Raw genomic sequence first — 116,583 nt, 5'->3', positions numbered from 1 at the left:
GTTTTCCATTAACATTCTTGTAAAGGTGTCTAATAGCACTCACATGAAAAAAAAAACCACCAAAATTCCTTCCCCTTCCCCTTCTACTCTGTGGCTGCTACAGCCTGAACAGAAAATTCCATAAAAAGCCAGGGAGGGGGAGGGAACTGAAAAGTAAAACACTAGGATAGGGAAAGACCTAATTGCTCTATTTCTCATGAATGGAAATTCATATTCTAGATGCATCATGCTGCTGACTGTGCAAGTTCTAGTGAGCTGGAGCAGACTGCTTTGGAGATGGGCACAGGGGAGCAAAAAGCTAAGAATGCAACAGAATACAACACCAAACTTCATGACATTGTGTTGAAATCAGAGAGCACAAGAAACACGGGATGCAAGCTTTTCTGTAGCCTGGATGCTAATACATAAGGACCCTGGAGATTGCACAAAAAGGCTGACAGCACCTTGTTATCTAACATGGCCTGCTCAGCATGACATAGTAACGCTAAACCTGAGGAAACACCATGATCCAAACCACACGAGAATTTGGTTTTATATAATTATGGGAGTACATTTCTTATTCCTACACAGAAATAGTAGTTATTCTATCCCAAGGACTTTCTAAAACACTGTTAGTAACTGTGTATTTCCTGTTCTACTTTGCAAGGGACATAGTAAACAGGTGCTATGTAAAAAGCATGTTCTAGACACTGCCTAAATTACTGTGCTATTTTCAATTACTTCTTTGTATTACAGTCACTGGTCTCTTGACACCTGTTTTGCTTCTCAGAGCAGGACCTAACAGGAGGCCAGCAGATTAAACTAATGAAGAGGGAGGGTTGTTTGTTGGTTTCTTTTGTAAAAGCCAAGTACTCAATATCCAAAATAGTAGTATTGTGTAAATAAACCGTTTAAGCAGATGCATTTTATGTCTTGGTGTCTGCTGTTCCTGAGAAGGACGCAAGTGACTGTCATGGTGTTTGTGTGTCACTCTCAGCTGTGTTTTCATTCATGCCACTACTGCAATTCTTTTACTTTGCACTTTTTTCATTTTCAGCCTGACTTGGCTGCAGCCCAGGGATGCCTGCCAATGATTGTATCACACGTCATACATCTGCACCACTTCCTTCTTAAGCTGTTAGCTTTTATTTGCTCAGCATCAGACCACCATAAGCATTTAACAGTCAGAAGTACTCATTCTGTCCCTGATGTGCTCGACACTCAGTTGAAAGCCACCTACATAAATCACATATACCAGATAAAAAACCTAAGACTAATACACAAAGTACATCCACAGTGATTTTTAGAGGGCTGATATGGACACAATTTCTGTCCCACACTTAAAACAAGTCAAAAAGTTAAAAGATAAAACAAGCACAAAACTCAGTCGGCTCCCTCACTACTGGTAACCACCAGTCCAGCAGAAGCCACAGGTTAAGCTTTCCAGGTTATTTCTGCTGCCCACCCTTCCCTCAGCCCCAGCGTGCCAGAGCAGCAAGCATCCTCTACATTACTCCAGCACGTCCACCCAAGGTCACATGCACATGCCTGGAAACATCAGGACCTCGGCAGCATTTCTAGCTGCTATTTCATGACACGTTCCTTGCAGAAATGAAGAGCATGACGGAGCTGCCGGGACTGTATACGGAGCAGGCTTACCTTCCAGGCGGCTGGGAGCCGAGGGCGGGAAGCTGATCCTTAGGAGAGGAGGGTCCACATTCCTGCCGCAGCACCCGGCAGCTGCTGCTGTCGCTCCCTGGTCCAGCTCGCTGGCTCTGCGGGAATCGAGGTAGCAGGCGTGGAAAAAGAGGGAAACACCAACAGGCACAGCGAGTCTCTGCTTTGCATGTGAGGAAGCAGAGCCTTACATGTCACGTACGGGGAGCAGGAGGCTCCTTGACAAATTTTCTCCAAAGGGGCAAGTCTGAATATGTTTGAGGATAAAAACAAGGAAGGTTATTTCAACATTACAAGAAATTGATTCTGAGAGCTCCGAGCCTTCTCTGGTATGGCACTCCATGGAAGCTGTAAGTGCTTTCTTCTCTTCACAGGTCTTTTAACTCAATTGTGTTAAAGTGGGCTACCCTTGTGCTGGCAAGGTCCTGCACCTGGTGTCCTGCAGGAGTACAGACAGCAGTGGGACAACTAACCTCTTTTCTGTTGGACATCCGTTGCTTCAGCTATATACACATGATGTCCCTGAATATTACTGCTGTATCCCAGCAAACCAAATTATCACAGGCTGTAAAATGCATTTCAATAGACGCATCACAAAAGAAAAGTTCCCTCCCCTATTCAGTGGTACCATTTGCCTTGCCTTCTTCCACAATGATGGATGTGGCAATGATGAGACCTGAATAACAAAATACACTGGGAAAACATTAAATACCTTCTTAGTTATCTTTTAACTGATGTGGCAGCTGGGAATGAGGAGAAGCCAGTTGGGCATGGAAAACAAGTGACTGCTCCATGGGCAGATAGTGGGCTTTTTCTAGGCACCACCCACGTCAGCAGGAAGCGAGAGTATGGGATACGAGCTGTCATTAACAGACCAACTCCCTTTGTGCCTTTCCCATTTCTGTCTCTGCCCACTCTTATCGAACACCAAACCTCAAAAAGAGACATTACTCAGTGCCGATAAGGACACCAGCATCTGCCCTCCACCTCTGCCCTCTTTTGCAGAAAAGTGCAATGCAATCACCTGCCCCAACATTTTTCTGTTTAAGCAAAGCCTGAATAAATGTCTAGCAGAGGCTTTGACTGGTATCTTTTCCAGAGTTGCATGTCCATTTACAAAATTATTTGGGTTCATTCATCAACTTGTGTTCCATTTTTTCCACAAAGAGTGTTACCATCATACATTTATACCCACAGCAAAAATCTCTACACTGCAATAGGAAATTGGCCTTGAAAACAAATGCAGTTGACAAGGACAGATAAAAGATCCAAGTGCTTAAAAGCTATCTGGATGCTGAGAGCATTTGGTTAAGAACACATAATTTTGATAGCAAACATTTTGACTTCCAAGACCTATTAAAGAATCTCAAACACACACTTGTGCATGAGGAGGAAAAAGAATGAAAATACAGAGTTCATATCAGAACTCCTACTTTATTTCACTAACTCTCAACTACAACTTATTCTGCAGCCCAGGGCTGGTTTACAACAGCAGAATGAGTTTACTTTTTCTGTAGTCTAGTAATACATAATAAAGCATTACTAAACCATATGTTAATAGCTGGATTGCCAAAGTGTTTATGGTTTCTGAGGTGGTTGATATTTTTTACAATATGCACTGATCAAACATTAAGTCATGGAGGAAGAACCCTGTTTATTTTGGAGGATGAAAAGGGATGAGAAGCAAATATTTTTTTAAGTAATTTCATTTATCAATATCATTTAAGCTAATTCAAATTGAAATGTTTATACACATAATGCAGTACGTATTATTAAAGCCATAGCAGATTCTAAAGTAATGTTCATTTTGTAAATGAATGAAAACTAGTTTAATATTCCTATTGCTGATACATTATTTCAATTAAAATTATAATGTACAAGATAATAAAAAAGCCACAGTGGATGCAGTTGAGAGGCAAGAGAAATCCTGGCATCATAATCTTATTGCAAACCTATCTTTTCAAAATAAAACATTCCTTTTACCAGTAGGAGATATTGTTCTAACTGTAACAGGCATACTCTCCTGGGAACTTCTGATTTCCTGAAAAGCCAGTTACCGGCATTCATTCAAGCAAAATATTAATGATCACCTGAGAAAAATTTAAGAATGTGAGTAAAAGATGAGAATTTACCAGGTCACTGAGTTGTGCCATATTATATTTACAGGAAAAGAAACCATATATACATCATAAAAAACATCTATGCACACTTGATGCACATGAAAAAAAGTCATGACATCCCAGTCTAGCAAGGCCAGACCTTACCTGAGTTAAGGCAGCACCATGGAACCACAAATAAAGAACAATCCCCAAAGGTTCTCGTTAAGCACCTCAAAATGCATTAGAAACCTGAATAGCAGCGAAGAGAATAAAGAACGCTATTGCACAAGAATATTTGCTCTTAAATGCGTACCTTATACACATACACATGTGCACACACACACATATATAAATCTATACACAAAATACTGGCATGTCAGAGTAAGCCAAATTTAAGGTATTCTGGTTATATGCAAGTCAGGAGAAGAAATAAAAGTGTCTCAGTTCCTCAAGCATAAGAAATTGCTTCGTAATTCAATCTCAGGTGCATAGTTGCATAAGATGCCTTCTGCATTTAGATCTAATAAAATGTAATTTACAGGTCCTGTTCAAATCTGATATACCTTTGTATTACTGATATACCTGGAGAAACTACTCTTAATTACGCTAGAGTGAGATACAGAATTCCAATGGAAATAACATTTCCCTGCAAGGAAAAAAAACCCAGCACTATTTAAAAGACAGAAAAGGATTTTTTTATTCTCATAGAAAACCACATCAAAAGGGACAATTCAAAGGAATCTGGGGGTAGACAAAAAGGTGAGCTATATAGACAAAGCATGGGCACAAGATTTAAAAGAAACAACCCAAACTATACTATTGTTTTCAGTGTGTTTCCAAATGGGTGAAGTACCTTCTGAATAAAAAAATGACCTGCTTTTTTCAGCATTGTGTTTAGGTGCTGTAGGATGCCTTTACAAGTCACTGTTGAAACACGTGGTGTCATTCACATAACCTCACCCAGTTCGTTTTGTTTCACGTGCACAGGTTCTGGCCAAAGGGAAGTTCAAGGCAAAGAAATACAGCCATGGGTTTTACTCCCTCAGCTCAAATCCATCCTCCATGTAACGGTTTTCCATAGAAATAAGGCATAGCGGTTCAAGTACTACATTAAATATAATCGAAAAATGGGAAAGAAAACCACCCATGAATTCTTTCCAGAAAAGTACTTTATTAGGGAGGATAAAAAGCACTGTTCAGACAGTCCGAATAGGCATGGCCTTCTGCGCTGTCGGGCTCCTCGGGCTCAAAGTCATCCGGGTCTGGGGGCAACTGGTCGGTATCTTCATCGGAAGTGGAAGGGCGCGTGAGGATTATCCGAGGGATCTTCAGCAAGATGTGAAAGATTTCAGAGAAAAGAGTCAGATCAAGAGCAGGGAAGTGTTTAAAAGGGGCATGTTAAAGGTACAGGGGAAAAGCGGGTGATGAGAAAAACATGTGAGAGGTGTAACACCACAGGGCTTCATAGCACCATAGAACTGTTTATGTTGGAAAAGATGTTTAAGATCATCGAGTCCAACCGTTAACCTAGCACTGCCAAGTCCACCACTAAACCACATCCTTAAGTGCCATATCCACACATCTTTTAAACACATCCAGGGATGGTGACTCTAACATTTCCATGTGCAGCCCCAATGGTTGACAACCCTTTTGGGGAAGAAATTTTTCCTTATACCAAACCTAAACCTCCCCTGGTGCAGCTTAAGGACATTCCCTCTTGTCCTGTTGCTTGTTACTTGGGAGAAGAGACTGACACCCACCTCATTAAACATCCTTCCAGGTAGCTGTAGAGAGCAATAAGATCCCCCCAAGCCCCCTCCTCTCCAGGCTAAACAACCCCAGTTCCCTCAGCCGCTCCTCATACGAATTGTTTTCCAGACCCTTCACCAGTTTTGTTGCCCTTCTCTGGACACGCTCCAGCACCTCAATGTCTTGTACTGAGAGGCCCAAAACTGAGCACAGGATTCGAGGTGTGGCCTCACCAGTGCCGAGTACAGGAGGATAATCACTTCCTTTGTCCTGCTGGCCACACTGTTTCTGACACAAGCCAGGGTGCTATTGGCCTTCTTGGCCACCTGGGCACACTCTTCCATGAGGCAGCTTTCCAGCCACTCTTCCCCAAGCTCATAGTGTTGCATGGGGTTGCTGTGACCCAGGTGCAGGACCTGGCACTTCTCTTTGCTGAATCTCATACAACTGGCCTCAGCCCATCAACCCAGCCTGTCCAGATCCCCCTGCAGACCCTTCCTAACCTCAAGCAGATATCAACACTCCCCCACAACTTGGTGCCATCTGCAAACTTACTGAGGGCGCACTTGATCCCTTCCTCCACATCACTGATAAAGATATTAAACAGAACTGGCCCCAGTACCAAGCCCTGGAGAACACCACTTGTGACCAGCCACCAAATAGACTGAACCCCATTCACAGGCTCGGCCATCCAGCCAGTTTTTCACACAGTAAACAGTACGTCCATCCAAACCATGAGCAGCCAGTTTCTCCAGGAGAATGATGTGGGAAACTGTGTCAAAGGCTTTACTAAAGTCTAGGTAGGCAACATCCACAGTCTTTCCCTCATCCACTAAAGTGGGTCACCTTGAAATACAAGGAGGTCAGGTTAGTCAAGCAGGATCTGCCTTTCCTAAACCCATGCCGACTGGGCCTGATCCCCTGGTTGTCCTGTACGTGCCGTGTGATGGCACTCAGGATGATCTGCTCCGTAACCTTCCCCAGCACTGAGTTCAGGCCGACAGGCCTGTAGTTCCCTGGATCCCCCTTCTGGCCCCTCTTGTCAATGGGCATCACGCTGGCTAACTGCCACTCAGCTGGGACCTCCCCGGTCAGCCAGGACGGCTGATGAATGATCGCAAGTGGCTCGGTGAACACGTCCGCCAGCTCCCTCGGTACCCTTGGGTGGATCCCATCCAGCCCCACGGACTTGTGTGTGTCTAAGTGGTGTAGCAGGTTTCGGACCATCTCCCCTTGGATTATGGGGGCTTCATTCTGTTCCCTGTCCCTGTCTTCCAGCTCAGGGGGCTGGGTACCTGGAGGAAAGCTGGACTTTAGCTATTAGAGACTGAGGCAAAGAAGGCATTAAGTACGTCAGCCTTTTCCTCATCCTTTGTCTCTGTGTTTCCCCCACATCCAATAACGATGGAAATTCTCCCTAGCCCTCCTTTTGTTTCATTTTGTTTCCAGCTTCCTGACAGGGAAATTGTTCTATGCCAAAAATGCATTCATCATTAAAGCCAAATTGAGATAAATTGCCTTTTCCTCTCATTAGCTAATCTAAACAAACAAACAAAAAGAACCCTTCCATAGAAAAAACAAAAACAAAAAAAAGAAGATAAAAAGATCTTTAAAAATATTTAAGTATGTATATGAAAAATATGCATCTACTTTTATTTAACTTCATTATTCATTAAATACTGCACCTGAAAGCAATAAAGGATTAATTAAGGATCAGAGAGCATATCAATTATTGATCTTTGAAAAAATTACATATTTTGGCTTTTTTACTGACAAAATACATTTAAGGGAAACATTAAGACATAATATCAATGTGTAAATTCATTAGTTGATAAATATGCATACATGGATTTGATTCAAATCAGGTTTTTTGGCCAAGAACTTTGTGTTCTTTGAGAACTACATTGTAATGATTTAAAATTAATTTAAATGCTGTAACTGAGAAAAGAGGAGAATGCCAGCTTCTTTATGTATAGCCAAATAACGTATCAGTAACGGTTTGTATCAATGAATGGATTATTACAAGTTTAACTCTGATGCACAAAGTCATCCTAAGTTACTAATTTTCAAAAAAAATTAAACATGTAATGAAAATAGATATAATAGTAAGTCGATATATCTAAGGAGCAGGTAATACAGTAATGTGTAATATATAAAATGTCCATCTTACCATTAGTCTGAAAATTTTCAGGGAAGGTAGTATTTCTTATTTATCAGTTACTTTGTTTCATTTCTTCACACTTTATAAGAATGTTTAATGCTGACGCTACACAGTTCAATCGTTTACATATTATTTCTTTGCTATGCATTATTTGATTTCAGAAATTACACAAGCACATAGATGCTTCATGGCTGTTCAGCTAGCCAGCCGGTAGGTTTCCGCATTGAAATAATATTAATCATTCCACAGGCTTCCCCGACTGCAGTAGCTCTGACACCACTAATTGCTGGGGGGCCTGGCACCCCCTTGGCTCCCAGGCAGGCACGCTGCATGCAGGTACCCCAGTGCAGGTGTCAGTCCAGAGCTAAATCTCACACATGATAGCATTAAACTCACTTTAAAATCAGGTATAAATCCAGTTATATTCCTTGGTGTATTGAATGTCCAATTATCTTTCTCTCCCACCCACCCCACCCTACCCCCCCTTTGCTTAGACTAAATAGTACACATTTCTGGAAGATTTAAATAACCTATATAGATTTTAAGTACTGGCCAAGTTAACAACTCCTAAGAAGATTTGCTTCTGTCATGCACACCTGACAGCATTTGTAAACTTTCTATGCACTGGATATTTCTCTTGGCTCTGTTAATTGTTGAAAGGTGTTTCTTTCTTAATGATAAGCAGCAGCCAAGCTGCTTTGTGCTACAACAAATGCACATCCTATACATACAGGTGACATATCATATATTGAAATTCTGCCACCTCGAGAACTAGTGTGGAGGTCTATGCCCTATCTGAAGTTACCTGCAGAAATATCCAGGATGAGGCTTTGCGTTTCATTGAGCTGTCTGTTCAAAGCTCAGGGAAGACCCTTCTTTGTGTCCTGTGCCACTCAAAAATAGACATGTGTGCATTTCCCCAAGACCAGGCATGTGTTTCATTAGCAAGTATGAAGGAAGAGTCACCAGTACTTCTTTTTTCCTCTTGAAGGATAGCCCTTAGTCATTTTGAATGTCAGTTATTGAAATACTCTTTTTCAGCCTGGTTTCTACTCCCCAGTGATCCCACTTGTAAGGAATTGAATCAATTCTCTAAAAAAAGCTTTTCCTCAAAACATTTCACAACTTTTGGAGCCTGATTCTTGCATACTATCTTTCAAATATTACAATGGGACTAAGTCTTACAATCACAAAGTGAATTTAATTGATGAAATGCAAAATGGAAAAAAAAGTTCTAGCTGTCAGAGAGGCATAACCCTAAAAACTTAAAATAAGAACACAAAGCTCTAGTGGGTATTTCAGTCCACCACTACACTCAAACATACACACTCAAGAGTTTTGATCTGGCACAAAGGTTTTTTGGAGACATTTTTTTTAGGCAGTCTGAAATGCTCTTTAATTCAGAAACCATTATTCATTTTAATTATCACCAAAAAATTAGTCCTCCATTTTTTTTTTAGTTAATTATCTGCATCTGAAAGAAACATAAATCTGAGATTGTAACAATACTGCTGGAGGAACAAATCCCACAGGATGCTCAGTTCTGGCACGAATACTCTTTCACATGTCTCCCCTATGTTCAATACACTGCAAGCTGTAGTTAGGCTTTCACAGCTTCCCCCAAAACCCACCTTGTTTCCTTGATGACACACTCTCCTACGCCCATGGTCTGAAAGCCTGCACACCTCTAGCACCTGAGCTGTGGCAGAGCCTCTGGAGGACACCCCCTCCATGCCTGCAGCATGACCCTGCTCCCAACAGCCCCGGTTGGGCTCCCCATTAGATGACTGCCTGCCCATCAGTTCATGCTCATCCAACATTTCTGTGGAAATTGTTTCAACTGCTTCCATGAAATAAGTGGTGCTGGGGGAAACCTCTTATCTAATCTTTAATGCTGCTGCAGATAAAGAGGAAATGGCACCAGATGACAGACCAACTTCCTACAGCAGAGGCTGAATAGCATCTCAGCCCAGAAGTGCTGCAAAGGCCGGACACACCTGCACTCCCGAGAGGAGAACGGGCTCAGCTCTGACCTAGAGTAGTCCCTTTGTATCCTCTCAAGGCAGGTGAAATCTCGCACATACACCCACTGATGCTGATGTGGAGAACATACTGCTGAGTTTCTCTAACAAATCAATTATTCTGGCTCAAGTGCAGGCATATGCTGTGTCCCTCTGCTTTCTGCACATCTCCCTGCCCACTCTCCCTCTGAAACTCCATGTGAGCCCATACTGCTGCTGTCCCCAAACCCACCGCTGCTCCTTCCTCTGCAGCCAATTGTCCCACTCTGCACCCACACACACACCCTGATGGGATGCGGAGGAGCCCTGTTTTCCTCTCAGCTGAATCATAGGTACCAATGGCAAAACAACTCTTGGTTGTCAATTGTGCCACCTATGCAATTGCAACTTGACAGCAAACCCAATTAAGTAACAGAGTATGCGTTTGTACAAGGTCTAAATTCAGCAAAAAGAGGCTGAGGCCTCTACTAGCATCTTTCTCTCTCCTAGTATGAAAAATTATCCATGAATCTCCTTTAAAATGAAAAAACAAAACACAACACAAAATGGATGTAAGAAATACACATCACAGTTCTAACCACAGTGGCCTTTCCATCTTCACCTACCTATCTCCCCTAGGAACCCAGCACTCTCCATCACTGTCTTCACATTCACCCTAGCTCCAGGAAAGTAACAAGCTAAGATTTATCAGCTTCCTTTCCTCTTCCAGTTCTGTTTTTTTTAAAAAACCCAAAACAAAGTAACAAAACTCAAGAACTCTGAACTTGCATTATCTTTTGTTCCATTCTTTTCTCAAACTCAGTGCTTCTCTTCCTGGAATCCCAGGGGAATTTTACCCTTGCTTTCAGATTTCCATGCTTATCTTCATTGACCACAGCTTTACCCTATTAAATAGACAAGTTTTGCTCTTGGAGCTTTTCTTTAATATTCATGTTTGAATGTACATTTCCTGCTGCATCACAACTGAGGGAAAAGAGAAGGACAGATTTCATGTGCAAAAAATACAATCACAGCAAAGAGGAAGCAAACTATTTCCACTGCCCATTATAGCCAGGGCAAGACAGAGACATTTAGGATGGAAACAAGGAAAACCTTTCCAACACAGGCAGCTGAGCTGAGTTGCTTGCCTAAGGCATGTGGGAAGGTGTGGAATTTCCATCTTCTACCAGTAACTCTTCAGAAGTTGATCCTGGTGTAGGAGAATAGATTATCCAGGAGCCTGTGCTGTTCCACTGTTTTACTCCACTATTTTTTTACTGAATGGTGGCTGCACTTGTTTAAAATATTTTTGTTGAAATCACAAAGTCCTCCTACTCACTTTCCACCATCATGCACTCATTATTAAAATAATACTTAAAGTACCAGTCAATCCCAAACCATCAAAATATGTAGAATATACACATAGAAATATGTATGATTAATCCTTTGAAACAGGTTATTATTTTCCTTTTTTTTCCCCAAAATTACATTTTCAGTGCCTAAAAAGTAAATTTTGCAAAAGACGTGTCCTGTACCAAAACCAGTGTGTTCACTGTGGGAACTTCTTTCACTACCTTCTTTGCATCTTTTTCATACTTTGTCAACATAAACACTAAGACTACAGACACTAAAAAAATTCATTATAAAATTTTATTTTTGCTTAAATCAGGCATAGCTAAAAATCAAATTATTTCAGACACTCTCATTTAATGGAATTACCACCCTCTGCTGAAAGATGTCATTCCTCAACTGAAGCACAGGCACAAGCTGCCTGTGCACTCCTAGTCCACTGCAAGAAGCACTAAAACAAACCCATCTAAATAACCTGGGGCAATTCAGCTGCAGTACTGGCTGCAAAAATTCTTTCACATTGAAGCAGGATAGGAGCAAACCCACAACTAGAACTAGCTATGATGCTTCAGATGAAAGCATCTTCTTCAAGCACGATAAATGAGATGTCCTGCCAACAGGTTAACATCCAGTAATTTTTAATTTCCAGTCGTGTACATGTGCTTTCCTTTTACACTTCCAATAAAAATGGTTGTCCAAAAAGGTGCAGAACAGTCCATAAAGGACAATTAATTATGTCCTTTTATAACTTTTTCAAAACCAAAACCAAACAGAACAATATAAGCCTTCCCCTTCCCTTGGCCTCCCCCCTCACAGATCCACGCTCCAGCCTTAGCAGAAGGAAGTTCTCAGGGCAAGAGTCACAGCTAAAGCCCAAGCTTCACATGAAAGGCACAACCAGCTGCGACAGGGCAAAGCACAGCTGAGAGCAAGGCCAGCCACTGGGGAGAGCGCCTACAAATCTGAAGGTGATACAACACATGAAAAGCCCAAGTTTGAATGAATAGGGGCAGGGGAAAAGGATTTGGATTAGCCTTTTGGAAGAAACCCAGGCATACCTTTAACCCTAGTTCAAAGAGATCACTTTCTAAAGAAAATATTCCCCAGCTAAAAAAAGCATCTAACAGGGAAGCCTGTCTAGTTCAACTCCATATATCTAAATAGTACATATTTTTGAAATTTGACTCAACAGCTGATTTTCACTGACACCAGTGCTCAGGCTAGTCCCTTCAGCTGGTGGAAACAGGGGAAAATAAAATAATCTCTCCGGCTGACAGCATTTACAGGGGTTTACACAAACCTCATAAACAATGTTATGATTTCATACTTAATTTTACCTTTTTTGTCATCACTGGTGATGGCAGTAGTATTTTAGACTTGAACAACAGGAAATTCAGACTTCTCGCTAAAGAATGAAAGCATACCTTTGCTAGATGCAAAAGGCTGCATTTGATAGTGACTGTTCATAGAAGAAACCACCTAAATCAAATTTAAAGTGAAGGAGAAAATTTAGTCCTGCCTAATAATGTTACACAGCGGGATTTTTAAATAACAGTTTTAAAAAGAAGATGCTAAAATGCATCCAACAAGAAGAGCAGAGAATAGGCTGGCCAACTGCTGCACAGTTCAGACCAAACTGGCATCTGGTAACTTTTTTAATTAAAGCAATGCGATGTTTCACTCCCAGAGACAGAGACAATGGATAAAAGCAACCTTCTCCCCAAAAGAAAACATACAGGATATACAAGTTAAAGAGGGAGAAACAGATCTAATTAATTCCTTGTGAATTTATTACCCACAAGCAATCTCACCACCAGGTGGGAAGCGGGTGAGGCAGCCAGGCTACGGCAGGAAAGGTGGCTGGGGCAGGGGGCAAGGCGGGCACGACAAAAACCATTTAATGTGCAGCTGCATGTACGCAACAACATGAATTTGCAAACCCTACTGAGGGATTCAACACACCTTCCTTTTTATAGCACGTTATCAGGAACATTTTAACTGGCATGTGTTTTATGGTGCACCTCAGTGCTCCCGGACTCAGAAATCCCTGTCTGCATCCCTTTCCCTGGTGCGTTACAGTGCTGTTTCACTGCTTTAGAGGCCTGTGGCCAAATTCCAGGAATTGTGAAGTCAGAAGGAGAGAGGTATAAACCTCTCCCACGCCCTGGGGAAGATAAACCCATGGTCAGGCATGGATGAAGCGCCTCATCGCACTGGGCAGCGGCAGACCTCTGCACAAGGAGAGCGCAGGGTGGCCTGTGCTGCTGCGCTCAGGCAGCGGCTGGCTCGTGACAGCACCTATCGCTGCTCGGCCGTAGGACAGGGCACTGCATCATCCAGTCCATCCTTATGCTCAGAATAGCTGTGCTGCTCTCAAGCACTGCCAAAGATTCGCACCTGAGCTCTGCCACTGTGTTTTTTCATGTGCTGCCTTTGTTTTGCATGCAGCAGCCTGGTGAGGGCTCTGACCAAGGGCTACCCGAGCAGCTTGTCCCAATTTCACAGGCTCGTTGCTCTTCCCACATTAAGCCTGGTGATTTGCTCCAAAATGTAATTCAGCTGAGCACAATTTCCTGGAGTTTCGATGTACCAGGCAAGCACCACTGCAGGTGCTTTCCCCTAAAGTTTCCTCTGTGGGAATTTTCTAGAGATTGATATCTTTGAGGCCAGGTTTAAAACTGACTTCTTATTGAGATAGCAAGAGAACACCTTGAATGTATTATCTGTCTCCCAGCGTGTAATGTACGTAACATTTGGGCACGTCACATTTAGAGTGAAGCTCCTTTCTGCTCCTCCTCTTCAGCATTCAGTGCCTCCCAAGGGCAATGCACAAGGCAAGGAAGGTGGAGTTCAGTTAAATTCACCATTGCATCTCACGGCAGACAAAAATGAAAGATCAACGTTCAGCATGTCATATCTGCAATGCCATCATACACAAAAGGCTTTTATATGATGCAAACTGCTTATGAGAATTGTCCTTGCTCCGTTTCTTTCATCTTCTAATGTACCACTGGATAGTGACTTCCCTGACACTGGAGCCTGATACAAAGATTTTCATTCAAGTGCTTTCTGTGTAATCATTTATGGCCTGATGCTGTGAAAACACTGAAGAAAATGCATTGCTTTGATCACATTGAGAGACTTAAAAGATACTGCCCCCATAAGCAGGGCTACTTACGACTGTTACCAACCCTCTGATTCCAAAGAACACTCATCGCTCCTGTGAAAAGCAGCGGTTGTACCTGAACACGGCCAGGAATTAAGAACAGCCTCCTCCCCTGCCAAATTCCAGCAGTCCACGAGGATGCCTTTCACATGGAGAGATGTTACTGATCATTTCTGTCATTCTTCAAATATTTACCCTCTTTTTTTTCCTCAAACAGAATGCTATGTCCTACAGCATGGCTCCAGGTGCCTTGCTTGAGTCTACTTGTCTCTTGTATGTATTTTTCCTTATATTGTCTGCAGTGCTTATATTGTCTACCATATGTTGGGTTTACTTTGTAGATTTTTTTTCTTTAACTTTGAGGTATTGGAATACGGTATCTTGAAAAGAACAATCAATGTCTTTTCTTTAAAGTTTTTTCTTATGTAGCATTGTTAATTACAAGCTCTGCAAAATCCAAGAATTTGAAGTTTGAAGTGAGTCAGTTCTGACCAAGTCCTGTGAGAAAACTATTTACAAAGAAGAGAGGGGAAAAAAGATGCACCGTGCAAACAGAAACATTTGTTGAAGCAGGAATTTAATCCCAAATTCACAAAATTATTTCCCTAACCACTACACTATGGAGGTAAATACAGTGCCTATACCACTTTTATCTTTCATCCTGACTCAGGAATACTCAGTTACTTAGACAGAAGTCGAATCACACGAGCAGATGAAATGGAGAAGGAGATCACATGGCAGAGGGGTGCTTACACTCCGCTGAAGCTCACTTGATCAGAACAGGGTTAGCTAAGCCAACAGGGCTGCGCACAGGCTTCTTTGCAAATAAGTACAAATGTGCACAAGATGCAAGGCAGTGAGGAGTCAGACTCCCAATTTCTAAAAATAACTTACCTTGTCAGAATAAAAAAAATACAATAAAAATATCAACACCCTTACCTGACAAGATTAAGAGTCATGAAAATGTTTTGGAGAAGAGACAAAGCAGTTCTTCACAAAAAACTTGGAAGAATGAAATATTAGGTCATATGGTGTTATGGGAACAGGTCAATCAAACACTGTACTTGAGCAAGGTCTCTGTCTTTTGAAACAAGTTTCAGAAGAAATCTGTCTTTGTTGATGACAGGAACATTCCGAATCCCACTTCAGCTGTCGTCTTTTATAGTGCTTCTCTGCCTGAGTATTCTACTGGTTTTGCTTTTAAAATTGAAAAATTTAAGACAATGACTGAAGAAACAAGAAAGAAGTCTTATTGTGTTAAATTGTAGGATTACAGTTTTCTGACACGACTAAAACTAACCTGAGGAGATGAATAAAGAAAGGATTCAATACTTAGATTTCTGCAGATTTGTAACTGGTATAAGTGCATGAAGTCTTTTTCCTGAAGTCTTTATCAGCTGGAAGTGAAGAAGACAGATTTGCTGGGATTCTCATACATGTAAGGTTTCTCATGACTTGCACTGAAACAACATGGGAGAAAGGCAGAAAAACAGCAACCTACGTATCGTGGGAGCACGGTACATGCTTATTCACTTTCTGTGGGCACAGGAGCATTTCTCTTTGATATACATTACAGTTTCTAGTATACCAAAGTTGTCTGTTTTCTCAGTGTATTTAGGAACATGTCATATATGCTGAGGGAACTGGCAGACGTTATTTCCAAGCCACTCTCCATCATCTTCACAAGTTCACAGAGGACAGGAGAGGTGCCTGAGGACTACAGGAAAGCCAATGTCACTCCAGCCTTCAAAAACAGCAAGAAGGAGGACCCAGGAAACTACAGGCCAGTCAGCCTCACCTCCATCCCTGGAAAGGTGATGGAACAGCTCATCCTGGAGGTCATCTTGAAGCATGTGTACGAAAAAAAGTTTATCAGGAGTAGCCAGCATGGATTCACCAAGGAGAAATCATGCCTGACCAACCTGATAATAAGCTCAGGAAGTGTGGGTGAGATGAGTGGACAGCAAGGTGCATTGAGAACTGGCAGAATGGCAGAGCTCAGAGGGCTGTGATCTGCAGCACAGAGTCTAACTGGAGGCCTGTAGCTCACGGTGTTCCCCAGGGGTCAGTACTGGGTCCAGTCCTGTCAACTTGTTCATCAGCGACCTGGATGAAGGGACAGTGTCCCCTCAGCACGTTTGCTGGTGATACAGAACTGGGAGCAGTGGCTGAGACCCCAGCAGGCTGCGCTGCCATTCAGCGAGACCTGGGCAGGCCGGGGAGCTGGGCAGAGAGGGACCTCATGGAGTTCAGCAAAGGCAACTGTAGGGTCCTGCATCTGGGGAGGAACAACCCCACGCACCAGTACAGGCTGGGGGTTGACCTGCTGGAAGGCAGCTCTGCGGAGCAGAACCTGGGAGTTCTGGTGGACAGCAAAGTGGCCATGAGCCGGCAGTGTGCCCTGGTGGCCAAGAAGGCCAATGGGACGCTGGGGTGGCCAGCAGGTGGAGGGAGGTGATCCTGCCCCACTGCTCTGCCCTGGTGAGGCCGCATCTGGGGTACTGTGTCCAGTGCTGGGCTGCCCAGTTCAAGAGAGACAGGGAATTGCTGGAGAGGGCCCAGCAGAGGGCTATGAAGATGCTTAGGGGACTGGAGCATCTCCCTTATGAGGAAAAGCTGAGAGAGCTGGGCCTGTTCATCCTGGAGAAGCAAAGAATGAGAAGGGATCTTATTGATCAAGTGTACTGAACAAGTGTCTTAAGGGTGAGTGTTAAGAGGATGGGGCCAGGCTCTCTTCAGTGGTGCCCAGCGACTGGACAAGGGGCAACGGGCACAAACTGCAACACAAGAAGTTCCATCTGGATATGAGGAAAAAAACTTCTTTCCTTTGAGGGTGACAGAGCACTGGAAGAGGCTGCCCAGAGGGGCTGTGGAATCTTCTTCTGTGGAGACATTCAAAACCCATCTGGACACCATCCTGTGCAACCTGCTCTGCGCAACCTGCTTTAGCAGAGGGTTGGACTATAAGATCTCCAGAGGTCTCTTCCAACCCTCACCATTCTGTGATTCTGTATCTCTGCACTTGTAACAGAGCAATCAAAACATTTGACTTTTTTAGCTTGAAGTAGTTCATATTTTTCCAATACTATTCTTTTACATAATCACTTTTAATAACAAATCCTACTTCAAATGTCTTTGAAAATCCTCGATATAAGTGAGACTCATACACCTGATGAACTATATAAAAAAAACCTAATTGAGGAAATTGCCAGGGCGAAGGCATACAATTAAAGAAAGTAATACAGTAAGAAATAAAGTTAAATACTAGATTAAAATATTTAAGAGATTTATTATTATTTACAAGGATTCTAATATCCTTATGATGTCGATAGCCCCAAAAATGGGTCAAAGGAGACGACATGATGATGCATATCATGAAGTGACAGGAGATGCTGAAACCTGTCAACATTCTCCATTCAGTCAGAAAAAATCTTTTAGGAATTTTATTCAGAGCTTTAACAAAGATATTTTTGATGGGGAAGGATTGTGCAGAGCTGGTTCTATGTTTGAGAAGATGAGTAAGAAATAAGGAGCAGAGGGCAGAAGACAGAAAAATAGAGAACTGGAAATAAAGATGCCAGAATCCAAGTTAAAATTCCTTCTGTTAAAGTCAGCACGTGGCACTATTGGTAATGTTTGTATCCCTGATTATTTTTTTCCCCCTGTAGTTAAACATGCAATATTTTACACACAGTCTGCATGTAGATAGCTGTATCAGTTGTGGCTCTAACCTGTTATACTTTGATGCACTCTTTAGATAGATAATCTTATTCTAAGATTACCATTTCAAAATCCAAAGACTCTGTTTATGTTCAATTAGAATATTTTTATTTTGTTATATATGTATTAAACAAAGTAAAATAAACAGATTCCATATTTTTAGGTTTGATTAGCATAACTGAGACAAATCTATAAAATATGGAATGTAAAAAAAAGTACCTAATTGTAATTAAAGTTCTGTGGCCTCTACATTTCGATAAAATACTCTATCATAATTAAAAACAAGGGCAATTCTCATTTTTCCTTTGCAAAACAATGACTCAGAGTGAAAACACTTTTCATTGTTTGTCCAATTAATTATTGGTCATGAAATCTTAAAGCTGGCACAAAGGATTTGAAATTGAGTTTGGCTGGATGAGTTAACAATTCAAATGAGCCTTTCAGAAGAAGTAAGAGCAACCAGGCCCATAGAGAACAGAGAGGGCACCTGAACCTGGTAGCAGCATCGCCCTCTGTAATGTCAGAGCACCACGTTTGGAGACGCAATGGGCAATGGCAAGAGATGGCCAAAGCGCTACAGCTAGCAAGTAAGAGACACATATTAATTACAGATTGCATATGCAAAGAGGAGGTTTATTCAAAATTCAATAAAAATAAATAGGTGAAGAAAGTCTTTGCTGAAATGCAGGAAGCAGTGATGACATGGAAGAGAGGGAGAAGGAAGACGGGACCATCCAGCACACAATTCAGTTTTTGCAAGAAGAATAAAAGGAGCGAGCCTTTGGCTTCTTTGCCACCATGCTTCTCTCCTTCCCTCCCTTGATGTAGATGTACTCACCTCCTCTTGAAACCTAGTCAGAAATACAATGGAAACAGACCTTCCTAGATTCCTAGCAAAGATGATGATTCTGCATTAAGGTCCTACTGCCATCTGCTTATCTCAACGTGCACAGCATGTCCTCCATAAGAAGTTAGGCTGTAAGCATTTTTCATATAAGACAGTTACTGAGGAATAAGAGGAACTTCACCAGAGTAAATCCAGAGCAAGAGCAGATGAGATACTGACCAGTTCCCAAGTCAGCAGGATACTCCTCAAAAGCCTGTAATCCCTAAGACTGATGAATGCTGGCCTGCATTAAAGACAATAACATACACAATTTGCTACAGCACAAAGATTCTGGTTTTAAAAAGAAACAAATCCATAAATACAAATGTTTATCCACAAAAGAATTTGCACGCTGGTTACTTTTGACACGTGAAACATGCTCAGCCAGTTTGACTCTCCCTGTGCACAGTGCTCTAAGGTAAGTAGCTTTATCTAATCTGCCTCTTGCTCCCCTTGCAGATGAAAAACTTTAAAGGGAGGCATAGAACATAAAAAGTGGTCATTTCCTCTTTTTGGCTGAAAACACTAGAAGTCAGATACTACTGCAACAGATCCAGGTCAGTAGCAACGTGTGAATCAAGCCTTTCAACAGTAGTTCCTCTAACAGGAAGCCTCATGCTTCCTGCAATGTGAGTTAAGACCATAAGAAACTGCTACCAAGTACAGATGGACAAAAAAAAAAAAAAGATGGAAGTGTTTTCAGTTGGAAAATAGAACAGTTTAAATGTTTCACAGGATGATGCTGGAGACCAGAGGCCTCAAAATAAGTTAAGCAACTGAATAGAAGAGGAGGCTTTTGTTAGTCCACCTCATAGACAAAAGCTGCAGCTCAACCTTTCTTAAATAGTAAACCGCATAGAAAACCAGAGGAAACCAGATTTGCATGGTCTGATTGCTTATTTTTCAGTCAACTAACAAATCACCTTATTTTTTAAAATGTGAATGGTTAATAAAAATTGAATGCAGTCTTTGATTATAGTCTTTTGTATAATAGATGAACGTTCACTTTTTGCCGTTAGCTGAGTTGTGAATGGTATAGCTGGAAAAGGATAAAAAAGGGCTGGAAGGAGGGAAATCAAACACTTCTTGGCATTTGCTGTAGGAGAAACTGTTGCTGCTTCCTGGTACTTCAGGCTTAACACAAATAGGATGTTTTTTGACCTTAATCATTCAGATACCCTGATCTTATTGTATCTTCCTAGTGAAGACATAATTTCAGGTGTACAGGTAGATGACCATGATTGGGGTAGGTCTGCAGAGTTGAAATTTTTAGAGGAGTTCACAAAAGTGGATCAGATTTCTAAAAGCCACCCTGTAAGCTCAGCCATCTCCTTCTGTGACGTGTGGTAGGCTTAATCTCCTCCAACATCAGTCACCTGAAATACGGACGTGCAGTCTTAGCCTGTCACGCAAGTTCCCCCTCTAGCCAAAAGATAAAAATGGTCACTGCCAGGCAGCAGCTCAACCTCCCCATCCTAAAAGAGGCACCCTGGAGATACTGCTCCTTCCATTAGCTAGAGAGGCAGTCCAGACATCAGCATAAACACTCAAACTGGAGAGAATGGACACCACCCTTAAAGCTCCCAGACCAGAGTGTTTCAAAAACTCTGGCCTGCTATGCTTGCTACACTGGTGCTTATCCAGGAGCTGAGCTTCTCCAGAAGCCACATCCCAGCTGCCGCTTCCCAACTGCAGTGACAGCCAAGTAAACGCACGGTGGGGTCACTGATCTTTGGGATATGTACTCCTCTTACACAGCCACTCACAAGTTTTGTGCCAGCCTTTACCATCCTTACTAGCATCAATGACAGACAACACAGAGTGCTTCGCTGAGAATGATGTGTTGTTACTCACTGGGGCCACCTTACTTACTGTTATGACGTGGTTCACTGTCGGGAAGGGGCTGCCCTTGGGTGAAGCTTCAGTAGGACCAGCATCAAGGGCGTTGGGTTCCAAAACAAGGGATGCCTTTAAAAACAAACCAGCAGAAAGGCATATTTTTATTCTGAATGCTGTTTAAGAAGAACAGGTCCCTTCCCCTAAGGTTAGTATACAAATACCTGCCCTGTCACTATATATGGCTGCACAACAAAAGCAAGTAAAATTGCATTGCAGTCCTTGCTGTTCCCCATTTTTGATGAACACGCTGTACACTTGACCTGTTGAAATGGTCAGTTCAAGAATAAGAAGTTGTAACACAGCATCAAGAGGAAAATGCTGGTTATTTGTACACATATTAGTCCTGTGGTCAAAAAATCAGGACTTCTATAGCACACGTGAACACATTCATTCCTTCTCATCTCCCACACATACAAAAAGCAGAAAATATTATTCTACATTGTTTAAATAGATGAATGATTCTGCCATCTTGTGGGAGACTGAGAAATCATAAGTATTTGTAGCATAACAACAGCAGGACAGAACAGTATGGAGCAGAAATTTCTTCTCTTTCTTACTTGTTTCACTATTTCTAAAATGAACAGACATTAGTAGCTAATATATTTCTAATAGCCCCAATTATGAATTACAAATAATGAATGATTGCCCAGGTTCCTCCATGAAGCTAAGTGGGTGGTTTTTAAGGTATTGACTTTAATAGAAACTCTGCTCAGAAGTTAAAGGTGCAGCAACTAAAAATCCTGATTAATTTCCCTAATGATCTGATAATCTGAAATACATAAAGAATTATTTAAATTCTCTCACATGTGTTAAAATACAAAAACTAGATAAGGATAGTCCTTTCATAAAAGAAAAAAGGTAAAATGATACAGAATTTTATCCATCATTAAACCTTTTAAAAATGTTGAACTAACTTCCATACATGCATTGTGGAACACAATCCTCTATTACTAAGGTTTATAGCATAAATCTACTAATTTTGTAAAACTATCACCGATTTGTCTTTGGTTGATATAGGTTGTATCCTTATTCCTGGAAATCTAACAGACACAAATTATTGCTTGCTCTATCCCACCTTGACTCAACACAGAGTATACTGGAGTAAAAAACATTAACTTAAGCAAGTACAAATGACAGTTTAAGAGAACAAGAGCTGGAAAAAATTATGGACCAGTTTCAACTGGAAGTAATTTTGTAGAGGCTCTTCTCCATCTTTACCTTTCTCGGCAAGTAGAAACCAAACAATCGGTCAAAAATATGTATCACAAAATCGTACATGATCACCACTGCTCTTGGGAACCTCTGAGGCTCAAGAGAGTGAAAGATGAAGCTTGAGGTGGAGCAGCCTAAGAGAGATTTATCCCTTGGCATTTGCACTGTAAGCCTCCATCAGGGGTGTTACTTGGAGCTATTCTCTCCCAACCAAAAATTACCTCAGAGAAACAAGTTCATCTAGTTCATATTTCTTTGTAACAACTGCAATAAACATCTAGTAGATCTAATGCAGTGTTATAAGAAAGCTTCTTGGACAAAGTACAACTGCATTTGTGCTCACAACACTGCTTACTAAGACCATTATTTTCTTTTCGGAATTAGCTAGTAATATTTTGTTAAGCACCTTGAACATAAAGATCTGAAAACCAGAATATAAGAAGGAGGAATACAACAATATAATGTCATTATAATTTCTTTATAATGCAGTTTGGGAAGTCTAGATCTAGGTCTCAAATTCCCCAACTCCGAGCGATTTCATTTAAAGACAACAACAAGGGAACACACCCACATCACTGACAAACAACCCCTCTACCTCTGCCACTCTGTCTCCTGCTTGCACTCCAGCCAGGTCTGCAGAACCATCTTTCAGCACCCGTGGGATCACCATCCCCTGTGATAACACAAAAGAGGTGTTTCAGATCTGACAGGGTTTCTTCCACGGTTTTAAATGTAAAAAGCAAACAGGAAGTAATTAATTTTCAAAGCTTGTTGTTCTGCTGCCTCCATTGAAATAAAAGCTAAATGTCTTCGCACATTAGCAACAATAAAAAATTAAAAAAAAAAGCCTCCATGGCTGACACAAACAACAATGAACAGAAGTCATTAATTGTTTACACTGCGCCATGGGGGACAGACTGGGAAACAAAGATTTATTTAAATGATAATGAAGTGAGAAGATGTGAGAAATAGTTCTCTCAAATCAAGTTAGCTCCTGGGAATGAGCAAATGGGATGGGAGAAGCATGTGGATTGCCAAGGGAGTGACCCCAAATTGAAGTAGAAAAAGGAAACCAGCCAACGGTGCTTCAGCCATCAGGTTGTCATTGGAGAACCACTTGCTTACATCGGGTCTTGTCTTCAAAATCATCCCTCCAGGAAGTTCCCCATCAAAATCTACTGCCAGCTTCTACTTTGGGAAATGTTACCCATGTTTACCCTTGTTAGCCTTATTACAAAAACAGTGATGTTACATTGAGGACAACCTCAGAAAGAAATCAACAAAACACAACAGCTTCGAAGAACTGCTCATCGGTTTCTTTCTAACAATTAATAGATACATTTTGAGTAACGAAATGCACCTCATTATTGTCTTTACATGGAGATGAGCCCTTTCCACCAGCAATGCTAATACCAAGACTCCCCATTTGACTGCACACAGTAATGGTTACCTGGAAAAGAATTATAATGGGTAAGTGGCCTTATTAATCAAAAACATTGCCTATTAATTACATGAGCAATGAAAATCTATCTGAACTCTGGCAGTTTTGGCCCTGTAGAGTTCAGCCAAAGAAAAACGGTGCTATGCTTCAACACCGGCACATGCAAGACTAGCCTCTACTCTTCAATAACACCAAGAATGAATCATTTCTCCAGGGTTTACAGTCATGCCAAAACCATATAAGGCTCTTTGTAAGGCTGCTGACCAAACCAGTTGCTTCATAAAGCCCACCGATTTACCAAGTATTCACAATGGCAACACCACCAGCATACAGAAATGACAAATAAGTGGGTTTTAATAAGTTTATGAAAAACCTTTGCTTTGGAACCTCATCTACAGCCTGATTTGCTTACTCTCACCTCTTTTGAGAGCAGATAACTGGATTTGAGCACTATTACAGGTTGGGTTTTTTTCTTTTAACTGACTTTTGGTATGTATCTGTTAACTCCGTCAAAAGATTTGACAGTACTCTAACCACTGACTTAAATGTAAAAATATCAGGAAGCTTTTAAAAAAGCAGCATAATTTGTAATTTATCTAGTCTGTTCTCCTCCTGCTGGTGTCGGCAAAAATTTAGTACAAAATGTTAGATCATTTTTTGAATTTACAGGATTCACAACAAAGGCCAAATAAAATTAGTTTCAAGTTCCAAAGACAGCTTACATTTAAGAGTTTCCCCCCTCAGTTATTGGGGTTATTTCCTTATTTAGTATATAGCGTGCTTATTAGTAAATAATTATTTGCTAATTGCTAAACCAAGAATCACTTTAAATTTAAAGAACACCTTGACATAGCGTAGTGGAATCTGAAAGAAAATCGCATTTCACCTTCCTGCATTAGTAAAATGCTCTTATCTTCATTGATTTGCTTCATATCGCTAAGACAGTTCAGGCTTGAATATCTTGTTAAATTTTATAATTCAGAACATTTCAACACAGCTGCCCTTTAAAATTTAACAAATGCATGCAGTTACTCTTGCCCATATAACATACTCACATGAAATTTCTAATTCCTAAAAAGGTATGAAAATACCGTATGAATCAAATGAAAATCACCCTAACAAATGTTGCTTAGACTTAGCATTACCTGCACGCTTGAGACGTCACAAGCCCGTGATCACCAGCAGTGCTTTGGTGACGGGTCCCAGCACGGGTGCCATACTGGGCGAGCTGCCTTTCCCAGTGCTGCATCCCACGACCCTGGGGATGCAGCACAATTCTGACCCGCAGGCAGTCAGCAGAGGTTTGATCTGTACCGAGACACTCCTGGGAGCCGACCCATAAAGTATGTTTCCTCCTCATGTATGCCAAAGCATGCCAAGATAGGACAGATCCATTGAGTTCAGAGGATAGTTTTCTCCATAAACTTCAGCCCAAACTTGTAGTTCTCACTGATAAATTTTCATTTGAACATTCGCACCTCTTTTCACGGGACAGAGGCTTTCTCATGCCCTCAGGGTAAGGTCATGCCACTGCTCCTAAACCATGGACTAAATGAAGGCTTAGCCGAGTGCCCACCTGCACACACCTGTGGCTTGACCTTAAAATACCGAAGCTGGATATATAAAATGAGACAGTATTGAATGGGCACAATGAAAGCTGTTGGTTTTTTTTAACGGAAAACTTTTTTTCCATATAAGCCAGTGGGAGCAAGGACCTCAGCTTACACTCTCAGTGAATGGTAAGTCTCATGACATCTGACATGCAACATCCCCCCTTCTTTGCATGTTTTATAAACTGCCTCACACAAGCAGCAGACTTTCCCATGGACACACGGACTTACACACACACGTGGTCCCCCCCGCATCAGCAAGCCCAGCCCATGCAGCAGTACAATACCTTCAGTGGGGGCTGTGGTGCATCCAGCACCCTTGATTCCTCTGGGATCTGTCCGCTCTCCCCAGGGAAGGTGCCTGCTGCCGAGATGGGTGGCTGCACCTTAGTGTTAGTCCCTGGAAGAGTCTTCCCTTTCATCGCCAACTTGTGCTTTTCTTGAGGAGCCATTCTGGTATTCCTTTGATCTCTCATGCTATCATCGGTATCAAAAAGGCTGCCAGAAAACTTGGAAATAGGTTCCTGGGGGTTAAAGATAAAAAAGGTAAACATGGCAGCAGCAAGGAGAATACGCACCTGATACCCAGACACTACCCATGGTAAATTCGGTTTGATCCTCTGTATCACATTGCCGTACATTCAGATTTGTTTCACTGAAGACAAAATCACAACTTTAAAGCAAATGTACAAGTATCTTTGTTTTACCATTATTTCTCTGGGAATGATTTTCCCTCAACATGGGAGTGGAAATCGCAGGAACAGGGAGAGCGCTGGGATCCATGCAGCCTTTCACTAGATCCCCTGGCACATATAAGCACATATGCAACACACGTATACCCAAATAAATCCTGCAATGCCCTATTGAGAGGATGAAGCATGAGAAGGAGACTATTTTGGGCAGCCTCTGGCAGCTCAATAGCACTGAATCCACTGTCCCAGGGCAAGGAACCACACATGAGGCAAAGGAAAGAGCTTCCCATACAGAAAAAAACACATTTCTCAGTTACTCAATGCTGATATTCTGGTTTTGGGAGCACAGGTGTCAGAGGAAAGCCAAGGCCCTAGATTGCATCTACGTCTCTAAGAAGATCTTGTTTAAATAATTGGACGGAATTTATTTAGCTGCAAAGAGCAGCAAGTGGAGACCTGCACACTTAGTGATTTAGGGTCCACTGGAATCAGAGTCTTAAAGGTGAGTCATCCCGAAGCTTGCTTTGAAGTCTGGCTCTAAACTGTACCTACTCTGAGATGCGGGAAGGAAATGACAATGTCACCCTATGCTTAAGCCTTGAAAATAGAAAAAAAAAAAACAATTAAAACACATCCACCAAACAATTAAGGCTTCAGTTGATTTCGACTGCAAAACACCATGTTTTCCACTTATCAGTTATGCGTGGCAAAGCAGTTAAATGAGATTCAGCCATGACGTCCAAATTCTGTTCACATTTTATGGATGCTTTATTTATATTTAGCTGATTTTTACTCCTTAATTTGATACATAAGGTTGAATCAGGTCTTCATATGACCATAATCCTTGTATCTTCTGTTGGCAGTAAAACAGCGCAACAAATGAAGGTCAACACCTTTGAAAATAAACCCTATAAATGTCTTCATAAGCTTGGAAGTTTAATACCAGAAATAAAGAACAGTGGCATTACCATGAACAGCTGTGCAGAAACCCCACTGGACACTCTATTTTTCAATCTGTATAGGAGCTTTTCCACAATCTCTTTTCTGGCTGGGATGGAAAGAAGCATCACCAACCCCAAGGAGAGCAAGCAAGGCATGATTACTTCCTATTTTCACTTAAAAGGGAATTTATTTAGCTTTAACTCACATAAAACACGAATTACCTTTCTTCTCTTGAGAGAGATTCCTCTTTCATGGCACCAGGCTGACTAACCCAGACCCATCAGCAGTGCTGGGATGCCATGGGGGCTGGGGAGCAGGGCTGGAGCAAGAGCTAAGAGTGGGGCTGAAGGAGGGAGCACTCAGCAGCAGTCAGGGGGTAGGAAGGCAGCAGAGGTCCTGGAAGAGGAGCAGGAGCCCCAATTCCTCCTCAACCCTCAGCAAGCATCTGGAGGAAAGATGTGAGCAATGCCGGGAAAGGGAAAGGCTGTAAGAGTGCAATCACCACCTCCTTTTCCAAGGCTATGACTGAGAGGACAGCCAAGCTGCCTTCCAGGTGACAGACACCTGGTGGGCACAGGCTAGAGAAACCATGGCATCCAGGGTTTCCAGTTGTCAGCATCCTGGAACAGCTACCCAAAACCAAACATGCAGTGGACTAGCACCGCAACCTCAGTTTTCTACCATCCAGTCCTTGGGAGACACCGAGCTTCAAGCACTGCTAGCAAACAACCTGCTTACCTGAAAGAGATGGAGGGATGCTGGTAACTGGGGATACAAGCAGGAGTAAAATAAAAAAAGTACGTATCTCATCATTGCTCAGGTTACTCATCTTAACCTGCAAGTTGCACTGTACTTTTGGGGGTTGGATGGATTGTTTAATTGCAAGCAAAGTAAAGAAATCAAATCAATATTGAACATGATTCTGTACCCTCTGCACAAGCAAGGGTGTGAAAGTACAGGCAGTGCAGCCTGCTGCTGACCCAAAGCACTCAGGAGCATAGCACTGCAAGCAGATCGTAGTTTCTTGATGGACACACAACATTGTCTCTCCTGACCTCAAGGAGACCACCTACATCATCAGGATCCTCCAGTTCCTCTGCTTCTTGTTCGGGACTGATCCTTCCTTCCCTCCATTTTCCGTTAGCAGAGCTGAATTTGTACAGGTTACCACCATAAAGACTTTCTTTTCCTTTCAACGAGGCCCAGCCAGAGCCCTGGGACCTCCAGTTATGGCCACTGTACAGTTTAGGAGACTTAGGAAGCCACCTAATAGAGTCCTGAGAGGGAGATGACAAAAAAAGAAGAAAAGAAAAAATAAAAGGCAATGAATAGATTTTAAGAAAGTTATTGAAATATGTATATGCAGAAATTGTCTGGCAAGTTCTGCGAGGTATTTTAGTATCTTGTAAATACTGGTTTTCCCCTTTTTACCTTGAGAGGTACCTTCAGTCCCAGAGACACTTTGCCAGTTAATGGGCAAGACTGGTGATACAAAGAGCAAATGAAGGCTGCTGAAATTAGTGGAAGCCTTCAGGGACTTAAGTGAGCACGGAACCAAGCCCACCTTCAGCATCGTAAAGAAGAATTAATGATCAACAGTCTTCAATAATGTTATACTCTGCACTATTAAGAAAACAAATAAGAGCACTTAGACCTTTAGTGACCTGAGTTGAAAAACCGATCAAGTCATCCCCCTCTTTTTATTCTTCATTAAATTAAATGTCCCATTTGCTGAACGGTCACAACAGAAAATGCAATACTATACTGATCTTTTAAGGTTTGCTGATTCTCAAAAGTGATTGTAGTCTCCTTTACCCAAAACATCCATTACTGATTTACATGCAAAAACCTCTGTTCTCCATACACAGAAGTTCATACATGACAAGTTGAGTCTTAAATAGATATACGAAATTAAATTTCCCTGAACTTCAAATGTAATTTTTCGAAGTAATCTTCATATTTCTTTTAAGCTTTATCTTAATTTTGCCTTTAAATTTTCTTACGGCGATACAAACCCAACAGCAGAAAGCAACCTGATGCCATATAGACACATTATAGCACATGCTCCAACAAGGCAAAGAGATGGAGAACAGAAACTAACAAAAAAATTATCAACAAGCTTACAGTGGGGCAATCAGCAGCACACAGTGACTTTCATATTGTTTAAACAGGTATTTGATTCAGATTTAACAATTCTTTAAGCTTTTTGTCCTTTTAATGAAGAATGGTTATGATCACACACACACACACACACACACATAGATTTCTTGCTTTTACCAGCACCACAGATGTCACCATCTCTATTAGATATAAGGTTGAGAAAGAAAAGGAGATAGGACAAGGCTGTCCATGCTGGACATACTGATTCATCTTCAGCTGCAGAAGGAGCTCATTTGCTTTGGTTTTAGTAGGGCTGAAAAGACTAGGAAATGGGCAAGGACGGTATCTCAGCCCCTCGTTGAAAAAGACTATAGGACTTTAAGTGTTGATATGAGCATAAGCCCCACAAAGGATTATTTGCATTGTACGTAGAAGGTATGATTGGCCTCTATAGGAAACTGCTGTTAAACCACATTTCGAACTGCACTGACACTCAGCAATACCACTGTTTGCTGATAAATAGCCCGCGCTTCTGGATATTCTAAACCACATCACCCAGGACTCTTGAGCTGATTGCCAGCTTAATTCACCAGTGAATTGAATGCGAAAGCAGCACAAACAACCATGACACAGTAGTGGCTCCTGTTCCTCCTGACCATTCAAAATGCAAGGCAGGGTATCTCCTCGTGTTTCTTTATGCTTGCCTTGAATAAGGAAACACAGGGCACCCTTAAATAGAAGCTTTGTTTCCTGTGGATATCAGCTAGCTGGATAGCAATTCTAATCAGATAGGTAAATAGCACGCTAGCTGAAATTGTTTGCTATTGCTTTGGTCTGGGTTTATTTCAGAATATCTAAGGTGACACCTGCCAGTGTTTAGGGTATTTCCAGAGACAGTTTAAATCCTTGTCAACTTTTAAGCTCATTAGGAAGTCGTAAAGCAATTTCACTCTGAAAATAAACACAGGTACAGTGAAGCATTTAATTTCTTTCAAGGGAACAGCTCATCCTTGTTTGACCCTTGTCCCTAATCCTAAACAACAGCTTCTCAAACCCAGCCTGCCAAATTCTGTAAGCAAGTCAGTAAAATGCTATTCTCTCAAGGTAACAGATACAAGATTTTGAATTAAGCTTATGCTGACAATTGCTTCACCATCTTAGGAATACATTCAGCTGCTGTGGTAGCCTCCCATACGCAGTACACAAGGAGCAAGCTGATGTCCATCAGTAGATTTTACATCCCTATAGTCCCTCACAGCCAAACTGGGAAGGCAGAGCTGCAGGGCATTCCTGCTCCCTGCCCGTCTTCTCCTACGGCTTTTCCTCACACTGACATACAGCTATAAGGGAAATTCAGTGTCTGCTTCACACCTACTGTAACCTAAGAGATTTTAGTCTCAATATTCTTCATCTGCAGCACTTTAAATAGAAACAAAATGACAATTCTGGGTAAAAGCTGTTCACATTTTCACTAGGTCTATACAACACCAGGGATGGCATTACCTTACTGAAAGCAGTTTCACAGTTTGGTTATACCAATGGCAAATGACTGAATGGAACAACCAGAAGTACCTTTTAGCCTACATTTGCACGCACCTGTTGTAAGCAAAACACCCTGTGGATTTTGCTTTCATAAAATACAATGGAGAACGAAAGCTAATGAATGCTGCTGCTGTGAGCACAGGCTAATGTTACTGTGAAAACAAATCTTAATCCTCAATTATTTTTTACAGCTCCATCCTTTTTGGTGGAAGAAAAAGCGTGAGGGGGGAGGGGGGGGTAGGGCAGGGAGCAGAAATAAGATGATAGTGGAGTTCTAATCCAGAGTTCAGTAGCAATATGTGAGGAACAGAGAACACCAGTTATGCTATTGCAAGGCCCACAGACCACCAGGCTGTTACCATGCCCGGCTCTTCACATCCTTTTGGACAAAGCCAAGAGTAGCCAAGGTGCTACACAACGCTGCAAGTTCTTAGTGAGGCCAGCCACATGCAGAGTTTGCTACAAGGAAGCGATGGAAGGTGCAGCTCTGTTTGCTGTGCTTTAATGCAAAGCCACTACTTGATCTGATTTTTTTACTGGACCTTGTTTTCTCTCCCAAAAAATAAAACCAAATCAATACTCTGATGTATAAACGAAAATTGTTTTAGATGTGTAATAAGCTTCCATCACCCCTCAAGGCAGAAATTACTACAGTTCAGCTAATAGATAGTAGATTTGTACTCAAAAAATAAAGTTATCTTAGAAAACCTCCAGCAATTTATTAGTTCATTCTCATGATATTATATACTACAGAACCATGCTTCAAGACATAAGAGGCTAATGGCAAATAGCCTAATGTTAAGAGAGAAAAATCAGTTTGTCTTACAGAATTTTACAGATGACAATTGATCTTCTTACTACCCAGGTAAGTAGTTTCTTCTGCTTCCAGGTAGGAAGTTTCTTCTTGTGTTATATACGTGGGGAAGCTGAGTCCCAGAAAAATTAAAAAGGTCACTGGTTTAAGTCATTAGTAGCAAACACCGAGTGAGGCACATAGCTTTACATTCTCTTAAAAATATTTGGAATAAAACAAAGAAAGAAGGCAAATTCAGTATTCAGGACTTGAAACTTCACAGGACTGTGTAACACTGATTTTTTTAAATGCAGGAGTGCTGTCTGGAGGGAAAAACTATTTATCAGCCTCATCAGTTATGTTCCATGGAAATACATTTTTCATCTCCCTTCATTAGCAATGATCCTAACTGATTAGTAAGATTTCCCTTCAATATTTCACCAGCAAATCAGGTGGGCTCCCATTTCACCTCCTTTCAACATGTTTTTCACGTTTTCAAAGGCTGTCTCTTCAGAACATAAATATTCCTCTGTGCCATAACCCTGTACGTTACGGGCACAAACTGTTCTCATAAAGTACAAGGTGTCTATTCTGATAAGATCTCACTAATAAATCCTCTAGACAATGAATTTCCTCCAGGCAACAAACGTGTGCAAATGCTACATATCACCCTAAATCATTCTGGCAAATGAAAAAGAATCCAGACCACCTTAACAATAAAAGCCAGGACAAGAAAACCACTTACATTTCGGAAGTACCATACTGAAACCACACAGTGACAATGAAACACCCTGCTTACAGCAATAACCTGGTCACCAGCAAGTAGAAGCCAGTGCTTTCTTTCAGTTATTTTGATATTTTGATAGTTATACACCTGCTACTATATTTCAACTCAAAACTACAAACACACATTCTTGCCTATTTTTATATTTAAAAAAAAAGACTTGCTTAAATAGCTTAGCAAATACAGGAAAGAAAATATCTTTAAAGATGTATTTCCTGGAACATAATCACTTTTTTTTTATACTATACATAATTGTGTATATATATATATATATACACACACATAACTATACATATTCCACTAACTGAACACTATTTCAGACTCACTCCCTTTTTAAAGTACAAAAGGCTGTCTCTAAAAGAGCTTTGTGCAATTCACATGAAATAAGAAAGCTAAATGAAATGCTGCAGAAACAAAGGCACCCTTGAATATGCTTTAACTGTAGAAGAGGCAACATAAAAGCTGCCTGAACAGATTACTGAAGCAAGCCTTTCACAGGGAAACCTTGCTAGCAGTAGATACATGAGTTAATTCTAAACTTCAGTGTTCAAGTATTAACCAGCCAGATGAGACTTTTTTTAATTTCCTGAAGCCATTAAAAAAAAGAAATAATTGCTGTAGGTTATTCTAAAAACATCCACTATGCAAATGCTCTTCAAAGTTGCAGTTTTCTCCCCTTTTGAATGGAAAAAAAATAATTATCAGCAATATTCAAACAATCATTCCTTGTGCTAGTTAGTTTAGATTTTGGTTTGGTTTGAAGTTGCTTAGCAGAAGTCCACGATGTCATCAACAAACAACAGACATTCACTCATGTTTATAATTAAGCCATGCCTTGTTTAATCTTCCAGAAATACAGGATAATCATATCTTCTAAGAACTACTTCAAAATGGTTTCATGCAGCCCATTGATCTTGGGTTTGGGTAAAACTGGAAAATTATTGGGAGAGATCAGAGAATCAAACTATTTCTATCAGTAGCACCGTCCAATAATTTGGTCAAGTTTGCTTCAGGACCAAAAGTAGTTTTAGTCCAACACAAAACTAACTTTGAAGAGTTAAGTTCATCTCTGTATTATTCTGGGGATGCTTACAAACCGAAATTCAAGCTGCTGATGCTTTGGTGGCATTTGCAAGCTCTGTGTGTGTGTGTGTGTGCGCATCCACGGATTCTGAGGCAAGTTAACACAGTCAGTAACATGTCTACTGCAGTGCGTGTTGCTAACAGGTTAGGTATGGCTGTCACCATGCCTCCAGCTGCACATCCAGAGATTTCAGTGAAGACAACATTCTCCAGCAACAGATGACCATGAAGAGAAAAAGTGTCAAAGGTTACTGGACATCAGGTGTCTGCTTCCCGGTAATAACGCCAGGGGAGATTTGCTAAATCCCTTCTCCAAAACATCACTGAGGAACACAGAGTTCTTCCCACAGACAACACTGATGCTGTACTTTTCAGAAGAGGACTTCCCCTGTATAAAGATAATCTACTTCTTAAGATCTCAGTGTTAACAGACTAACAACATCAGTGTTAAGAGGCACACCCTGAACAAGTTATAGATTTAAAATCAGGCTGCCACGAACCCTTGCTCCTGAAGTTAGCCCGAGGCACAGCCCAGCCATACAAACCGAGCTCCTCAAAGCCCTCTGCGCTGCAGAACCCAGGACTGGCCACCGTGCTCCCACAATAACTGTACAAGAGGCGATAAAACGCACAGTGTCTCCAACAACCACCAGGAGAGAAGACGGCTTCTGCAAAGGAGCTCACAAAGCTGTCCTCAAACCAGGTATCTGCTTTTCCTCTTGAAAAAAGTGAGATTTTTAAATTAAGCTGGTTGAATACTGATTATATTCCTGACTTCAGAATAGCACTGTCCCTCTGAAAATGTCACAACTGGTTCAGGAGGAAGGGAACACCCAAAACATTATTGATAGCCAAGACCAGTCAGCTTTTGTCATCTTCTCTGACAGCAACTGAAGCATGGAAACAGATTTGTGTGTTTGATGAAAACTAAAGAGGGGAAACAGTCTTTACAAGGCAACTGAAAAACTAAAGTAATTTTATTTCCTGGAGCTGAGGCAAAGAATGGCAGTGCATTCCCCATTAACAAAATGTCTAGACGCTTCTGATAAATAGTATGCCTCGGCCCCAGTGGGAGGTAGACCTTTACAGTGAACCAGGAGAGGGTCAACTTGTATACTAAAGAATATACTTGGAAAAAAAAAATAATTCTGGTGTCACTCCTCTCCTCAAAAGCTAAATTCATGAGCAGCAAGTAGTGAAATCTGTTAATCAGCTAAAAACAGTCCACCCAGCACTAGTAAAGCACCAATATCAGACAAGCAGGCTGATCAGCCTGTCCCTGGACACAAACAAGGCACTTGCTGGAAAGGACAGCGGTATGCACGTTTCCAGTACACACTTTCCCACAGTATGCTGATTATCAAAAATATGGAGCGTAAGCCAGAAAAATAGTCTTGACACTAAATTATATGAACGCTGTGGAAAAAGCCTGGAGCAACACACACAGGATGGAAAAAAATCTGTTGCTACACTGACTACACTAACAATGGTACCGGGAGGAGAGCGCTACCCCACCCACCCCCCACCCCCATTCTTGTAAAACTATGGAACTGTGCCTTTCAGTAAGGAGAACTCGCATGCAGTAATGGACAGGTTAATATTAAATCCACTCCACCACCACCGTCAATTGGTTTTCCCCAGTTACCTCTTTATAGCTAATAAGCAGCGTGCAGATTTTGTAGTGTTTCTTTCCTTGCATTAAACCAGTCTCTCAAAAAGACTCACAAAGCAGTTGAAAAAGCAGTTTACAGAGAAAATATACGTTATGCTTACAAAATATATTCACTACTCAGGCCCCTCAAAGCAACAGCAAAAGAAAAGAGCCAGAGTCTGTGAAAGAAGGACTTAGGCTTTCAAGGACACACACTGCTTCAGCATAACAAACATCATCAGCTTTTTCTGGCTATAAAATACTGTTAAAACTGCCTGGAACTTTATTGACACTGTTGACAACTTTATTGACAAGTGTACCTAAACCACTTTATAAAATGGCACACATATGGATCCTCCGAGAGATCAGAGGGAGTGCTAGGGTCTAGGCTGCTGAGGTTCGATTAGGTGGAATGACATGTAAGTCACTTTCATGATAAAGCTCCAGTGAACCAGACATTTAGGATTTGCGGAAGAGGGTCGCCACTTGTCACTGTTTGCACAGGGAGTATCCAGGCATCTTTCCAAGCCCTGAAAACAAATGACACTTCAACTGCTAGTACTCCACTCCACCAGCAGCTGTTGTCATACCTCAAGATTTTACTAGCCTGGAAAAACGCACTTATTGCCAGACTCAAACTCCCCATGCTGAACGTATATACTGCTGACCTACCTGCAGCAGAGCAGGATCTCAAATCGCCTCACCCAGAGAGCATAAACAAAAGACATTAACATAGGGCTATACAGTGTTAGTGCAGAAGACTGAAAAATGCAACTCCTCTTTCAGATCTCTGCAGACACCCAGTGAAAAAGGCAACAAAAATCCAGACTTCCATTACACAGCTCCACAATGTGAAGACAGGCGGCAGTCAAAATCATGAAACGCCAATACTCCCTCGGGGATAGTAGCAGGATGGGCTGATGGTGGACTTCAGCTCCTCCAACCTCTCATCCAGCAACCCTTGGCATCCAGTCTGAGCTCAATTTGTTGTCTTTTAGAAATGGAGGCAAACAACTTCACTAAGCAGTTCATACCACCTGTCTCCATCTGACATGACCACAAGGAGACCAGCCACGCTAGGGTGTAGGAATGTGAAACTGTCCCCAGTGAAGGCAACAAGCCTGGATCACCCAGCCAGAGAAACCAAAACAAATATTCCTTCCACTATTAAATAAAAATAAAGCTAAAGCTAAAAATAAATTGTCTGCTGACCAATTACTTCATGTCAAAGCCGACACAGCAAGTAGCGCCTGCCTTCTGGCGAGCTCTTGGGCTGCGCTGCAGCCTCCACAAGCCTGCTGGAGCGTACAGAAAGCGACTGCCTAGTGACAAAGCTCCTGTCACAAAGCTGTAACAAGATTCACGTCTTGTCTGGACTTCAGCAGGAGGGAGTACGTGCACAGAGGTGGTTAATTATTTTAATCTGGTGGCATGTTAGGCAAGGCCCAAATCCAGCCTTTACACATTCATTTCATCTTGCTGATGGAGCTCTCCTGTTTGTATCCGGAGCAGATGCTAAAACTGAAACAAACCGCAGCCTCCAAATGAAAAACTGGCACCAGAGCAGAGTCTTGCTGCCTTTGGCTCTGGTCTGTCTTTTTTAGGAAATCGTCTTCATCTCGCATGAGCTTGCTGAGGTTTACTTGAACTCTGGGTACAGAGTTTTCTATACTTTTAAACTTCTGTTGTGTCAACCCCTGTAAGTACTTTAAAAAGAAAATTCTGCCCACAGTTGGAGGCAGCTGTGCCAAAACCTCATTTTCTTTCTGGTTTTATTCTAACAGCAGCTTACCAAGAATAACCAGGAGAACTCTGCCCTGGGAAGAATGAAACGCACTACCCCTGAGCTAACCTAACACCTATCGACCTGCAGCACCAACTGCAAAGAGACCATGTCTTGAAGCTTAAATGAGGAATCTTTGGAATGATAAGAAATCATAAAAGTTTCATGTATTTTGCCAGGCTGGATTTGAATATCTGCAGAGGACTCGCAATACCTACTTGTTCAATATCAAAAAGAAAGGAGTGCCTTTTGTAACAGCTTCAAATAAAAAATTAGAAAGTTAAATTACAAAAATTATCAAATACCTCAGTTATTAATTTTAACGCCAAAGGTTTTATGACTTCCCTGATCTCCTCCTTTCCAGTCTTCCCCAGAAACCCTCATACAACCAATACTTACTAGAAGAAGTATTCAGCAGGAGAAGGGACATGGTTGGCCATACATGAAGTGTCATGTTTTTAATTTTGTTCAAATTTAGGTTCATTGCATTAGCTCACACAAAGTATGTCAAATCCTCACTCTGAACTCGGACTGCTCAAGTCCTTGCACCAAACAGGTTAGTGATCTTTGTTAGCTCATGGCACATGCAGAACCCAGAGACACCAAAAGCAATCTTTATCAGCCTTTGCAAAATTGCTATTTAGCAAATTCAGCTCAGTTAATACTTACCTTTATAAACAAACCAGAACTCACAGATTTAATAAGACCTTGAAATCAGCATTGGACCACTGGAAGTGCAACACAGTAACAATGATAGTAAATTCCAGTATTAATTCATACATACTTTAATTGCTATGGTTAGTGATACAATAAATCTACTGAAGCTTTTAAAGATTTTTTTTATTACGGTTTTATGTATTTATATAAAACCACCAAAGCACTTCAAAGACTCATGCTTTCTTGTGTAATACATAAAACTAGTTTCATACCGTGTTTTTGAAAGTTATCGTGCTGTTTTTCAAGTTATTTTACAGATGGCACATTTAAAAAAAACATCAATGGAAGCATGAATTCCTAGTGACAGCAACGCAATGCTGCATCCAAAACAAGATGTTTCATTACAACTAAGTTAAAGTGTGAGTGCATTATGTAATAAACAATAGCAGTTTGGTCATTTTAATCTTAATTTTGTTTACAACAAAACTAACATTTGTGCTTCACGACCTAAAATCCCATGATATAAACAAAAATCCTCTGCTGTAAAAATCCCAACAAATTACTGTCTGAAAAGAAATACATATCTAAAACAGGAGACCAAGGTTTAATCTACTTACTTTCCTTGAGAATTGCTATATTTAGGACTAATACGACATACAGACACAGTAAGGCACAATGGGTGGTACATACAAATGAATACAGTTGTCCATGAAACTTGTTCTCTTCCACAAATACTAAAATATGTACCGCTCAAGATAAATTTTCTCTTAAAAATGAAATACATCATCTTGTTATGAAAGTCCTATACAAAAATTTAAAATTTACACCATCTGAGCTGCCAAAAAAATAAAAAAAGTGTATCAATTTTCCACAAAACTATTATTTCTCACCAGCACATCCAGCCACTGGGAAAAAGATATCCCAGCACTCTGGAAAAGAAAAGCATTATTTCCCCTGTGTTTAAGACAAAAATATTGTATTCTGCATACAGTAGTGTATTATACTTAAAAAAGCCTAGCACTATTAAAATTACAATATTGATTTGGAAATTACTGATTCACTGCCTGGATGAAATAAGGCACTTTCTTCCACTGGGCAGCACTTTTCACATATATGGAGACGATGAATCATGTTCTGGTTGAAACAAAAAGGGGCTCAGTGAGGTCCCAGAAGATGACAGGAACATTTCAACAGCAGGGGAAGACACAGGAGGTAAAACCTGGAGATGAAACTCTACACAGAAGTGGTCACTCTGTCAATGGCATTATTGACCTCGTTTTTGTTTGAATCCAGTCCTTTAGCAGCATTCATATCATTCCGTAAATTCTCCACTGTCTTTTTCATGTTCTTTAATTCTCCAGGATGTGGAGTGGCTCGCCTTAGAAGTGTTCTCTAAAAATAAACAGCGCAAAAAGTGGTTTTGCCTTCATCTCTTTGAAAAACAACATACGCTTTCAAGGCTTTAGCATTCACATACCAAATATTAGGTATCAATCTTTTTATTTCTTTTCCCTCTTTTCCTTTTCAAACTATGATGCTCTATGCTGAACATTATTTTCATAGCTGCTGGTTTATGAAGACAGTGAAAGAGATTTTAAGAACTGTCTAGGAGCAAATTTTTTCATCTCTTGACCTACTAATCTGAAAGCCACTCAAGTAAATTAAAATTACAAGTTATGAAGATCCTTTTATAAATATAGTTGGGAATTATTTTTTTGTCCCCAAAAACCATCCAAGTGATTTAAGATCACATTTTGAACAAAAGCATTCAGCTGGTTTTGAAGGAATCCCGCAAGATCTCTTTACAGGTTCAGTTACATGTTTGTGTGGAGCCCTGTATGCCTTCCAGCCACACCACGCACTTTGGTTCTCTTGTCAATTGAGAACAAGTATCTTGAAAAGAATAAAAGGGAGCATTTCTCTCCCATCTTAGACACGAGAATGTCTAACATCACCGTGCTGAAACCTTTACAATGAAAACAAAATTCACAAAGACACCAGTGAGCATCCAGATCAGAGACCAACAGAACAAGAATAATTGCACAGATATATATCAGTATAATACATATATACATGCAATTACTTTTCAGCGCTATGCATGTAAACTGTGCCAATCACAGTGGAACTGATGACCCACAAATTGGTGCATTGGTCAAGACTGCTTTGGAAACCTGCCCTTCTTGCCTCCCCAGTAGGATTGTAAACTTCTTTTTCCCCTAAAAAGGCTCTTGCCTCAAGTCAGGCTGTAATATGACTGAAAGCAGTTATCATTAACACGAGCCCTTGTTATTGTATAGACGTTCTCAGGTTGGCAAGTGGTTAAGAAGCATCATTCTGAACTCTGTTATCAGTTAAGTCTATGAACCATGCTTGCCAGAGACATTTAGTTTCTGCTGCTTTGGATTAAGCAACAACCTTACTTGAAAACATAAATGTTTATTTCCCTACTAAGAATTCTTCTACTTGCGTTATAAAGTAAGACCATGTTACTAGTGTGCTACAAGCCAGGCAGTGCCCTCAAGTATCTCAAGCTGAGCTCTAACGAGGACCGCCAGCAAGTTTTTAGAGCATCAGAGAAGCAAGCTGAAAATCTGCCTGAAGCAGTCTTATTGATCTTTACAAAGTTTTAATTGTTAATGGAAGTTAGTAAAGCTAAAGATCACTTTGTGTTTTGATCTTCAGGACATGCAGAGCCCAACTTAATGGAGAGGTCTTATAAGTACAGTGACAGATGTTCCCACATCCTTTGTTTAAGTGGGAAACTAATGAGCAACATTCTTGCTGTTTGTGGACATGATGGTTGTTTTGATGCAAATGGTGAAGGGAGGGGGGAGAAAAAAAAAAAAGGGGAGGGGGGGATAGGTTGGCAATAGAAATTAGAGAGACAAATAATGGCAAACTTAATGGAGACACGTGCTAGAAACCTAAAGTAGACCCCATATACTTTCAGGCAGTAAAGCTTCACAGATGCAGAGAAAGATTCTGGAAGGAAAACCACCTGAGCAGACACAGCAAAACAAAGCAAAACAAAGACTGTCCTCAATCAGAACACAAAAGTTATACTCAAGGCAGAAAAAAATAATATTAAAAGGCATTTTAAGTCAATATGAAAAGTTTTGGCAGTCAACATGAACAGTTTCTGCTACAAACATGTGCAAAAAGCATGCAGTCACAGCTGAAATATTTACAGCGAGAGAGCTCAGATACAAATTACACTTTTGCATTAAAGTCAGCGTCTGCAGGTATCAAAAGTCTTGGAAAACATACCATTTCATTATCCTCTTCATCTTTTTCATCTTCTAAGAAGCGAATCGCACTGACTCTATTCACTGCCCGCTCATTCCATGTTTCATCTGACATTTCATTTACCAAACTCTCCAGTGCACCACATCGGGGTAGGTTATCTGTTAGAACAGCGAAACGTAACTGAACGTTCACAGCAGGTCTAAAACATCAACATGCTATATTGTTAATAACTGCAACAGCCAACCAATCACTCATCCAAGAGTTACAATCAGCTACTTTACTTTTTTCATAGAGAACAGAACTTGCATAAATTTCTGTTGTCAAGTACACACAATAAATAGTTTCTGTATACAATGAGAAATTTCTGTACTTGGAACTGTTTCAGGTTTGTGGCAGTTTTAAGAGTACTGATTATATCATTTAATATACTTGCCATTATACATGCTTTTCTTCTGGATCACGGTTGCCACCTGACATTAGCCAGTTCCCTAAATGGCATTCCGTAACACAGGATTATTGCTTTTACTGACCTCATCCTAGTTTTGCCAGGCATATATGTCCAACAGTCTTAATTCCAAGCCTTATACACTTAAAGCCACAAGATTCATTTGGAGAGGAGGAAATCTAATTTCTAGTAGTTTAGAGAAAGTCAGTCTACCTCAGTCACTCTTCTTGAGCTACTCTTCTCTAAATATAAAAGGGTCAATTAGTTTACTTATTTTAATTCTTAATGTAGTTTGCATTCTTAAAATCCAGAAGTTGACACAAAACAGAGCCATTTCTACACTTGACTGTTTTAATGATTTCTATTTGCTGCAGCTGCACAGTATTGAAAGATTGGGATTAATCTAGGTAAGTTTGGATACCTTCAATACAGATATCTACAGCTGAGTTTTTATCCTCATGCAATTTCATAATGGGCCCCCTTTGTACTCAGTGGAGAAGAATCTACATGATTTATCTTTAAAAGTCTGTTCTTGGATGGAATACATTACTCTTCAGTGATTACAGCAAAAGTTTTAAGTTTTAAGTATTAGTTCAGATGAGTCCCCTTGAATGTTCATGTATAGCTATAAAAGCTTGAGGACAAAAAACCATCCAGAAATTACTAGAACAGCAACCCAGCCAACAGTGAAAGAGTTCATGGTTTCACCTGACCCCAAGGCAAGTTCCAGTATAAAAGGTAAACCCAACTTATACTGCAATTCTACATTTGTTGAAGATTATAATAAAGTTATTGTACAGTACTTTGAAAGAAAAATTTTCTTGCTAAAAAGTAAAACGCCTACTGCTTTTTACTAAATATGCAATTATTTTTCTGGTAAAGAGACTGTAATTGGAAAGCCACCGATTTTCACTACATATATATGTATTTAAGATGTATAATCAATGTACACAAATATGGACACCACTACATGGCCCACTGGCAAGCCTCCAAATAATGATATGATTAGGTCTCCTTCCAGGTCTGTATTTTATTTATCGTAGCTGGTATAATTGTACTTTGAATAACACTCACAGCCATGTTCTTCAAGTCTTCTGAAAACTAGTACGATTACAAAAAAAAAAAAACAAACACAAAACAAAACACACACACACCACAAAGAACACCCCAACCCAAAAAACAACAAACCTAAGTTTAATAGTGAGAATTCAATCAGAGCTTTGCTACTCTTTGTTCATTAGAGCTTATGCATGTTTTACAAACCTTTATGGATTCAACAACACAGTAAACAAACTGTAAGGAAAAAACTGATTCTAGGCACTTACCTTGGCAACCAGGCTCAGAAGGCATTTGAGGAAGTAATACACATGTTAAAATCTTTTCTCCTGTTTCAGGGTCTGTGTCAGTCTGAAACGTCAGCAAAGGTTGGGACTGGTTATCAGACAACCATAAAGCCTTCAGCTTTAAGGTAGTCAGTGAAAGGGGAAGATACGTCAGCCTAGTTCAAAGAAGAAAAGTAAGAAAGTCAGGGCAACCTCTATGAGATTTAATAGATGGTTCATGACATTGACTCATAAGTATACATTCCTGAGCTGGAATAAACAGGGTTGAGATTAATGCCTCTAATAGAAGGCGCTGCACTAGTCATCAGCTCCAACTACTCCACTCTTTTAAAGAGAATCTGCAGCTTAACTTTTTACCATAATTTTCTGTAGCTGTGAATAACAGACAAAACAACGCTGAGCTTTTTTTACTGCAGTAAAATGCCCTGGAAGGCAGACAGCTGCTTCTGCTCTGGAGCCTTAGATATAAACAATTGCCAGAACAGAAACATGTAAGTGCCTATGAGACAATTACATTGCATAGATGAGATGCCATTTGCTTTCCCCCTGGTTTTTTTTTCCTCCTTTTTTTTTTTTTTTTTTCATTTCACTTCCTGCTGAGCAACTGCACTAATTTGCTGGTTTCTGCTTCAATCCACTCCCTTTTGCATTTTGGTGTCTGAAGCATATCAACCAAGATTCACAAGAAGCTACAAGATCAAACTGGCATTATTTGTTACTTGCATTGTATCTCCAATTATATCCACACAATATATCCAGTATTAGTGTTACTTGACATCAAGTCTGGTAGTTTACCCTGAAGCTCTACCAAATTGCCTAGTTTCTCTGCTTAAATTCAGAAATATACAAATCCAGAGGTTGGGGTTTTTTTAAATTCTATCTTTCCCTCATGGTCAAAGCAATCCAGAAAATGTACTCATGACAACACACAAATTATGCTACTTTGGGCCAAGGGGGAAGACTACTCTGACAATTTCAACAGTAATGCTAAACAAAAGTTGTAACTGTTTTTTTATTACTTCATTCTTAGACATAATATCTTTTATTGTTAGAAAGAATTAAGTAAATCCAGCAAAAGAACATGACAATACAAAAATCTCTTGCCTGTTTCCAGCAACATCCAGAACATGAAGTTCAGTGGCTTGTGAAATTTCAGTGGGAATTCGAGATAATCTGTTGTCACGTACAGAAAAGACGTTAAGACTGCAGCAGCCCCCAATCTATATTAGAGAAGAGGGGGAGGGGAGAAAAAAAAAGGAAAAAAAGTCTGGTTTTGTTGCAGTATAACAGTGTAAACAAAGGCATGCAGTACGGGTCATGTAGTATGTCACAGCACATTCAAGTTACAATGCCTGCCAGACACTTCGCCCAGAAGTACAGACTGCAAACAAGCGTTAGCTCAAAAGAAGTCTGACCTGAAGCGAGTCTGTTGGAGTGTTTCTTGAACATCTGTATCTGCAAATAATGTATATCCTTACAAATAGGTCAGGTCTGACCTACCTTTTAAAGCCTTCCATGCCAGCAAGAGATCAGTAACCATACAGGTGCCACTTTGTAGACAACCCTCATAAAAAATACCAGCTTTAACTTACAACTTTTTCTAGCTCTATGTTTTTACATATTAATTCTTTCTTTCCTTATAGCAACTTCAGATACAAGCAAGTGCAATGGGGCTTTAGGCAAGGCAAAATGCTAAATACACCAATCGACTCCCATACTGAGTCCGCAAAGAGTAATGAAGAGTTCACAAAAAGTAGAAGATTGTATGAATAACATCTTTGATGTCCTGTTTTATTAGAAGCATCTAATTTCAAGATGTTTCCCATATGAACTTATCAATTTAATCTAATATCCTCTGTCCCTACCAATTTATCCAAATGTAAGCATCTGCATTTCCAAGCTAGTTTTTGCGTGCGAAAGATGGGATTTTTCAGGCTTACCCTTAAATTATCTGTTTTCAGAAACATGAATCCTCTGTATTTGATTAAAAAAAAACAAACAACACATTCCACCTTTTTGTTCCAGGTGACAATTACTACTCCTATAAACAACAAGATTATTGGTTTTAGCAACTTGAAAGCTGCTTCAAGGAACTCTTTGTTCCTATTCACAAAGGAAACTTACCTTTCTTTGCTTATCATACAGAGCTTCAAAAAGCACTGCTGTTTGTTTGCCAGTTCCAAAACTCACCATAAGAAGGGAAGAAAAAAATGTTTCTTCTCTTACTCCAAGTATTAGAGGCAAAATATCCTAATGCCTTTTGAAGCTTTCAGCTTAAGCGGACTTAGAACCTAATGATAGACAGCAAACCTACTGAAAGATCGTGTTTCAAATATTAGAGGACTTCTATATTCACACCAATGTAAGAAGGTTCTCCTGTCACAATATAGCCAACATGTCACTACACCTTGGTCAGAAGTCCCCAAATCAAAGCTGAAAATATTTGTGTTTTATTTAACTGTCAGTTCTGCCTCTGCAAAATCCACAATTCAGTCCAAACCAAACTTTGAGATTACAGACAAATACCACAAAAGCCTTCCCACTTGTCAAAGTAAAAATCATGTCGACTTAACCTACACTATTTACCAAGGAAAAAAAATCCATTTTCAAAGGATGCAACTGTGACTTAGAAAATAAAACAAAAAAATGGAGCATTTATACCCCACTCACCTTCCTTTGTAGCATAAATACATTTTAATGGAAGAAGGCAGCGAGCAGCTGCTCAAGGCTTCTGATTCACAAGCTATTTACAGCACAAAGTTACAGCACAACATTCTCTTGGAAAAAAAAAAAAGAGATAAGTTTTCCTTAAATCACTGCACTCTAAGATGCAGCTATTTCACAAGAATATCAGCTTTCCCAGCCCTGCATGTACACTAGGAGCAGCAACCTTGTTAACCATTTTAGCTTGTGAATCAAAGCCCTCAGAAACCAGCACTCAAATTGCGAGCAAACATTTCTTAGTGCAGTAATTCTGCTATTCACTTCAAAGCATGTACAGATTCCTAAATAATGTGCCTCGACACATTCACACAATACAGTGCCATATAGAAATAACACACACACACACACACGCACTCTCCCAAGTGTCTGATTGGTAGATCTAACATGAGAAGCTGTGAAAAGCAAGAGATACAATTAGTAAATGTTGATGAGCTGGCAAGTGATGCCCAGACTGTACAGAAAGTGTTTGCTTTTCTACAAATGAAGTTTGCGTTATTCAGTCTTGGAGCATGGAGATCCAAACAGTTTAGCCAAACAAAGTAAAGCCATGCAGCCCTGATGAGATCAAAACTTCTATACTTCTGACAATGGAAAAATGCAGCAGTGGAACCAGCCGGCCTGAGTCGTCATGCATTTAAAGCAGCTTAATGAAAGGTAACAGTAGAATCATGGATTGAGTAATACTTACAGGCTTATCAATTTACCTGACCCATTAATTTTCCAAGCGGCTAACAATTAAGAAAATACAAGAGATGTTCAATTTATTTTTCTTTATCCATACTGGACAAGAGCATGCCAACAAATGGAGACAGAACATACATTCTTCTACTGCCAAAGAGTGTTAGAACTTCTAAGTTGTTTTAACTTCAGTTATTTTAACTTTGCTCTATCAGTCAACAGGCAATTGTTCAAAGGATTTGTTTTATTCAGAGGTAGTGAAGACTTTTTTTTTTTTTTTTTAAGTAGGGTGGTGGTGGGAGATAATAGACAAACACCGTTGGGTTTTTTTTCATGAAAGTTTTTAGAAAATGCAGCAGCATCTAACAAGCAGCACCAGGTGAGGTATAACAGAAAAAAGACAAGCTGACAGCTATTAAAAACCTAAAATTTTTTATCATTTCAAAAAAAAGCACCCATCTAGCAGTACAGAAAGACATTAGGTCCAACGCTTGAAAACCTAAACACAAAGCAGTATCACTGAGGCAAAGTACACACTAAATGGCATGCTGAAAGGAAAACATCATTGTGACCACCACGAAGTAATACGGTATCAGGACATCACTGGTTTGGCTGAGAGTCATTAACTGACAGAGAAGCATGCTTTCCAAGGGTCTGATCACATGCTTACAACAGACTTTGCCAAACCACTGCATAGGCATCAAGTACACAGTTGAGACCACAAGCCCATTTAACAGTTAAGCACACAGTTCATTTCAAGCACAGATTTCAATTTAATGGGGACAAGCATGTGCTTAGTTCTAAGCACATGAGTAACTGTTCCAAAGACTGGAGGCTTAAAGAAGTCCTTGCATTCTTCTGTAGTGAGCTAGACATCAGGAAAAGGTCTCAAATGAGTTGTCGATGTCTAAGCCATACTCTTGAGATTTCTTTCACTTCAGCAACTTTAATTTAAGGGCTATTCACTTGTCTCATCATACCACCTCCAAAGAACAGTCAGCCTAGATAAAAAATAAAATCAAAAACCCACTCATCAGACAGGCAGAAAATGATCATTGCTATGAAGCACTGATTTTGAGATCACTAATTTTACAGTACTACAAAGTCTGAACAAAACTGCTATTTGCATTCAGGTAAATGCTTCAGAGGAAGAGCGTCATGAGGACCCTTCTGGGTTCCACATAAAATCCTCCCCTATGGAGGATTTTTTTTTTTGCTCTTCTCTTCCATCTCAAGCTGAGGCTCATCTTTCTAACAAGCTTTCGTGTTCTGGAGAAGCAGTAAGACTTTGTCATACAAAAAGAGTATGTCAGCTTGGCTGCTAAAACTCCCCTGTACATTTTCTCATTATGACCAGTGTTCACCACTTCAGCCTCCTGCTATTTTGACATTCACATATCCACTGCCAGTCCATCCTAAACACTCCTCCAGAACTGCAAGTTTTATATCACTCCTCTGCTGATGTTTCTGATGAATCCTCTTCTCTACTGCAGACAGACTGTTATTGTGACACCTGCATCACCTGTGTATTTTCATTCACCCGACTTTTACCATGCTTCTCTGTAACAATAACTTGGTAGTTGCCATTTGATTTTTCTTGCTGATGACACTTTTGCAGTTTTCTGGAGGTAAAGCCAAGAACAGCATGCAGATTCACCGATTCACCCCTCTCTTCCCATTCACATCCCTCCCAAAAACTCCCATTTGCTCCCTCTCTTGAGCCCAGCTGTCATTTACAGTCATTCACCACCACAGACAAAACGTCACTGATTATGGCAGCACATCCTCACATTGTTGGTGCTCTAAAGCCAAAACAGAAATTAAAGGTGGGAAACTTAGAAGACGTTCAAGTTACATTAGTTGATCTCAGCATCTGTTAACTGCTTAAAAGCTATAAATCAATTCTGCTGTCCTTCACGAGTTCGCATCTTTCACACAGGTATAAGCAATGCAAAAAAAGACAACATTACGACAAGCACTACAGTGATTATTCTTCAGCATGTGACTAGTTAAAATCCCACTGATGTATTTCTTTCATTCAACTTAGAATACGCCTGTCAGCAACAAGAACTCTCACTAGGTTAATTCCGATAGCTATACTGGGAATTTAAACACAGTTCCTACTGTGTTGTAAAATCTTTTTGAGGCTGTCATAACCAAGATTTTGTTTGAATGCAAAGTAAATAAAGTCAGACTTTTCCTTGGCCCCACATAAAAGAGATTAATTCTTTAACTGCAAGCATAGAATACATTTAGAGGTGGAAGAACTGTCCAATTCACTATTATTCAGTTATCATTAAATTGGCTAGGAAAATCTTCAGCAAAATCACTTCAACAACCCCTGCACCACTAGTGAGTAGTACGGGAGGAGTACAGCAAGAGAGCTTCTCTGCCCTCTGACTCAAGACAAGTTTTCCTGCATTTTTCCACAGTGCCTTTTTTGACTTTGAGACACATGAACAGATACTTTTACAAAAATGATGGAAGGGACAGGACATCAGAAGATAAAACCAGAAACAACAAAGCAGCCCCAACTTGTTTTTAAAAACAAAGAACTAAAAAGTACAGTTATGCCAAAAAAAAACCCAAACAACCCTGCTGGTTTTACCTACTATAGCCATAATTCTCACAATATACCTCAAAGCCAGGAAGGACGCATTACCAGATGTCTGCAGGTTGTACAGACTCATTAACAAAAGCACATGAACTGGAAAACATTCCAAGGAGGTTATTTATGCAAGTGCCAAAATCAACACACCAGTTTCACCAGTGTTCCAGTGCCAGGGTGGGATTTCAATACCAAAGAGTCACCAGGCAGGTCTTTCAAGTTTAAGGGGAAAAACATTTGTAACTATGAACAGGTTTAGACATTCTCTGTTCTTGTCAAAGTCTGTTTCACCACTCAGTTCAGTGAGAGAGGGATTGAGCTGCAGGATGAGATACTGAAGATGAAATCTGTCAGTGACTCGAATCTTGGTCATAACATTCAGCTGTTCCATGTTTTACCTTATGTATCGGCATCAGATACAAAAGAATCTTTGAACCAGGAAACTTTGAACAGGTATTTGCATATAAACTCCTCAATAATCCCAAATCAAGAAATCTTACACCAAAAGGTAGAGATTGGTTTTACAAGCATTCATTGAAACAATTTGGCAATGTAATGGTTTGACAGCCTGACCCAAAATCCAGTCCTAGTGATGTGCTAACAAAACAAACAAAAAAAAAACTTAAAAAAACCCACCACAAAAAAGCTAGACCTCACAGATTATCTCACCAGGTTATATTATAGCAGACACATCATTTCCGCCAGCCTTTCTACAAAAGCTCTCTTTGCTACAGAAATCATTCTGAAGGGAAGGACAGAGACACCAGCAGGTACATACGATACTGGTTACATGTACTCTTCTACTTAGTAGAGTTCCTTTTTTTCTGTACACATTACCAGACTCTTATGTCTTTGTCCCTCTCCAACAGAAACCAGTAAAGGGCTATCCCACACCTATTTCCTATAAAGATGAAGGCCACAAATGCACAGCTGTTCTAGCATTCTGTAAGGCAGAGAAAGAATGAGAGGAGGTGGGAAGGAAAAGAGGGGAAGATAACAAGCAAGAACATCTGCAGTGCATACTCTGCTTGCCATCTGACACTGCTTCTGTGAAAGCAGAACCAGCGTACAAGCACCAATAGTGATTGATGTGCAAAGGTCTGAGACCCCCAGTCTTTGCCATACTATCTCAGCAGACGTCTTTAGCAACACACAGCAGGGAGGGGTATTGAAAATGACCACTGTCAGAAGCTCATGCCTGGCTTTAAATATTAATCAGTCAGTTTGAGATGAAAATAAATGGAGAAGACGGTATGATTTCTCACTGTCAAGCAGAACCTTCCAACAGACAGCAAAAGGGTGACACATTTTTTGGTTTTCCTTAAGTGCTGTACCAACGCATTTTGTACTATTTTTCCTGCAGTTCAGTAACGATGAAAAAGAAAATGGAAATTAAACATTTCACCAAAACACCAAATTGTTCCTCTCTGCCACCCAAAGGGAAACTCAAAATTGGGATGTTTGCCGTTATCAGCACCCCTGAAGCTGCTCCTGTGTACGCTCTGTGTAACAGCAAACAGTACTCATAATACCTGTGAACTCTGTTTACGCAAAACATTTTTCTTTTAGAGCTGTGAAATGCAGCTCTTCACTGAACTCCTCTGAATTTTAACCAGAAAACTTGTACTACAGAAATGTTCATGTTTGGTTTAAAGCAAAAAGCTAATGATTAAGAAAAATACTATAGTAGGAAAATGAAGCTCTAGGAGCAGACAAAACAAGAGCAAAGTGGTAGATTTTTTTTTTCCATTTTTAAAACTTCGTTAAAAGGCAACCTAAAGACTTTGAGGGAAGTGTTCTATTGCACAGCCTAAGCACAAGGAATTGTAACTAAAACTTGAAAAACTGAAACTGAAAAATCTTGTTAGCTAGATGGTAGATTCTGCAATACGTACATATTAACAGTATTTTTGAGATAAACCATTTCATCAGTTGTCTATGTTTTCTGTTTGTTACCATTACCAGCTTGGAATTCAAATCCACCGATCTAGAGGGTGGATATGACCCTCCAGTTGGTGAAGGACTGACTTCCTTTAAAAATAAAAAAATAAAAGAATTTTAACTGAGCAAAACATACTTCAATGAACCATTATGGAAATCTTACAGTAAATACAATTTCAAAGCATTTTCTCTAATGAGAAAAACACATAGGTGTGGAGATGTTTGGAGAAAAAAAAAAATAAATCTGTTTCAAAGAAGTAGATGCCAAGGAGCTTGGTTTCCTCTGTTTCTCTGCCAAGCTTCCTGGGAACCACACGCTCCCATCTTTATTTCCTGGACTTTCTACAACTCCCCAGCTCACCTCATTCCAGATAACACCTTCCATTTCCTCATCACCTGCCTTCTCCAAACACAGACTCATCCCTGGCTTTATCCCACTCCTAGTGCAGGTGTCCCCTCCCCTCTCTCATGTTCACTAATGTTCTCCACACATGTTCTTGTTCTTCACTTCACCCTTGGATACCCCCAGCTGCTTCACGGACTGGGCAACGCTTTCCACCTCTGAAACCCACTTCTGGTTCCAAGTCTCCAGTTTCTTGTTCAGCATTAATTCTTTCATTCTTCTGCCCCGAGCCCTTGGCTCTGTTATTCCTCCCAAACAGACACACTCCACATTCATCCTGCTTAACCTGCCTCTGAAGTTGAGCCTTCTCCTCTCACCTGCTTCTGACCCTCCTCCTTGCAAGCCACACTACTCACCCCAAACACACCGTTTCCAATACTATGGACTTCGTTAACCAAGAAAAGTGCTTGTATGCACATAAGCTATTACTGGTCAATCTGGAAATAAAAGTTTATCAGTAAAACCTTACATGTTATAACAAACTCAGAGCCCTTCTGCTTAAAGGTTGACTGGACAAAAAATTGTACAAGTCTCAAGTACAGATAGTTTAGGACACATGTAATAAGTTCTTTGTAAAGAGATGGGAAGATCAAAATTGCCATCACATCCCAACCCAGAAACATGGTTTTCCCAAGGTCCTGCTTTTTGCTAACATTTATCCAATTCATCTGCATTTATCCAATACGCTCTGCAATTTTCTTTTCAGAACCAGCAGCACCTCTGCAGAGGAGACACTGTCCTGCTAGAGGAGCTGCAGTACCCCCATCTTCTCTTCCTTCCCTCGCCTTCCCCCCATCAAACATATACTTACAAGCCAACCTGTAAAGAAGCAATAAGGGCTATCATGGAGCCCCGATTAGGTGACTGACCTGTGCCAGCTCTGGGCTACTGGAATCGCTGCTACCAGTACCACAACAGCATCCTCTGCCCCTGCTCGATCCCTCCTCTTCAGGCCATTGGCTTTCCCCAACTCCAGGTTCCCAGCTATTTTACTTCCTCCTCACTCCTCCTCCTCGAGCTGTCCAAGCTCTGTAAGTAAGCAGGCCTGAACAGAAGTGTGTGCTCACTAGCCAGAGCTGATAATCCTCTTAATTCCCATCCACCAGCTGCCACCTGAGAACATACCCCTCCTGCTCTGAAGTGACTGAAAGTCATGAGCAGAAGCTATGAACTCCGAGCCACGTTAGAAACAGACAGAAGTAAGGGGGAGTACTGGGACAAAAAGTATAGAGAAACAGTAGTGCAAACAGAAACAACTCAAAGTCCTGTGTTCCAATCACAGAATGCTGCTTCCCCTGTCCACAATTTACTGCTGAACTAAACTTGTGAGGCCTTTGTTATATTTAGTTTCACAACAGAAATTCTAAATTCCTTTCACTCCATATACTGTTAAAAAAAAGACAAAAAGTACCAGTGATCACAGTTGTAAGACTTGAGGTATCAGTGATCTTTGTCACATCAGTTTCCCATACTTAAAGGCAAAAGCAGATCTCCAAAACCAAAAAGACTGTCAAGACAGCCTCTGAATAAATTTTCAGAATATAAAACCTGAAACCCTGTTCGCTATTGCTCACAAGAGTAAGGTGAGGAAGACTCCAGCAGTAGTTTTATACTACATGCAGAAAAGGCATATTGATTTACATGCATTCACTCTACCAGAACTCCCAGTCTTCAAATAGTGCTGGACCTGACACCCACTCTGGGAATTACTAGTTACAAGCTAATTAGACCCAAGCCTCCTTGTTCAACTTCAAAGACATTTTGCACTTCCAAGACACCAGGTCTCCACTGCTGCTGTTCAGATCTGATGGGACAAGCTTCTGGTTGTGATCAGTTTGGGAAGAAAACCCAGTGGATCAAAGCTGCCTGCTACTCCTTGTAGGCATTTGAAACCAAGAGTCTTCTGTTGGTATAAGCACATCTGTGAGAGTTAATTGCACAAAAAACTTACCTCTTTGGGCAAAGATGTTAATTTGTTTCTATCAGCATTCAAATTGTTCAGCTTCTTTAGTTTTCCGATGCTCTTTGGCAATGACTGTGCCAACAAAAACAAAACAATACGCAAAAAGAATTTGAAAATTCAGAGTCAGAACAAAACTTATCCCACTTCAAAAATGAATTAATAGACTGATCCATTTTCAAAACCGGAGTGTAATTAACACTCATTAATACAGGCCTTCCAAAGGAGATTCAAGGTTTTATCTTGCAGAAGAAATGTCCAGGAATGTCAGTTTCTAATAGAAATTCACTCACTGGTTATCTCTGCACTAAGACGAAAGATGCACAGCAGACGTTTAGAGAAGTATGTATGCAGAACACCCATACCATCTAACTTTAGGCTTCCTAAACAGAAGCTTGCCTCTGGAGTGGCATCTTTCCAACAGGCTTAAGCTCTTAAATCAATCGAGCACTAACCTAACTTTAAAAATGCTCAAAACCAGATTTTTATAACCACTTCTACCCTCCAAGTGACAGTATCACATGAAGGCAGTTTGAAAATAACAGAAGGAAACACCTAATAAAACGAAGTCTGGATTTTATTTTAATTGACCACATATCATATTTAATATTTGGCTGGAGTAGATCAGCAGAGCAAGGAACAGTACAACAGCAGCTCTACAGTGCTTTGGGCTTCTATTTAGTTCCAGCAAGTCAGATCCACATAACATACAGCAAAAAAAAAAAAAAAATCAGCAATAATGCAACATGGAACAATCTCCACATTAAAAACACAATGAAGTAAGTGATACCTGCACTCCACATGCTCCAATTCCCTTACTGGTCATGAAAGATTCAAGAGTGAATATGTAATTGCTTAAGCCTTTGGAAGAGCGGATTGTTGCTACACACAACTTGATCTCCAGTGTTCATTTAACAGGTAAGAAATAAGATGCATGTAAAGGAAACTTGCTACTTAGCGGTAGCAAGGTTGAGTAACCTTACAAACTAAGTGATTCAGCACTTCGCAGCAGGTCTTACTTCTGCCAGCCATTTCAGCAGCCATGACCATGCTTACCTGCAGTTGGTTTTCTGTTAGAACTAGTTCTGTAAGGCTTTCGCAGTCTCCAATTGAATCCGTTAGTTGAATAAGTTTGTTCTGATCAACCTTCAAAATGGAAAGCCTCCTCAATTTTCCTGGACAGAAAAAACACCACATTCGTTCAGTTTAGTATCCTCCAATACCTGCTTTAATTACAGAAAATTTTACTACTACAGAACTCTAACATAATTATTTTTTTCAGGTAAAAGAAGAATTTGAGCACTGCTTCGCTTGGTGCTTGCACTATTTGTGTAAGTTTATAACATCACTGAATTCATATTCAATATAAATACTCATATCCAATATGTAAGCATATTAAATTGTATTAAAAGTTGCAATCTGAATGGTACCACATGTAAATGTCAAGGACATGTCTGCCCAAAGGAGAAAATGATCTATTTTTTCCTCAAGTATTCAATGTTTATTAGTAAAGAAGCGTTCAGAACATCACCTATGCCCTCAGCCACAGTAAGAAAGGCTTGCACTAAGTGACAGTCCAAACCCAAACAGGGTCAAGGTCTCTTTTTCCTAACAAAAAAAACCAGTTAGTCAGACATGAAACCTAGGTTTGTTTTTCAGACTAGAAATCAATCTTCTTTGAAGGTCTTCCCCTCAGGAAGGGCAAAATAACATTTCAGAGCAGAAAGCTCACCTTATTCTGCTCCTTTGTACCAGAACTGTCTTCGGTGCAAAGCAGCGCTGACCCAGGCACAGCCCAAGACAGAGAATTCAGAAGACATCGCTAGCTGCTGACACCTCCCTGCCCATTCCCACTTGGTCCAAAATAACCTGTAATAGGCTGGCACATCAGAATTGCTGATGATGCTAAACCATGAGGAGACAGCTGATACACAGAAAGATCGCAACCTAAACAGAAACCCAAGGTTCAGCAAGAAGTGCAGTCCTCGGCACCTAGGTAGAATAAACCTGAGCACCAGTACAGGCTGGGAAGTGACAGGCTGTACAACAGCCCTGCTAAAAGGGCCTGGGGCCACGGTGGGCACCAGGCTGAATATGAACGAGCAACGAGCGAGATCTCACCAGCAATAAACACTGGCTGGACTACATTAGGAGAATTACAGCCAGCAGATCAATGGAAATTACTATATCCCATCTACTTGGCACCAGCGAGGTCACACCTGTAAAATCATGGTCGGTTTCATGTCCTGTCCTCCCCACCAAGTCCCCAGTTCAAGAGAGATGCTGATGGGGGTCCAGTACGAAGCTGTCAAGATGACCAGGGCACATGTGAGCTGAGGCTGAGAGCGCTGGCTTTGCTGACTCCAGCAAAGCAGCAGACACGGAAGCATCTAGGAACAGCCCACAACTACTTGAAGGGCAGTTACAGGGATGACAGAGCCAAACTCTTCTCTGCAGTGGCAGGCAAGACAGCAATGGCCACAAATTGAAGCATGGGAGGTCCCACCTGGACATCTGGAGAAGCTTCCTCAACTGGGAGGTGGTGCTGCACTGACACAGGCCGCCCAGGGGATGCTGGAGCTGCTTCCATTAGGGCTTTAGAGACTTGGTGAGGCAGGCCACAGCTGACCTGACCTGCTGGTGTTGGTGAGAGCCCTGCTTCAAGAAACTCTATGGATCTACCAATCCAGCCAATGACTCAGTGATCAGCTGAGCTCCTCCTAGTAGCTTCCACAGAGACCAGTGAGGTTCACTTCAACCGCAACACCAGATTTTCCTCCATTTTGCATAGTAAATTCCAGTATTACACAAAAGGAGTAAGTACTGTAGCCCTAGCCAGTTTTCCATACATAAGCAAGCTACTACATTCACATAAGTAGCAATTTTTTTTTGCCTTTGCCACAAAATTACATTCAGAAAAGTTCCAAGATGTACACCCTAGCTACACTTGGCATGAAGTGGCCTGACCCTTTGCAATGACCTTCCTCAGCAAAGGATCTCCATTTAACAGGCTTTCCAAGAAGCAGCAGCTCCTCTTGTTCACCAGCTGGAGTTACAGACTAGCTCTCCTTCGGCAGGCTGTCTGGGCTGTAGCCTTTCAGAAGGTACATCTCCGTTTGTGATGTACAACAACTGTTATGGCAAACTCAGGTCATCAGAGAGGGCTGCCACAACTCTCTACCAAACCCACATTAGCCAACTGAAGGACCAGTAGTCACCCCACTCTCACAAGCTGAACTTCTACAAAAACATTTCTCTTAGACTCATATAGCGTATGGAAGGAGGGGGAAGGTCTGTCCATTCTTTTCCACATTCACAAGTCCTTCTTCCCCTATACCTTGATTTTTTGGGGGAGTGGCGGGGGATCCTGGCAAGAAGACATGCTCTTGCAACATGAAAGTCTCCAGAAAAACAGCTGATGACTAGTGGAGAAACAATGCCTTGCTGACTACTTGTCACAGCTAATGCAAAGGTAAAAACATTTACCTTAAAGAAGGCACCGGTAATGCTTCAGAAAGCATTCCTCAGTTATTAAATCTGTTTTAAGGGGTTAGGCACAGAAGGCTGTAATCTGGATCCTCAAGGGTGAGGAGTAATGGACCAAAGGTGGAACAGCCTTCCACAGGGTTCAGTATAGGATTAATCACTTTGTCCAGTTGAAGATAATTACATATTCCCCCCTAAAAAGGATGTATTTTTTGTAGTGAGACTGTCAGTCAGTCTTACCGAGTGACCTACAGCATGTTACAAGCTAGAATTTTACTACATTAAAGAGTTACGTGAAGAGTTATGATGGTGATGTGGACACAATAGGAATAGAGAAGATGCTTACCTGAACAAAATAAGTTAATGTATCAAGTGAAGACAAAAAGTAATTAGAAGGTAGTCATCATGCAGACAATTAAAATGCAAAATTAATAGAGCTATGCATTTCATACTAAGCAAAAAAAAAAAAAGCTGAGGCAGACAAGCTCATCTCTTGCACAGAAAGACTTCAAAAGACTTGAAAACAAATTACTTCCAATTACAGTGGATTACATAGTTCTGTGTGATAGCATTCACCTTGTACTTACCGATGCCATCAGGTAAGACCTGAAGTAAATTCTGAGAAACAAGCAAGTCTGTTAAAGAAGTGAGACCACTAATTTCTTCAGGAAGGCATTCCAATTTATTTTCAGAAACGTCAAGACAAAGCAGGTTTTTCAGGTTTCCTACTTCCTGTGACACAAGACAAAAAACTTAAAAGTCATGCCCAAACACGTAACAAAGCAATCTGGAAAATGTACCATCACAATGAAATTCCAGAAAGAACAACAATTCTCTGTATGACCTCTGAATTGGCTGTTCTTTGTATGACCTCTAAACACAGAAAAAAGTAAATAATTCATTTTACATATGATATACCAACCAATTCAGTCACAGTTTCTTATTCTAACTATTAAGACTGGCTTCAGTAGTCAGACAAGGTATGCTGAGCACACCCAGGCAAGCACCAGCCAAAACTAGAGCTTTCCTCAAGTAAAGACTGCAAAGTTGTGTTTTACAGAACTACAGATTATCAACCTCCACATAATTAAAGTCTGCCCCTCCCAATTAACCCTAGGCAAATTAGGATTAGTCTCTCCTGGCTGATACAGCAACATGCCATGACATCTAGGGATTTCGTATCTTCACATCTCCCAACTGCAACAAATGTAGAAATAGGAATTGGGAGTGTTGCTCTAGCAAGCATATTTGAACTGCCAAGTTATACTGCCATCATCTACAATTATTAATGATTTTTTTTTTCACAATGGTAATCTGCCAATTAGCTTAAAAGTCTGACAGAAAAATAATTTTGTCTCTGTTAGCCATCAGAGCACCCTCCCATTCCCCATGTACACAGACACCCCTATACACACTCTAGAATAGTTCTCATTTTAATCATCCAAATAATCTTGTGAAGAACAGAATGGCTGGGGCAGAAGTGTCCTTTACTTTTACACACAAGAAATTTTCATACAGTGACAGTCTTCATTCTAACTCACAAAATCAGTCCTTTTATTTTCCAACTATTTCCCTCTCATTAAGGATCTTTTACTACAACACACACATACACCCCCATTACCCTACAAGTTCATCTTCTGAACATTAGACAAAACACACAATAATGGCCAACTTCAATAAAAAAAGCTGCTGAAGTCACACTTCACCTTTTATGAATGATTATCAGTGTTTGACTACCTCTACTCAAAAAATTATTAGGCCAAGCCAATAACAAAAAAGTCAAAGCAGCCCACTAAACTGTAACTGATTTCCAATTTACACTGTTAACATTGAGATCAATACAGCAAATAACAGCAAACTGCATGAGAACAGGAGAAAACAGGTTTTGAATTGGCTCTAAAGGAAAAAAAGATGGAAAAGAAACCATTCCACATGTTATCAGAGTTCTTAAGAAAGGGAATTTAGAGTGCTGTAAGCCTTAAATGCTAAGGCCCCTCATCACATCACTGTTGGGGGATTTGCCTACATAAATCAAAATTCCTATTTATGGCAACAGTTGTTACTATTATTGTACTTCTCCCAATGTATTTGAATGGATGAAAATGACTGCAAAAAAAGATTCACCCTCAAAACTGCGATGTCAATAGATACAAAAGGTGAGGGTTAGCTCAGCCAACTAGTGGCTCCCTGATTATTGGGCCAGGACTGTACACAGACAATGTGTCATCCTATAAATTGAACAATGTGCCTATTAGGAAACAATTCCTTTGTCAAAATGTTTAAAACAAAATGTCTGACAACACATGATATCATGTACAATCCCCTGCAGAGGAACTCATTAAGAGAAAATGCTCACACACCCAAAACCAAATCCAGACAAAGTAAACTGAAAACTATTTGATTTTACATCACCTCCTTTTAGGTATAAATGAAAAGGTTTCCTTCTAAAAGCATCTTCAAAACACTATCAGTAGAGCCCATCTTTACCTGAGGTATTTCGGCTAATTGGTTTCCATCCAACCAGAGGTCTTTGAGATTGAAAAGTGCACCAATTGTTTCTGGCTATAACATAAAAAATAATAATGTTAAGTAGTATAGGAGCTTCAAGTAAAAAACTAGACAGTCACCCTGTAATCACAGTAAAAGTAAACCAAACCTTACTTCAAGCACTATTTAAAGGTACCACTGTTAAATGCAGCAAGGGTGACTGTGAGTATTTGGGAACACCATGCAAATTAATTGTTATAGCTTAACAAGCCACCATACTTCACCTGACGTGCACTAACAAATTACATGCAAATCCAACATTTAATTGAGTCATCTTAAGGGAGATGACAGGTATTTTTTGGTAGCTCTATCTGCTACAACATCAGACACTGCAACCCTCAACAGTCTGCCTCGGCCCTTTCCCAAAGATTCCTATTCCCACCCTGGAAATAGCTGAGCTTTCACCTGTGCTCAGCCTGTCCAGCTCCCTACAGAAGCCCATACGTTCACTAAAACTACAATTGAAGACAAGGGTTTGTGCCTTTCCACTCCTTTTTCTTGCGGTACAAAAAGTCTGTGCAACACACTCATTTTCTAGAAATCAGCTGCAGGTTTTTGTGTAAGTATTATACTGAACAAGACTAAGCAGAAAAAGGAAGCACTAACTGCAAAAATTCATCTGTACCTATAGAAAGGCTCTCCCTCCATACATTTTTCTTTCTTCAATTTTGGACATCCTATGATCTATTTAATGTAAATGATGCGTAAAACAAGACCAACGTGCACTTTCACTGGCATGTTCTCTTACCAAGTGATAAAGTTCATTGTTTCCTAAATCAAGTTCTTCCAGTCGCTGCAGCTGGGCAAGTGATCTGTAAGACAAGATAAGTCAAAACAAAACCACATCAAACTAAGCCAACAGAAACCCCATGTATTTGAATGAGCTCATTTTACTGAAACTTGTATCTCAAATTACAATGTATTGTAGACAGACAGTTATTTTACTGGGCACAGTCTATTTGTAGTAATATCTTACTGAAAAAATAATTTGGTTTGTCAGTATTACTGTATGCCCTTGAAACTCACAGCTTGGTATAGGCAATCAAATCATTACTCTTTATTTTAACCATCAATCCCTCAGAGTGGGCAATGCTACATAGTTTAGTATAATTGGTTACGTTTCTTTTTAGGGGGAATTTACAGTTACACAACTGGATAAAAATTCCCCATAGTGGTCACATGTAACAGTGCAACTCAAGACTTAATAAATCCATCATTTCATCTTCTCAACATAATCTATCCATTTCTGAAGTATTTCAGGTTGGATTTGAGGATGCAGAGAAAAGGCCAAAAGGATGCAAAAAAAAGTCTTCTGAACATGAACAGAGAGAGAGGGCCATCCTTCTATTTCAAAAGCTGTCTGTTGTAGAGTGCTTGCTTACCTTCCCCAAAACCACAGTAGCACGAAAGCCAGTGAGACTTGCCAACTACATTACTGACAGTCAGAATTTTCCAGAAGCAATAAAATTGTCAACATTTGTGATAGCTTCATTCTGACACCACATGGCAAAAGCTAGCTAGCAATTCATATCTTCTGACCACTGACATTTAAAGTGCCTCGTGGCTCACAGCTGTAAACAGCTGCAACTGAGGTATTGGGTAGACTGACAGGAAAAAGGCCCCCAAAGCAACTGGGGAAGAGACTCAGATCAAAATAGGTTAAATCTACTAGAGTATACATTAGATTATCTGAACAAGCAGACTAGGAGTCACCAAAATTCTTGCAAGAAGCAGCCAGGTAGTGAAGGAAGGAAACTCCCTCACTAGAGAAAGAAGAGGGTTCTTCCAGGAAGCCAAAAAAGGAAGACACCTGATTAATCTCACAAAAAAAACCAACCATCAATTCCTCTGCCACAATACAGACAGCACAGAGACATCTAGAAACCTTTTTTCCGCAAAAAAATCATGGCGGGTGGAGTGAGACTTCAGGCATCAGTAGGCCTAGTTTGTCAGCAGGGCTTTGATCTCCAGGTTTGGGAAGCTTTTGGTTACTTAGCCCTGAACAGAAATGCTGTGAAGGTCTAGAGTGGAAGTCTCCAAGATCCTGTTATGCTACTTGCACAGTTAGGAAATTCCACCACGAGAACAACCCAAACCACCACTCCCACTGCCAATGCACTCATTCAACGCATGCAGGAAGAAATGTCTGATGCTGGTGAATTTTGCACACAATATTTTTACAGAGTAAAACCAATCAAGACAGACTGCAGGCTCCTGCTGCTAGCCAAATACAACTACAAATAATGGATGTCAATAGGTGTTGCTAAAACAAAGCTGTATCTATGTTGCGATTTGACACTGAACATTTTATCTAGCTGTCGTTCAGTTTCATATGTTAGCAGATTTTAAGAATAAGAACATTTTATGTTAATATAATCAAAACACATGAAATGTCACTTACTCAGGTAAATATGTCAGCAAATTTTCTCTAAGTTCCAGTGAAGCCAGGTTATAAAGACTAAAAAACCAAACAAACAAATCACATTTTAATGCAATCTTACTTTTTCTATAACGCATTTTCAGAAGAAGAGTGTGTGTTTACACAGTTTAAAACACAATTGCTGTGAACTGATTCTTTTCCTGTTTTAATTCAACCAGACCAAAGGCAGCATACAAAGACTGGAAGCTTTCACTTGTTCTCTGTTATACTTCCAACACATTAAAGCTAGAAAGTAAACACACAAATTTCTATTTGTTGAAACATCAGTAGTTGCAAGTTACTAAACAGGGCATATTCATATGAATTACATTTACTTACTCGCTTTCAGAATCTGGCGTGGGCTACCAAAGTTACAGAGCATCAAGTAAACCCATCACTCTTCTAACAACAGCGCGCTCATTACTGTAAGTGACATTATGCTTCTAAGCGGCTCACTTGCTCTGTAGCCCAGGCTTTTACTAACATCACCATAGCAACATTCAGATTTTTCAGGGGTTTATTTATGACTAAATGGAACACAAGGAGTCAGACATTATCCCAACACTATAATCTGCTCTAATCCTCCAGCGTCCCAGGGAAAAATAAAAATCAGATATGGTGACTGCAAATAAGTAGTTTCCTACTACAGAATATGTTCTGTCCTGGCGTGCAGGGAAGGGGAACAGTGTGCTAGCCCTTAAATAAAATCTAAGCTTAAAAAGGAATTCCACTACATTTGAAACACATGTTAAATCTAAACCCAAAACAATTTTTTTTGTATACCTCAGGAAAAAAAAAACACAAGCCCATGCACACAGACCACATAAAACTGGAAGATTTATCTTCTCTTCAAACAAAACTAACATACTGAATTACAGGGTCATTAGTTAGCCCCAGTAAAAAAGCAGCTGATAACCTGAATAAAACTGAAGAAAACCCTTCATATTGCAACTCCAGTACAGCTATCTAAGCAGGGAGAGCAACATAACTGATGCAATGGGTTATTAAAGGAGAAAAAAAGATTTTTCATTGAATTTGGATGGTGTCTGGAAAAGAAATCCTTATTTCAAGCACCTATTTTGTACAGCATTCAGAAAACAGTGAACAAAACCTCACAGGAGCATTTCAAGCACCTATTTTGTACGGCATTCAGAAAACAGTGAACAAAACTTCACAGGAGCTTTGATTACTGCCTCAGCAGCTCTCTCCAGCTTTTAAAATAAGCACATTTTACCCAATGGGTTCTGTATTCCTCGAGGAGAAATACAGTTAAAACATACCACACAGGTGAAGATATAATTTTAGTAGAAGCCTATTACAAATTCAATTAAATGACAGGTGAGAATAAGTCAGCTATTACCACAGAATCATTCAACAGAAACAAGGTAATAAGGAAGCCATCATTCCAATGATGCAAGGAGAAAAGTCTCACATAAAAATTTCAACAATATAAAACACAAGTCAAGACCGGACATGGTACCCAGCATCCTCATGGAAACAAAACCAGTGGAGGGGGACAGGGAAAAGGCAATTGAGAACCATTTCTCTCAGAGAGGAACATGGGTCTGCTCTTACATTGCCACTCACAGACTATGACATTTTTGTTTACAGGTTTTCTAGAAACCTACTTCAATCTTCCCTTGAATGTCACACTTTCTCTTCAAGCTCCTATTAGGTGAGGCCCATGATTCACTTTAATAAGGAGAACATAAAAAGGATGCGCACACCACCAAGCTGCCTTGTAATCTTGTGTTTACAGATCACCCCACATCTACTTATCTCCCTCCCCATCATGTTGAAGTGTTGACGGGTAAAATGGTGCAATCTTCTTAATTTCTCTTCTTACATCAGACACCACTTTGGCTGTGGTAAAGACAAATCTTTGTCAGCAAAACCACGTTCGATAGCAAGAACCTGGGAACCACCATCTTAACCAGCCTTATCATATCGTTAAACTGGGGCATGCCAGTGAATCAGCTCACAAAATTGATCCTGCTTAAAAATAACCCAGCAAAAAAGAGTAAAACAGATCCCTAATCCAACATAGAATAAATCTGCTTAAACACCTGGGCCAGTACAACTGCCAAGGAGGTGCAAGGAAGGAATCTGTACTGCCCAAGCCAGCAGCACCATGAGGATGCACTGGGTCGCTGTGCCCTTGTGGATACCCTGTCTTTGCATCCAACGGTATGCCATGCATTTTGGAGACCGGCTGTGGCCAATCGCAATCCCAAGCTACGTTCTCACAGGAGTCAGCTACCTACAGGCCCATGTTTTTGTCTCTAATGGCACAGCTTTCTGGGGGAGAAACACTTTATTCTACAGCTACCCACATCCACAACATGCTCACAACTGTAAGTCTACCCTGAAACAAAACAGAGACACTGCCTTTATCTTTTCTACGTCTTCCAAGGTCTTGAGTCCAAACCCAACGTAAGCGGACCCCAACAGGCAAAACCAAGCTTCTCACCCAGTAACATAAAATACAGACTAAGTCTATGAATTTTATACCAGCAAAGCTGCCCCACTGCACCGAAGTTTTATGTTCAAGGTGGATCCATCTGAAAGAAAGGCCATAAATTAAGAGGAAAGTTTTGACTTGTTACTCTCATATTTTGACTAGTTACAGAAGCAACTCCCAGTAAACCTATGTGCTACAAATGAAAATGAGAAAATGTGACAATTATATCAAATAGCATCATACAAAAGGCACGGTGATGTACTGAAGCACCAATCTCCAACTCATTACAGACTAGAGGTACAGCTCTTCCTTAAATTTACCAACAGATTCTTAACACCATGTATTGTTCAATAACATTTCTCTGGGTTTAAAGTACATTAAGAAAGAGTCATTTGCAAGAAAATTCCTACATTGCTTGCTATTTTTCAAATATATTTTCTAATTTAATAACAGTCTCTCTAGAAAGTACGATTCTTTCTCTTCTCAACTACAGAGATTTTTCACAATATACTAAACAAAATCATTTCCTCTTTTCCCTCTGCCCTTAATTTTACAGGTGCACTGTTCATGAGGAGTCTTCCTGAAGTCCCTGAAAGAAACTAAAGGAAGCCATACTCTAACAATTTCAGGGTCTTTCCCTAAACCTAATCTTCACCTAGGACAGAAAACTAGTCATGGGTGTTACCCGTTTCAATCCATAAAACACGAAGACAACAGCAATATAGTCTACTGAGACAGGAAACATATCCATCAGCAGCTGTTCACAACTGCATTTAGAAACACAAACGCACCATAGAGTATGGTAGGCTGCTCCCCAACACAAACTGTCCTCGCTCCCCCAGAAAAACCCAACAGAAAATGTACAAGCAGAATGTCATCTATATTGTAAAGCAGAAAGAAAAAAAAAAAAAATCAAGAAAAAAAGCAAAAAAAACCCCTAAGTACTTTTCCAAGACGACCATCACAAGTAGCTATTTCACAGAAGCTTGCAAAAAGCATTAATGTTGTAATAACCCTCACCACAAAAGCTACCACACACACCTCGAACACTGAGCATGTGTGAAATTACTAAGCACAAGGCAACAGCCAAACCAGGTGGAGGATGTAGTAACTGAAATAATTACAAAGTTTTCCATCTCAGCATTCCAGGTGATTTCTGAGGTAAGGGTGGAACCAAGTCAAATTTAAAGCTACAAACATGGCCTAAAATTTCACTTTCAGTACAAGCCAGACACATTCATTCAGTGCTGTACCTAAAGTACAGATATTGCAAGTCATCACGTGAGCTAGAAGAATGAAAAGAAGCGTATGAAATCAATAATTAACAACAAAACTAACAGCAACAAAGTAGTCCATGAATGTTGGAAGTCTCTCTCCTGAGCATCCCTGTCAGGATTTGAGAGAACTCACAATCCAACACGGTCTACAGATAAAAAGGAGTATTTGCAGTGTTTCCTATGTCAACTGCAGTGGTCTCCTCCAAAATAAAGGTAAGGCTAAAACCAGCCACTAAGACTGGAATCAAAGCAAGACAGGTTTTATTTGGGTTAATTACAAAGAGATTATCAGTAGCAATATGCCCTACAAAACAACTGTTTCAAAAGCAGACCACTCTGGACAATAGCAATTTGTTGCAATAGGTAAAACAATATCAACTGTAGTAAAAAAAAAAAAAAAAAAAAAAAAAAGAAGAAGAAAAAACAAAAAATATAGGCGGGGGAATAATTAAAAAAAAAAGAAAAAAAAAGAGACATGTTCCCTAGTTATCTTGGATGAAACCACATTTTCGGTGTATCCCATACATTAAATATGCTCTGCCTTGTAAAGTTATACAAAACTGAGATGAGCTATCCTAGTGCTTTAACTTTATCAGGACAGCTGCATCATTCCTCTGTTCAAGGGGACAGAAAGTCAGTCTTAAGAGTCACAACAGACAACACTACATATCCCAGGTTTTATCCCCATACCATTTCATACCCATCCCTGCAACAGAACTGGGAGCACCTAAGTCCTCGGGGTACACCAACAAAGGCTTCTGAGGAAAGCATTAGGAAGCACAGTAAGAAATACGCCATTTTATTGTAAAAATGAAGTTAAAAACAGAAAGGTGGAAAGAGAAATGTGGAAAAAGCTAGAATTAAGACAGATGATAAAAAAGGACTAACATAAAAGCTAAAGGTGCTTAGTTAATAAAAACTGGACAACAGACTTCTCTTACTTGAGCATAAAAAGTCACGCATCTTGACCTTATGTCAGAAGCACCACACAGCTGAGCACACAGGACCAGGCGTCAGGCTGGGAAACAAGGAAGTAAAGTTGGAACAGGTGAACATCTAAAGCACCTGCAGAAATGCAAGGCCCCATTTGCATCCTTTCCAGAAAGTTTCAGTTGATTTGGGGAATGTAACATCCCAAACGTAGTTTTTCCTCAGGTTTGTAAGACCGCAAAAAAGGAAAGACAGGAGAATGGGCACAGTCCCCATATTTATACAGAACATGGGAAGGTCCTACAGAATAAGGATGGCTAAGGTAGAACACAGCGCAGATTCTGAATTTGCTCTGCTATTACATGTGTTATGCAGCAATAGCAATGGCTACAGAACACAATCCAAGGATGCAGCATACAGAAATGAGATATCAAGCTGACAATCTGGTTATTCCCACCAGTTCCAAAGGACTCCAGTTCACTAGGCCTGCACCTGAGGATTACCATCACTTTGAAAATGCCTGCCCCTGCATCTCTACACAGCATATATACTTTGAAACATTCATCACGACACCAGACTGGGAAGGAAGGGTGTTTAAACTAGGCAACTCTTTTTGTTTTTCACACAGAAAAGGAACATGCCATCTTTTTCTGTCAAGGGTCTTCCAAGAGATGAGAAGGTAACTGTGGTACTCTGATAGCAGCATACACAATGCATGAAACTAATCATGTTTAAATACATTACAGCCCACCCCCACTGCCCCAATAAAACTAGGAGAAACATGCATGACCGTACCCCAGGACACACCAGTTAGGTGTCTAGTCACTCATCTGACAGGATCCTATTAAGCTACTCCCATCCCACAAGGCTTCTAGCTGAAGACCAACAATTCACTGAGAACCTGAGGTTTAGCAGCTTTTTCTCACCCAAGGAAACGACAGGGTTAATCAATCACTAGTCAGCTCTCAAGAATGCCACTTACTCAGAGCATTAGTATTTGAAGGTACAGCACATACCTTTGGGATAGGCTCCTGTTCCAGGTCACTCCCAAAAGCAGCCTCTTTCTCTCACCCTCTCTTCACTGACTATATAATTGCAGAAGGAGACTGAAAAGACCAGTCTCCAAACTCCAGCTCACATACCGATCAAATCCTGGGCTGCATCAAAAGAAGCATGGCCAGCAGGCTGAGGGAGGTGATTCTGCCCCTCTGCTCCACTCTGGTGAGACCCCACCTGAAGTACTGCATCCAGCTCTGGGGCCCTCAGCGCAGGAAAGACACGGACCTGTTGAGGCAGGTCCAAAGGAGGGCAACAGAAATGATCAGAGGGCTGGAACACCTGCACTACGAAGAAAGGCTCAGGGAGTTGGGATTGCTTAACCCGGAGAAGAGAAGGTTCTGGGAAGACCTTATTGCAGCCTTTCAGTACTTAAGGGGACACACAAGCAAGATGGAAACAGACTTTTCAGCCAGGTCTGTTACAGAACAAGGGACAATGATTTTAAACTGAAAGAGGGTATGTGTAGAGGAATGAAGCTGGGTTAATTAGCACTGATAATATACAGCTGTGGGCTGGCTTCAGGGGTGGTGGGTTGGCTGATGTAGATAAGGTGCAGCTGTGGCTGGTTCTGGTAAGGGGTTGGGCAGCCAATGGAGAGAGACAAGGAAGAAGTAGAGAGGGAGAGTGTGTGCCCTGGATGAGGAGAAAGCAGCAGAGGGACTGGCATAAAGAGTATGCTGGTATGTGATGGTAGAAGACCTTGTTGTAGCTTGATAGTTTGGAGACTGCTGTGACAGGTAAGTTTACTTTGTCATAAGGAAGAATTTTTTTTATGATGAGGATTGTGACACAGTAGAACAGGTTTCCCTGAGAAGCTGTGGATGCTCAGTCTCTGGAAGTGTTCAAGGTCAGGCTGGATGGGGCTTTGAGCAACCAGATCCAATGAAAGATGTCTCTGCCCACAACAGGAGGGTTGGACTAGATGATCTTTGAAGGCCCTTCCCAACCCAAATGTATTCTATGATTCTGTGAAATTAGGTACCCAAACTTGGGTGGTTTCAAGAGCTTCTGTAGTATGCACTCCTTTCCAGAGGTAACTACCACTTCAGTTCCTCCTTGAGTCCGCCTTATTTCACCCACACACACTTACTGTACCTGCCAGCACCACATGCTTCCTCAGTGTCTGAAGAACCAGCTCCTATGAGGATTTCTGGTGTAATGACACTTCCAATGTAACAAAAGCAAAATTAGCCTTACAGGAAAGAATTATGTTTCCTGAATTTCCTACGGTTCTGTTATCATATAACCATGTAGTTTGTGGTTTATATGCTCCCAATGTGCATTTTGCCCTTTTTAAAAGAGTCAACACTACATGCTTATTTTGCTTACAACTACTGCTTAATGCTGGCATATAATTAGACAATGTTATCACGAAAGAACCTTAAAATTAATATCCATTATAGGGTAGCCTACAAATAATACAGAATTGCAGCTAGTTTCCTTTTCTCAAGAAGTTATTTCTCCAAAAAGTTCAGCATAAGGTTAAAGCATTTTAATTTTTTTTCCTTCAAATGTCAGCTGTAACCTGTCTTCTGCCTCTTTGGTTAAGCTTTAGCTATGGAAACCAGTTTTACAGTATGAATGATGAAGAGCACTAATGAACTTTTGTAAGATTAATCTGAAAGAACTTAAAGAGAGAGACCTTATACCCACACTATGCAACAGAGGAGAGTGATCTTTGCAAATTCTTAGCTACTGAATCCCAGAAATTCTTACATAAGCCGTAAACTAAAGGAAGTATTAATTTTCTAAATGAGGGTATGTATCCATTTCAAAGCAAACTATCGTCACACACATGAAGTCCTATGGTTCTACCTCAGAATATAAGGGATGCTGTAAAATCAACTGCAAAGCAAGGTAACTAGATTTAGTTTTGATGAAACTGCTGTTATGTCTTACCAGTATTCTTAAAGACCATTCTTCCAGAAACCACTTTGAGACACTCCCCCTCTTCCTTTTTGAAGGCAAAGGAACTTGAAGTAACTTGCACTGAAGTTAAACACTATTCTTTCCTCTCAAGTTTAAGTGTATGATGTGCAAGAGAAAGGCCCAAGGCTTTCCTTAGCAGTACACTTCTAGAGTTTGGCAAGCAGTGTCCTTGTAAATATTCTAGTAAGAGCAATTCTACTAAGAAAATACGATAGTAAGGATTATGTTCCTAACACTTGCCACTTTCTACAGAGCTAGAAGTGGACACAGTGGGAAAATACTCCTTCCTGGGAAGACTAATTTTAAATAGGCACAAAAGAAAGTAAAGTTGGTAACTTTGCCATCTAGACTTAAACAGCAAAGAAACTAGAAGCCAGAGGGAAGATCATTTGCATAGTCAGCTACTTGAATTGAATTGTCAATGCCATCAATTGACTCTTAAAAAGCTACAGATCTTCCACAAATGAGAACAGGATAAAAAAACATTAGAATCTTATCAGCCACTAACTGGAGGAAAGACTGAACAGGTGGCCAGTAGTGCAAGCCACATCCAAATTTTGAAAACAGGAAAGTTCTACAGTTTATGGCCAAGGAATTCCCTAAATATGTAATAAAGGTAGTCTAAGATGCTAATTAAAGCATTTTCTATATGAGCTTGGTTTTCAAGTTGCTTAAATCAGTTTTACTCTCCCTCTCTCTCTCACACACTGCAACAAGCATGGTCAAAAAGAACAGACAGGAAAACTGAACTCTCTATGACCTTCAAAAGGCATCATTAAGAAAAAGAGAGAGATTCATAATTATGGCTTAGCCTGTTCACTTTTGAGTGCCTTAACCAAACCTTCTCCAATTTGCTTATCAAGATTACTGAAACAGGTTGGGGAAGCTAAGCCAATTCACTATTACAACAAGATTTCATTTTCAAAATATCTTCCATTCCACTCATGTAACATCAATCTTCAATGACTTAAAAAATGGGACTACTTTACTTCAAAAAAATATTGCTAAATAGATCTTAAATAACTCTTCCCTGTATAACATACAAGATGCAACATCTCTTATTTAAAGGCCAGATGGCACTGCATTTACTACTATATTTTAAACAATGTTCCTGAAATAAATTTTGAGTTCCTTAACATTCATTTTTGCCATTTAGCAAACAGCTGTGATTAACACTGAATACTCTACCTACTCAAACACTGTAAATATTACTTGTCATGCTAAATTCAGATAAGCCAGTGAGAGCTTCTAATACTATTTATATCAGCCTAGCCATACCACCTACAAATAGTCCTCCTTCTATGTATGTGCAAGATAAGCCTCCCCATCACTTTTGTTGTATCATGTAAGATATTTTAATCAGACATCATTATGCTGAACCTTAAAACAGAATTACATTCCCTTGTTCCACACAATTTTAAGAGCATTTTCCATTCTATGGGATGGTCCCAAATGTGTAATCCACACTTGAGGTATCCTAGCATACACTAAGAAAAACACAGTCAAGGACTGGCCCAGAACTCCATTACCAGAATAAGAATGCCATCCTGATCTGCTTCTGAATCAATCTGCATTGAGCACATCATCCTTGCCTTTGAAGACCTTGTATTCTCCAGCTACTCTTATTCAGATCAACATTAAAGATTCTGAGTTCAGAAGTTGCTGAAAACTTCAAAATCTCTAGAATTAAACACAGGTATACAAAAAAAAAAAAAAACCACGCTCTGTGACTTTGTTTCTCTAACACAAAATACTGTGTATTCGTGGTTCCACAACTCTTAAAAACCATGCCTGTAACAAATCTTTATGCAAACCCATGCTCTTAAGTGCAGTAACATCTGCTCTATTCTTTTCACTATGTTCAGCATCATAATGAAATGCCTATTTCAGCGTTCTACCTGCTAGCTGCAGACGTTAAGAGGAAAATTTCTCTGCTTACCTGGTAATTCCCTTTCAGTAGTAAGGTCCACAGATCCATTCAGCCTGCTTGCAGCTTGGGGGTAAACCAGACTCATCAGTCATCAGCATCAGAAGAATAGCCTTCCCATCTAAAGAAATTCACCCCTCCCCACATCAAGAGTTTCTAAAGCTAAAATAACGCTATTCTACTTTCTTGCATCACAGACTGTGCAGTTCTCTGAAAAAAGCTGGGGGGGGGGGGGGGGGGGAGTGGGGGGAGAGAGGCCATAAATGATGGGGATATAACAAATCATGTTATTACAAAAATCTTTTGTTGAATCCTCAGGATTTGGAGATCATGTCCAAGTAGAAGACCATCTGTACGCTTTAGAGTGGGGGGGGGGGGGGGGGCGGGAAATTAAGATTGCGTATGGCACAGGAAAGCTTTATTATTCGTCATGCTAGAGCTCAGGCAGGGAACTTCCAAAACACGCTACCTGCCAGTCAGTAATGATCTCCTACTTTAAACCTTAGCATCAAAAAACAACAAAAAAAGAGGTAATCCTTATCTTTTTCAGGCACAGACAAGACTGCTGAAAAAATGGTGAAAGATAAAAACCGGGTATGAGCTAGATGTTTGGTGTGCTCATAGGCAGCAGGCTTTAAATCATAATTTAAGGCACAGTAGTGAAGCTCTGCACTTTGCTTCAGCTGTTAAAGAAACGTGTTGATTTTCTTGTCCCCACAGGATAACCGCCTTTTTCAAATATGCATTTCATGCTGAAAGGACTGTTGTGTTGGCTAGGGCAGACTCCTTATGAAGCACCCATCTGAGAGTCTGATGCTAGATTAAACATTGGAGACGCACATAAAAGGCCTCCCAAAGAAGGTACCTGGATTTCGTTCAAGCCTAAGAACCACAAATAAATAAATAAACACACAAAGCTGACACTATGTCTCTTCTCTTTCTAGAGTTTAGGCCGTGAAAGCACTGCATGGATCTCTAAGTTCCGAAATCTTTGCTGGTAAAAAGCCAACATCACAGTGGGTTGTTGGTGATGGTGAACTAACCCTGAAGCCAAAGTTACAGAATGAACGCATATGCACAGACATACATTAGGTTATTCATACTACTGTAAGGTATGCCCTAGGAAGCCTTACAGACAAACACCCTGATTTACCCAAATACCCTTACATACAAATACACTGATTTTTTAATTTCAGGAAAAAGTTATGCCCTGTGTTTTGCGTGTTACATGAATAAGGAAGTATTGAAGAAAAATCCTGAAAGCACGTGGAAATTCCCAGATGCTACCCACACTGGGAGGAACTGGTTATGCTTGCTTGTTGGGCAGCTCTACAGGCACACATGGTCCTGCAGAATAGGCAGGGAAATTAGAACTTGCTCTCATCAGACTGAAAAATGCTGTAAAAGACACTCCCACTCACAGTTTAAATGGTGTAACTTGTTTCTCCAAATCGTTCAACTAGCCAGTGGGACAACTCCTGCTTCATGCACCCACCTAATTATTAATTAAAATATCTCACATGCATTAGCATTCACTGTTTTACTCCAGATAGCAACCACACCATGAGTTAACAGAACACAAATCAGAGAAACATGAAAAGTAGCACTGGTAATATTTAAGACAACTAGTCTGTTATCGAGTCCTAAAGCAGCATGTCACACCATCTTTCTAGTACGCTTTAAAAAATACCTGAACTTAAAAAAAGAGGAAACCTTCACCTAATAAGCGAAAACTTCCAGCACATACACCAGCATTGGATAAGCAGATTGAAGCGGTCACACAAAAGAGAAGTTGACATACACTGAGCAAGAAAGAAGTAAGACAAAAGATTCAAGGGAGGCCTTGCCTATGTTCTTCAAACATCCAGTTGGGACCCTTTTGACAACAAAAAGGACAAGAAAAATATAAAAGGTTTATGCAAAAGAACACTTAACAGCACAGTAAAAATATTAAAAGCAACTCTATGCATCAGTGGCCTGAAGATGGTTCAGACGTTGGCCTGGGACAGTGAAGCTGGACACTGGCATTCATCTTATACATCAAACGATGTGAAAAATGGACTGGATAGCTGAATTCACGAGGAAGATGTGCTTCTACTAATGGTTCACTGCAAAGCAATTAAAGTCTACTATCTGCCATTAGGAAGAACTTCCTAACTAACTTTCAAAGTACTGCTGCTTCAAAAATATTGCCATTACTTTTGTTGCTTTCCCCATTTAAAACAGTAGGGCAAATCTGCAGTGCCACAACATTTTAAGTAGGTAGCTTAATAAAAACAAAAACAAGAAAGAGACACTAAGTGCATACTGATCCCTGTACTACATGAAGATGAATTAGAGATTTCACTGCCTTTATTAGACAGTTTCCCAGACAAGAGCGTAAGACCCTAAGAATTTAGGATGCATTTCTCCAAGTTTCCACATATTCCAGTGGCCAGAAGACTGGCAGCAAGCACAGGGACTTCGAGGTTTTGCCAAAACAAGCACAACTATAGTAGAACAAACCACCAGTATGTATTTTGTTGCTCACTACTTGACAGATCTCATATAGAGCACACAGGTCCAGACTATTCCATCAAACACCACCATGGATTATTATCCAAAGCACAGAGAAACTCCAGTAAGGCATTTGCAAACATATCCAAACACCTTTGAGAGCCTTACTTGGTCTGTTCAGCCAGAAAGACAAAATTAGCATTACTTTCTAACTCCTAGCATTTTTTGAGTCCAGCAAGTGCAGAGGGAAAAAAAAACAGAGAAGGGAATGAAGAGCACAAGTAAGCAACCTTTGGAGAAGCCACAGAGCATTTCACTGCTTTTATCAAACACAAGGTGGTCAGACGCACCGCCAAATTCACATGCAATAAATGATGACAATTTTGTGAACTAGAAAAGGAAAGCCGCACTTGTTAGCCAGACTGAAAAAAAATAAGTCTATTACTTACAGATCTAATGCTAAAAATTTGATAGAAATCACTCTCAGAGGCAAGTAAGCCATAAGGACTTCAGATTACAGTTCTAACTAGGCACAAACAAGACCTCCCAGTAATTTCCAAGGGGAACAAGTCAGGATACCTTTCTGTCACCAAGACACTCCCCAACAGACTTCAGGATAACTTGCATTTTCGATGGAATACACTCATGCTACATTAATATTCTTCTGAGTTGGAAAGCATACATCTTTAGTCCAAGCTTACCGTCGACTTCCCAATTGCCATATTCCCATGCCATACCATGAATACCTGCTGAGCCAAAGACAAGAGCCCCACACATTTGTCTCTGCCTCTTTCCGCATAAATCTGACAGCAGAAATTTCTACTAATGAGATTTAAGTGTGTTTATAAAAATACAGTATTCATATCCTAGACAGGTAACCTGGAAGCCCTTTCCAAATCAAAGCAGACTGGTCAGACTTGAACAGAAGTCTAGCCACGCAGCAGAACTCACCAAGAGCACCAGAACAAGCACTTGGCTCTTCTCAAAGTAAGTGAGGACCTCTGCATTTTAGCTTCAATATTGGGAATTGCATACAGACCTTGAGGGAGGCCAGGTTACAACAGCTCATGCAGGGATGAAATACCCTCATAGCATATCTCTGGACCAATGATCTTAGGACCTTAGGATCAACAATAGGTAAATTTTTACCCTTATTCTTGCACAGCCTCACATACTGACATCTCCACAAATGTCTGGTATCTTCATTTTAGCTGCAGTTGTTCCCAGTCATTTGCTCCAAAACAGAGGCTATCACCACCCACACTACGAAGTGACCTCTCAGGGTAGCCAGCAACCTTCTTCTAGCTACTGTCTGCAAAGCTGCAGTCCACCTCATGCTTTGAGAATCACTTCAGCTTGTCACATTTCTTGTATTCATTTTCAGAATCAGGCAAGATCCCAGATTTTTGGCCTTGGTTTTCAGTAACTGCAAAGCCTGAACAAGCCTGTTCTTACTGCTAGCGCTACAAAAAAGCTGCATGAAAAGTTTTGTTAACTTTTAAAGAAAAGGAAGAATGTCACAAAAGTCCCAGCCCATGGAATTTTTAGGTAAGACTTTGCCACAGTCACTGGGCACATGTTAGCTGTACCTGTTAGTGCTTGTGGATCGTTTCAAAAGACATCCTCCACTTCTGTTGCTGCTGGAGTGGTGCCAGCTGACAGCTTTCATACCCATGGGAAATGGCTAAAGCAATGCCGGTCTGAACTTGACTACATTGCAGGAGCTCTTACTATTAAGATCCTTTCTGGAGGACTCCTCTGTTTAGAAACAGTTGGGTTTTACTGTTAGGGACTATACTGACTCCCTAAAGAATGTGTGTTAGAAGTATTTCACTTTATGAATGGATGTCCAAGATTAATAGGTCTCTACCAATACTCATGACTCAACTTCCGAGTTACCACAGCTTTCTGAAGTAAGATGGAAGTGGTTCAGTACATGGCAACTTAGAACAACAATATGGGCAAGGTAATCATAAAGGTAGGTGCAGGTTTAAAAGAAAAAAAAAAAGGGGGGGGGGGCATGAAAAAAAGAAAAGAGAACAATCAGGTGCTGCAAGAAATTTCTAAAATGGTATGTTTCCCAGGAAAAGTAACAAACTATAACTTCTCCAGAGTTAAAGCTGGAATAGCAAGTTAGATTCTTCAGCCTCCAAAAAAGCAGCTGGGGATATGGGGATACAGGAGACAACTACAAAGGCACTGACAGCTGATCAAGTACATAGGGATCAGCTGCTCACTGCCTCTTCCAATACTAGGGATCACAGGCAAGGTAGGTAGAGCCAGTCTCAAAAAAAAAAAAAAAACCAAAAAAACCAGCAAGAAATCAATGAATGCAATGGGTAATAGACCTGTGCCGCTATTTGCCAGGGGAAAATGCTAAAGATGTCTACACAATCTCAAGGAGAACCTGTACAAATACCTGGAAGAGAAATTAATTATGGGTTACCAATCAGACAAACCAACATCCAAAGCTCTGGAAATCCTGTGAACCAGGAATAGTCAGGGGATGGAAAGCATAAGCAAACATACTTTTCTTCTTATTCTTCACTAGGCATCTACTTACGGCAACTGTAGAAGGAAGCTGGGCTAGATGAGCCTTTGATCTGAACCAGCACAGCCATTCTCACATATTCAAGTGAGGATACATGTAATTACCTCTTCTCCTTCAAACTGGAAGAGGTACCCTGCTGTCTACTAAGAGGAGAGAGATTTCCCTTCTGCAAGTGTGGATGTTTTATTTCAGTACAAATGAGACAGATAAACAACGTTCACTTGACTTTCCACATGTGTCTACTTTGGAAGTCTGTACTTGCAACCCTGTACTACCTTCTAGAGTTAAACACATATTAAAAGCTTATCAAATTTCATCTTAAGATCTATGCCTTTGAGTTTTCATCTCCACAGCTCCCACTGGAGTTTTTTTCAGGATCAGACTGCTCCTGTAGTTTGGAACCTTCTAATTTCTATCCTGATCACAGCCAGCTTTTACCCATCTGTTCTTCTGCCAACAACTGCCCGGTGTTGAGCTAAGCTGCAAGCCATCTGACAAGTTCACAATAACGGATCAATGGGCTACTACAATGAAGGAAAGCAAAAGGTCAGATTTGCATCACAAAACACCTAGTTAATTTTGTACCTAAAATTCCAAGTTACTCCAAATCACAGAGAACAGAGTTGAAACACACACATGCTTCTGCTAATTTCAAGTGAAAATGCAAAGTTATTTTTCTTAACAGATCCCTCAGAATGGAAAGAACATAAAAATAAATGCAGATCTGTAAATAACTTCACAGATATATTACATACAATGATGTAAGTCATTTATACAATAGGCATAATAATAAACAGAAAATAAATTAAGATAGTAATAAAGTATGAAGAACTTACTTCCCAATGTTTTCAGGTAGTGCTTGCAGAGAGATGTCGTTTACTGAAAGACACGTTAGATTCTGTAATTCAGGAAAGCTTTCAGGCAACCTATGGGGATATTAATTCAAATCAAGGACTTAGAGCAGAAATATTCACATTCATGTAATACATACTGGAAAAGAGAACATGCAGTGGGGAAAAAAAAAAAAAAGTCTATTTAGCAAATACACACAGAGGGAGGCATGCCCAGACTTCAGCATGACTCTCAGAAAATTCTAAGGATCATAGTAAGAAAAAAAAAAACAACCACCCATGGCTTAGAGACTTTACAGTTTCTTCTGTGTCAAAGAACAGGTAATACCCCTGTCTCCTAACACCCCCCCCCCCCCCGTTCCCTGCCCCTAGTTTGCAACTTTAAAAAGGTATAGGGCTTGAGAACATTTTTAAGCATTTTAACAAATTTTAAAATAACAAAAATAAAAAAAAAATTTTACTACTATTTTCCTGTACTAATATCCTGTAATATTTCATTTACACCTAAATGGTACAATAATTGAATTATTTTTATTCAGGCTTCAGTTACATACATGCTGAGAGCATGGCCATTTCACATTAGCTACTACACTGCTCTTCAATTTCTGCTTTTTGAAGAAACAGTCTGTTCACTAAGAAGACGATGTTCCCCTGTTACAGCATTTCACATTTACTGGTTCACAACACAACAGTATGTAATACCTCCCATCTTATGCTATAAAATGCAGACATATGCAAAACGCTCTCAAAGTTCCCAAAGCTTTTTGGTCCACCACCCAACCAGTCTTCTGCAAGGCTCAGCGCCCCCCTCCCCTCACACAGACCGATTCCTGTACCACTCACTGCTCACTGGCAGCTGGGTTGCACCAAGCAGCTCAAGTTTGCAGTTGCACAGAAGACAAGGTGGGGCAAAACAAAAAAAAAGGTGACGAGGCAAGAGGAGGAGAAGCCCCTGGCCCATCCATCCAACTTCTGCTTGACCCCCAGAAAATGCAACCTAAGCTCAAGCTATAGCACTTGGTTTGGTTCCTGCTCTCCTCATCACCCAGCTCAGGGCACATGGCACAACCTGCAGGCAGCTAGCCAAAAGGAGATGTGTACCTACAGGTAAAGACAACTGCGCATGATGAGGAAAAGGCAAATTACAATGGGGGGTAAGGGGGACTTTTCGTGTGCTCAACTCCATACTGCACTGTTTGTCATTTTCTGGACCTTTTTAACAGAACTTGCTCGATATCTCCAAAACGTGAGCTCTACTGTAACTATTCATTACTGTTTAGGCACTAACAGGTTTCAGGCTGCAGTTAAATGGTCCGATTATCTTTTGGTCACCCCTGAAGTGGACAGATAGCTGGACTAGATGATCATTGGTAGGTCCCTTCCCACTAGAACTATTCTATCTGCAGCATATAGTGGATTCCCAGTCTAATCTACAAGAAATGTTGCTGCTTTTTATTAATATAAACCTGAAATCAGCTGAAAACACCTGGAAAAATGGTCTGTCAGCTACTTTCAATGCTGCAGGTTCATCAGTCTTTAAGTTCAACAATGAGGCAGCATACTGTATTAGTGGTAGGACATTGACTGGGAAGATCTCCAACTGGCTTTTAAGCTTAGAGGAAGAAAGGACAAGAATTAATGGCTAAAAAAAGTTCCAGGATATCACACAAAAAAGGAAATCACTACTAGACTTTCCCACTCTGCCTGGGCAAATTAACACCAAAAGCTACATGCTGTAAAGACTGAAATTCTGGATCTCATCACAGAAAATACCTGGCAACCGTGTCTCAACAGCTTTTGGTATCTGTGTTTTCTAACTTAGTAAGCTGCTTGGAGTGATGTTTTCCAGGACACACATACGCTTTGGAGCCACTTTATCAAAAATTTTTAAAATTCCCTTGAACTGCCAACAAAGAGTTACAAGATCTATTTCATCCCATCAAAAAGCCTTTCCACCCTTTTGTTAATTCCACTCAGCTGTAGCTGTGCATTACACTTACTGCTTAAGCAAACACATTACTTGGGCCCCAGGCCTTATTCAGCACAGAAAATGGAGAAGGATAACTAGCACACTACTACAAACAATTTTGATTTCAGTACCACGAGATGCAGCTCTGAGCTTTTCCGAGCTTTATGTAGTGCACACTGATGCCTGGGAAAAAGCTGTTTGGTGACCCTCACCACTTGCATATCTAAACATCAGTTCAGCCTCAGTTTGCTTTACTGGATTTTTGTGGTATTATTGTCCTCACTATATAAATGGGTTACAGAGGCACAGGGATTAAGATCACAAGCATCCCTTTAATGCTTAGAGATGTGCCTTTCCACAGAACTTAGGATGCACTATGGGCAATATTCAAAGTGCACTTCTAAAGAATCTCAGCTGTACACGTGGAGAAGCCATCCTGCAAAACCACTGGAGCGGCTTGAGATATTACAGACACTCTCTTGCTTGTAAGCAGTACAGCATCCTAGCCAGCCGGCTAATTGTGCAAGTATTGCTAGACCATCTCAGCGCAAAGCAAAGCAGGTCAGCAAGCACCCACTGTGAATACTCTGGCTTATGTAAATTGCAGAGCATCACAAAGGAGCTCTGTGGCACCGGCTGGTTTAGGAAAGAGTTCTCCAAACATTATTCAAAGGCCTTTAACTAGCAGATCACTTCTTCCTTGCTATCTCCAGCCTCATTTTGCTAGATAAATTCCAAGTCCTTCAGCAAATGGAACAGAGAAATGTAAACAAAACTCCTCCTCTATACTGAAAGTGTGTGTAATCCCCAATCCCCTCATCAGAACGTGGACTGGCAGCAGCTGTAGCAGCCACCAACATATGCAATGCATTTTTGCCACATGTTACTGCATGTCACTGTGTCCCAATTGATGAGAGGGTGATGAAACACTAGTCCAAGCTTTAATCATTAGTAAAAGCCATTATCTGCAGCGGCTGATGTAAAGTCTGTTCCAAATCATCAGGCACCTGGGTTTGTGCCAATGCATTCGTGCTACCCACTGCCTTATCTCTCCCAAATATGAGCATGCTTTTCCTATGCATTTAAGAAGAGAAATGGAAATTACTTGAGAGACAATCAGATTTACATTTTTCCTGGTTAGCTAACAAATTTCATCCCCTCCCAGGGGATGAAACAGATCTGAACTTTTGCTGCGGTCCCTGACAGAGACAGACACTGTTGGCAAGATTTCATAGAAATCCTAGATCACAATTTTTAAGGGCTTATTTAAAATTGTAATTGTTACAGCAAGATTATAATTCTGGTACAGCAGGTACTAAGAAGAAGGTGGAAGTTACCTAGTCAGTGGATTCCCACTGAAATCTGCTACCTGTAGTGCTCTGCAGAATGAGATGCTTTCTGGTATTTCAGGAATATCTGCAGAAGAAAAAAAAAAAGGAACAAAATTGTCAACAACTGTACTGCATCTACACTGAAATCACTGCCTCATTACATTCAGCAACTTGCTATTGCAAGGAGTTACCTTAGTATCTTTCAAGACATTTCAACATGCAAGACTGCTTCACATCCACGTAAACGGCTATCACGGCAGAGCCAGTTTGTGCTTTTTCACCCCTCATTTCCCCCTCCTGCTGCATGCTTGTCTTCCTGATCCTAGACTACTCAACTGTCCTTGGACTGATCTTTATCAGCCTCTGCCCATCAAAAAATAGACTCTCTACGTGCAAGAACCATCCTAAAAACCATCCAAAATCTGAACCTCCTGTAACCTGATCAATACATGCCCACAATCTGGGATGGCAGAAAGTACACGGGGAGGGCAAGCAAGGGAAGGAGGAAGTGAACGTGCAAGTGTATCCACCCATCATGTACACTCATGGGAGCAGAACAAGCCTCCCTCACACTAAAGCCAGGTAACTTGAAATACTATCCAAATTAACGGGTCCCAAATAAGTGCTAGTACGCTACTTCAGATTGCCAGAAAGTAATCAGAGATATTTGTATGTAAAAGCAGATTTATTTTTCTTTAGTACTTCAACATAAAACACTACCTACTGAAGTTCGGCATGTTACATTTAAAAATAAAATAGTCTTCCGGCCCTCCTACATCCAGCTGTATTTCCACAAATAAGCTGTGGGTCCTCTGTGTAAGTCCTTCGCTACTGTCATCGAGCTCCAGCAAAAACGAAACAAACATGTTTGGTTTCCCCGTTTAACAACTTAAGATTTTTATGATTCATTTTGAAAAGAATTCAAACAGACAAAAAGCGCAAATCTTGAAGTAAAAATCAGAATTCTCCTTCCAAGTTTTTTTTCTTATTTCCATGTTTTTCTCCAGGGCATTACATCTACTCCATCCCCTCTTCCTGCTGCTCTCTTCACAAAGAATACTTTGGGAAACGTTTTCATAGTTTCCTCATGCAAGTGGCACCACTGACCTCAGCTGCCACAAGTGATCTAAATACACTGAAAAATATTTGGAAATTGGGTCCCTTCCTACCTAGCTGAGTAACTCAGAATTGACTACCTATGTATTTCCTTCAGCTCTTCTACCCAAAAGCACGTGATGGAGAGAGGAGGGGAGAAGAGAGTACCTGCTCATCAGGTTCATGTCTTTCGAGGTAATTTGAGCAAATGCATCTATTTTGAATGACTCCTAGCTCAGAATGCAGAGCCTGGAAGAACATTTTCCAAATCCACAGGTCACCAGTTGCAAACGAACAATCAGCAAAATGGTGGTAGAGGAGCACCTCCTGGGAACCTTCTTCTTTTTCCCATGTGAACAGGAAGGGCTGGAGGGAAGGAGGGATACAGACACCCCCAAATGGCTTTCACTCCATCCCAAGCGGTGCTTCCTCTTGGAATGGAAGGAAATCACTCTTGCCTCATGAACCCCAGTACACCCAGTACACTCTCCAGGCACAGCTTTGAAAACAGCTGGGGCAGACGGAGAAACGGTTCCTAATCATTATGAGTAGCTCTGGAGTAGTCTAACCACTAACCCCAGAAATACACTGCATATTCAGAAAGTATATTCACTGTATCAAGCATCAAATATAAAAATATCAAAATAATGACTGATAAAATATCAAATACCAAAAATATTAAAAAAATTATTAAGAGAGGCGAATACCCACAGTGCGACATATCAACACAAGCTGTGCTTCCACAACGTCAAGCAAAGCCACCTAGGGTGAGGTTTGCACGAAGCTGTGCATGCAGCACAAATAGTTCCTTCGGTACACTTGGTGAAGGAGAATAAACTGCTTTTAAATCTACACAAACCCCAGGACCCATCAACAGCATAGCTGTTCCACAGAATGAAACAGGTGACTTCAGAGACTAAGTCCCATCAGAGATACGTTCTCACACCCCCACTCCCTCATAGCAGCTTTGGTATTTGCGGGGAAACACTGGACTTCTCCCAGAAATCCAACAGCAATGAGACAAATTCAGAGTGAAGTGTTAGGTGAGACCTTTGAAGTTAGAAGGGACAGGTAACACTGAGTCCCCAGGTGAGGGCGAAGCCGCCAGCCGCAGGGAAGGAGTGGAGCAGCGGGCAGGACTGCAGCGAGGTGCTGGGCTGCGGCTGGGAACCCTGCGCTGGGGACACCAGGCAGGAGGGCAACCAAGCCTCATGGTCAGGCTCTTCAAACCTCTTCACAGGTTCAGTCTCAAGTCTGGGTCCAGCACAACACACGCCAATAGATCCTCCACAAAGAATCTCAAAGTAGCCACACAACTACCACAGGAGCCACAGGGCTCCCAAATTTAAATGGGAGACACTTGAACAACCAGCCTATTTCGAAGTGCCACGTTCACACGAGTCTCTGCCGACCTCGCTTCAGGAGCCAAGACTTCACACTTTATTCCTTTCACATGGTAGGTACAAACAGGTTTGAACAGCACATTTAAGTAATTAAAATGAAAAAACCCCACAAGTTTCATTATGATTGCCTGATTAAATGATGACCTTAAAGTGATAAATTCTTGTAATGCTCAAAGCACTTAAAAGCATCTGCCTGTCACTAACACTCCAGAAAGTAAAAGCACTGATGCCACTGCAGGGACATTGCTCTCTTGCAAACAGATAGATAGCAAATTAACAAAAAGAAACAAGTAGTGTTAGTTTAACATTCATGTAAATGCATTCACTTTTGAAAGGGTGTTCTAAGAAATGCATACAGTACACAGAAATGTAAACCTTCCCTTTCTCTACAAAGCTATGCACATAAAATCAAAACAATATCAAAATTGCATTTACAGACAGCAAAGCTGATGGTTTTCCCCATTCTGTGATTGAGTGCCACTGCATAAGACTGAATTTGTACTACCGAATTATTGACAACAGAGGTCCTACACGCACTCAAACAGACATTGTTACTTCTACGTTGCAGCAACAAACACTGATACTGAGCTCAGCTAACAGCAGCAAGTAAAGAATGTGTCATCCACCATTTAATCTTCATACCACCCTTTCCTGGATAAGTAGCTGGAAAAGGGACATTGCTATTTCAAAGCTTCTGAGTACTCAAAATAGCTCATTTCTTTGCAACCAAGGCAGCATCCACAGCTTTTATACATGCATATATGTACATACACAACCTTTTCATATACAGATACACACTTTTCTATGTGAATCGTTCTCCCAAATAAGAAAAAAACCAAACCAAACCAAACCACACACACACACAAAATCAAAGCTCAAGTAGAAGTAACTATCCTAATTTGTTTGGGGGGAAAAATAATTCTATATATATGTATATACACGTGCACACACATAAAAATGCAACAGCTAAAGCACAAGTTAAACATAAATCCTCAGTGGCAACATTTCTGAAACTAATGAGGCTACTGATTTTCTCCACCAACATGTAGTTTCGTTGCCATACTGCAAATAATTTCTCTTTACTTCTGTATGATGGACTATGAGAATCAGAAATGCCTTCTCAGCAAAACTATTTTGATAAGCTTTTTCTGTTACAAATCTTGGGTATTATCTGTAAAACCCAACAAGTATTTAAGCTAAGTAAAAACTACTCCAATACAAGATACTACTTGAAATAAGACAGTATAGGCACTGCTTATAGTTTGGGTGCATTTACAAATCACTGCTTTGAAAATGAAATGTGCTTTCCCAGCCTAGATATTCCAGGCTAGGAAGTCACTACCTGAGCAAAAATCTTCACTAAGAGATGGTAACAGACACAAGGAAAAGAAAGGAAATTCCATTTCTATGGGGTTTTTGCATGTAAAGTGCATTCCGTCTCCCCACTGAAACTTTCACTGTTTGTTTTTGTCCTCCACCTAACTGGACAAAGACAAAAATTCAATGCAACTCTTTGAACTGAGGATCATTATACATTTAGTACATGCCACAAGGTTGAAATATAACTTTGTCTTAACTGCAAGGCATTTTAAAAAGATTTCTCAGGCAAAAAACAACCAAATTATGAGCAGATGCTTTATCATTACATGTGAAGATCACTGTAACATTGTTGTTGAATAAACAAACTGAGAAGAGAAAAAGCAAGGAGCATTTTAGTATATGACAAAAAGCCTGGAGGGATAATTATAGCAGAGAAGATGATGGTCCATAATAGAAGCATTGACATAAATCAACTGAAATGCAGCAGAGGATATTAAAATATATAAAGAAATCCTTCTGTCTCTTGATGGATTAAGCAGCTTTCATCACTACTGCTGACTGCTTGATTTCGTTACAGACATTAACACATACACCTCTGCCAGTATCAGCAGCAGTAAGTCTGAATGCTTTTCTTGCCACTGCTGGTTAACCAGCTCAAATCCTACTTAAATATCTAGGATTCTTCTAATGCTACACACTGACGAATGCTCTACATTTACACGATGCCCCAGATGTTCTGTAATAGAGATTGTGCAGCACTGCTAATAATAAAACCATAAACCAAGCATAAGCCCTGTGACGTATGACAATACAAATACTGGCAGCAAAAAGAAGTCATGCCAGCAGAAGTGGATCAAAATCAAGCTTAGCAGTCATGTATCTAAGAGGACATATTTCTTCCTCACCCCCTTTCAAAATACCTCTTCAGATATTTATACTAATTCACACAAGAATTTGCTAACCATCTAGCAAGCCTTGTAGAGGTGACTTAAGAGGTAAGTTTGACACTAGGGGATTCTGTACTGTGAATGAGAAAATTACTTTTAAAAATTCTGTTGTTTGGTGCCAATTTTTAATTTTTTTTCTAAGATTTTTACAACAGCTACACCTTTTAATACCCCATTCCTTCTTCTGATGGCTAAGAGGGAGAGGGAAGAAGACAATATTATTTTTAAACAGATAAAACCTTTTGTATGGCATATTTTTCCCCCATTTTGCATGAAGTTTCAAGAACTGATAACATATTTTTTTTGTCTACCCAAAGGCTACGCAGCCAGCATCCTTTATGCATTCTGCGACAGGGAATATGATTTTCAATACCTAATCAATATCAAGACAGCAATGGCCAGGAAGGTCCTAATTTGCAACAGGGCTACCGGACCAGGGCTACTCAAACAGTGGACTCCAGCTTAGAGTAAAAAGTATTTTTAGAAGAACTCTGCTGAAGTCTTAAGACATCAGAGATGCACTACATTCCTGAGAGAGAGAGTTTACAGTGTTCAAGGGTCTTTCAGGGAGCAACTACTGGGTGGTGCTATGTTCTCCAGGTATGAAGGCAACACGGAACACTGTGCTTTAGAAGAACTGGAGCTGGCGCACTGCACACACCCCAGCAAAAGCCAGCTGAACAGTCCTAATCTAGGTGGTGATACTGGAAGGCCCATCACCAGGTAAATACAACCCAGGCAAAACACCTTCACTGCTTGGTGATTAGAAATTTATTAAGCAGTTGATTAGTTTACACCAAATGTATACCCGGCAGCCCATTCCAGACTCTGAGACTGAAACCCCTCACAAAGCGCAGCATTACCCCTCAGGGGAGAGTTAACCAGCAGCAAACCAGGTCTCGTCCACCCACTTCAATACGCAGAAGATCTCTCCCCCTGCCTCTTCTCACATATATGACATACAGGATCTACAGTACATCACACATACACACACAAAAGGTCCACTGAAGCATTAAATACTGCAGTGCTCGAGTGATTTAGGAGCTGTCACAGTTTAACCCCGGTCAGTGACTAAGCCCCATAGAGCCACTGGCTCACTCCCCCCTCAGTGGGATAGGGGAGAAGATCAAAGAGTGAAACTGAGAGAACTCGTGGGTTAAGATTAAGACAGTTTAATTGGAAAAGCAAAAGCCACACACGCAAGCAAAGCAAAACAAGGAATTCACTCACCGCTTCCCATGGGCAGGCAGGTGTTCAGCCATCCCCAGGAAAGCAGGGCTCCACATGCATAGCGGTTACTCAGGAAGACAACCACCATAACACCAAATGTCCCCCCCCACTGCTTCTTCTTTCCCCAGCTTATATACTCAGCATGACATCCCATGATATGGAATATCCCTTGGGCTAGTTTGGATCAGCTGTCCTGGCTGTGTCCCATTCCCATTCCCCGTGCCCCTCCAGCCCTCTCGCTGGCAGGGCCTGAGAAACTGAAAAGCCCTTGAATCAGAATAAACATTCCCAAGCAACAACCAAAACCATCTGTGTGCTATCAACACTGTTCTCACACCAAATCCAAACCACAGCACTGCACCAGCTACTGAGAAGAAAAATTAAACTCCATGCCAGCTGAAACCAGGACAGGAGCTTAAAGGTTCTCTTCTCACTTCCACAGAGGTTCCTCTGTGCCACCCACCTCAGAGGGATCTCTGAGAAGCGTGCCCTTGGAAAAGCTCTCCAGTCCTGCTCTCCACCTCCTCCACCTTCCAAACATGGGAGGAAGGAAACTGCCCACTTGGTCAAATACCTTGCACGAAGGAATTTGTGCTGCAAATATTTGTCTTTGCAAAGGGCTCTTCAGCTGGAAAGCCCAGCTGAGTAGGCTCCTGCCTCACAGATGCCACCACCACATCTCCGTAACCTCCCCAAAGCAGCCAAGCGCGGCTCCCAGAGCTTCTGTCTGCAGAGGGAAAGGATGGAGGAAGGTTACTTCTCTCTCTTCATTTCCACGTTCCACATGACATTCACAATGATCTGGCAGGCTTCTTTTTTCTTAAAAAAAACAGAAGGTTTTGCTACTAGCCCTGAAGGCTGAAGTAATCAATGTCTTTAGGTGAAATGCTACAGTTTCTGGGGCACGGTGTGACAGGAGTCATGTGGTTCCTGCAAAGTCTATTGAGATTAAGTGGCTCTTGCACAGGTTGTAACACTTTCCTCCTCACACTCTGAGGCTGATAGACAAAATACAAGAGATAGGGCTCTTAAGTCCTGTCTTTATGGCTCTAAGGAAAATTCGCACACAGATTCAGGTTGGGTTTTCTCAACTAAATCCCTTACTGTATAATTAACAAGAAACTGAAGCGAGGTAAGCATCTCATTCCTCCTCCTCACCGCTTCTGGATAGATCCTTTTTCCAAGCAAGGAGAGCAGCCAGGGAAAAAAAAACCTCACAAAACTGCATTTGCTGGATACACAGATATTACACACATTACTTGAAAGAAAACTGTGTGGGGTCATAAAAACAAGCTGGTTTTTAAAGAGCATGCAGTATATCAACAGATTATCTTTCTCAGCTGCAGGAAGAAGAAGTAGCAGAGGACCAGGAGCTGCAAATTTTAAACAGGAGGTAAAAGAAGGGAGGGCAGGGAGGTGGTGGTGTGCTCAAAGATCAAATCACAGGGAAGCAATAGTTCCAGGTGAATTAAGTGGAAGTGCCCAAGTTCAGCAAGGAATTTAGGTCTTCTACCTTTTTACTGACACTTTTTAACACTGAAGAGTTAAATGAGGCTAGGAGGCATTTTTATAAGGATTCCATCTTTTGGACCTCAAGGCTAGCAGGAATTAAATACTCTTAATCTGAGAAGCAAGAAGGAAAAAAAGTAAAAATTAGTATTCTACCTATGAAGCAATGGATGACGGAAAGCATATTCGTGTTTTAGCGGCAAAGTTACAGAATTACTGGATTAATTCTTCAGTAAATCTATAGTCCTGGCATCTAAACTCCTCAACAAAAAAGAAACCAAAACCCACAGACCTCTGTGGATATAAGAACTAACAACACCTGTTTGCAGATCACCATTTTATGATCTCTAATCTAGGTTACCTGGAAAATGAAGTATTTATGTCATGCCCATATGCACTGTCTGATACTTAACACATTAGCTGATACTTCAGCAGGCCAAAGGTTTCTGTCTTCAATTTGTCCTGCTGCTTTCAAAAAATACTCACAACCAACCAAAAACCGAACAAAATCACTCCCAAAAAAACCCAAACAAAAAACCCCTTCAAAATCCATAGCCTTCTCTGGAATTTGAATGAAGCCAGACACTGTTGTAGCAAAATTTCCTTAGGAAAAAGTTAAATCTGGCAAATATACCATGATGGAAAAATCCGCTTTTCTGTAATCCATTTAAAAATAGCACCTTCTAAACTTATTTGATTATTCCATCATGAGACTTCACTTTTCTTTCTCAGTCACAGTTGACACTTGCTGCTCGCTCCTTCCTCTCCCTGATGAGCCTTGCTCAGTGACCAGGTCGACTTTTCTTCCTCCCCTTACTTCTCCTGCTGTACATAAAGCTCACCTCCTCTTCCAACTTACCAACATCCAATTCACTTTAGTGACACAGACTCAAGAATTCCAACTTTTACATAATTTCTTCGAAGTCGGCAAGATTTTCTACACATCTGTAGGATTTCGCAATGCTCCAGAATCTAAAAGCAGTTTGCAAGTACATGTTTCTTTTTCCCCAGTACTCTGCTTTGTACATCAATCCCTAAACCTCATGTGTTAAGACATGAGGAAGATAAAGTTTTTTAAGCACAGGTTTTAAACTAACCTCAAGGGAGGGATGGGAGAGAATACAAAGAAACTACATGTCACTAGAAACTAGATGTGTCAAAAAACAACCAAAAAAAAAAAACAACCCTGCAACCCAACACAGCTGCTGGCAAGCAACCATCTAACAGAGTAAAAACGCTGTTCTCTCCAAGTCTGCAACAAGGGAGCTTTGCTTTCATTAGCACCTATAGATATATATATATAAAATAAGCCAACCAAAAAACAGTCACTGTCCAGACCCAGGCTAAAGCTTAGCTTAAGATCATCTGCGGTAGTGCTCTACCACCACACAAACCACAATAGTCTCTGGTGGGATGTCCCATGGCTTTCAGGTGTTCACAGTCAGGGTGGCAGTGAGTGCACTCACAGGACGTTTCTTGTACCAGGAAGACATGTCCACGCAGGAGCAGAAGAGCAATTCTTGTTTGTCTGTAAGTGCTCACCTGGACATAAATCAGTTGAGAAGGCAAACAAGCAACATCCAGCAGTTGCATATGTTAACAAAAAAAATACATTTGCCAACTATACTGCCTCACAGCACAGATTGCTGGCTTCCTTTTCTTGTCCACTGAGCAAGAGAGTGTCAATTCACATTTATTTCTCAGCATTCTGGGTTGTGCCATGTACCATGAGACTTGTACCAGCACATTTGTGTCAGGGCAGCTGGTGGCAAGCAGAGAAGAGGATTTCATGGAGGTCTCTGCTCGGATGCTATGAAGTGCAGCAGATGTGGACAACCAAGGTGAGAGCACAGGGCAAAAGGCAGCAGCTGTTAGATGAGACAGCAGAGCCCATGTGGGGCTGCAGGACAGGATCAGAAGACGTAAAGAATGTCTCTACCTAATGAGCTTATGTCCTCACTGTAAAATAGCTGGGTCACCAGCCCAGGCTGAACTGAAACAAGTGTTCAAGCCTTTCCTCTGTCAGTATTTCTAGTCAGAAAACACTGGTTATCCTGCTTTCAGTGGGGGAGAGGAAAAGGAGAACACTTACCCACTTTGTGGGCAGAAGGGCAGTAATCCTACAGTACGGATTTGAGAGCAGGTAGCTGAATAAAAAAGGTAAAGCACTGGTGTGCATGCACTGATACACACAAGTGAGCTGAAGCCCCAGAGAGCAAAGCAAAGACTACACACTGCTCTTCAGGGGCATGGACTGATGCTCTGCAGGTCACCTGCTGCGTGCTCACCCAGCATTCTGAGGAAGCTTTAAATGACTTGTTGAATAAAATGTACCCATCACACAATACACCATGAATGTGGTGTTCTGAGGATGACTAAGATCTCTAAAGAGGCTTTTAATTAAGTTGTAAAGCTGCTAGAAAGAAGAAACACTTCAAATAAAAAGCAGTAATGTCAAACCACCTGCAACTGTAAGTAGAACAGTTAAATACCGTTGCTGTTGATTTCTGAAAGTACCCTGATAACTGAAGACAAAAAACCCCAAAAGTTTTAAATCTGCAACTATAGTCCACTTTGGAAGCAAGAAAGAGGTAAAAATAAGGCTCACTGAGCATTTGGGACACTGGCCTACAGCTGCCAAAGATTGATCTCCAAAATCTTGGACACTGCTCAGACCATCCACCTTGCACAGCAGCATCTCTCTCCTTACACTACAGCATGGTGACTATTGAGATGCTTCTGAGGGACGATCTCTACTGTTAGGGTAATGCTGAAGTAGGATATTTATCTTTTGTGAATCTTCACATAAATGACAGCATATGTGCCATAACATGGCAACTGTGTTGAGAGAGGATTTTGGAATGAGAATATCCTGATGTTACAAGACTTGTGTCCACAACAGCCTCGCTACCAATACAGTCATAAGCTCAGTATGACAAGAAACTACAGAAATGGGTAGGAGCTAGTGTATTACGCGCTCAGAATCCATCTCTACAGTAGGTATGAAACTGTACACATTAAAAAGTATCATTCTTATTGGATAACAAAGTAAAGAACCATGTTGAGATTTTGGTATCAAGCATCATGCAGAGTCAAATACAGCCTAACAAGTTCTGCCCACACACAGATCTCCTCAGTAGATGCCACAGCAAACCCATTGCTCCTCGACTCACAAAGTAACAGATCTCAGCTCTGCTGAGAGCAGTCAGCAAGAGAACCAGCATAATCCACCTACAAAGATTATCAAAATCCATTTAATATTTCCATTGCGTGCACACTTGCATCGTTTCCTCTGTTTTGAGACTCAGGGCTTGGACACAAGGCCAAACGGCAAGGCTACAGAGCACCTCCACGGAAGAACAGCTAACCTGACCCCCCCACCCGCTGCCAGCTAGGGCCACTGCAGCCAGTTAGTGCAAACCTGCCAGGACACAGCAACTACACTGATGCCATGGGCTTGTGTGACCAAGTCCTTGGCAGGCATGTTCAGTGAAAGCAAGCAGAGTAGCAGCAGACAAGCCTGCCAGGCTTCTGTCAGAGAGAGATAACAACATGCCCACAGACACAGAAGTGCAAGAGGCTCATCTCCCACATAAGCAAGGGGGCTAGCCTTCACCCAAGGGAGTGGACAGCGAGACAGTTCAAACAGCACTGCTGCAGCTGGGAAGGGCAGGAAAGCCACCCCAGCGCCCAGTACCCAGCAGCCACTGTCCAGTGTGAAAAGTCACAGCGATTTTCTTCTTATCCTAAAAGAGCTGAATGAAACAAGCTGCTGACAATCTGTCAAAGGCTTGAAAAGGTACTGGACATTAAAAAATAAAAAAAATAGAAATCCAGACTTCCACACCTATTAAGAGAAAGTATGTGTGGGGTAGCAATTTCTTTCAAACAGAAATACTACAATTAAATTAACACCTTCAGGGCATTTTAAGAAGCATGCACCATGCTGACAAAAACCTATCAGTGGGATCTGAGGGATTTAATACGAATCAAAGACAAACAAAAAGAACTCTTCTTAGAGAAGAAGGATACTAAAAAGGAATGTACCACCTCCGCAAGAACACAAGCATCTGTAACGTAACATACATAATCCCAAATATCAGCAAGCATTATATTAACTACAGAAACTTCATGCATTACTCCTCCTGTCTGGGAGAAGCTACAGAACAAGAAAAGCCATTAACATTTTAATGAATCTGGGATGGCAGGGCCCTAAGCTCTAAGAATTCAGCCTCCAGGGGTTGTGCAGAGGAAAAGGGAGAAAGGAGTCCATGGAGGAAACCTCTGCAGGATGAGCAGCACGGGTAGTGGCCTGCTACAATTCCCAGGGTTCTCAACCAAGCCGCAGACGTTGGGAGAGAGGGAAGCTTAATGAAGTGCCAGCCCAGGTGCAAAGAAAAAACTGCAGAAATCTGAGCACACCTTTCTTCCTTTGGAGACTGCACTTCCTTTCTGAATCACAGGATCATTCAAGACTTGTGCCAGAGAGTACTGCAGTGCTGCGGGAAAACAAACAGCACTTCTGATCGTGCCTAGAGCAGAATCCTTCTTCTACCACGCCGAGCAACGACTTGTGCTCAAACCCAATGCAAAGCACAGGAGCCCTACCCAAACTTCAAGGACAGCAAGCAAGGACGCTTCCTTCAGCGACCCAGTTTCCTTGCAGAATTCACCAGTGATGTGACAATCCAGGAAAAGATTTACCCAAGCTTGGGGAGCCCGAGAGAACCAGTAGTAGTTTCAGACACACAGCAGCTGAGCATCCTATCTCAGAAGACGCTAGAGGGAATACTCTGAGTCTCAGACGCGCTTTGCTAGCAACTCAAAAGCTCAGGAACCCACTGCTGAAATCCCACAAGTCTGTTTTCTTTAGCCTCAGAACTAGTACATCAGCTTTCTGAACAACGTAAGACCAAGGGGCAAAGATAAACTGCATTGCCAAATAACCTTCAAAGTGCTGACCATCACTATGCTGTTTTCTTAGCACAGCTTCCCTGGCCTTCGTATTCCCATCTTTGATTCATCCATTCAACCCTAACAACCTCAGCCAGACTAGAAAAGCACAGTGGGGATGCTTCCTAGGAAATCTGCATGAACACATGGCCTCACAAAGGAATAAAAAATAGCACCAACATGCAAATAATCCAGGAAAAGTTTAAGATTATATGGCTCCTAGCCTTCCCCAAATCCTTCTCCTTCTGGACCACTAAGGCTCTCGCCTTACCCTCCCCAGACTTCCCTCAGTACACCCAAGACCACAGGACCATCAAGTTTACATCTGCTAGATCTTGCAGTTTTACTTAGAAGGATTTTTGTAGCTCTAGATTCACTTATTAACCAAATCCTGTTTAACGGATTAATTACGTAGCACATTTTTAACACATACTAGCATGTCTTGGGCATTTTAGAACACTTGGGAAAGCCACACAAAGTTTTCCTGTTCACTTTTCCCAAGCGCCTATGAACTAGGGCTACTTACGCAGTGCTAAGACCGCATTGCACAGGCATCCAGAGCTAACTCTGAAGAGCTGGGAGGGATCCTGCCTAGGGGGATCAATCCCACCTCTAGATGCAACATCTCACCGCTGCACAAAACGCAGCTGACCACTGCGGCCTGGAAGCTCACCCAAGTTCAGCCATATGATATACCCACCATGTCACAGAGCTTCAAAGATCATATGCTGACCAAACGATTAGACAGTATGAGAAATGAAGACCTGTTATCATTTTATTATGAGGGAAATGGAAGTACTTTGTTCCTTGAAAACCCTTTCCTCCTCCTGTGATGAGAGGTTAAAATATAAAGGGCTACTCCTGTATGTAAAACTTTAAATGAATTTGTATTTGTGTTTTTAAGCTCTTGAGGAAACAGAATGGCCAGAACTGAAAGCAATTAGCGCACCAGACCAGACAGCTAAAACAACAAAAAACACAGAACAATGATCTCTTATTTCCCAAGTTCAGATGTCACCATCACACTTTCCTATTCATGCAGCATACTGCGTTTTGAAAAGCTGAGCTGTTTTTCTCTGCCTGAAAGGAATACAAAGAGTTCCTTTTTTTTTTTTTTTTCCTAAGTACTTTGAGTAGTTAGAAAAATAAAATCTGATGGAGTGCAAACCACCAAACAGGAGAAACCTTTAGCACGTTGAGATTCTGATGTATTGGAAGATGAGGTCAAAACACAAAGCTAAGAAATGAAAATACTGTAAATCTCCAAAATCTTTATGTGAGAATTTCCCCTGCAGCATCCCAGATGGTGTGTGTTTTGCCTTTTAATTTGAAGAGCTGCGAGACAATCATAACATGACCAAACAACAGAAAGTAACATCAGTCATCTTCTGCCACGCGGCTCCCCTCCATCACCTCACACGGTGCATTTTTCATTTGAATAGTCAAGTCGTGCAATAACTGTGATGTGATTAAGCAGAGGGAAGCAGGATCAGCCACCTTCTGCAATGAACCCCAGAGAAGATAAAGTAATGCAATAAAATGGGCAATTAACACTGAACCTTGGATATAGGAAAGCAACTGCTCCCTGCCACCTGCATTAGTCCAACCCCTCACTTGAGAAAATACTTCCCTGTGCAGTAACTTCTAATGACACACATGCATCTACCCAACCATAAATGTTCACACCATCTGTTCTTGTTACAGTTAAGCTCTCAAGCCAACTCAAGTCAGGCTGCTGAGAGTTCACATGGCTCTGATCCACCAGCTCTTTTGCAGCTAGTTATTCATTTGCAAAGAGAATTACTAAGACAACAGAGTGTTTCCTTTTGTATAAGGTCTGTCACAGACAGCATCCAACTCAGCCAAACTCAGTAGCCAAAATACTATGTCAATTAATACTCATGTATTTCTAAAATGTTTTAACTAATGTGTTGCCTCTGTCTCTCAGATGGTGGGTTATTTTCAGTTTTCTTCTCTTACAAGATTTTGCAAATGTGCATAAAATTATAAGGTTCACAAAAATTTCTCAGCAACTGCCTGGAGACTCATTACACCTCATCCATTATATTATCAGATAAAGATGGCATTAAAAGCACCAAACAAAGGAAAGATGCAAATCTCAGATAGTTACAGTAGGGTTGAGTGGTCACTGAATATTCTTCAGTGGCAAAGGGTCAATGAAAAGTTAAACTGTACAGAAAACAAGGCTCCCCATTAAACTATTTCTTCTCTTGAATATTCAGTTACATCCCTCACTTATTTACAAGCTTATGCAATCTTGCTCTCTCCCACCCCATCCACCACACCTCAGAGAGCATTTTGTGCATATCCACTGCATATAAACAAGCAAAAATAACTGACAGTTGCTCTAATTTGGTAACACAGATTCACTGTTTCTAGATCACTGGGTCAATTTCAGGCTGCTTAAAGGTGACCCACCAGCCCCTGAACATCTTGCAGAACTGAGAAGTTCACCAGGCCACACTCACACACACCCCCCAAAAAAATAAAAAAAGCTTTCACTCCATCACAGCTCAGGACAATATAAGCAGCAAACAGTACAACCAAACGATAAACCCATGTGGTTTCCGACAACACATTTGACAACAGTTTATCCCAGCATCCTTTTCTGAATTTATCTCTGCAGGTGACAAACAGCCTCATTCTTTTCCCAGAAGTACAACTAGAAATACCAGCACTGTCTCTTGTTAATCACAGGTAAAAAGGAGAGCATAGAAAGAACTGTACTTCTAACCCACAGACAGACTTTTTTGGACAGAAAGGAGCTTTTTTCTTTCAACCTCTTTTGGCTCCTTCTTAAATGCTAAGCATTTCAGAGAGCTCAGGGAAAGCAATCAACATTGTGACAGATACACATAAAAATGAGATGTAAAGCATTCTTTAAATTGGAAGATAAAATGGTCTCACAAATGCAGAACTGCAGTCAAGCGTTATTTTATTACTGCATTTCCACCATCGGCTCTCCTCTGCTCTTTCCCTCCTCCCCATCCAGAACTACAGACAAATCCATGAATTATGTGGAAAATCATCTGCAGGACATAGATAGCAACATCAGAGACAAAGTTTTATAGATGATGTCATAGGACAGTATAGAATCAAACAAATTAACATTGGAGCTTACCATTTCGAGACAAATCAAGTTCCACCAGCTGCATGAAATTCGCTATTTCTGGAGGGAGCCGCTGGATTTCGTTATCACTAAGTCCAAGTTTCCGTAACTTCACAAGTTGGAAGAAAGGCTAAAAGAAATAAAAAAACCCACATGTCAGAAAATATTCACATAACTCACACATAAGCACAATAAACAATAACTGGAAGCCACTTTCAAAATTTGAGCTAATTAGAAGTTAACAATTAAAATCAGTTACGCAGACTTCTTTCAGACCTGGATCAGAATGAACATTTTTTTTAATTTTTAGGTGCAAATAGACCATAATCTGTGTTTTACCTAAAACTAAAATTTACTAAAAAAAGAACAAGACATCTGTAAAGCTTGCTGTTCAAGACCACAGCAGACAGACACTAGCGAAATCCAGACTGCCCGCTTTAAAATCATTAATGGGGTGAGGTTACCCAGCAGGGTAATTAAAAACATCCCAATTACACACCAGGGCTCATTAGGAAATTAATGCAGAGGGACTCTTCTAAAGGACGATCCAGAAAACTCACAGAGAGAGGCTGCCAAGGTCTTCTTCACCAGCAAGCACCATAACCAACTAGGTTACAGAGCCTGCCTCCCTCAGGAAGACTTTCTCTCCAGCCTCATACGCCCTCCCCTCTGTGGCCCAGTTTCAGAAGGACTAATGAAAGTTGGGCAGGATACGGACAATTCCAGGTCTTCCCACCCTGAGGAGGAACCCAACCCAGCCCTGTCTCTATGGCAAGGACGTGGGCACGCAATGCAGGCAGCATGCTAACTTTCCCTGACCCTCAGCTATGGGCTTAGAAGGTCTGGCAGCCCCCAAGACAAAGCAACCATCAAAGAAGACAAGCCAAGCTGCAAGTTAGGTCAACCCCAGGTGCTGGGAGCAGCTGGGGATCAAAAGACAAAATGGTCATGAAAAACTGTTGAGACATAGGCATCTCTAGGAAAGCTGGAGAGCTCCTGTCTCTCCCAGGCAAGCCTTTGAATGATAGTGACTGCAAGCAGTGAGGATTTGCGCAGAATTAAATGACTTTATGGTCATCTCGACCATAACTGACCAGACTCCTCAAATTTCAAGCGAGTTTTCTGCCCCAGGAGCGCACAAGTATTTTTGCCCAGCAGTCAGAACCTGTGCATCTCACCCACCCAGGGCACATATGCATGCCTATAGCTTCATGGGTTTTGCCCCTCAGGGTAACTGGAAGATGCTAGTAACTTGGGATAATTCTACTACATTTAATCACCTGCAATCCCTTCTTGGAAATTGGCACACATTTTTTTATTATTATTTTATTTTGGTGCTAAAGTGTGTGCTATTAAGTCCCTCAAATCTATCTTAGACTGACACAAAAAGGGGTGGTAAGATGGGCATCTTACTAGGATACAAGGTAAAAGCAGTCTTAAGAATCTGTATCATGATACAGGTTTGCAGTCCTAGTTTCAATGTCTTACACACAAGATCATCAGGTTTTAAGTGCAAGGTTTTGCAGCCTCACCGCCAATTTTTCAATATACATTGTTGTTCTTTGTCACAAAAAAATATAACACCACTGAACCTAATATGTTTTCCCTGAAAAACATGGGTTCCTTTTATGGATTAAAAAGGATAGAGCTTTAAAAAGTTTACAAACACTCAGCAGTCAAAAGATGTACTAGATCCCAACATAAAAATTCAAAGGCATTTTTGAGTCAGAATGGCACACCTTCCTTCCCCCCCAACCCCCAAGTATTAAAGGCCTTTGATACCAGAGCTGAAATTGTAAGAGGAAGATAAAAAACCTTTACAACTTCACATTTCTAGCTCCCTAAAAACATAATATTCCAATTAAAATAGCCACAAATGGTTTTCTAATCCTTCTTTGTCCTCACAAGATCCACAACCGCATCTTCATATCATTAACATTTTTTTGTTTTAGAAAACAAATGTATCCCTTTTGCTAAATATTTATTAATATGACTAAACCAAGAATCCATCAGAAGCTTAGAAAAGCACTTAAAAGATACTTTTGTGAAAACACACCAGGGGTACACTCCGCAGAAGAGATCCCAATCTGTCCTAATACTGTCCAAAATAAACACTTGCCAAAATGTGCTCCTCAGCCAGTGTGTAACTGCTAAACTATATGACAGTTATAAATACTGATGTTCGACTACAAATCTTCTCATAAGCAACTGTGGTCCTTTTCAGAGATGCTCTAGAATGGCAAAATGAGAAAAAACAGAAGGGACATGGCTAGAAGACAGAAGGAACATCAGAAAGCTATTAAGAATTGGGCATCCCTACGAAGGTTTGAGGGCCCTCACCGCACCACGACAGTGTTGCATATATTTATTAAATGTGCAGAGCACATGTGTGCAACAAACAAAATTACACAATATTTAAAGGCAATCCTGTTCCTTTAACTGACTAAAAAGAAAAATGAACCGGGAGCTTTATTTCTAGTTTGCATAACAATATTTAATGAATAACACAATTTCCTAGATAACATCAGAAACTGCAGTTATGTGAAAGCCATTTCTTTGAACTTCTTGGGTTTGTTTTTTTTTCCTGTGAACCACAGAACTCAATCACTCTTGCATGTTTAGGACATCCTACTCCCTAAACAACTATTCTTCCTTTATCCAAGGCACATCATTAGGGCTCTAAAGCACTACAGGAGAAGCAAGTATCTCCTTTTTGCCAATTTGTTTTACCTTTCAAAAGACCACAGGGAAGAGAGAGAATTAAGAGCTTACTGAATAGAGTTCAACAAAGGTAAACATACATATATAAATACACACACATATGTGTGTGTGCACATATATATGTAATTTCTTAAATATATGCCAGCCAGAAACATGTTCCTAATTTGACAGCTCACAGTTCAGCCCATATTTGAAAAGCTCTAACAGACCCCGAAGCGCAGTGGGGTTGGCTGGCTGGAGCAGCACACCCACCCAGCATGGCAATAGCAGGTTTTGATTGCAGACTGGGTGTCTCTAAGAGTATCTTGGCAACACTTTTAATGCTGCTTAGTTTAGCCAGCCTAATTAATAGTGCTTCAATGAGACAAGTAATTCCATGAGAATCAGCACTAAAGAAGCCTACAACTTTCTATTTAGCAGTAATTCCCAACCCTCAACTGAATCTTTTCCCGCTATCAAAGAATTTATAAAGGTTTCTCTTATATGGATTATCTAAGAACACACATCTTGAACACAGCCCATCTCACAATTGCAAACCAAGCCAGTCTCCCTCTCAACCCAGCCACAGTATTTTTTAAAAACTTCATTTGACAAAATTGGGTCGATGTCAGCCAACAGAAGAAAAAAAAAAAAAAAAAAAAAACCACTAAGAGATAAGTGCATGACTCACTGGAAAGTATAAACAGACCGTGTGATCCCACAGTCCTCAATTTTTATTTTTTTTTTTAAACAATACCACTGCAACCAGCACTTGAGTCTAGAAAAAACAGTTAACAGAATTAAGCCAAACCAGTAGCACTGATAAAATTCAAGATCCCCTCCTGCAAAAGTGGCCAGAACACCACCTCTCCGGCTTTCTTTCAATGCCCAAATGACACCTCTCTGGCTTTCTTTCAATGGTCCACTCCAGCAACAAAAGACATTCATGCCTGAGAATCTTGCCTGACTGCTTTAGCACCTTTCGGGGAGGGAGGGGCGGGAAGGGACGGGACACGACACCAACAAAACACAACCAAAACCCAACAACAAAAAAATGGAAATAGATGAAAACAGGCAACCGAAATAAAAAAACCACAGGAGGACACCTAACACTAACCTAATGCTGTTCAAGGGAAGAAGCAACATCCCACTGCTAGAGTCTTCCCAGTGCTGGAAACACGTCACACTCCAAACCCATCTGGCATAGGTAGCACAACTAAACGCTTACTGTGTTAAGTAAAATGTTTCCATAAAAAGGCTACTACTAACAGCAAAGAGAATTAAATTTAGAACCTTTATGAAATCCACTGCCTAATTTGCAAGATGGGCCAGCATGAGCAGCAGAAATTAGAACAAGAGGAAGAATAAAACTGCAAAGTAAATCCTGTTTCAGGGTTATATTCACACAGGATAGAAAAAGATAAATTTTTTTGCCACAGTGCAGGCACTGGAGCTATTGCTGATGAGCTTAAAAATCTGCAAATACTTGTTCTTACGTCAAGTTTCACTTAGACACCAATATGGATTTTCAACATATGCATGCTGCCTCAGCTTTTAAGGTTTCTTCAGGAAATTACAGTATTATATTTGAACAGGAATTAAGTAAATTACCAAGACACAGTACGTTACCAGGTCCTGTTTCTTGAACACCACCTATATTTATTTCACCCATTTTCCAAATCTATACCTGACCAGCTAAAGGATATCTGCACTTTAGAATTAAGAAGTGACACACAGTAATCTAAATCTAGTTTAACTCCTAATTGCATTCCTGTTTCAAATCTTACTTTAGGCTCCACTTTCTCTTCCTACGTTGTAAACAAAAATCAATGGGGGAAGCCTTTGCTTTATTTGTTCACTTCCATTCACCAGCCTATATGTTCTCCTCCAGCCACCGGAGAAGGAAAATTGCAATCAATCCTTCCCCCACCCTTTTTATACTGCCTCAGAAAGACCTTGGAAAAAGGTCTGTCTTCAGGCAAACAGAAGCAGAAAGTGCAGTTTGATTTTGGTAAGCAAAGCAGTCAACAAGATAAGGATCAAGTCCATGAAATAACCTCGCAGCACAGCTGACAATGCTTTCCAGCTCCCCGGCAAGATCCCCAACCACTTTCTTTTGGTCCCTAGAAGTTACTTTTTTGCCTTCACTGTTGCACAACTTCCACAAGAGATGGGAGAAAACCAGTCATCCTGTAGGCGAGCACACTGCCTGGGCGGGACGCTAGGAGAAGAACAGGGATTAAATCACATAAAGCACAAGACAGCACTGAATTCAGGTGTTCTGCATCCTGGGGATGTGTTCAACAGCCAGGCTCTGGTACAAGCATACATACAAACACATCCCCCTGCCTGTCAGAAGGCGCAAAGGCGAAGAGGGAAGGGCAAGCTTTTCCTCACTCCACACCCACCCCACTTTTGTAGAAGTCATCAATAGTCAATTCCTTGACAGCTCACCAGTAAGGGAACACTCAGTGCTAGGGATTCAAAGAGAACACCTGATGCCCTACGCTAACCAACTGGTGGTACTTCAGACACTGCTTCTACTCTGAAGTCAGCCAGCAGACACACCAGCCCGGAGCTGACTAGAGCCACGGCCACGCTTACACTCACAGCAAGCTGTAATGCACCCTGCCCTCCACTCAGACCTCGGGACACTCCCAGTCAAAAGCCAAAACTAACTGGTAAGCAACTCTTTCTAGGATGCAGTGCTGTACATTGCCATCTTAAAATCCACCCCAGAGACTCCTGACAGTAGCATGAGCAAGAGTGCTGAGGAAAACCAGCAGGAGCACAGAAAGCAGACACCCTCCCCTAGAAGCACATCCTGACTGGTTGCACAATGAAACACTGAGGAACCTGGATCCCACTCTGGATTCATGAAGGCTGTCACAAGCTCCGGGCAGGCTCCAGTGAAGTCTGGTACGGGCGTTATCAGCTTGGCATCTCCCACAAAGCCCGCTATCAACATCAAGATCCCTCAGGTCACTCCACCTGCTTTCGCCTGTGAGCAGGGACAGCTCGTGAGGGCAACAGAGTTCCACAAACATGGATACCACATGATCCACTGCACCAGAACCACTCCAATTTTCAAACAAAGTACTAAGTGAGGCACTGAAACAATTTCTCAGGGCAGGGACTAATTCACAGTGCAGCACAGCACAGCCATCCATCACGCCGCTGATGACTCTGTATCTAAATGTTACTGGAATCAGCTGATGAATTTCCTCTCAAGCCATGAGATTCAGCCGCAACTGGTGATGGACCATGGTATGCAGACTTCTGCCCACCTACTAGGTGACAAGCCAGCAAATGGACAACTGCTCCACGCAACTGAGGCCTCTAATTCTGTCTTCACATGTGTCATGGCAAAACCAGAAGTGCTACAGATTTTTGGCATGATGAAAGACTGTTTCACATGCCCAAACCATGCTTGTAGAATACGCTGAAGCTGTACTTTGGTCTTGTAGCATCCTAGAACCAACTTTGTCATCATGACTATAAAGGCAAGATTGCATACAAGACATTCAAGCAGGAATCCATACAAAACATTAATAAAACTACTAGGTTTCATGACAAGAGAAAGTATTAATGAAAGATCACATTGCATGGGCACGTAGTCTGAACCAAACCAGACGCTGCAACTGCTGTTGCCCCCTCCAATGGATGCTTTAAAGGCCGACGTGAAGGCTCAGCCAGGCAGAAAGGTTGTGGAGGAAGGGTCTAAAGGAGACAGAGCAAAAATTATTAAATGATGCCTCACTAAATCTGGCATTCAACATCTACCCACTGCATTTCTGGACCCTATTTTCAAAGCACCTGGCATTTTCTGAACTACAACGATGGGCCAATTGCAGGTTCTAGTCTCGGTTGTTACCATCCATTTTAAAAAATGAACAAGGGACTATCCACTCTCAAAAAACAATACACTGCAGCACTGAATCAAAATGCTGCTCTGCCAAGCGACGTATTGAACAGGTTGCCTCACACTGTTTCCCAGCAAGCAAGGATTTACTTTCTCTTTTATGTCGATTAAGCAGAGGCAACAAAGGTTAAAGAGCACTTGATGCCATAGCCATTAAGAGTACAGTGATGGAAGGGACTATGTCTGCCTTTAAGAGAGGCCAGAAAACATCTGCTACAACAAAATATGGATTCATTGCAGTTAAATGCATCTGCCATTTGGAGAAAAAAAAAACACAAAAACAAACAAAAAAAACCAACAAACACAGATTTAATCTCACTAATGAATCTGTAGCATGCATTTTTCCAGTATACAACCTTGTTGGCAGGAGGCAACATTTTTTTTTTAGGCCAACTGATATAATTAGAAAAATAACTCTATGTATAATCATAACATTTATTTTAGAGCTAGAGATGTATAATCTTTGCCCAGAAACCTTGTCTTATGTGTGTACATCACATGGAGAAGGGGATGCTACTGATTTACTACAACAATACACCCCCTTACAGGAAAAAAAAAAAAGTTAAAAGTATTGAAATATAACCACCCAATTACCTTCCCCCAACTGAGGTCAAAAATCAGTAGAACTCAGCTGTTACTACAAAAAAACTGCCATTAGAAAATATTTAAAACCAAGCAGACTTCAAAATCTTCTGAACAATCTCAAGGACATTAACAGGGAAGTCACACTTTGTAGGGGAGACTAGACCAAGTTCTCCCTCTGCTCCCATCAGACTGCAGTCTTTCAAATTTGATGTCAAAAGGCACAGCATTTTCCTCAAGTCTTAAGCAATACAGAAGAATCCAGAAAAGGTGAACCTGGAAGTTAGCAGAAAAACTAGAGATATTTATCTGGCAATCAACTTATTTGGAGCCTTCAACACCACGTTCTGTTTAGAGGGTTGTTAATATAAGAATCCTTAATGTTGGTTCTCTAAAAACCATTATTTATTTTACTAATTCAAGCATGCACTGCACCTACTACTAATTGACTATGCTCACAAAAGATTTTTACAAAAGGTAAGTATTCCCAAAACACTGAAGCTGTAAAGCTGCCGGTGTTCTTGGCAGTATTTTATATAGCATTTGTCATACTTGCAAAAAAAATCTTAAACTTTCAATAAAACTACCTTTACTGTGTGCATACAGTCTACTTCAGTTTCCACACAGTGGCACAGTTCTGTCTCTGACATTAACTGGAAGTATATGCTTGTTCAAACTGTATCGTACTATTTCTTCAAGGATTTACAGCAAGATGTGCAAAACTACCATGACCTTATCAATGTTAAAAGTAAAACTCAATTAAACATTTGAGGGTAACTAAACAGTGGAAAAAACATGACAACTCTGTTTGCATCATTAAAAACATCCAAGCTAAAGACAGGTAAAATCTTTTATATGCCTGTTCTCTATAGAATCATAGAACAGCTGAGGTTGGAAGGGACCTCTGGAGATCAGTTCACCCAAACCCCTTGCTCAAAGCATGACATCTAGAACAGGTCACCCAGGACCATGTGCAGTCAGGTTTTGAGCACCTCCAAAGATGGAGGCTCCACCTCTCTGGACAACCCGCGCCAGCGTTTGACCACCCTCACAGTAAAAAAAAAAAAAAAAAAAAAAAGTGTTTTCTTATTTTAGACAAAATTTTCTGTGTTTCAGTCTCTGTTCATTGCCTCTTACAATGTCACAGGGCACACCTTTGAAGAGTTTTGCTCTGTCGTGTCATCTTTACACCCTCTCACCGGGTATTTATATTCACCAGTAAGATCGCAGGAGCCTTTTTCTTCTCAAGGCTAAACTATCCCAGCTCTTTCAGCCTCTTCTCATGACAGATGCTCAAAGCCCTTAATAGTCTTTGTGGCCCTTTGCAGGACCCATTCCAGTATGCCCATGAGGGAGTACTGCTGGCTCATGGTCAACTTGTCCACCAGGTCACCCAGAGCCTTTTTCTGAAAAGCTGCTTTCCAGATGGTTGGCTCCAAGCCTGTACCGGAGAACAGTTATTCCTCCCCAAGTGCACACAGGGCTTTTTATTTCTCTTTACTGAGCTTCATGAGATTTCTCTCTGCCCCTTTCTCCAGCCTGTCAATGTCCCTCTGAATGGCAGCATAAACATCCTCCTTATCAACTACCTCCAAGGAGATCCCTGAACAAGCCAAAATCTGATTCCTGAAGTGTGATGCTGCTTTTTGCACTGTTTCCTCCTCTTGTGACCGTGAGATGGTGGAGTTCAGGATCCTTACAGCCAAGGTGACCATGGTCACTACAGCCACTACAACTCTGACCTTCGTATCTCAACCTGTCCTTTCTTGTTTACGAGGGCCAACAGAGCACCTCTGTCCATTGACTCCTTGATCACCTGCGTTACAAAGTCATCAATGCACTCCAAAAAGCTCCTGGATTGCTTAAGTCCCGCTGCATCATCCTTCCAGCAAATGTCAGGGTGGTTCAAGACCCATGTGAGGACCTGGGCCTACAAACATGAGGCTTCTTCCAGTTATCCAAAGAAGGCATCATCTACTACTTCTTCCTGATCAGGCAGTCTACAGCAGACACCCAAAACAATGTCACCCACTAATCCCAGCCTGCTCTCAGCTGGCCCATCTCCAGGCAAGGCTTCACATATCCCTACGGCTCTCTCACGTAAGGGCAACTCCCCCTCCTTGCCTGTATCCATCCATTGCAGAACTCCAGTCACGGGAGATATCCTACCACGTCTCTGTGATCCCAATAAGATCTATAAATTTTGAAAAAGGAAATAAAGCTTCTAGGTGTTTACAACTTAAGAAGGGATGGTTACAACCCATGAGTTAAATTTAAGGAGAAGTGTATGGTATCATTTCTTTCCATAGCAGATTACTGGCCACTGACCAAGCAAGCATCTTTCAGGCTTACGGTTGCATAATGGGAGAACAGTGAAATTTAGCCTAAACGGGGCTTTTTTTCCTGAGAAAGAGGTGTGGTTTGGGAAGAACAGAGGTACTTTTTCTTCAGGAGCTTTCACAAGATTTTGGTATGATAACAGCACCCTGGTTTTCAACACTACATGTAATGAGATACAGACACTGCCCAAGTCGAACGCCAAGCAGCAGCACACCATCAGCTTCTCTAACACAAAAACTGGGGCATGGGAGGAGACCAGGGTTTAACCAGGTCTCTTGGAGAAGGGGTATCACATCAATCAATTAACTCTACAGAGAAGCTTTAGCATGTAACACCAAGAAAAATCACAGATGACAGGTACAATCTGTAAGCACAAACAGAGAAGTGAAATGATTCAGTTGCATCAAATCAGGTTTACAAACAGCACATAATACAGACAAACTCTTCCCAAAAGAAGAGTTCAGCAGAATCTTAAGCCAAATTAAGTGCATACATAAAACTTTGAAAATTATTTTTTTTGCTATTGGAGTTTTCACATAAACAACATCTGCAAAAAGTCTCACGGGAAAGTGGTCTTTACCCTTTGAGTAGAACAAGTGCACAGCAGCAAGATAAAACCGCAGCAAAACAAGAGTCTCTAGCACCGACCAATGCGAAGAATGCTAATGATGCAACATAAAAGCCAAAATATAATACTGCATTCAAAGGTTCACAAGATATTCCTTTTACCAGTGGAAAAAAAGTATGCTGAGATCCAGTTTTGTACTGCAAATTCTATGCACTGAGAAATTAAGTTGACAGGATGTACTGGCCCTTAAATTCTCATGTACAGGAGTAGGAAACAACATTTCATCAACTGCAGACTGATATATAGATTTGAAAGTATTTTATTTTGATCTGATGCTTTTCATTAGAGAACCTATTGAAATGCATCACGCAGAATGTACTGTTTTCTTCTATCAAAGCAATTTGCCAGAAAGCCCACTCTTCAGTGAAGTATAGCTCTTGACATGTAGCAAATGATATACTACACACCACAGCTTGAGTTGAAAAAGCCTTCAAGTTTTCATTTGTAAGGAAAATAAAAATGGTCCAGATTTAGAAAAAAAACAACCCCCAAACTACACTTTTGTCTCTCCATGCACACTGGTGACCACATACTATGTTTTTTTCCCAATCAAATCAAATACAACAGAAGGCACTTAGGATCCAACACAGGAGAAGGAATTATTTCAGCAAGTTAACAGCCATGCTCTACCACTGGCCCTATACAAAGCCCTTCCTTTTGAGACCGAAGGGTGCAGCTCTTTAATTTGTCTTGTAAAGCAGAAGTGGTGAGAAGCATGCTGACAGCTAGAAATTGCTGTTCTGTGGGAAAACAACCACATCTGCCAAGAAAGACTAGAGAGACCTCAATATTGTGGAAAACCACTAGCAGCTTAATAGTACACAGCCTGCTCCCTCCAGCACATCCCACCAGGCTGGCTTATCCTGCAGGAAGGGCAAGAGCAGAAGAGGGAACCTGGGAGGCAGCAGAAAGAAAGGAGAAAGAGCAGACTACAAAGAACAGCTGGGGGAAAAAAAAAGTTTGCAAGGGCAGTCAAGAACCCAGCATAGAAGGAACAGGAGAGGAAGCAAAGAATCAGAAAAACAAGGCAGACAGAGCTGTTTAGGTCAGAGGAAGGAAGCAAGATCCTTGAGACCTCAAGGACAGGGGAGGATGGGAAAGTATGAACACACAGGGCAAGGAGTCTGATACATCAGCCTAGGGACAGACGAAGGTCGTTGTCAGCATTAAGCACAAGTTCTCCATCATGTAACTGGGGAAGCGAGGGAAGAAGGGATTCAGAGATCCAGCGGGGCAGTTAAGGAGACCTGAGGAACGAATCAGTGTACTGACATGGGAAACCAAAAGGACCCCTGTGCAGTAGCCAAATAATGTAAAAAAAATTGTAAGTTAGTGTACAAATATAAATAATTAACTGGTATTCCTGAAAGGCTAACAGGTACAGCTTAGGGAAAAAAAAAAAAAAAAAAAAAAAACCAAACCAAAACAAAACAAAAAAAAAAACCACAAAAAAAAACCCAAAAAAAACCCCAAACACGGTACTTGTAGGGAAAAGAGGGTCAGAGAAAAAGAGTTCTTTTCCTGGGCCACATATGCATTAATGCGTAAGGGAACAAACAAGGGGAGGAATGGAAATAATGGGGGCTAAAGACATCTCCCTCTGCTTCCTGGACATTTCTTTTCAAGTGTTTTCCAGATGAACCCTTCCTGCCTCTCTCCCCTTAGAAAGAGGTGAAGAATTCTACCACAAATTTTGGTCTGCCAACACAACAAAAATAAACCCAACCAAGTGATTCTTCTGAAATAATTCCAGCATATTTCTTGTTTCTCTTCTCCTCAGGATACTTCGGGTGACTCTCATGATTTACAATGCAATATTGCCGGGCCTTTCTGCTAGTCCTTTCCCATAGAGACAATACAGCAATTCTTTGTCTACTGTCTTTTGAAGGGATTTTTGTGTGTTTTCTCTGTTGGGTTTTTTTTGGTAATAACCTAACACAGATCATGCTCTACTGTCCCCTAGAATAACAGAGGTTTAAAGTACGCTAGCAAAGACTGTAGATTAAATAAAGCCTAAGACTACTTCTGTACCTGGAGTGTATTCTTATACTGGTGTATTGGAGAAAACCAACCAACCACCTTTCATTGATCCTTAACAGAAACGAGAGCAGGAAGAAACAGGGGTGAAGAGGGGATGCGTGTGCATCCAACACAACTTGCCCCACCAACTTGAGAAAAACGCAGCAAGTCCCTGTATTCCAACATGCCACTTGCTGATATTTATCTGCCTCAGAAGGCTTTACCTTTGAAGGGATGAAAAAAAATTGCAGGAGCGGAAGGAAAGCCGATGTCTAGAGATAAAGCCATCATCACTGTCTCGGACTTGCTGCATGGCAAAGCTGGGAAAAGAACTCAGGAATATCTACTTGGTTTCAGAGGAGTATTACAAGACCTCCTGCCTGCTGTAACCGCCGTTTCAGACCACACCGGCCCACACAGGGAAGACAGACTCTGAACTACCAGAGCAGGGCAGCAGAGGTGGGATTTTCCACACCCACTCAACTATGGCAACTTCTGCTGCAAGTCACAGCGTCTACAGGGCTATTCTTCTTCAGCATTTCAAGGTGAGCCGTTACAGCAGCAGTTTCCTAAGGCGGATTGCAACCATCTCAGTGACACAAACACCTTACCTGTGTTACGGGATACATTACAGCATCAGCACAGCCCACAGATGATTCACCTGGAATCAGCACAGATCACTGTGAACTTCAGGACTTCATCAAGTACGGGAAAACATCTAACTAACCAGCCACTGAGAGTTAATTAAGCAAGTCTCCTGACTTGCTTAGGCCTGAACTGAGCCCAAAACCAGTCTGATTTTGTATTACTGCCTTTATACACATAGAGAAGAAACTTAATGGAGCTAAGGTAAAACTAATCTAGTGCATTACACTAGATTAAGAGCCTAATGACCATTAAGATCTATGCTGGCCTAACAGTTTGTTAATTACACACCCTAAAGATTTCCCTCATGTTTTCTCTACAAGTGGTATGATGTACCCCAGCTTTTTATACTTATTCCCAATTCTGTATCTGTACTTTGCACTGACGCCACCCTTTTAATGTAAAGGGGAATGAACAGTGTACTTTGCAGCCACCTTCCACAGCAACATCTTCCACTACTGTCCTGAACCTGATTCCTATAGTAAAATTTTTAAAACTATTTGCTGGTAGAAATGTTAAACAGGGCTATTCCCGTCTGTTTCCACCTTCAATAGATCAGTTTCACATTCAGGACTGCAGCTGTATTTTTGTACCTGAAAATCCTTCAGAGTCAACACTTACCTGAGATAAGGGCACTACGTTCCATTTATCAAAAAACATTAATAAGGAACTGACAAGGAAAGTTCATAGGTCTGTGCAGGAAGCCCTAATAAAAATGCCTTCCTGCATTGCTGACAAGGCACAAAGTACTCAGGACAGATACGAGTATGTTTCTGTGGTTGTATTTCATCAAATTCCTCCTAGTCCAGCTAAAAACCCACAAACATATTCCTACAGTATATTTAGGCACTCCTGTAATCTGATCCATGCACATTAAAAAAAAAAAAAAAAAACAGAAATCTTTCTGACTTCAACTTTTGCTTGATTCCACTGCAATGCCAAGAAGCCCAGGTTGCCTTTTTTTTTTTTTACCCCCTCAGCTATTTTTACATGCATGTGACTTAGCATGTACTCACACGTAAGTAATGAGAAGTGGTCTTTTTAGCCATCAGAGGACAAAAAAGGCTTACATTATGGTTCAAGGAAGAGGAGAAACAATGAACAGTTGCACTCTATTAATAGAAATAAATACCATAAAATACCATAAACAACAGACATCGTTGCGCAAATGTGCACAGCAACCAGTTTGTGGTGTATTTTCTTATATATATTTTTTTTTTAAAAGTGCCATAGGTCTCAATGGGATTTCAGTCACAGGCACATTTGATACCTCTGCAATAAGATGCGTACAAGCCCAAAAGCCAACACGAAGAAGAAAAGTCTAGTACAAAGAGACTCCCAAGTCTAATCTATGTGCAAAGCCAGCAGAAACTACTGGAAGTAAAAATAGCACACAGAGAGGCTGTGTAAACCAGTTTTGCTCTGCTTCAGAAGGATAAAGAGCTCAGTCGCAACGAGATGCAAACTCGCACCTAGGTTTTCCAAAAGAAAACGCCTAATGCAATACATCAGTTCAACTGAACACCTTCACTAGTGTCTAGAGGAAAACCTCTCCACCATGACTACTCTTGCTACACTGAGTGAAAAAACAGTTAATGTGAGTGAACCAAGTTTAGAAAAAGAAAAGTTAAGACTGTGTAAGTTTTGGTATGAACAGACCAACTTTGACACAGGTGGAAATAAAGGTGCTTTTGAAAATTCTTCTGGCTAGCAAGTTCAGTTTCTTGGATGCCAAGTTAGAGCTCACACACTTTAAAAGGCGCAGCTCCCAGATAACTCTTCCCCTGCAGCGCCGAACTCTACCAACCATAGCTCACAAAGGTGTCCAAAGTTTAAAGAGGAAACACCGAAAAATGCTGGTGGTTGATCAAGCCAAAAGCCAAGCACTCCTCCCACTCGCCCCACGCCCGTGGATCCATCCCCACAGTGCCTCACCGCCATCGCCCATCGCCCCGATGGCGTCCCTCCAGCAAGGGCCAGGCGGCCAGTGCCACTGGCGGGTGCCACCTCCACGCTGCACCACCACACTGAACCAAAAGCCAGTTCACCTTTTGACAGCTACCAGAAACGCGTTACGCGCAAAAATCTGGTTGCGTGTTTCGGGCAAGAAGCAAAGCACTGCCAGCTGTGCAGGGCTTGCACCGAGAAAAAGCAAATGCTCATTCGCCTCTCGTGGTTTTGCACGATGAAGTTTCGGGCAGCGGAGGCAGGCACGGGAACGCTGCTATCTGCTGGGGGGGTGCCTTTCCCTCGTAGGGAGCAGATAGCATCGATCAAAAGGAGAAAAAAGGGGAGGGTTTAATACCCTCCAAAGTCTCGCAATTCCGATGACGTGAGCGTTAATCACGACACACACTCCCGTCCCGCGGCTCCAGCCCCAGCACCGCTGCCCTCCCACCGGGGCGCTTCCCCCCGCCACACGCGGGTCCCCCGGTTTCGCTCGTGAAAGCCCGTTTCCCACCGGCCGGCGACGACATGCGAAACGCTGACCCGAGGCTCCGGCTCCTCCGTTCACCCCCGGGGTCACCGCCACAGGCTGACGGCCCCAGCCGCCCCTCATCGCGGCCTCGGGGCGGGCGCGGCGGCGCCTCATCCCGCCGGCGCCGGGCCGGGGAGCTCGGCCGACACCTGCCGGGGCGGCTCACCTGCGGCCCCCCGCCCCGGCGGCGCCGGGACCGGCCGTCCCGCCGCCGGGGCCCGCCCCCCCGCTCCCGCTCACCTTGGGCAGCTCGCGGAGCTGGTTGGCGTCCAGCAGGAGCTCCTCCAGGCTGCGGCTGTAGCGGTAGATCTCCTCGGGCACGGCGGCCAGCGAGCAGTGCCGCTTGTCGATGGACTCCACATGGCGGTTGCACCGCCACAGGGGGATGCAATGGAACATCGCCCCGCCGGGGGGGCGCCGGGCCGCCGGGGGCCGCGGGGCGGGCGGCGCCGCCGCTCACCGCCGCCCCCGCCTCCCCGCCGGCCGCGGGAGCCGCTGCCCCCTCGCCGCCGCCGCGCAGTGCGGGTCCCGGCCAGCCGCCGGCGGCTACCCGCATCCAGCGCGCCGCCGCCGCCGGCGGGAAGCGGCCCCGGGCGAGCGCGGCGACCCCGGGAGAACAATGGGCGGGAGCCGGAGCGGAGCGGGGCGGCGGGCGGCCCTACTGCTCCTCGGCGGGCCGCTGCCCTCCCCGCAGGGGCATCGCGGGGCGCCGGGCGCAGGGCTGCTGGCGGCCGCCGCGCATTCCCGCGCCTGACCCGGAACACGGGCGGCTTCTCCCCCTCCCCTCCTCCCCCGTCCCGGCTGACATCAGCGGGGCCGGGCCCTGCCGCCCCGCCCCGGCCCGCCCCGGCCCCGGCCCCGGCCCGCCGGCCCGCCCGGGGAGGCGGCCAGCCGCCCGCACCCCCGCCGGCGCCGTCTCGCCCCGGGGAGCCGGGGGCGGGCGCCCGCACAACTTTCTGCCAAGGAGGAAGCCGCTCCGGCACGGAGTTTCCCCGGCTGGAAGTGTGAAGCCCTGCCCCGGGGCGGCCCCGCTCCGCGCTGGGCCCGGCGGGGCCGCGGGTCCCAGGGGCGCAGCCGCCGCCGCCGCGCAGGGTCCCCTGCAGCTGCCGGAGCCCCCTCGGGCCGGATTTGCCGGCGGTGGCGGGGGTCGGGGGGTGCGCTCGGCCGGGCGGTGTGCCGCGGTGTGCAGTGCCGGGCAATGCCGCCAGCCGGGTCGGGCCGCTCGTTTCACCCGCGTTCGGACACGCTGCGCCCTGCGGTGCTCGCAGACACCGCCCGGCGGGGTGCGCGCAGGCTGCGCTAGCGCTCTCCTCCCAGTTGCTGGCACGCAACGCTATCTGGAAAGTCGTGTAATAGAATGTATGGAACGCTGGCTAGGTGCGGTGGCCGTGGATGGTGTTTTTTCTCTGCATTTCTGTGGTATTAAAAAAAAAAATCAATATACTATCGCATTGCTGTGGTATTAAAAAAAAAATAATCAATATACTGTCCTCAAGGCTTTCTGAAATAAGGTTTTAAAAACCCACTTCCAGCAAAGGTCGGCCGGGTGAGCAAAGGTGAACAGGGCGGCAGCTCTGCCGGCGGCTGCGGGCTCCTGTGGCCCTGCTCCCCGCACTGCTGCGTGGGGCCGGGGCCTGGGCCTAGCCACAAAACCCAGCCCTCGTTGTTCTGGTTGCATAACAGCAATTCTGTAATCTACACAGTGACATAAAATACTTTTGAAAACAGGCAATTAACATCAGAGCTCCTCTTGAAATACTGCTAATTTCTTGCATAACGATAGCTGGGTGCAGGTACAGGAGCAGGGGAGAGGGGGAACCTTGTGGTCGTCTCTTCTTCAATCCCCATGCGGTAATGACGGTACTTAATCTTATAAAGTTGCACTATATTTATGGTTGGTTTATTCTTAAATCATCTGGTAAATCTTGCAAGCTACACTTGTTTAATTTCTGTGGAAATTGCAGTGATCTGCCTATTTCTGGTTTTAGAAAGGACATTTTGGCAGCTTGTGTACTGTTCCTCTTTGCTAACCTACAAAACAAGAAACTTTTAAAATGTTACCATTTTCTTGGAAGTATCTTTAAAAAAAAAAAAAATGGCCAGAACCAACAGCTTCTTTCTTCAATCATTATATCCACTAATTACAAAAAATATGTGGAACCTCCCAACATGTCTAAACATGTAAAGAAATTGCTGGCCTGTGGGGAAAGAACTGTAAATATTGCTGACCTGGTAACAACTGAACTGAAGTGGTTTTCTAGAAAGCCACAGGAAACGATCTCACTTCTGACCATGCCGTGATTAAAAAATGTGTGTTGGAGAGAAAGGGTCAGCATTTTACCTCAGAGGGCCATGACTGGGTTTCTGGCTTAATTTTCGTCCGCTGCAAGTGTACGAATCATTTACAGCATACACAGAAAGAAAGCTGCAGTTGATCTTTTCCATCCCACACTTGAAAATCATTACCTAATGGTATTCTGAGCAGGGCTTGGAGATCAGTTCCTTCGATATCTGCAATATTTTGAGGCAAAGACTCCCTCTGCTCCTGCGGTACCTGTGCAGGGAGGGTTCATAGATGTGTTCACATGTGCTTGGAAACGGGGCAGGCACATGCCAACACTCTCAAGCCTTCCCAGCCCCAGAGCAGGAGATTAGATAACTACAGGACAGGAGAAAATCAAACAAAGGTGTTGCACCTTGGCACAGAGCTTGGCAAAGGCAAGGATCCAGAGGCTGGCCAGCAGACCTCAGAGGTGGGGATGAGGAGGACCACCTCCACCACACTTTGCGGGTCCCAGACAGACCAGCCCGGCGCTGCAGATACATGTCTTCCAGTTACTGCTGAGGATGGTCCTCCCTGAGGGCAAGCACGGGGGGGGCAGGTTCAGAAAATAAAGCTTCTCATGGCAGCTCCAACCCAAACTCTGATACAGGAGGTGTCTTGAACTGGACGCAGGGAACACGGTGCTCTCAGCAGAGACTAACTGACACCTCCAACCAAGATTGCCTTGCCTAAATTCAACGACTATTACAGCTCCTCGGTGCCTTTATTCCTAGGGAACCCTCTGGAGAAGAGGGCCTGCTGGGGAGGTGTGCAGCAGGGCGTGTGAACACAAGAGGGCTGCAGCTGACTGCCCCCAGTACACTAAAGACATGCAGTTGTATATGGGACTACATCATAGGGATGGGGTGACATCAAAGCATTTAGAACTGAAGAGCAATGTGACAAAGTGCCGAACAGAAGGCTGAACGAGTTGACTCCTGAGGTTCAGCTCTTAAGAACAGGCTCGTGAGTGGCACCTCAGGACCTCCCGTGCACTTTCTGCTCGGCTGGAAGCATCCACGTTGTCCCACAGCTGAGTCTGACACCAGGCAAGAGCTCCAGCGGTGGCATCTGTGGGAGGGATTTCATGCCAGCTTCTGGTGCTCTCTGACCCACCGTCTTCTGCACCATTTGGGAGAAATGCTCAGCACACCCTCCAGACAGAGAGGGCTTCAGATTCCAGCACACTGATCTGTCTGGAGGCTTGGAAACAGTTTGAGCCTTCCTTGCATGACACAGACACAAAGTTTGGCATGAGCTGTCACTTCTGCAGATGCTGTCAAGACTTGGTCTCGCTGTGACAAGTCTAGACAGTAACAGGAGGGCGGCAGTGACTATCGGGTGAGTCTGTGTACTTTAATGAAGGATGAGGCAAACTCACACTTCTCACGAGTGTCAGGGAGTCCAGGGGACAGAGTGATGGCAAGAAAGCTTAATACTTACTTATGAGATCTGCCTTCACCAGCTGACACTCAATATAAGGATAAAGAGCCGCTTTCCCTTCTTTGAGATGGGCAGCTACTGTCATGGGGTCTTTGACAAAATCTTTGGGAGTTTAGGACATCAAATCAATGCCCCGGTGGGCCTCATCCATGGCACTCATGAAGATATAGCCTGAGACTATGGTATGGAAACAAGCATCAAGGAAGCCAAAAGGCAGACCAGCACCTTTGTTGAGCAGACAGTATTCTCACAGCAAAAAGCACCATCCTGAGCAAGTAAACCTTTGGTCAGTGCAATGAGTTACTAGCCTCTATTGTGCTGCACCAAGAAATAGCAGCAATAAAAAACCCTTCCCTAAACCAAAGAGACACCAGTTCTGTATCCTGTGTGGCCAGAAGAGCGACCTCATGCCGGGGCAGGTTTTGGTGGCAGCAGTCCTAGAAAAGGGGTGGGAAAAGAGAAGTGAGATGCCATAAAGTAACTAGAAGCTATAACCAGGCAGGCAGAAATTGCGAGCAAGCAAAGGACAGCAAATTGCCAACGTTCATTCTAACACACACCTGACAACCTTCTTACTTGAGGCCAGTTGTGTCCCCCGGGGGCAGGAGAAGCCTTGGCCTCTCTGACAGCAGCAGTCCTGCTGCATTATGCATTTCCACGGCAAGCCAAGGTGTGGCTCACATGCAGAAGGAACTAAGGTCTGTTGCTCTCCCAGTTCTGCAGGGGATTACCTGGCTCCAAAGTGCCATTTGATAACTACTTGGTCTGTTTCACCTTCTTTTGGGTTTTTTGAGCTTTGTTATTTAAATCTTTCCATTCCCACTTTTTTTTTTCCTTCCTGTTTAAGTACTTCTAGAAGTATTTTAATACTTTTATATATTGGTTAGCTGAATTTTAGTCACTTGGAACAATTTAATATTATTTTTATGACTCTCTCAGCAATGCCAAGAACCTTCAAGCTGTATGAAATCTGTAAGAGAGGTGATGCCACTACCTCTTCTGCAAAAGCAATGGATGAGTGTGACGAGCAGCTTTGTGCTTCTTTCCCGGCAGGCTGCTTTCCTCAGCCTCGAGTGGACAAGGTCAGATTTCTACCAACTCTGCTTCAGAGGGGAACAGATGGAGTCTGCTTTCACCGTGATACAGCATTTCACATTTCTTTCTGTCACCCGCACCGTGATCAGGCAACCCACGTCAGGTTTTGTGGCAGTCACTGTTGTCCTCGTTAAGCAGTGTTAAGGTGCATATAACAACGGTCCCGCCCCCAGTTATTCGCAGCACATACACAGCAGGAGAAGAGCAAGCCCTCCTGCATGGGATTGCCAGCGAGGATGTCTTGCATGCAAGGGATCACCCTGCTGAACTGGTCAGTGTTTCCAGGGCTCTCTGTTGGGAACGACAGCAAGGGTACCAGTTACACATACAGTCACATCATAGCTGGAATCTGGGAGACAGATCATGACCGAAAAATTAATGGTTTATAGTCTGTCAAACAGCCATCCTTCAATCACTACCAGTCTGGTCTGGGTATGCAGCCAAGAACTTCAGTGCTGAAAATCTCACTTTCTCTTTCTAGATACCATCATCCTGTGTGCTTCTGAACAAAAAATCAGGTTTATGTGACTTTTATGGAATTCAGACAATGAAATGTAAGATATAGATAAGGCTGGCCTGATCTCGGGAGTATTCCTGGAAGTCATTGTTTGGAAGAAGCGAGAGCAAGGTCACGCTGCAGCTCTCCCTCCTTGGCACAGCTCAGACAGAATTGCTTTCTGGCTTGTCAAAAGGCAATTCAAGCAAACACCACCAAGTTTTAATTTGAGATACTTATGAAAAGCCCTAAAGCAAGGATATCCATGGGCTTGGGTGAATGCAGAGGAGCTTAGTGCTGCTACAAAGAAAGCAGCAATATTCAGAGTAACTTAACAGTGAAGTACATTGTGGGGTAGAGAGAAAAAAAAGAGAATGGATGGAAATAGATTTTGCATCAGCACAATTTAAGTAGTTCATACAGCTCATAGTTCAAAACTCACATGAATTAACACTAGGAAAAATGCAATAAATGATAATAAAAATAAAGCAGGCCATGTTCCTGAAGCCTTTTTTGCATTTGGGGCTTCTTTCCTCTCACAGTCAGATTTCCTGACCCTCGTTAGAAAGAAAAAGATGCAGTTACAGAGCACAGAGAAGCTGGGACAAAACAAGAAGAGTACAAGGGGAGAAAGACCCAAGTACTACAGGCAACGGGACCAATTTTGGGGATAATAATCTAACTAGCACTCGACTGCTGCTGGAAGAGTAGTTACCCACCCCCTCTGAACAGCTTAAATGGGAACAGTACTGAACCCCCAGTAAGGG

The 116,583-nt window shown here is 41.7% G+C and overlaps 1 protein-coding gene across 2 annotated transcripts; it reads right to left on the bottom strand.

Annotated features, from left to right (window-relative positions):
* Window positions 1-4,485: 4,485 nt before the first annotated feature.
* On the bottom strand, window positions 4,486-111,254 carry LRRC1 (leucine rich repeat containing 1). 2 transcript variants are annotated; one of them, XM_055810842.1, is made up of 19 exons: window positions 110,700-111,254; window positions 95,157-95,274; window positions 79,564-79,642; window positions 76,243-76,332; window positions 60,759-60,815; window positions 59,106-59,169; window positions 58,298-58,372; window positions 56,398-56,542; window positions 53,381-53,499; window positions 52,316-52,399; window positions 43,115-43,230; window positions 41,993-42,165; window positions 40,244-40,380; window positions 27,657-27,860; window positions 25,237-25,473; window positions 23,259-23,348; window positions 22,494-22,571; window positions 20,660-20,755; window positions 4,486-5,081 (listed from the first exon to the last, which is right to left on the bottom strand). In XM_055810842.1, exons 1-19 carry the CDS (start codon window positions 110,856-110,858, stop codon window positions 4,929-4,931), a joined length of 2,274 nt encoding a protein of 757 aa, XP_055666817.1. In that variant the 5' UTR covers window positions 110,859-111,254; the 3' UTR covers window positions 4,486-4,928. The 2 variants fall into 2 exon arrangements, with proteins under 2 accessions (XP_055666817.1, XP_055666818.1); XM_055810843.1 differs by lacking the exons at window positions 4,486-5,081; window positions 20,660-20,755; window positions 22,494-22,571; ... (1 more) ...; window positions 25,237-25,473; window positions 27,657-27,860 and adding an exon at window positions 37,139-38,368 and having other exon boundaries at window positions 110,700-111,251.
* Window positions 111,255-116,583: the final 5,329 nt, after the last annotated feature.

The sequence above is a fragment of the Falco peregrinus genome, chromosome 7, assembly GCF_023634155.1.
Source record: "Falco peregrinus isolate bFalPer1 chromosome 7, bFalPer1.pri, whole genome shotgun sequence".
Taxonomy (NCBI): Eukaryota; Metazoa; Chordata; class Aves; order Falconiformes; family Falconidae; genus Falco; species Falco peregrinus.
Note: the sequence above shows the minus strand (reverse complement) of the source record. Positions and strands in the feature narration are given on the sequence as shown.

What these genes read in the sequence shown, in the direction of transcription:
- LRRC1 (XM_055810842.1), bottom strand. Translation starts at nt 110,858, where the DNA reads ATGTTCCATTGCATCCCCCTGTGGCGGTGCAACCGCCATGTGGAGTCC. An exon ending in TAACAGAAAACCAACTGCAG is followed by an intron (nt 52,400 to 53,380) that starts GTAAGCATGGTC and finishes TTGTTGGCACAG; the next exon opens with TCATTGCCAAAGAGCATCGG. An exon ending in TAACATCTTTGCCCAAAGAG is followed by an intron (nt 43,231 to 52,315) that starts GTAAGTTTTTTG and finishes TCTCTAATATAG; the next exon opens with ATTGGGGGCTGCTGCAGTCT.